General features: G+C 41.1%; 3 protein-coding genes across 3 annotated transcripts; 1 reads left to right on the top strand and 2 right to left on the bottom strand.

Annotated features, from left to right (window-relative positions):
• Positions 1-28,884: 28,884 nt before the first annotated feature.
• On the bottom strand, positions 28,885-38,875 carry NPTX2 (neuronal pentraxin 2). The gene is made up of 5 exons (XM_033074407.2): positions 38,306-38,875; positions 36,764-36,980; positions 33,437-33,681; positions 31,713-31,892; positions 28,885-30,537 (listed from the first exon to the last, which is right to left on the bottom strand). Exons 1-5 carry the CDS (start codon positions 38,756-38,758, stop codon positions 30,310-30,312), a joined length of 1,323 nt encoding a protein of 440 aa, XP_032930298.1. The 5' UTR covers positions 38,759-38,875; the 3' UTR covers positions 28,885-30,309.
• Positions 38,876-94,119: 55,244 nt separating this feature from the next.
• Positions 94,120-130,158, top strand: BAIAP2L1 (BAR/IMD domain containing adaptor protein 2 like 1). Its single transcript, XM_033073658.1, has 14 exons — positions 94,120-94,262; positions 102,057-102,132; positions 104,881-104,967; positions 120,044-120,105; positions 120,200-120,271; positions 120,618-120,755; positions 121,822-121,974; positions 122,399-122,566; positions 123,294-123,444; positions 124,552-124,759; positions 125,039-125,116; positions 125,451-125,616; positions 128,981-129,021; positions 129,564-130,158. The coding sequence occupies exons 1-14, from the start codon at positions 94,212-94,214 to the stop codon at positions 129,637-129,639; spliced, it is 1,527 nt and encodes a 508-aa protein (XP_032929549.1). The 5' UTR covers positions 94,120-94,211; the 3' UTR covers positions 129,640-130,158.
• A 1,122-nt stretch (positions 130,159-131,280) lies between these two features.
• BRI3 (brain protein I3) lies at positions 131,281-142,157 on the bottom strand. The gene is made up of 3 exons (XM_033074438.1): positions 141,905-142,157; positions 140,275-140,392; positions 131,281-131,669 (listed from the first exon to the last, which is right to left on the bottom strand). The coding sequence occupies exons 1-3, from the start codon at positions 142,071-142,073 to the stop codon at positions 131,537-131,539; spliced, it is 420 nt and encodes a 139-aa protein (XP_032930329.1). The 5' UTR covers positions 142,074-142,157; the 3' UTR covers positions 131,281-131,536.
• Between the last annotated feature and the right edge of the window lie 2,022 nt (positions 142,158-144,179).

Raw genomic sequence — 144,179 nt, 5'->3', positions numbered from 1 at the left:
ATTAGGTTATCCTGAGTTTAAATTAGAGGCACCAAAATTGAAGGCCACATCTACAGCTGTCAAAAATGAAAGCCAATATTTCCATGTTGATTTTCAGCAGCCATCAGCCTAGCCCTGCACAATTATTCCTGGCAGGGTCCTTATAAATACTGATTTTTAATTGAATAGACCTATAATTTGTCTTCCAATCTCATACTGAGAAATACCTACACCTTGGAATATTTTTTCTGTTCCTGCTTTTCCAAAATGGAGTTCTTAGAGTTATTATATCAAAAATATTTTTTATCACAGAGAAATCTGAAAGTGAAAGCTCCATTCATTTGTCAATGCAAAATAATAAAAATAAATCAAAGTTCAGCTATCACAGCAGCAATCGTTTCAAAAATGCCTCCTTTTAGCTTCAGGTGATATTCCTTCTTTATGCCAGATGGCACAGGAAAGTTGCCAATTAAATTATTGGCCTCCACGTTGCCTTTGCTAAAGTTTCTGTGACTATTGCCGAGCTCCTGAGCAGTTATGTTCCTCTTCCAACACAAGAGAAATCTGGTTATGCTTTGTACTGCATATAATTCAAAGTTTATTTCGCTTCATTCAGTAGATTACTTTTGGCAAAAAAAAAAACAACCTTAGAAAATGCCTTTTCAGGGAACACAATTTCTACAAACTCCTCCTCAGTTTTTCTGTTACAAGAGAGACATTAGTACTATGTCATATTTAACAAAGCATTTTGTAAGCATTCATTAATCATGCAGTGCCCCTGAGAGGCACATTATGTAATGTTTAATCTGCTCAGTTGAGCCTGTAAGTACAAGAAACCTCTCAAAATTTTATCAGCTTTACAATAAGAAGAGATGTATTTTGAGCACCATCCGTAAAAGCAACTGGTTGCTCTTTGTCCTCCAGGTCCCTCCACCAGCAGCAGATTTCCCCACTGTAACAGAGCTGTGCTCAGTCACTGAACTGATGCACTTTTTGCTTCCAAAAGCCACTGCAGAATTTTTAAATGCAACCTGTGGGTGCCCAGAGCTGATTTCCAAAGGCACTGACCCTTCCCAGCCACGTCTCTCCCAAGGTGAAGAGGAACCTGAGAGTGCAAAGATCCCAGCTCAGCCCCACATCCCCTTCCTGTTGAGGAACAAGAGCTCTGTGCAGAAAAAGGGCACAGCACAGGTGCCCACGAGTGGTCACCCATGGGCTGCCCCTTTCCCTGCTGCCAGTACACACATCCTGTAACCAAACCCCCCTAAACTGCAGCAAACCCCTTTTCCCCCTTATCAGCCTGACCCTGCACTATTAGTGCAAGCTTTGGAGAAAAACTCATCCTTGGAAAACATTAAATGGGAAAAGAAGGCAGCTCTAAGCCCTAGACACAGACTGCCTGTATCAAATAGGGTCCAAAAATAACGATATATTAATTAATATGCTGGTTTAAATAGTTTTTACTTAATATTCATATTTAGTGACTGAAACAGAAAGGCAGGGATACAGAATTCACCAAAAAAAAAAAAAAAAATCACAAGAAAGAACTCCTTTGCATCTTTTGTTTTATATCTTTCTTTTAAATACGCATTATGAGTAAACATTTTATAAAATTATATAAAAGCCTCCTCTTTCCTTTTCCTCCTTACTACCAGCAGAAAAATCCTACATTCACAACATTTTTGCTTTCATCACAATCAACAGATGCTTTGAAATCACCTTGACAGGGAAATATGAATTGTATTTGTGCAGGAACTTGAAGGAAGTCAGTCTCTGACAGCACCTCTGGAGATGAGTCACTTGTGCTGTCATGGCCACCTGCACCCCTCTCTAAAACACACAGAGCTGCTCTCAGTCTCCTTTACACGTGGCCCTTCTTTGCCCAAGATGAATGCAGGAAATATATAAACAAAGAGAGTTCACCTTGTAACTCACAGGCATAATGCAGCCCAACAATATTCAGATTTTCTAGCACATAGGCCAGCTCTAATCAAATTCATCAGCACATGCTAATGAATCAGGGTTCAACACTAAGACCACAATAAATCTAGTGAAACTGCATCCAACCAAGCTGGCATCCAGCTGGACTTTTCTGGCAAGAACGGGTTAAGCAGGGCTGTGCTCAGTGGTGCCCAGCAGCAGCCTCTGAGGAGGGAGCAGGGAGCAGTGGAGGGAGAGGAAGGTGAGTGAAGCACAGGATGGGCTGGGACTGGCTCAGCAGCCACAGCAATGGCTCTGCAGGGAATGGGGAAACTCCTTCTTGTGGACAATCAGAAAAACTGAAGGGCTCAGGGCTCCCTGCAGAGTCAGGCACAGCAGGGAAAATCCCTGGAACAGGACTGGGCTCCCCAGAGCAATGAGCACCTGGGAGCAGAGATACCCCAGGGGCTCAGAGAGAGGAGAGGAGGGAACTGCAGCAGGGCTGCAGTGGGGACAGGCTGGGAAGCACTAAGGGGAACCTACAGCCTTGTTCCTTCCCTTCTGCACACACTTAGCTAGTGGTTTTTACCAAAAAACAGTGGACACCCTGTCTGTAAAGTGCAGTTTCCTGACATATATGCACATGGCTCAGGATCAGGGGGTCCTTTCAGCTATTACATTTTTTCTGAAAATTGATAGAGATATACTGAGCTGCCTTTTGATACAAACATCAAACTTAAATCATTCCTGATTTAGAAGCGGACAACTGCCTTCATTCCATAGTACATACAGCTTTCTGGTAAAGAAATTGCCATCTCTAGGCTCTCTCCATTTTTTATATTTCCCCCAGATCTCCCACTTATCAATACTTCAGTTCCACTACACAAGAAATTTCTTTGCCACTCATGTTCTCTCTATGACCATGAATCCCTATGTAGTCTTTAAAACTTCCATTTTAACCAGTTCTCTATTTCAACATCTCTTGCTTTGTCGAGTACAAAGCTCTTTTAAACACACATTTTGTAGTTATGGACCTGCTTCCTGTATTGCTTTTATTATTATCTGGTACATTCAGGCAAAAGCTGGACAATAGAATTAAGCTATCAAGACAACAGAGCTGTGTATTTAAAGCCTGCTATCTGTCCTATCAGTCTTTAAAAAAAAAAATCAGCAGGTTCATACTCGTGAGCTAGTTATAAGGGTTTCTGCAGCTCTCCTTCTTGAAAGGATCTATTTAAATGTTGTATGACATCTATTTTCTCCCTGGGAATATCTTTGTAGTGTTTCATCTTTCTTTGCCATCAAAAAAAAAAGCTGGCTATGCTGCAAACCACTGGAGATTGCTTATTCTCAGGCTGCCTGGCAGCTGCTGGCTGGTTTCACGTTTTCTGACATCACTGAATCCTAGCACCCTCTTTTACCATTATTCAACAGAAAGTTCAGTGAAATAGCTTAGGTTTTGCTAAGTTTCTTGAATTCTTATTGTTCATTCATCACTACATGACACCAGGGAGCAGCTGGCAATTAGAAGAGCAGGAAATGAGGACACCTGAGCTTTAATCTCAGCCTGACACTGGCACTCAGCAGGGCACATTCTTTGGGGCTGGTCTGGGAAGGGTTTCTATAGTGCCAATGGGTTGTTTGGCAGGGGCTGTGCTTTAAAAAACTCACTGGAACAGTGGAAAAATATGAACCTGGGGTGTCCTCTTCTCAGAGCACATCATGTGAGGTCCTTGAGATCAGACATATCACAATGCTGACTCACAGTTATGCCACCTTTTCAGAGAAAAAAAGAAATACCATAGCCATTTATGCAAATATCTCTGTAAATTCTAGAGGCTGCGTGACTGCCATCTATGCCTTTAGCATAAAGAGCACTTGCCCACATTACAGTCAAGCTGCCTCCTTGTTTAAATAATTTATGGTAAGCCTGAAACACAAGACTTGGGGAACGGAGGTTGACCCCAGTTTAAAGTGAGATATGATTCTTTAATGCTGAATAGGGGAGAAGTGGAGAACTTATGACCAAATACAAAATACCAGCTCACAGGGGCCCAGCTCCAGACACCCAGCTCAGCATCAGCGAGCAGGTTCTGCACTCAGAACTGCAGGATTACACCTTAACAAGCAGCCTGCCCTTCTTCCCCCTGGCATTTTCCTGGGCTCCAACAGACACAGCTGTGGAGAAGAAGGCTCTGTCCCAGGGAAGCATCCCTGGAGCCACACAGGCTGCATGCTGCCCCACCCCATGCCAGGCTCTCCCCTGCTCCCAGCTCAGCCCATCCCTCCACTGCTGTGGGTCAGAAACGACACCCAGCCAAAGCCTCCCTGCCCTGCAGGACCAGCCCAGGGCTCCCACGCTGGGCCCCACTTCAGAGAGCTGTGTCAGAGATCCCCCACAGTGCCAGCAGCCATTCATTTCCACAATCACTGGTTTTTTCACTTGAGAAACACTTTTTCTTCAAAGCGCTATACAGCAAGATTTTCTAAATTGGAGCTCTGGGACTGGGAGAGCTCTTTGGTCATGGTAGCAGTGACAGAATACAAATGTGTCCGTTTCCCTGAGAGCAATTCGGGTACCAGCAAAGGAGAATGTCTGCTGGTGTGTCTGCTTATTTATTCCCCTTTCCCCCTCCTTTTCTCCTGTGCTGTTTGCACAACAGAACAGAGTGTTGTTGAACAGAATGATATTATACGATATAATGTGTTACAATAAGCAGCCTGCAAAGAAAAACATCCTTTAAGAGATCACTTCCAAATTGTATAAGATGTGGCAGTGGATGTGCAGAAGCAGATTAACCTCTGGGAGAGAAAAGCAACCCACTTCACTTATAAACTCAAATTACAAACATACCTTTCAGCATTTCATCTGGTGTTTGTATATACACACACAAAAGCCTCACAGTAAACTGGAACGCAAAACCTGTTATTAAATATACAAGCCCTCAGAAAATAATATTTCAGACCATGGAACAAAAAAAAAAAAAAATCAGCAACTAGAATGTGGAGAAACAAACCTAATTTCCTAAAGCCTGCCTCATTTCAGCCTTGCCCAAAAGCAGCAAGGACAGACTGAATTTCCTGCCCTGGGAACTGCTGAGCTCAGCAGGGCTCCCTGACTGGGGTGGTATCAGTCACAGGGAAAAGGATTTAAATGCCACAGTCAGGTAGGTCTCCAACAGCCAAGGGAAGATGTCCCATCACCAGCTGCCCCAATTAAAACAAGTTCACCAGAAGGGAGCAACCAGTTCCCAGTTGCACAAGCCATCAAAAAAGAAAGGGGTGAAATCCAGTGCAGCTGAACTTCAAATGCAGAGGAGACCCTGCAGAATTTGAGGGGACTTGGTGTTCATTCTCACCCTGAATTTCTCACCCCACCCCGAGGGAGTTTGCTCCCACATTATGAATTAGGGAAATGTCAAAACTCTCTGTGTGTGCTAAAGGCAACCAGGTTTCCAGATAATCAACTGAGCAGTGGCCTGGCACTCCTTGGAACTAATGCAGCTGAACAAGGGCTTTGTTGAAATGAGAAAGCCTAAAAGAGATTTGCTCAGATCAAGATTTAAGCTTTGTCGGACATGTTCACTGTGGCTCGGAGAGCTGCCCAGACAAATTGCAGCAGCAGGGAGTTCTGGTGATTAGAGAGGGAGGAGAGGGAAAAAACCAAAGAACAGGAAAACAAAATAATCCAGAATTGGAAAGCACCAGCCCCACGCTGATGGAGTACTCACACCCAGCTGCGTCACACAGCACAGGACACCTGTCCCCAGTTTGCCCAGCCAGACCCTCCAAGGGCCCCTTGTGCCAGGTCCTGGTGACAGAGCCACCAAGACACTGCCAAAGCAAAAGGGCATGGATGGGTTTCACCCACAAGCATCTCTGGTTGCAGGTCTCAGTTTCTACCAGCCAGAAAAGCAGCTCAGTGACCCAGCTTTGCAAGATTATCTACATTTCCAGGGCATATCTTCTGTCTCAGGCAAGGATGGGTTGCAGGACACAGCCTCCAGTTTGTCTTCACATCAAAAATAACACCACTGCCAATTTCCCAAAGGTAAAGTGAGCTCCAGAGCAAGAACACCTTTGAAAACAGGAGAACCTCACCATGACCCCATTACTCTGCCCAAGCAATTTTTAGGAAATTGCTTCCCTTTAGTGTACTCCCACCAGCACTCCATTTATAACTCTGATGGGTCTCTAGTGAGATCCACAGCCCAGCTCCTGCTGAAGGCATTGTAGAGGATGTAGCTTGGGTGTAACCCAGACTTCTCTATCCCAAGGTTCATTTCAGCTGCTTCCCCCTTCCTCCTGGCCTGAGCAGGCAACAGAAATTCCCAACAGGGCAGAGCATGGAGATGTGCAGCAGTCACTCCATCCACAGCTCAGCTGAGGCATCCCTTGCAGGGAAACAAGAGGAACAGGAGGGGATGCTTTGTTTGCCTCTGCAATATTCCATTCCTCATAGTGAGGAGCCGCTCTCCCATCCCCCCTCCAAGCCCCACACTTGGGATCCCAGTTGCTGCCTCATATTCTGAGGCATCCAGCCTGCCAGCCCAAAGGAGACCCCTCTAATTAGCCATGCTCCACATGGAGCACAGGGTCTCTCTAATGGCTTAAACCTCACGACACTACATTTTAATTATGACTGTGTTAGAACAGAATCAGTTGCCTAATCAAGCTTAAATTAAATGCATATTTAGCAATTTTCATGCTAGCATTCTCAGAAATATGATACTTGCATACTGAATCATTTATATTGTCTAGAATGCCCATATTTTTTAAGAAAAAAAACAACAAATCAACACTCCAGGAAGGTAGGTAAATAAATTAACCACTCTTTTCTGAATAGCCATGGTTCCCCACTGCCTTGGCTGCAATTCACTCAGAGTTCCTACAGTAAAATAAATGAAGAGCATTCCAACCCAAATTACTGCAAGTATTTCCAGTGTAAACATGAATGGAAGGATTCTTCCATTAACAACAGCCTACAGGTAAATATTTACTTTGTTTGCAAGGCTGGAGCTCCAGAGGGCAACTTGCTAGAGCAGCTGCAGTAGGTAGTCCAAAAATAGGTATTTTCCTATTAGTGTGTGAGTTTAATGCTTGTGAAAGCTGCTGCCTGAAATGGCAGAACGAGGATGGGAGCAGCCAGGTATTCTGCTCAGTGCTCCATAAGCTGCTTTCAAGGACATGCCCTCATCCGTGCCCCCATCCAGCAGAACAGCTAACCTGGAGCTGCACAGGAAGCTTGAACATAAATCCCACTGATTTCTTGTGAATTTTAGGAAGGATCATCTGACAGTTAATCAAATTGACCAGGAATTGTGGTTACATAGATACAGATCTGGTAAAATACCCAGGTGACTGAACAGGGCTAGAATTAAGCACGTGCTTCAGCCTGTGCATATAGATAAGGCTTTGCAAGGCTGAGTGTATCACATCTCTGTCCAAATCTCTGCTTGTCTTTGTTCCAGCTTACCTGTCTAATAAGCCAGGATGATAGCCCTTACTGGGCTGTTATGAAGCATGAATAATATTGTTTAATACTTCAGATCCCACAATAAAAAGTGATATGAGCACCAAATGTTGCTATATCAACATAGCATTATACCATAGGAATAAGTGTTATTAGAGTTATACACAGGAGCTTTAGTTTAATGCTGTGCAGTTTTCTACTGAGTCATTAATGATCAGCCATTACAGCAAAAATAAATTACTTTTCACAGCAGTTAAGTTTTTCATGGTGCAAGCAGTAGTCAAAATTTAACAGAAGTGACAGGTTGAATTCCCAGGGACACCTGAATTTTGTACATCAGCTGCTTTTGACAAACAGCAACACAGAAAAAAAGAAACCAATGCAGTAAAACTTTCACTGAAAACAGAATGATCTTATTTCTACTATCCATATTTCCTACTAAAATCATTAAGAATGAAGGGAGCAGAGAAATCTGTAACAGGATGTTGGCAAAAGCACAAGGGGATCTTTTTCCCAAGCTCTTAAATCTACATAGCCTTTCCTGAAGCTTAATAAGGTATGTTTTAATACTTAAAGTTGATGCCAATCAAATTCCATTGTGATCAAAGCCTGAGTGCAAAGCTATATTTTCCCCAACATACTGAATCATTAGTCAAAGTCCACTCCTGAAATTATTTTAACATTTTGAGGCGGTTTCAGATAAGAATGATTCAGATTTTAAAGATCTTCCCTTAAACAAAACCCACACATGTACATGACAGATGGTGTTAGACACATAGCATGTAACCTATAGTAATGTAGCTATATATATATCTCTTATCTGTGCATGATTTTAGAGATAAGAATAGTTTGCATCACTTATATGGTTAGTCACAAGTCTGGCAGGGGACCTGAAAGCTGCAGAAAACTTGGACAAAGAACTCTGGTGTCAGGAGATTCTCAGGCACCAGGGGTTTGTATCTGGTTTGCTCCCTTTCTATCCCCAGCTTTTGAAAGCCAGTTTTAACTAAGCCACGAGGACAACTCATAGTTATGATGCAGCTGATGGTGTCCAGACAAAATGGTGCAATCTGGTTTTTAGCAGAGAAGAGCTGGGAGAGTGGCCTGATCTGAGTGGTTCATTCAGATCATCCCAAAGCCTTAAATGTGCAACCTCCTGATCAATTTATCCTTAGACTTTCCTTGACAGACTCCAGGTTACAAACAGATTAAACCTACTAGTCAAGACTCCAGTCCAAAGCAAGACATGAGATGGAGCAAATGGGACATGAATGTGGTTAACAGAGCAAAGAATGCATGCAGTGAAAGCAGCTGAAATTATATTTTGGCCCATTGTCACACAAAAACCCAGAATATGCTAGTCCTGGGTAAGTGCTACACAAGGCACAAGAAGATTGGCTCCATTAGTCACAAACTAAGAGAGGCAGAAGATAATTTATTGAAAAGACACACTCACTATTTTAATGCACCTAATCTTCTGGATGGCTGGTAAACACGTAAAGGAAATTTGGAAGTTAATATTAAATAAGACTGCTTTTCCCAGAGTAAATAACAGATTAGTCCCTTAATGCATCAGAAAACCCATTCCAATTTTTTGCAGCTGTGTCCTTGGATATGGACAAACAAAACACACATTGGGACATATCTAACCTAGTGCACCTCTGCAGGCATCAGACACCAGGGTGACCCATAGTATTTGAGTGGGTGTCACCCAAATACAAACCCACCCATAAGCCTGATTCCAATCCATTTTTAAGGAACACAGGGGCTGAAGCAGATGTCAGGGACATTAGCATCAGGCTCAGTAACTGAGTCACCACATTTGACACAAGATCCACTTATAGCCCAGCTAAGATTAACTGGAACATGTGGTTACCTGTCAGATGGATTTTGCTACACAAATAACAATCACGCCTTCCAAACCAGAGCAGTGAGAAATGCCACCTCCATCTCCTCTGGATGTCAGGCAGCTGCAGCATTGGAGCTAGCATTAAAATCAGCATTACGTGAAAGCAAAGTTTAAAATGCTCTCCTCTACATGTTCTCTAATCAAAGGCTGTGCACAGCAGGGTTTGTGATGTATCTGCCCTTTGCCTGGCCAGAGGGGTTTGTCTTTGTGCTGGTACACTGTATTGCTATACACTGGAGGTGTTTCAAAGGCTTATCTTTATTATTAGTTAAAATTGGAGTTACTCCCCTAATCAGCATGTTTCCCTTTGCAAATATTTAGTGTGTTTTATTCTATTACTTAATTTCTTCTGGTTTTCTCTTTTTTGAACCTGAATTTCTTCATCTTATACAGATTGATTTAATAATTTCCCAAATCCTTGACAAGCACAGCTGCACCAGACAAAGCCAATGCAACAAAAGCCATTTGTGCATTGTCTTCAAGTGCATTCAGTGTGCATCCTTGCAGGTATAGAGCTATTCCTGGGAACACAGGGGAAGTAGCAGTGAGGCATTCTTGATGTGGTAAAAGCACTCCTAGCTACACATGGCCTTGAAATATAAAAACACTTAGAAGGAAAACAGTTAGATATAATGAAGCTTCAGGAGACTGAATTTAAATACGAAGAAAAAAAATCTGAATATCAGACTGAAATATCTAGTAGGAAGCAGGGTGAGTTCACTATCAAGACTTTCTTTAGCAAACCTGCTTGTGCATATGTGACACATATTATCAAGCAACCCCACTTAGAAATTGCTATGAATATTTACCAGTTTTTATCTGGACTAAAGGATCAGATTTTCTCCATACAACACAGACACACTCTTGGAATGCTGGAAAAGCAGAAAAGCTTCTAGAGGGGCTAAAACAAGGTTGGAAAGGATGTTGGTAAATAGATGGAGCTATTCTACAATCAGCTCAAGCTCTGCAGCTTGAGCTCCAGGGCAGTATTTTGGTGGACAGATCAGCTCTCAGTGGCCTGAGTCAGAGCTTTGCTCCACCCTGCATGTCCAAATATCAGCAAGATCCTCAGGAAAGGCTCTTCCACCTTTCCCTACACAAGGGTGCTCTTTCTGCATTTGCACCCAGAGCTGGGGAAGCTGCTGAAGCCCAGGCAGCCCAGCCTGGCAGAGGCTGATGCAAGTCCCTTGGCAGGAGCCCTAATCTCCTTACTGCTGAGGGGGTGGAGGGACTAAAGCACTGAAGCTTTTGAAATGTAATTAAAAATACGTTGTCTTCCAAATGACTTCATGATCTTGGAATGGTTCTGGGAGCATTTAACTAAAACTGGGCCCCACAAAAACAAGACCACAAACTACAAAAAAACTTGAAAAATATTAATGAGGTGCTGCCTAATTAAAGTCTGGATTAATTAGCAGACTGTTAGCTATTTGTTTGTAAATATAGGATGTTTTCTGTACTGAGTATGGTTCATGCAGTTACCACCAAGTTAATACCAAAATATTTAGCCAGGAGTTGAGTTTAACAGGCATATGTAGTTATACAAAAATCTCTTTTTAAATTTCCTTTAGGAAAAAAAAAAACTTTTTGGAAAGAGACTTCAGATAATAGCCAAATGCTGAAAAATCTGAAGACAGAAACTCTGTAAAATTACTATATATATGTATATATATATAATGTGCATATTTGCATTTTAAACCAATCTTGTGATTTCCTTAGAGGACCTAATGCTGATAACATGAAAATTTTATATAATCCAAAAGCATCCACCAATTTGGAATGGCTTTCTCAACACATTCTAAAGATGCTGCTGAAAGACATGTGCCAGGACCACAGATTGCTGGACACAGATTTTTTTTGTTGTGCATACGACCTCTCTGATGTAGCATTCTGCATTAGATATTAGCCTAGGGAGGATAGAAAGGGATTGTCATATGCTAGATCCTGCACTATGAAAGCAATTTCATAGCTCTCAGTAAATCTAATTATCTGACTGTGCTTCCCAAAGAGAACTCCAACTTTCACTGCATTAAAGGCAAAACTGCCACTATTGCAATCTATTTTTGAGCAGCCAGGCTGACACAGAGATCACTCCTGAATGCTGCCACTCTCATTGCTTTACTTCAGGCTGGTTTAATAGCACCAGAAAATGTTTTATTCCTATTCATAATAAAGCTTTGGAAGAACACACATTTCACTCGTGTTACTGGCCAAGTGACTGTGTTAAGGACCCAACTGGTAGAGCACAAATTAGAAAAAACTTTTGGAAACAAAAGGCTTGTGATAAACAACTTTGAGAGGTTTAAAATCCAGGAGAATGACTTCCATCAATACACCCTTAACTTGGGTTCTTTCATTGCTGAGACAATGGAAGGGCTGAATTTGACAGCAATGAAGCAACTTCCCAACACAAGAGGCAAAAGAGCAGCTGCAATTCTGTGTCTTGAGACTCCCTAAGCACAGAAATGCTCTCAGCACAGGGCAGGAGGAATAACCTTTAGGTGCTGCTGTGCCTCAGATGTCCCAGAGCTGTTACAACAGCCTCTCTGGGACTCTTTCCACAGGAAAAAGATCAACACTTCTTTTATTCTGATGGATTACATTGAAAGCTGGCAGGCTAAAAACTTACAGAATTTAGTCCAAACAGTTCTGTGCAGGGTGCAAAAATAGTAACTCCATGTTTGATTGCTTAATTGAACAAGTGAGCATGAGTGGACAGCTACACCTTACCCTGCAGACAAGTGTTGTATCCAACATCCCTTTCAGATTTTGAAATACGTACAAAACACTTGTAAACTGCTGCTAACATTGTCCCTGGTACAATTATAAAAGGCACATTCAGATAGTCATAACAACAGGGATTGATCACAAAGAACACTTTTTCCTCCTCACATGGTCCTGGAACAGCATTTAATTCCATCTCTAAGGCAGATGAACCTGAGCCCAGCACCCAGGGAATGAAGTTCAAAGATCTGCTCTACACAGCTCATCAACAGAATATGATCAGTCTGGGAGGATCATCCAGAGGGAATTCTAGGGTGTGTACCCCTGATTTGGTTCAACATGTGCAATTAAAACATGCCCTACAGTATCTCTAGACTTGCTGAAGTTACAGACAGTGTCACCATTCTGAGGGTCAGGTTTGGTGTTCCAAGGTACTAAGTGTGCACTGTGCTGGATCCCACCTCCCACACCCACCACAGGGATAAATCTAGAACTTTCTGCTTTCCACTGATCAGTTGTTTTTCACCTCAAGAAAGGTTCAAGCACAGCAATTGTTCATCTCAAAGTGCTCACAGACTGGTGCCTTTCTTTCCATTGCATTTAATGCTAAAAGCCTTGAATGTGTCAATACCCTACCAAATGTTCTGAACCATGCACTCTTTGCCTCAAACATTTGTCTTTTGCTCACTCAGGGGTTCTTTATCAGCACCAAATGAAGTCTTAAATTTGGAAAATGCTGCTCCTTTAGCCCAGGAGAGTTTCTCAAATTCTTGTTCTTCCCTTGGGAGATATTTCTTTCAAAAAAGCATCTTAGGCACAAACACATCATCAGCTGCAGCACATCTCCTAAGAAATTCCTGTACACCATCCACTGCCTTCCAGCCATTTCAACAAGCCCTTTTATTTGATTTTCAGAGAGAAGTTGTGACGTGAACTCACCAACATTATGCTCGAGGTAAAGGTAGCAAAGACCTAATCTGTATTTAACCTACTGAAAGCTGCACAGACACTTCCCAGTGCTGGTGGCAATGAGCCCCTTGTGTGTCTCATGAGAGCAGCTGAGGAAGAAAAACCTGACACAGAAAGGAACCAGTGCTCTCCTGTGACAGAGTTCATCTCTGAACCTAAAGCCTGACCATCAGCTAAAGGAGAGGTTTGTACCTCCAGGGTTACAGAGGGTGATAGAGGTTGTCCTGCAGCTGGAAAATTTTCCAGGAATGTTCAAGCATCTTTGAAGTAGAAAACATCTTCCCCACATTTTTCCTCCATTAGTCTTAAACCAAGAACAGCCAGAAATCCACGATGGCCTCTGATGGTGTAAGGCTGACAACCTCCTGTAACCTCAGCCTTACCCTAAAGTACTGCCCACCACTTCCCAAAATAGAGCCTGTGAGCAGATGTTTGGGAGGAAAGAAAGCAAACATCTGTCCTGTTAGAAATGTAAATCCTCCATAGCCACCCCCTGCCAGTCTGCAGCTTGGCACCAGCCCACCCCCAGCTCTGCAGCACGTGGGTGCACACAGAACAGCCCGAGCCCCGGCCACAGCCATCGGCTCCACTCTGGATTTTGGGCAGCTCAGAGCCCAGGGCACAGCCCAAGGGGTTGATGCTGGCTCCTGTATCATGGACCATAAGCAGAAGGTTAGCTGGGGGTGCCAGCTGTGTTCTACCAAAAGGGCATTTGCCAGGGAGGGGGGATGAACAGCTGGATCGTGCCATGCCACATGTGCTCGTGTGTGATGGGATTTGCTCAGCTGTTTGTGACATGCAATAAAACTGAACAAGTACAAGAAGTCACAGGAGAGCCAGAAGGAAAATCCTGGCTGTTCCTTTAATTGAAAGTGTGCTTGTTTGCTGTGTTCTCTGCTGGCAGCACGAGCATTTTAAATAAAACATGACCGGTAATTTATTTAGCAAGCAAGTCTTTGAAAAGTTCTTTTTGCACAGCTCTTACTAATTTATACCAGACAAGATTAACCCTCCTTTCCCTACACACATCAATATGCTTGAAGTGATGGGGAGCATGATCCACATTAAATATTTCTCTAAAGTATCACATTGGGACACATCCCTAGCTCTGTTCCACCACCTGACTGCCTCTAAGAGTTTCAGAAAAAATGAGATGGAGCCAAGGATTCTCCCTTTTGCTCCCAAGATTCAGTTTGAATCTTCTCCCAGTCAGTGCTCTTCCTTCAGGAATGTATATATATATATTATTCATTCTATATATTATGGTGCTGATCAAGTGACTGTAGAGCACAGACACAGCTGCAGCTCTTCAGCTGAAATTCCATAAAAGAGTCTGTGGTGTCCACAGGACAAATTCACACATTCACAAAGTCCATGCAGTCCTGGATAAGCCACCACAGGAAAGGCCAGGGCTGCTGTGGTTACCTGGAAACACTCCTGTGAAGTTCAGCCCCAGCTCTGTGTGTGGGTTTGCTCTGCACTGTGGTTTAAAGCAGATCCTGACTCTTGGTTTCAGTCTCTTCCCACACATGGGGAAGGGTGTGCATGTCTGTGTGCACACAAACACTTCATAGACACATTAAATCTGTTCATACAAGACAGACATACACAGTGTTTGCATGCACATTATTTTTCACAGGGAAAAAAATAATCATGAGGAATCAGAAAGTTTAAAAAAAAAATAAACCCATACATGTCCAAAGTCCATTTAAAGCAGACAGTTTGTCCTTCTTCAAAATGGCACCAACTTCTGAGATAACAGCCACAGTGGCCAGCAATTTCTTTGGCATTTACAGTCTGGCTAACTTTCTACTTTTATTTTCTACCTTTCCAATATTATTATCTAAGTACATGCAGCCTTTCCTCTGCTGAGGAGAAACATTCATATTTTTGAGATTTTATGATAATTTTATGCAACCAGAGGGTTAAGTCATTACAATTTAACCTTACTGAACCTAAAGAGATGCACAATTTATTGTGTAGCCTTGAGCTGTGCTATAACAGCAATAGTTTTTCATTTTAATCACAGCAGTTTTTTAACTATTTAGTAAAACTTCAGAAACTTCTTGGTAAATGTGACAAAAGTCTCCACCTTGGTCAGCTGAGGGATAAAGTGTCAAAGGGATGATAAAAGTACACGTGCCTGTAACATAAACCTGCACACGTGGACAAAATAGATGTATTTTTATATACTGTGTTTATATAGTTATTATAATTTTACTTATACAGTTATATAGTTTATATTGTTATTCAGCAGTAATAGTCATAAACTGTGTCTCACTTTTTTGCAGCATTTCTTTTCAGATCACATTCTGGCAATGTGTAAGAGCCGGCTATTTGGATTTGTGTTTGTCCTGGCATATTTCATACAAACCTTAGGAGCAGGTGTAAATAAACTGAAAATAGAAATTTATAAAACTATGAGCAATAGTGTGGTTGAAAGTCAGAACAGCACCACAAAGAGCTCTTCAAGATTTGGACTCACCTCCCACTCCTCTCAATGGTGCAGGTCATGTCAAGAAAAGAATCCTTCTAGATACTTAAAGTTTAGTTTAGAGTTCAAATTGGGGAGCCAACAGTAAAGGCTTGAACAAAAACAAATCCATTGAGCCCTAAGTCTTCTTGCAAGAAGACCATCTCTCATACAGTGATTCTTATTTTTCTGGGAAATGTCAATTTTTTAAAGTCAATTTCAAAGAAGTGTGATCTCACTGAAACTCCTTTTATCTTATAACCACTCCAAACTTCCCAAGCTTCACATTATGACCGCTGCATTTATTCTTAACCACGCTCTTTCTGATACTTGTCTTACAGGAACAGAGGCAGGGTGTGCACAGAACAGCACAGCTCATTGCTGCCACATTTCACTGTAAGGTATTTTACCTGCAGCACAATCAGGCCTGGGATGCTCAAGCAAACCACAAAATTCAGAAACACCAGCTGGCAAGGACAGCATGTGAATGCCTTAATAATAATTTAAACTCTGATAATGTTCAAGAGGAAATTAGTTATAAAAAAAACCAAAACAATTTAACAGCCCAAGACAGTACCAGCTTTCAGAACCATGCCAATGAAGATCTCAGACAAAACCTGATAAAACCAAGAGGCAATTTTAGGACCTAAACCCAGCAAAAGGACGCTGGGTTCTCACTGGGGGATGTCTGAGTTTCCCAGTGCCAGAGTGGGGAATGGCAGGGGATGCAGGCACAGCTCAGGGAGCTGTTTAGGAGCTCCCAGGTGCTGAACCACGGCAGCTCCTGGGAAATTCAGCTCTTGGCAAGCTCTGCCCATCCCCTTCCTGATGCTCTGTCCCTCTGCACACCCACAGCACAGCAAACACCTTGCCAACACTCCCAGTTCTCCCAGTCCAAGTCTGTGCTGCAGCCACAACATTTCCAAACAGGACCCTGAGCCACAGTGAAATAAATTTTCAGCCAGCTGCTCTTGAGTATTAGGGTGCCAACATGAAACATGATTTCTCCTAAAAAGTCTTTATTAGCAAACACAAGCATACTAAATATTTAAGGCCCAGCTCCATGACCTACTGCTTCATGTTCAGGGCCAGCAGAAAGCAGCACACTAATCTGCTGAATGTACAGCTGGGCTCAGTTTAAAGGATCACTGAGAAACCATCAGGATTCAGCAGTGCTGGGCACTGGTTATTCCATGGCACAGCAGGGCTCATGTTTAACAATAATGAAACAACAAGGAGGCCCATCTTTTCTGTGGCTCCAGTTTTACTGTCCTTAGTAACTACTAACAGGGAAATGGTTGTGGAGAAGAGGGCTCAGCTCCACTCAACAGATGTGCAAAGTCTGGTTTAGGAAAGACTAAATCTCATTGTACTGACCAGCCAGGTGCCTCTCCACTGAAGTCTGTATAGCTGTGTAGCATAAATCTAGAAGAGATCAGCAGCAAGGACCACATTTAGAAATTAAAATGGGAAGAGGAGGTAGAAAAACGTCATCTCTCTCTTCTGAAGAATGTTTGTAAAATCAGGTGGGTTTTACACTCTAAAACAAGTAGCTACCAACTCAAAATGTTATATTTAAAATGCAGTGTTATTTTAGACACATTTTGTTTGCGAATTTGGTGAGGATGGACTGAGAAGGGAGAAATTCCTGGATCTTTGCCTCCCCCAGACATTTCCCAGACATTTGAGTGCCCAAAATATACACTGCTTTCTGTTATTTGAATCCATGGCAGCAACAGTTCTTTCCCACAGTTACTGTGTTCACAGGCAGCAAAATCCCTTGGTTCCCTCCAGGCATCCAGCCCCCACCCTCATAGTGCTGGTACCCAAGAAATAAACCTACTTATTGTGCCCTATTGATTTTGCAGAGCTAGAACATCTTTGGGAAACAGAGTCTACAACTCGAATAAAAATGATCTGATTAACTCTGCAATTGTACTTATTGCTATTAGACCCCTTTTTTTCTTCCTAATGGGATTATTGATTTAGAGTTTAGAGCGACTTAAAGGTAACAACGAGACATGCTGTGCACAGAGATAAAGCAAAGAAAGAAATGCTCACTTTTAACAAGAAGGACAAGGTAATACTTTTCTGAGCATATCAATGGAGATAGAACAGCTTTAAAATAAGTGATTTGTGAGGTGTTTTCTTGCAAAGCCTAGGAATGCATGTATTCAATGGTGTTCCAAGGGACAGGGTAGCTCCCAGCTGGTGCAGCAGCACTTCCCTCCCTGAAGACGTTTCTGTCTTCCCCCCAGGATGGTAAATCCTGGCTTGTAGCAGCCCTGGAGAGAGCCTGGCAGCAGGAAGGATGCAAGAACTGCCTGTGGACCAAATGTGAGGATCTTAGATTGGACAGAAGAGCCCAGCTGATCTAGACCAGCACAGAGAACACAAGCCCATCACTTTCCATCTCCCATAAATGAGATTTTAGAAAATCCAAGACCTCACAAATAAAGGCAGGCAGAATAAAAACATGCCCAGGTTTAGCAGTCAACATTATTGACTCCTTCATTTTCATTTTTTAAATAATTGCACAAATAGCCATTAACAGAATTGCCTTTGGAGTGAGGGACAACAAGCAGGCACTACATACTCTGTAGCAGAAAAACACAAGTTTTTTCTCAGTGTAGAATTGTTACTCTATGTAGAATTTGCATTGCTTTGCAGAGCAAAAATTCAGACTGGTTCTTCCAGAAAAAAAATCTTTTCCTCTTGAGAAGGGAGATAACTGCTGTAGTTCATGGAGAAAGAAAAAACCAAAAGCAAACAAATGAAAAATAAAAACATAAAACCTCTTGCCTTGATAATTATGCATTTACCATAACAAAACACCAATCTCTAGTCCAGTTCTACTGATCAGGATATGCTGAAGTGTTTCCCTGAATTAGGATGGGGCCATTTACCAGAAATACAAAGCATTCTGCTTCAGCTACCATGAAAGACAAAGTTAACATGTACATCACGAAAGTTTAAAAAAATGGATAGAAAAGTTCAGAGGCACATTACAGAGGAGTTCAGTGCTGAAAGCTGAGCTTGCTGCAGAAGTCTCAGCAGAATGTTAATGCCAAGAATTACCTGTTTGTAGGGGAACAGTATACCCTGTATTGAACAGTTTGAGATCCAATCCCTAAATAAAATGGAGGTAAAAAAAAGGAAAGTAAAAGTGATCAGCTCTAGGGGGATTGCTGGAGGAAAGACTACACATAAACCAGATAGCTGTAGGCTACTGGGATTTCAAATTTAAGATATTTGTTGTACCACTTTTTTTTTTTTTTCAATTAAAAGTCCATATTAAAATAATTAAGAGTGGGGTAAGTGACAGATCTTCAAAAGTAGATGTCTCCAGGGGCACATTAGCAAACAACTGGGTGTTCCACATGGATTCACACCAGGCCTGGCATACTCACCACTCTCAATGTAGAAATAAATACATATTCTACTAGCAGAGAAATTACAGACTGTACAAAGGACAACACAGCAGTAAATTAGGATGGAAAGAGGCCAACAGAGGGGCCTGGATGGCTTAAAAGTTTGGGTTCTTTCCAACAAAGTGGGCTCCCATAGAGACAAGACACAAAGCTCTATGTCTAGGAACAAGAAGAATTCAGCATGAGAAACTGCATCCTAGAAAGCAGAGTGAATAAAGGATTTGGACAACAAAAAGATCCAGCAATTTGTTAGGCATTCCCAGTGGCAAAGCTGTCTAATATCATCCCTGAATATATGAATCCAAGAACAATGCCTGGGAGTGCAGATGATATTTGACTTCACTATAGGGGATTGGCAATAACCAATTCCTGCTTCAGACCCAATGCTGGGGAAAGAGTCGTGGTAGCAGAGAAAAAAAGGCACAAAAGTGTTCAGTGCAAGAAACACCCACAGTGTTCCTAGTCCTTTATGCCACAGGCAGAAGATGGCCACAGTTGGCTGGCCAGGAAGGAAGGACCAGCAAGCAAAACCTGACACAACCAAAATCAAATTAGCACAAAAAGACCAGTGGTCTGGGGGCACACTGCAATGGGAAATGTGGATTCAGCACCTGCTGACATCTTCAGACCATTTTTTAGGGAATCCATTTTACAGAGAAGATTGCAGGCCCAGTAGAAAAATAACTGAGACCTGGGAAGGCCTACAGAGCTTTTTACTTGGAAAATGTTTCCAGCCAAGATTTGCAATTTACCATTTTTTGGGGGTAACTGATATTATAAGGAAATAAAGAGTTCTCAAATTCCTGTCCTGCAATTTTCAAGAATATAAAGTGTGCAATAAGGAATTCCAAACTCTTTCCTCTGCCTACAATGGTTCAAATCCAGTCCACCTAACGTTAGGTACCTTCTGCATCTCCAAAGTCAACAACATAGTCAGAAATGCCAGTCCTAGGAGAAGAAAGCAGTTTCCAAATAGCCTCTCAAATCTTAGAGGTATCTTCTGCCCATCTGTCTTTTCCACCCCTTAAGGAGAGTTTCTACAACTCCCCATTACCATTTTAGGTCCCTAGGCAGAACTAGCTCTGTGCTAACCACCTGCAGGGGACTAGAAAGGTGCTTGGGCCAGGCTGCTGACCTCACCAAGATTTTTGTAGCTGCAACTTTCTTCAGAAGATTTCTTTTTTCCACTGAAGTCAAATATTTCCATTTCATTTTTAACCCTTGTGTAATGATGCCTTTTCCTCCACGATGCACCCCTCTGCATTATTAATTTCAACACATGATGGGGTCTGCTGTTAAAAATTCCATAATAAATATTATTGCCAAGTACTGATGAGCAGATGTTAAGCAGCATTTAAAGATTAGAGGACCAAGGTAGGTCAAGTTATTTTAGTTCTCTCTGGAATCTAGAAAGCTCTTTTAAGCTGATTTTATGATGAACCCGATTGCCTGCTTTCATTACTAGAAATTCACCGTATCTAATCCCCTTGTTTCATGTAGCAGAGCGTGCTGAGTGACACACGAGTGTTTCTCTTTGTCCAGCTTAATCAACCAGCTGCAGTTGCATTCAATCACCTTTCCTGGTGAATGAGCCTTCACTCACTACAGCTTCATCTAGAGAATAAATTGGTACCCACAAGGTGAGCAGGACTGCTGATGGTGGTGCTGCAGTGTTGATTCAGACCCACAATAATACTCTGTTTGCATCAGTGACCCAGAACACACATAAACAGTTTGTCTTAGTCCAAAAGTAACAGAAGATAATGCAAACTAATTCAGCTTGAAGCTGAATGGAGCAGTACATGACCTGAATGCCAGGTTTTTTGGTGGAGAATCTGATTAAAGGGAGTCAAGAATTCCCTGCAGCTGTATGAGCCTGTTTGTCCTGTCAGCAGCCAGAGGGAAGAGGGGACACCTGGACAAGGACACCTGGACAAGGACACCTGGACAAGGACACCTGTCCTAAAGGACACCTGGGCAAGGCAGCCAGCAGGTATGGAGGGTAGAGGATACCCAAAGCACACATCCCCCTGTTTGGAAGATAATTTACGTGACCTGCACCCAAAATCTCCATTTCAGGATGGATTTTACCCCCAGGTCTTGAGCATGCTCAAGGACTCTCCCTCTCTCCTTCCTGCTGCTGTAGTCTGTGCGCAGCTCCTCCCTAGTTTTAGTTCTTAGCACCTGCAGTGATTAAAGACTGTCATGACACAAGCAGCTTGAATAGGGAGGGCAGAATAAAGCAGTATCAGGTACCAGTGTTCTGATTTTCATACCAGTAGGAAGTATTGTGGTAACCAAGTCTGTCAGGGGACACAAAACCTTTGGATACACGAATCCAAAGGAGCTGTTAGACTAAGATTTGGAAACTTCATCCACTTGTTCTCAGTAGCAATTGACAGTCACAATGAAGTTTCCTTTTTCTCAGTAACTTTGTGTGTTTAGAGGAACACAGACATCAAACCCAAATTGTATGCATTTAAGCATGACTGCTGCAACAATTATGGCAGCAAAATATAGGCTAAACTAGAGCTTAATGGCTCTATTCAAGTACTTTTATCTCTTAAGGGACTGTTTCAGAAACACAGCTGAACTCAGACACAGGCTTTGATTTCCTTCCCCCACCCTTCCAATTCAGAAAATAATTTAAATTCTGCAAGTGCTAAATTGACCTTGCATTCTCCTCTGCTTGCTTGCTAACTGCTTTAACAAGTGGTGCTTCCAGCCCTTCACAGCACATCCAGAACACAAATGATGCAAATGTGAACTGATAGGATCAGAGAGCTTTACCCTACCATCAATTTCTATATAAATCCAGATGGAACATCAACAGGAATTCTGCAGACAGGAGAAGACCCAAAGCCAAGACCAAAGCAGCACTAATAAATCTTGATGTTGTCATGTTGTTCTGTTACACTCCCATCCTTTTTGAGGTCTAAAATATTACATCAATTCCCATCTGGGGCAAGGCCCAGAGTGTAATTTCATTCTCTTCTAATGCTGTTGACAAGGCTGTCAACAGGCAAGTCTTAGTCACTGAAACCAGCATAGTTTCAGTGAGGCAGCAGCATTCACAGCTTCAGAGATAAACTATATATTAGCAAACACAATATCCCTTAGAATAGCTCCTGATTGAATCAAGTAGCAGTTGTCACTTAAGCATTGATGATGCAACACAGGACAGTGAATTTCTCCAGGAAGCAAGCAAGGCACTCTAAAAATCTCCCATCAGTCTTGATTTTCTGCTCCAGATGGATTTTCAAAGTCCTATTTGGAATTCACTCTTGTTGTTATACAATATCCATGTACACTGTTCTTAGAGGTATACTTTGATTAAACAAAGATTTATAGGCTTTTGTTTTGATTTTGTATTTTTCAAAGCCAAAATGCATACAGAAAAGTTTTAATAAAGTCTGAAATACTGCTCAGAGGACACTCAAGTAACAGAGAGCTCATGGAACTGGATTTGTGCCACACACTGTTACAACAGCATTGCTAATCCAAGCAGATGCAGAGGTGTCAAAGGGATGCTGAGGAAGTGCCACAGCAATGTTTTAGGATGAAGTTGTCTCTGCCAGCTCTTCAAGACACACAATTTATAAACAATTGTCATCAACAGCCTTGTATGCTCAGCAGAAAGGAGAAGGCAGTGCTATGGAGCAGTTTCCTGGGAGTTCTTCCCACATTAACAAGTCCTCACTGGAAGGTAAAAAAACCCTGGGATGGAGCACATTGTACAGAGCACAGAGTGCAGTGAACAGAGACACTAAATCCAAAGCCCTCTAAAGCCAGTGGATGGTTCCCAGAGCTGTAATGGATTCCTGATCATCCCATCGTACAGTTCCCTGCCTTTCTGAGCTGTAACATTCATCCACTAAAAAGCAACTTTGAAGAATCATTTCTCAATATCACTGAAAAATAGAAAGAGCTGAGTCTTTATCAGTAGCATATCCCCAGAAGCACACAAGAACCAGCTGCAAGTCTGGCATGGGTTTCTACAGCAACACTCTCACCTTGGCATTTAATTCAGATTGCTCCAGAGCAGTCCTGTCTGCATCTGGAAAAATGAATGACTGTCCTTCCAGTAACAAAAAGCCTTTTGATACAGAAAAGGATGAGGATGAAAAAAAAAAAAAAAGAAATGTTTGAAGCCAGTTGGTGGAGTCCAGCCTCTCAAGACACAAACCTGACTTTTTGCCAAAGTCCAGGTGGAAGATGGTTCTTTCCATATCTACAGCAATCAGAACAAACATCATTTCCAACATGCACTGCTGAATTCAGACACAGCTTTCCCCTCACCTCATGTACTGCCATGGTCACAGTTTCCTTCCACTTCTCTCCTCAGACAGTTGATGCTGTTTCCACCCCCTCCCTGTCTTTCAAGTGCAAAGTCTGCTACCATGAGCAGGGAAGAATAACTGCACCAAGAGAGCTGCTGCTTCTTAGCTCAATGAAATCCACTGAAATTTGCACCCTTCAATGGACAAACAAGTATATGAATGACCAACCTCTGAATTAGAGCACTGAATGGAAAACCAGGACACAAGCCAAGAGATACTAGCAAGATTCTGCTATTACCTATGACAGTGAAAGTAAATTATTTTTATTTTCAGTCCCCACCCTCAGCTGCCAGAAACTTGCCCCAAGGGCTGGTGCAGGATGGGAGAGAATGAGGGAGACAATGCCTAACACAACACATCCACCAAAGATGTTGCCCAAGATTTACTCTGCAAATGCCAAGCAACACCCAGTTTCACAAATAAACATTCAAGGAACATAGCAAAGATAATGTTTCAATTAAAGCAGTAAATCCTCCACCCTCTGTTGTTTTCTGAAATGGCTTGGTATAAATTCTCATCTACAATTTTTTTTTGCCTTATCAAAAAAGAGACCTGCTCATTTGGCAGTAATATTTATTGTGCTAAGCAAATGCTAGCACATTTCCCCTTTTAACACATATAACCCATCTCTAAAAACTTGCCTTCTCACTGTGTCCTTAAAAGTACTGAGTGAAAATATAAAAAAAAAAAAAAAGGAAAAAAAGAAAATAAAAAGAAAAACAGACATAACAGACTCCAGTGATTCAGAGTAACCCGCTCCAGCTTGTGTTTTTAAAAATAGCTTTAAAGTCACACCAGATTTTTTTGTTTCATTTTTACCAGCATGTTCAGACTTGTCTCAGTTTCCTGTTCTTCTTCCATTCAAGTCTATGGAAATTTTGCCTTCAGCGTAATCAGAAAAAGAAAATCAGGCACATTCAGTTCTCATAAAGTAATCAGAAAGACACTAAAGGGCACAGCCTAGTGAGGGCACCACTACACATCCCAGAATCTTTTTTCAAACTGCCCGTGGTGAAGTACAGAACAGATGTCCTGAATTTCTGGGACCTAAACAACACCTCTTGCCAATGAACAGGAATGGAAGAGTAAAATCAGCCCCCAACAGGTGATGCTCCCAGCTGCTGTATCCTCATCCCTGAAGATGCCAGTCAGGGTCTCCAGGAGTGAGCAGCTGAGCCCAGAGCCCTGAGCCCCCAGAGGGCAGCCTGAGGTCCCAGAGCCACGTCCCAGCCCCTTCCCTCCCCAGGGCTGTCTGCAGCCATCCCCCCCTTGGGTCTGAGGAAGTCTGTGCTCCTCCCCAGGCTTTGAGCATCCTCCTGCACTTGTGCACACAGAGCCCTGCCAGCCTTCAGGCAGCTCCCTGGACTAAAGGGCTGGCTGCTGCTTTCAGCAGGAGCCACTGTCATTGCTTGGGCTCACATCAAGGCAATGTTTTTCTTATGTTTTTTCCAAATCTCAATTGTAGGGATAAAAGAAAGACATTATCCCCCAGTAGTGTGCTCAAACTGATGTGTCAGGTCCTAAATTGACAAGCAAGAGCTGCATTTTGTCCCAAACACTTTGTCTAAAGCTTCTCCAAGCTGACCTGTGCAGTCAGTGGTGCCTGAGTAACCATAGCAGCATATTTGAACAATGCCAAATACTTCAGAACAGAGCCTGGAGCTGCTGATGGACATGAGGAGGGAGCTGGATTTGCTCTTCCCCGAGACCAAACTGAGAGTGAGGATGGTGAGAGTGCTGGTACAGCCTCAGAATTAACATGGCAGCACAGTGAAAATGGGAGCCAAACCAGCTCTGGGAGCCTCCTGAACTCTCTGGATACCTGTGGCCACCACAGTGACCCGAGCAGCCAGTGCTGACCACTGACCACTCCCTTGCAAAGCCTTTTAGGTGCCAGGGTTCCACTTGACCAGAGCCCCCAAGAGGCCAGAAGTCCAAAGGACATACTGACAGCTGTTGGCCCATTACATGAAATTATCCTTGATGCAGAGAGGTATTTACCTACTGCAGTTATCCCTGGAGCTAGAAGTATCTGCAAGACCTTAGAAGCCTTGAAAAAGCTAATTAGTGCACTGCCATAAATAATTTGATCTCTTAGGAGGATATGTACTCTCTACACAGTAAGTAACAGCTTTCTTTAATGGGAAAAAAGGATGATTTGCCCATGTATATCTCTATTTTATTATAGGTGTTTATCAACTGTTTATAATTTACCATAAAGAAAGAAAGAAAAAAAAGAAACCCTAGCCTAAAACACAGCTCATTCCTGTGAGCTACACCATCCCTGAAAAGCAAATCTAGGTCTGTCCTGTTTTAACAGACACGAATATCTCCTGCAGGGAAATCTCACATAAATTAAAAGTCAGTGCAGATCCCTTCTCCCAGACCCTTTTTTCAGCTGCAGATGTAGAATAAAGCTGCACAGGACAATCTCTCCCAAGCTCTGCACTTGGGAGGAGGCAGCTGCCTCTCATGCCTGCTAAAATGAGAGGAAAACCAGTTGCTGCCTGATACAGGAAAAACAGCTATTCTGGAACCACAGCAGGACAGCACATCAGGTTTCCCACAGCAAATCAACAGCCCACACCAAGTAAAAAAAATTTAAAAAAATAAAAAAAAATAAACAAAAGGAAAGGTATAAATCCCCTGCTTAGCTAGTGCTGTTACCCAGAAGTTTTAACACCCTGTTTTTATAAATGAGGTTGCCCTTTACAGAGGTTTCCTTTCACCTGGTGAGGTCAGCAGAGCAATCTCCAGTAGGGGGAATAAACCTGGGTGATGAACTCTGTTACAGTAACATAAGAATTTAAAGTTGCTCATAAGCTGGTTTAAATGTTTTGAAAGACAAAATGTAAAAGAGCATCTAGTACCCCAAAACCCACCGAAATCCTCCTAAGAAATAGCCATTCTTACTTTTCTCAGTACTTATAAAGCACAACTGCTGCCAGGAACAGCTTGGTGACACGAAATCCAGGGCACAGAAGGGAAGCACAGCCAGTGCCACAGAGGCTCCAGCCAGCCCTGTGCAAGGCCAGCCCTGCCCTGGGAGCCAGGACAGGCTGAGGGCAGCGAGGGGACAGTGGGTACCACAGAGACTCAGCATCCTCCCCGTGGCAGGAGCTGAACTGCCTGGACACGTGCTGGCAGCCAGTGCAGGTGAAACACCAAAGCATCCCCAACAAACAAAACAATCTCTCTCGCTGGCACCAAGCCATCAGGGAGCTTCTGTATTTCAAGCTTTGCCAAAACATCAGCCCAGCCTCCTGTGGAGAAAGAATCGGCCCCTTGAACTCCTTGTGCAAATTTATACTTTTCTAAGTGCAGCCTTTTAGAAACAGCTATAGCCAGGGGGGCAATTAATTCAATTCCTTCCAGAAGAGTTTTAGCTCTGAAAAACTCATGTATTATTTAAGCATCACAGCAAACCATGAACATTATCAAGGTCTCTTTGTGAAAGGGAAAAAAAAAGATCCATAGACCTTTTGCTGAAAGAACTCTGGAAAAATCCCACATCAGCTTCAACCCCCACCCTGATTCCCTGGCTACCAAGAGAGACCTTTCATTTCTGGAGGAGTTTGGCAGTGCCTGACTCTCTCTATCAGCAGGGCCCTTGCTGTGTCTTGCCTCATATTTCTAAGAAGCATCAAGGGATCATCATCTGTGCCTCAGCCAGACCAGTGTCTCTTTTTAGGGTTTCTGCACTTCTAGAAGCATTCAGGATGATGCAATAAAAGAAGGCAGATCTTGCCTCCCAGCCTGGATAACTAAAATCTGCTGGATGAAGAATCTTTACACAGAGTCAGGTGCCATTAGCAAGGAAATAAATCTAACCTATAGTTACAGCAGCATACAGCAGCATGGTTTTAGAACAACCATTACCCTGATTGAGAAAGTGCCAGCTTTAAATACCTAATACAACACAGCAGCTTCACTACTGACCTGCTTTTCACCTTTGGGAAAGGCCTGAGGGAAATCAGGTTTCTGAAGTAAAACACAATCAGCTTCTCCCTGGCAGTCCCATGTATTCACTCACTGGAGAAATGTGTGTAAAAATGAGGGTAGAGCTTTGCTGTCCTCCCTGCATTTCTGAGACCTAAACCAGCAGTTCAGTGAGCAAGGGCAGCCCAGCCAAAAGCTGCCTGGATCCAGGAGTTGGTCTCCCACACACAGAGGATCCCAGAAGCAGGGGTGATCCTCTCCCCCTCACCTACAGAGAGGAAGCATGGAGCTGGAGCCTTCAAGCAAACTCAAAACACATGAGACTATATTTTCTAGTGACCAGGCATATAGGTAAACAATTAGAATTTGAAGAAATATAACTGGATTTAAATACACCAAATGCTCAGCTTGCTGTCAGCCAACAGCCAATGCACCAAGGATGTACAGAGAGGATGGTGCAATAGAGACTGCAGGGCACTCCCAGCCAAGCAGCCACCTGCAGACCTGGCCAGTTACACCTCCCAGATGTTGGCATCTCTGATATTGCTTTTAGGAGTCCCAGCTCTGCTGCTTTGACACAAAAACTCATTTCCTAGAAATCTGCACCACTGCACGTTCCAAGTGCTGTCACTCAGCTTTCCATAAGTTATTACTTCTGTGCATTCAGAGCAGTTTGGGAACTGAAGGGTGTGCTGTCAGTTCTATACTCCATAAACAATATAGATGCTGGAATGTGCTAATATTTACTCCTGTTTTGCCATCTGCTTATATATTCATATAAAACATGTGACTCCCAGGATGAAGAGCAGCAGAGTAACAACCATGGCTTTCCACTTCCAAGATAAAGGTCAAAAATCAACACATCTTTTCTTCTTAATGAAAAGGTACTATTGCACAAAAAAAATGTATCTGTACACATATGTGTTAAAAAAATAACAAATAAAAATTTCAATGGAATAGATACCACTTACCATTGGCTTTTACTTGAGTCAGTGTCTAAAAAACCCCAGCAGACCAGAACCTTCCTCCATCTGAGCTGTTTAATGAGTGAGAACCAAGTACAGCCCCCACCATTAACACCTCCCCATACAGGTGGGGTTTCTTACTCAGGTGCACATGGCTAAAGGCTGTCAGTGTGTTTAAACTCTGAATCAAGGTCACCATGGCCAACAGCTGTGTAAAGACCTCCCTCACTCAAGCATTGAGCCCCGAGCTGGTGTTTAAAGCAGCAGACCCCAGCACCCACACAGGCTCCAGGACATTGAAAAAGCAGCCAAGACAATTTCAGTGTTGCACCTTTTAAGAACAAAATTAAATCTGTGTAAGGACAGAGTTTAGCTCCTCCAGCCTCTTTTGAAAACAGCTGATAAATAAAGGTGGATTGACAGGAGGGCTCATGCCTCTTCTGGGCACCAGCCCATAAGAGATGAGAATTTTGAACTTTTTTCTCATCTCACATGAAATGAGTGTTGTGGTTTGTTTTTTGCTTAGGGCAGGGAAAGTATTATTGTAGGTTGGGGGTGCAGTGTGTGTGTGTATTTTAAAAGCCAATCACAATGAGAACACTTGAGCCATTTAGAGAATAAATTTAAGGCATTTAGGGAATAAAAAAAAAAAATTCTTACAAGACTATATTTCTACCAGTCTAGTGAGAGAGCAGGTGAACTCATAGAAGTTATGAAAGAGAATATTCAGTGTCTTGTGTGACTATAAAAGAATTAAGAGACTCATTTTACAGTGCATTTTAATTAAAAGTTCATTATAAGAATTTTCTTTTAATAACAGCATACTACATATTCATGGAAATATGTAACTTTACCCTACAAATGGGACTGTCACCATATTATTCTTACAATTCAAACATATGAAAAATAAAATATGATATTTAGCTTTATAAATTCCCCCACCCCCCCTTTAAATCCTTTTTCTTTTAAATAACAAAAGTATTAACTCTTTCCCAGTACAGTGCATTTGCTATCTGCGAGCCACAAACCAAGTAGTCACAGCAACGCCAAGGAAACAGCAACATTGTTTGCAAAATATTGAGAGAAAATGATAAAAAAATACAGTAGTCAGCCCAGTGCTCACAGAAGAGACAGTCAACAAGAATTGAAAAAGCAGCACATTTTTATATTACATAGACCATTATAATAACATATAAACCAGTGCAGAAGACTTTTATGCTGGAAAAATAGATAGCAATTCTCAGCAAGCAGAAACTGAACTTTGGCACTTGCTCATAAAAAGGCCTTTCAAAGCAAAACAAAATGGAAATTCACTTAATCACAGCTTGTATATTAAAAAAAAAATAAAGACATTGACTGAAGCAAGAGAAACAATAGAGAAAAGTGTACAAGCCAGGTCACTAGGAATTCAGTACATTCAGCCTACAGAAAATACAAGTACAATCTTTCAGCCACCCACCTATGCTGGGATCCTGGCTAGCAAAGGACAGGCTTTGGGACAAAACCTCACCTGAAGCACCTCTGCTTCAATGGAGCTGTGCTGATTAAACAGCCCTTTCTTCAAATTGAACTGTACAGTGTTCAAAATGAACAGTACAATGTGTCTCCAATACATCACCTCTATCATAAAATAAGGATTTCTAATCTGCAAATTAAAAAGCAAAAGCCTTGCACTCAGACAGTGGCTGCTCTGCTCTACCCACAGTTGCACCATAACCACTGCAGTGTAAGGATTAAGTGTTTGTTTGTTTTTAAAGGGCTAAAAAAGAATGGCTTCATTTCGAGGGGGAGACAATAGACTGGAAGGAAGGGCTCACATTTAGTGTTAATCCTGGTGCTGGCAGCACTGCACACCATCAGGAACACGACAGTGAAGTGTGCATGCTGCTCTCTCCCCTGCAGAAGAACTGATGGTCTAAGCCCAACCAAAAGGCTTCTGCAGGCCAAAGCACATTTTTGGATCAGGCCATAAGAAAGCAAGGGCTGCTCTAGCCAAGAAGTGCTCCTTTCATAGCCAGGCTCAATGCCCCAAACTAGCAGCTATCTTTGCACTGAGGCAGTTTACTCAATTTTTTTTTTATTTCTTTCAAGGAGTTAAGACTGGGGAAGGGCAAGGAGAAAAATAAGTGCTTTAGATTGCACAGAAGATTGTCCTAAAGGGGGCACTTGGATGGGAAGTGATCACAGCTACAAGTCAAGCAGACGCTCCTCACATGTCTCCACAGGCCATTTCGTAGCACCTCCAAACACGTCCACGTTGTTGTCGACCCAGGGGATGATGTTGCCAGGCATGTTAATAGAGCAGTTGGCAATATTCATGATGTCTTCAGCTTTTAAAACCCTGTCCCATATATTGAACTGGCTCATCTCCCCAACAAAGGCTTGAGTTGCATCAAATCTTCCTCCAACTGTGTCCTTTAGGCACATGAGAGTTAGGATTAGATGAGAAGGTTATTTTGGTGTTTTCTTCAAACTTGAAGTCCCTCCCCACTCAGCCCCACTGCTAGAGAGAGGTGCAGAGCTTGGTCACAGAGGTGAGTTTCTAGAAGGGCTACATTGAACAAGGCATTCAACAAGCTCCAACCTGAATTGTGTCAAAACAACTGAGGGCAATCAGTGGTGACTGCAAAACATCACAAAACTGCACATAACCAACCCTGCCCTCGAGCAGCAGAGCAGGAAGGCAGCTTTAAACTTTGAGGCCAATTTAAGAGCCACCATGCAAGCTTAGCACAGGACAACTCCAGCAGGAGCTGCACACAAGTGTAAGGTTACCCTGAAAGCTTTACAGCTATAGATTAAGCCATAACTGCAGCCCTTGCCCAGCTGCCTGCAGGGGCTGAGAGATGTGATCTTTGGATCTAAATACCCAGGCTTTGTCTGGTTGTAACAACTGAGTGATTCAAAGTGCCACTGCACAAGCCTGGAGTGTTTGCTTGCTCCACTCACTACCCAAGGACAGAAATCACTCATTGTGGTGATCACACTGACATGGAACTCACAGCACAGGACAGAAGCCAGCACAGTGCAGGCAGAGATAAGGAAACTGCCAGACACTCACTTGTGAGCTGGAACATCTGCTCTGCAGAGTGAATTAAGATACTGAACTTGCCATTCTGTCATTTATGTCATGGATAAGTATCTACTAAAATCAATATCAAGACAAAACTAATTTTTCATTGCTCCAACTGTGAATCTGGGAATCCTGAACAAAGACTATTTCCTGCTACTTGTTACAGTATTTTCTTTACTTAGTAAATGTGTAAGACAGGTAGAGAAATAATGTGAAGCCAGGAGCCACAAAATTCATTACTTATGAGATGTTAATTAGAAAGGCAAGCTCCAAAATCCTCTGGGTGTTTTCAGTATTCTAAAAGGACTTATTCTTAACCCCTACATGAATATTCTGAATATTTAATAAGTGAAACAAATATACCAATGTGTGATTTCATTAAGTATTTGTTGCCTTGTTTCAGTCTGACACTGTATTCAACAGGACCAAGTGTTTAACAGAGAAATTCTCACAATTCTTGTTTGTTTGGGGAGTTTTGATTTTGTTTAAACCCTGGAATACCCTGTCATTCACTCACCTGTTCCTGACCCAGGATCAAGACACCTCCAGGTTTAATTGGATGCCAAGGAGCAAGATTCTCCCCTGTGCCAAGCTTCTCTCCATCCTGAAAAGCTTCCCACATTCCATCTCTGGTTGTCCATGTTATGCAGATATGATGCCATTTTCCATCACTGATGAAGAGAGGGAGCTGAGCAACCTACAAAAAACAGAATAATGCATGTGGCAACCCAAATCTAGCAGCTCAAGCCCAATACATGAAGAGGAACAGTATTTATTCTGTCCTCAAAAGCAAACACTATAGATGCAAGAGTTAGTCCACATCCTACTTTGTATGATAACACAAAAACCATAAAATGATTTAGGTTGGAACATCCCTCCAAGATCACCAAGTGCAATCATCAATCCAGCACTGCCAATGCCACATCTACACCTCTTATAAACACCTGCAGGGATCTCCACCTCTGCCCTGTGCAGCCTGTTCCAGTGCTTTGCAACCCTCTCAGTGAAGAAATTTCTCCTCTTATCCAATTCAAACTTCCCCTGGCACAACTTGTGGCCATTTCCTCTTTTTCTGTTGTCTGTTGCTTGGGAGAAGAGACCAACCCCCATCCTGCACATTAACCTGTGGCATTTGCTGTTTAAATCTCAGTGCTTAGTGAGATTCCATCCAGTACTCATGTTAAGCTCCTCTTAAAATCTGGAGTATGCCAGCACCATTTGCAGTAATAACTTTGACAAATGGATGTGTCTGCTACCAGAACTTGTAGGAACTGGTCCCTAGACCTCACAATAATGAGGAATTATGCTCCTTTAGGAGTTTGATCTGAAAACCTTCTGAGGTCAACATCAAGACACAAGTGCAGTGGGCTGTGGAGAAGCTGTGATGTGGAAGAAATAAAAGCCTCACAGAATACTGACATTAAAGACATAATATTGAAGAGAAAAAAGTTATTGCTAAAGATAAGCAGAGTCAAGTCTGCTTCTCTTCCACAAACCATTAAAAATAATTGGTTATTGATCTGGGAGGATGATAGGACTGCTAGAAGTTCATAATCAGCCACCACCTGAGTTGCGTAGCAAACACCTGATCCCTCAGAGAGCAGTGAGTTACCAGGAAACCTAACTGAAGGTGGGGAGAAAGGAAGCCTTTAAATATTCATTTAATGACAAGTTTCAATGTTTTCTTCAAGCTTGTCAGAAACCATCAATGGTATGAAGCAGTGCTATCTAAAGTCTGAAAAATTGTATTTAAACTGATGCTCAGCCACTAAGCATAAAACCAAACCATTATGTGGAGAGCCTTTTGTTCTCTGTCTTCTGCAAAATTGATTTAACATTTGTAACTTCTACAATTAGAAAGATATAAAATTAGAAAACAACAGAAATGCTGCAACTGGCTTAGATCTCACACATCTTGCAATAGTGTGGCTTCAAATTTTGCTTGTGCTTCATAAAACAAAAAAAAAACAACCAAGAAGCCAAGACCTGCTTGTAACTTCAGACAACACAAGTGTGTGCACATCTAATGTCAAGCTGCTTGGTCTCAACACGCAAACATCTGGACAATTCAACTCCTGTTTTAAGTGCTTTTATGAATTTGCAATCAGCAAGTGGACAGCAAGCAGACAGCACCACCTCAAAGGCTTCTCTCAGAGGGAAGGAAGGAGTCAGTGCAAAGGTACCAAGGGGTCAAGGCTTTGTTCTGGTTATGATGACAATGGAGAGCTTGTCAAGTCTCACCTTATCATTAATCAGCAGTTCAATTGGATTATTCCCCCATTCTATGAGGACAATTTCATTGGCTTGCCCAGGAACAGCATATGAGAACGGAGTGCCAATTCCAGGAGAAGCACTTGACCTCAGCCACAAGCACACAGTGAAAGCATAGAGCTCTGGCAGAGTCTTCTTGATCTTCCCATACAGGTAGTTTGTGCGGAGAGGAAGGGAGACTTTGAACTCATCAGGTGACTTAAATGCACTGTTACCTAGAATCATGGAGCAAAAAAATAAAACCCTTAACACTGAGCAAAACAATGCATTGGTAACTCAGGCTAAGACAATTGATACTGATAGCCTTTGCCTTTAATCACTTTAAACAGGTACAGAAAAAAGTATATTGAAGTAGTATTTACTGAATGTTGATTTTGCTGCACATAAAAATGCAAATAGATTTTATCCACATTGTGATAATTATTTAGTTTATTTCTGCTCATTTAGACCAAAAGAATAGATGGTAGACAATCTGCTTCATTGCCTAGTCCATGGCTGGAGGCCTCCCTATGTCAAACAATTCAAACTGGTTTACTGTCAGTAAAATGGATTCTCTTCTATGCTCTTTATTAAAGCATCACAGTGCTTCACAACCAAGAAGCAACTTGCATTTTGAGCAGCAAATTTAAAATAAGACTACACTGACATAGTCCAGAAAGCAGGTGTACTCAGTAGAACTGATTGCTGTCCCATCAACTGAACGGGACAAGATGTGAAGAGTTCAAAGTGATCTGAATTAAAAATGCAAAATCAAGCCATGACCTATGGGAAAATTAGACACTAGATTTAATATAAAAGTGGAAATTATTATTTAGTTTTTTCTAAAAAAGTGATAAAAAACAGTGATGTTCTGAGACATGCTTACAAAATTGAGAACCCTTAAAACCAAAACATTCTGAAGTTGCAATACTCTGTATCATATACTTGATGTAGATGTTCATAAGCAATTTTCAGGAAGTATTAAGAAATAAATCCCACATTGTGCCACAAATTAAACCCACAGTTCTGCAGCAATGTCATCCTCAACTTTTTAGCAGCCTGTTCTTCTGAGTCTCACTCATTTCCTTAGCTCACATTCCTGAAACAAATTCAATCCCCTTGCCAGCTTCACACTCCAGCCCAAATGAAAAGCTGTTGTCACAAAAGGTTGCCACAATTCTCATATGTATTTTTTAAACCACTGGCATTCTCTCAGCTCCCCTTCTCAGAAGCAACTGAAGTGTTTCAGCTGCATTTTTCACAGACGAGGGGGTGGGAGAAGAAAAAGCTTCTCTTTTGCTTGAATCTGCCTTGAGGAACCTTAGAGACCTGAAATGTTCTAAATGGTAAGCAAATAAAAAACACCAGGATCTTAAGGTTAATATTGAACAACCTCCATTAGGGTGCTACAACCAAATCTCACACAGAAAAAAACAAAACATACCCCATTAAAAGAGCAATTATTTTTGGGCTAGATGGACAAGAAATGTTGTTATTCCCTTTCAGAGGCAGAAAGTAGGTTTAGATGTAGTAAATGATCTGTTTGTAGCTCCAGCAAAGCTAGGAAACACACTGAAGTCCAGGCACTACTATTTGCAGGATTATGCCTCCTACTTTTTCTACCTCACCATCTTCTGTCAATGGAGACAACCAGTGAAGGAATTAACAGAAAACTTTGCACAATAGGTGTACAAGTCTTAAACTCTTCTGCCCCATTGGTAACTAAAACAGCTGTCACAACTACACATAAAATCCAAGGCTTACAGTGTCACCTCAAAGGTTTTTTTCCCCTCTATTTAGTATCAGGACAATGAGGAGCTGATGACTCTCTAGTTAGATATAGTGAAAAAATGCTAAACAATACTCCATTTTAAATAAAAGCACAACAGAAATACTATCTTCAAATGAGGCCATATCAAATATTGTCTGCACTTAAAACACACCAAAAAAAGTTCTTTCATCATTATTACCCTCACTTTGATTTGACAGAGGAAGCAGAATAGCTAAGCTGTACAGTAATAGAGAGCAAATTACACAAGTAAAAGAAAGGCTGTATCTTGGTTCCTGTCCCAAATTCTTCACTTCCCTGGAGACTTAAGACAGCCCTCACTCCCCACACAGAAAATAAAGGTGGGAACAAGTTATTTTTAGCCCAACTGAATTACACATTCTTGTTCTCCCACCACTCTCTCTTTCTGATATGAGTCACATTTTTCAGAGACAAGGACTATCTATACTTGACTCATAAGACATTAACAGACCACTAATCCTCCAAAACTTTAGTTGCAGGTTAGGCTTTATCTTGGCTCTCCAGAAATACTAAAGGACAGAGCCAGTAGAAAATTATCTTCTTTCTCTTTTCCCCTCCTTCACCCTTTTCAGAGGAAAGAATAAATACAGTATTATACACATGGGTCCATTATGCTGCATTTCTAAATTAATGAGATATGCATTTTTGTACCATTTGGAAGGCATGTGCATTAAACTGCTTTTAAGCAGAGTTATTCACCTTGGAAAATCATTTAAGGATTGGGCAGTGATATTTACTGCAACTCCAGCCCTATACAGTCCACTCTGTACATGTGTACATCAATACAGAAAGAGTTGTGTGCTTTAGGTCACTTCCACAGACATCTGTAATTCAAATAAACAGATTCTACTCAGGCAGAGAGAGCTCAGTAATAATTAAGCCAACAATCAGAATGAATGACTAGGATTACGAGAGTGTCCCCCAGTGGACCATGTGTAATCTACTATAAATTCTGAAGGCTGTAAGCTTAGAATAGAGCATAATTCAAGTATCTGCAGTTACCCAAAGTCATAACCAGTAAAAAAAGAAAGGTCACCATCAATACTTCCAAAGCAGCAGGAAACAAAGCCACTATAAAATACCATTCATTACATCAAAGGTAGTTTGTGCTAATTAAATTTAGCCCATATGACTCTCAGTCCAAATAAAGGCAGCTCTACTCAGATGTATGCTTGACATTATGTATCTATTTACACCCATGCCATACTTATTCCTATCTCCACTTGCCTCCTTATAGATCTTTCATCCCACAAACACTAAGAGTTTCATCCTAGCCACCCACACATGCCAAATTAAGAGACAGGAAGCCAAAGCCAAGCAACTGCCTGTCAAGCAAGAAGCCTGAGATAAAAGAAAAAGGAGAATCCAAGTATTTGCACTGTCACCTACTATTTAGTCCAGTACCTTAATGTCTTTCCCTCAAGGCCCACATTTAGTCTACTGCTCTGGAAGGAAGGAGTAAACAAAGTTAATCAGGATGGGGAAGCCTTTATATTCTGAGCAATTACCTTTCTCTAATTCAGACACTCTTTCTAGCAATGCATTCAAGGCTGTCTCTGTCTTCTGCCGGTGGGCTGAGGTCTCGTTGTGGAGCAGAGATTTCTCATCCTCCAGCTCGGCCACTTTGCTCAGGAGCTGGCGCTCCAGGTCCCCGAGGCGCCGCTGCAGCATCTCCCGCAGGTCACCGGGCAGGGCTGCATAGGACACGTTGGCTCGCAGCTGGTGCTTCAGGGCAAAGCAGAAGGGGAAAAACATTGTCATTCCCGAAGCAGGAACTGTGAAATGCAGATAGGCTCCCGGTTCAAAGGAGGAAAGTAAGATCATGGAGCTCTGCAGCAAGTACAGAAGAGGTACTGCTTTTTAGCATTTGTCATGCTGGGCGCTTTTATCAGCACCGTATCTAAACAGGTCCTGAAACAAAAGGGCGCTTTTGTTAGAGGCTTTCAGCACTTTATATGAAGGAGTTTTCATACATTTAAGCTCAATAAAAGGGAGCAGGTCCAATGTGCTTCTATTAGCATGCATACATGTGGCACATTGCTCAATTTTTGCTTTACTTACTGTTAGTGACATGGCAGTGTAAGTAAACAGAAAAAACAGAAAAACTATCACTTCATTTTAGAGTAAAAATTAAGCTACTTTGAAAGCAGACTCACCAAAGTAAGATGCTCTTTAGATCAATCTAAGTATTAACCAGTGACAGCATTCTTATTCAAACTGAATAAAGAGGCACCTCACACTCTCAAATAACACTGGTATCTTTAAAGATACTAAAAAACCCAACATTTCCACGTACCACGTTATTCTAGTGGAGTTTCTCTTCTACAACACTAAAAAGAATGCTTCAGAAAGACAGCAGTAGTAATAAAAGGATGTAATACCAACAGCTCATTCAAAAGTGCACTTGCAAAGCAGCACTCAGAGCGAAGTTAGACACCATCCTCACATCAGCACTGAGTGCAGGATAGCAGGAGCACACGTGAGGCTTTCAGGGTGTGAAAAGCTGAACAAATCCTGTGAGAATCCTCTCTAAAAAGCATGAGTGCATGAGCAGCACTCAAACCATGGGCACTGTCCAAAAGCTCATGGAAATTACTTATCGGTGGGCTTGAACCAAATCCCCTTTCTGTTCCGAGGCACACAGAATTGGGTTTTTTCATTCTGTGTCAGCCCTGAGTACATCATCTTATGTACACCATCTGCCCAGCACAATCTCCTCATTACCACTGGTCTGCTCAGCACCATATGCCGAGGTCTTACTGCCCAAGACGTCAGCTTTGTACCTCAAACCACATGAAGTCACATCCCAGAAAGAGAGATTTACGCATTATTAATACAGAAACTAAGCTGGTGACAAGCAGGGAAACCATAATCTCCCCCCATGCACTGGGCGAACACATTCAAGAGCAGCCCCTTAGGGTTTTTAGCACTAAAGAGAGGAGATAAACAACCAAGAGAGCAGGACACGCCAAACCGAGCCGGGCCAGCTCGGATCCATCTCCGCAGGGTTCAGGGCACCCCCCGTGCCCGGGCTCCGCTGCCAGCCCTACCTCCAGGCTCTCCAGCCGGTCCTTCAGGGTCTGCATGGTGCGGCTCAGCTGGTCGATGACCTGCGCCGGGTCCCGCGGCAGGTCGCCCATCGTGTCCTTGCCCTTGCCCACCTCGTTCTTCCACGCCCCCGCGGCGGACTTGCCGTCGGCGCCCTCGCAGCGGCTGAGCTTCCCGGTGAGCTCCCGGATGGCGTCCCGCTGGCTCCCGATGGTCTCCTTCTGCTGCAGGACGGTCTCCCGCAGCTGCAGCACCGTGGCTTTGAGCTCCTCCTCGGGGGGCAGCCCGCCGCCCTGCATGGGCACGGGGGGCAGCGGGCAGCCCGAGCCTGCCGCGTCCAGCGGCAGCGAGGTGCAAACGAAGCGGCTGCCCGGAGGGCTCTCCTGCTCCCCGGCCGGCGACCCCCGCCCGCCCGCAGCTACGGCGAGCAGGAGCCCGGCGGCCAGGAGCAGCATCCCTGCTGGCGAGCGGCGCGCCCGCTCGGCGGGGCGGCCGGGGCCGAGCCGCGGTGCCAGGAGCGGGTCCCGCCGCCCTGTCCCGTCCGTCCCGTCCCGTTCCCCTCACGCCGCTCCCACGCCCGCCGCCCGCCGTGGATTTTATAGGGTGCGACGGGCCAGGAGGCGGGGCCAGGCTCGCGCCGTGTATGCTGATTGGCTGCGGGCTGTGCTGACGTCAGGCGGGCGGGCGCGGGGCCGGGCGGGCGCGGGGTCGGGAGCGCTCCGGGACCGGGTCCGGCATCAGCGTCAGCAGCGGCACGGCGGGGCCGCCCCCTCTCCCCGAGCCCAGCCCGACCCCCTGTGTGCTGCTGACACCCCTTGTCCCTTGTCCTCGCTCCGCGGTGAAGAGCCCGCTCCATCCACCTCGATGGTCTCAGCCGAGCCCGCCCCGGCCGGTCCGTGTGTTTCTGCTGCGGAGCGGGTCAGAGCTGGACCCCGCATCTCGAGGTGATGCAAGCAGCGGGGCGAAGCGATTATCCCTCCTCCTGGACTCGCTGTCTGCACTGCTGCTAGCGCAGCCTGGGATCCGGCCGGCCTGGAGCAACTCTTTGAGCTACCAGATAATGTCAGAAAAACGGGAACGGTTCAAGCTATGCATAATATTTACATTTATTATAGAGGGGAAAGAGACAGGGACGTCTTACTCATTAGAGTACCATAATTCTATTGTTGGACCATAAGACCATTGTGGTTTCAGCTATATTGTTTGTGGCATCCAATGTTTTTAAAGCTGATCCTCTTATTTACTTGAGTTACTATAAATTTATAATCCATTAAGGCTTTTATATTTTCCAAGTTACATACAAACAGTGAACTGTTCTTACAAACTTCTTGTAGATAGGCAATAAACACTCTTACCTCCACTGGCAAAATTGAGAAACAATTTCCTTTTGCATCAGCAGAGGCTGCTCTTAGGACTCCCAAATCGTTGAGTAGAACTTCCGATTTTTAAAAGTTTATATATGGAAAGACATTTTATCATAGGGTGAGTAGTTCCTACTATGAAATATATTATGTATTATATTTATTAATTATAATTTATCCATTATAATAATGATAAATATAATAATGATGAATAAAAATAATAAAGAATATGTAATAAAAAATAATTTTAGCTTTTTTTTTCACTCAGCATGAGAATTGCTTTGTTATGTAATGAATTAACAAGTTTCCAGTAGTTGTACAACAGGGACAGTTAAATCTGATGGTTTCATGGAGTCCAGTTTATTTGTTCAAGTCTTCTAGCAATGTCCTGTTTAAAGTCACAGGAGTCAGAGGCAGCTGCAGCCACTGCTCAGGCAGATGAGTGAGATGCAGCTCCTATTGCTTATTCAAGGGGAGAGAACACCGGGGGCAGGCAGAGTTCAAAGTGCAACCAGAAGCTCCGATTTCTGTCTGAACTCCCTTTGTCTGGAAACCAGATCTCAGGAGGCTGTGCTGCTTCCTGGATGAATGAAAACATACCCACCCAAGTGCAGAGGCTCTGACTAACGCCTGGTTAGACATTTAACTCCCATCAAAATCCACAGCATACTGTGTCTTCATCACCTGGCTAATTAAAATTGTGGATGCTGCAGTGAGGAGGACCATGCAAGCACACCAGGAACACCTCACCTGCCAACATGGGGTCTTTCCAGTCCACATAAGTCAAAGAAAGATTAAAGCTTATACAGAATAATGTACAATAATTATTGCTCTACATGTAAGATTAATCAGTCCCACCTGTATTGCATTGCAGCTCATTTCTCCCAAACTTCATGTGAAGTGGTATGAAAAAAGTAATAAAATAATTGTAAAATGTTGGATTTAGCCTGTAGAAAAACAGTAGTCAATTGCTTTTATACAGCTTGATTCTAGCCTTTATAGTATGAGTTATAATGGCATCCTGTGCAAATAACCTCACTTATTCAAACTCCTGATCTTGATTTTAAAGCCCACTTTACTATTTAAAACCCAGACAGGTTTTGACTGAATGCATGACAGTGATAAAGGCATTGCGTCCTTTTAAATTCAAGCAATGTATAGTTTGAAGGCTTTGCTTAATTATAGATAGATTTTTGTCATGATCTCTTATTCAGACGAGCTGAGGAGTAACACAAGCAGCAGCAAGCAATAAACATCTGACTTTCAGAGTTCTGTAAGGTATATGATGGTAAATTGCTCATGACAACAAAAGTATTGTCCTTTATTACTCTACTGTTTCTTCTTGACAGGGGAGGTCAGTAAAACAGGAAAGAATCCCAACAAAGACACTCAGAAATGTCAGTTACCACACAATGGGGTATAAATGTGGAGGACACAAGGAAAGACAGGTATGATCCGTTGTGCTTCTTAATATCCTTAGTATTTTGCTAAGGTCCTTCACTGCTTTCAGAATAAAAAGGAGGTGATTGCCCTGCTCTGCTCTGTGCTTCTGTGACCTCACCTCAAGTCCTGTTGGCATTTTTGGGCACCACAATATTAAAACCTCTAATGAACTAATAAAGTGTCCAGAGAAAGCCATGAGGATGGGGAAGGGTCTGCTGGGGAGGCCACATGAGGAGCAGCTGAGGACACTCGGTCTGTCCAGCCTGGAGGAGACTTGGAGACCTCAGTGAGGTTTTCAACAGCCTCCACAGGGGCAGAGGAGGGGCAGCTCCAATCTCTGCTCCCTGTGATCAGGGACAGGACCCAAGGGAATGGCTGGAGCTGTATCAGGGGAAGGTTAGGCTGGATATTAGGAAAGAAAAATTCACCCAGAGGGTGTTTGGCACTGGAACAGGCTCCCCTGGGCAATGGTCACAGCACAGCCTGACAGAGCCCAAGAAGTGTTTGGACAACACTCTCAGGCACAAGGTGGGATTGTAGGGGATTGTAAGGGATGTCCTGCAGGGCCAGGATTTCCATCATCCCTGTGGGTCCTCTCCAACTCAGGATATTCTATGATTCTGTGATTCTATGAACCCAAACAACATGAATTACCTCACTTTACCCTACTTACAGATTCTAAGACCTAAATTTAACACATGTAATAATTTATTGAAACACTTCTTGTGTCTGTAGGCAGTGTTTTTTCATATTGAAGGCCATATAAATCTTCATTTTGAGATACTGGCATGCAGCAGTACATTATCATAAATAATAAATCATTAAAATTCTGAGAAAGTCTATAATTTTTAGATCAATACATCACATGCATCAGCTAAAACATCAACTAGCTGAATACTTGATCACTCAAGATATTTTAAAAAGGGTGTATTTTTTTCCTTATGACCAAGAGGATCAGTTCATAGGCACCATGGTGATATTTCACTGTAGGATAAAAGCTGATTGGGTTAGAGGGGGGAGCACAGAAAGCCTTACAGTTAACTCACAGTTGCATTTGAGAGAGTTTTGAAACTTCTGGCTCTATGGCTGTCAGGCAGCCTAGTGTGTCAGCAGCCCACAGAATGGATTTTTAATTTTTAATTTAACTTTGACAGTTTCTATTGCCTTCAAAAGAGCTTTATTCTCTTTGGAAGCAGCACTTGCATGCTAGCTGCTCTCTGTCTTTGAAGCCTAACTGGAGTGTCTAACACCAGCACTTCAATATCTGTATAAAGTGCATTGGGATTCTCAATAATACAAAGGGTTTGTGTTTAGGATGAAGGTCTGGAATTCAGGGGATCTGACATAGCTCTTTGTTAACACACATCTGTCTGGCCACTCTCACTAACACAATTTTGCAAAAATTTCAAAATAAATTAGGAGACTGTGCCTCATTTTTAAGGTGTAGCTAAAGCACAAAAAAGGCAGAGTACAAATGACTTTAGATGAAGATTGGCTTCTTATTTTTTTGATACTTCAGGTTTGTTCCACTCATTATTATCCAGATATTCAGTGAAATATTGGCCTAAAATATCTGAAAGGCCTGCCTTAAGCTAAACCTACAGATACAGGTTTAGGTCCTTTTTATAGGTGACTTAGAAATCCAGGTCTTACTGTAAGGGAGTTAAGCATTTAACTGGCTAAAGAAATTTTCAAGAGTGCCAGCTGTCCAACTTTGTCACTAAGACAAAGGGATATTTGAAAAAAAAAGTCTAATTTCTCTACATCTCCTTAGCATTTCTCAAATTATAAACTCACACCAGGCAAAATTTATCTATTCCTGTATGTCTGTGCATCACAATGAGACTTATTATTTGTATCAGAGCAGTGTTTAAATCAGCTAGGTAATATTAATTTATTTATTCCATATTTTATTCTAAGAAAATGCTACTTGGGTTGCTATTTAAATCTTCCAGAAGGTGAAAAAATAAATATTACATTTGTGTAATTCCTTAAGTATGTTTCACTCTCAAAATATATCAATCCACTTCTTCCATCACAAGTTTAGCTATTTACTCTATTACCTATAGTATTACCTATAGTACTATTCACCAGCAATGAAGCCTGAAATTATGCAATTTTTTCAGTATTTTCTTAATATGCTTGCTGAAACAATCAGATATGATCTGACTTTGCATTTATTCTTTAATATCTGCTTCTGACTGCATAAAAGTCCCCTGGTTACTGATTAGAGAGGTGCCACAAAACTGAACTCCAAAATTTTTAAGCATCTTCCAAGAAATTTGGTACCTGGCAAATGTTACTACCAGGAAATTTAGGAGGAAGAGAGGCAATTAACCAGTTACATTAAAAGATATGAAACTCTGCAGAAGCTAAAAGTCACAACATCCAGGAATATTGCAGCATGAGGATTTTTTTCAACATATTTTAAGAGTTCTTTATATTCCCATTTTATAAAGTTTTTATGGATAAAATAGAATATTAGAAGAAACCAGCTGTTAAGAGACATTCTCCCTTTTTCTTTCCATATCCTAGGCTGGTCTATGAAAATCATAAATGAAAAATGTATTTTTTTTTAAGCCAATGGGATTTTTTCCATTGATCTGAATAAATTCAAGATTTCTCTAGATCATTTAAATGATACATCAGTCTTCTGAGAACCATTAATTTGGATGATCTTCCTCCTAGCAGAAGGACAAAAAAAACTCACAGTAGAAACTAACTTTGTCAGAGAGATTCACTGCAGGAACTTTGAAAGCACATCAGCTACTTAAAAGAGATCTTCCTGCCTCCAGCATTCCCATGTGCTGCTGGTGGCTACAGGACAGCAACAGCAGAGTTTTGGGAATGCACACAAGCTGCCTGTCACCCTGACACTGCTCCCCAACCAGCAAGACAGCGGGGCAGCCACTGCAGGAGCCCTTCCCCTCCCACACTCTACAGACATTTAGCCCAAAATGTCAGGCTCAGAAATACATCTGAGAGTGAAATAGGTTAGTTATATGGAGAACAAACCCTGAGAGCTTCACCTTTATTATTTGACTGTTATTAATGCACATGTCCCTGAAATAATGTAAATGTTATCCATTTCCAAGAGCAAGACAAACCACAGAATCTGGCTAGAGATTAAGTCTGCATACATACAAAATATATTGCAATGTATCAAATGCTTTTATATGTTACAATCTGGTTCTTTTCAAAATTCTAAGTCCACTTAGATCTGGTGTTTTTTAAGAGTAAGATGTCACTGTGAAAAGACCTCATATCACACTTCTTTCTACAGCACATGAGAGGCATTTCCTCTCTGCAGACTCCATTAGCACCACTTCCCACATGGACTATTGCTCTCAGAGCAGGAGCTGAAACTATTAAACTCCATTGCAGGTGGCACAGGAGCAGGAGAAAGTGCCTCCTGTTACACCTCCAAATACTGCAGTGTGGATAATTACTACAGTCCATGCTTTGGGGGGTTTCTAGAGGCAATAAGATTATGGCAGTCTCTTCAAATCTTTCCAGTTCTGCAAAGTTTCAAGTCCAGTAGCAGGTGAATAGTTTCCCTGTGGCTGGCTGGGAAATTGTGCCTTGACCAATCACTGTCACTGTGGTATTAGAAATGTCTTTTTTCTTTCCATGACACAGTTACATAAACCAAAAATATATGTTTGTATCAGTCATTCACATCTCTACACGTGTGTGCAAGATGCTCACACACACTCACAGACATGTTACATTAACAATTTTTAATACAGAAATACACCCTTGGATTTAGAGCTAGAATCCATAGAATAGAATGTAATGTACCCACCTTGTGACAAAGGAAGAGAGAAAAAAAATCCATGAGAGATCAGAAATCCAGGACAAAAGGCAGAACATCTTTCTGTGCCTTTCCATTACAGAACATTACTATAGAAGCAGCCCAGCCTTTCATGTGGGTGAGTTCGTTTCTCAGTTCTGTAGGAACAGAGTGATAACCTTGAGTTCTCCCACCAGGGATTTCCCTTCTCTGCTCACTATTTTTGTATCTCGCTCTGTGAGTGACAATTAGAAATGCTATTATGTCATGACCCATACGACATGTGAAATGCCAAAGCACCAGGTGTTCTGAGAGGATGTTAAGTCACCTCAATAGGTTTCATTTCAAGTTCTAATGAGTGTGACAAAGTAATGATACATGGAGAGGATCCATGGAGTTCTGGTAGGCCAAGGGGAAAAAAAAGTCATTGTCTGTGGAGATAGTTTTTGCAAGAAACTAGAATGTGCACAGATGGAAGAGGACTGACACAGGAAGATTAAAAAATAAAGAGTTATATAACTTTAGCTAAGGATGCTGCACCATGCTTCAGACTAAACACCTGGGGTCTGATTTGATAGTGAATCTGGAAATTAGTTTATTATTTATACCAGCACTGAGATTGTGAAGTATTTGGGCTTCAAGAGCAGCTCCACTATTGACCCATGCAGATCATTTCATCCCCTGGCTCAGGTAAGGTTATTTGCACTAAGAGGTACTTGAGTAAGAGAAGAGTTAACCAGCCAAAAAAATTTTAGATTTTTATTATCAACAATTCATTTACCTGTCACTGGACTAACTCTATTTGGCAAGACTGCAATCATATTTTAAATGAGGTAGATCTTAATAATTCTATTAGATTTTAATGCTCATAACAGATTTACCTTACCCCTTCTGCCACTTGCCCAGTTCCATTTTGGTTTAATCTGTTATCTTTTCATCACTTAAGATGACAAGACCTTTAAGGAAGTGATTGGCCATTTTCTATATGCTTTACAGTACTCAGCAACTCCCCACTGATATTAAATATAGATACTGAGTATTGTAATTATGTTATTCCCATCTATATTTCTATTATCTAATATCTAAACTCACTGGTAATTTTACATTTAATTGGTTTTCCTCAGTACCTTTTACACAGCATGCCATCATGAAATGATGTCACAAATGACATTTCTTTCTTTGCAGACCAGTGGATATTCATTATAAAACATACACTGAAATAGTAATAATGCAGTATTAAAATTTTCAGTCCTTTGCATTTAAGTGCTTAGCAACATTTCAGGTATCATTAACTGAATGGCATTAAATTAATTCATTTGTGAAACAGATCCCACTTCAATGTTTTCATTTTCTAAGGCATGTCAAAATTTTGCAGTTGCAAATTACATAGATTTAATTTTCAAATAAAATGGAAAATATTTTGCCTATGAAACCTTAATCTCCAGCCTGTGAAAAATGCTGTGGACTATGAAAGAGCAAGTTCTACATCCTTGCTGTGCCTTAGCCAGTCTGAACAAAGGTCTAATGAGTCTCTGAACAGTGTGAAAAAAATCACTGGCTGACTAGTCGACTGTAGGGCAGGAAAAAATCCTATTTGTCTAGGTTTGATTGAAACTTGAGTTAACTGTCAGTGCCCACACAAACTGGAAAAATAGGATTAAAGGCCAAAGAGATATTAACAGTGGAAATGTTGCACATCTGCTTTGACAGATGATTTTTGCACTTCAGAGGTTTAACTAAAGATAATTTTTGCAGCAGTTTTCATGGAGCTAAAGCCCTTCTAAATGAAATTATTAAAAAACAACTGAGGATTAGAGAAGTTGAAGCTCTCATAAAACTATTCAAAATGTTAGTGGTAACGATAAGCAAAGAACGTAGAGCACTTACATTTCAAAATAATTGGATGTCTGTACATCAAAATCCAATCAGGTTGTCCAGTGCTAAGGGCCTTAGTAAGCTATTTTTTCCTAACTCTGAAAATTATTAATCATACACCAAAATAATTATTTGTGATTATGGGAATAAAATAATATTTCATAGACTGTGAAAATTGTAAGGATAAAAGTGAGAGAATCACCTTAGCTTGTAACATGACTTCACCCAGATACCCTCAAAAAATTATGACTCAAAGGCATTCAGCACACAGGAGCTGATGTACAGTTCTGTTTTAGTCTGGACCAATGGCAAAAAATTCAATTCAGAGCCATTGAGCCACCACAGCCAAATCAGCCAAGGAATTTCTTTTCCCTTGTTTGATCTGATAACAGGCTTAGTGTCAGAGCTGCTCAAGGAAATGCTACAAATCCAAAAGTGTAAGTTGAAATCCTGATGCTGGGTATTGTGCCAAAGCCCAGGCTCAGTCAGAGCTTTGGTAAAAGAGTAGGTGGCTGTTCGAGCTGGGAAGTCAAAGGCACCAGGCACAGGAGCGTGCCACGAGTTACAGGTGGGCCTGGCTGGATCTCCATCACCGTGCTGTGGAGAGATGAGTAAGATTCTGAAAACCAGAAGGTTTTGCAATCTCATCCTCGATGTATGAATAAATGAAAAACATTGTTTTTCCTGCAAAATATTATTTACTAATTTGCATCCATGTTTAATTTTTAGTGTTGTTGCGTCATGCTTACACAAAACACTGTATATGAATGAAAGCCCCTCAAGAGAATAGTCTAAAAATAAAGGGAAAAGTAAAAGGAATCTTTTTAAAACCTTGTCTGACTCAGTAGCCATTGTGCAAGCCCCACCCAGAATTGTGCTTTATAAAGCACTGCTTTGGGCTCAGTCACCAGAGCTGTTCTCCAGGTACAGTCAATGCAACAGTGATGAAACCAATTGCTGGGAAAACTAAAGATCTTCTCATGATTAAAAAATTAATTATTGTTTGAAGTTGTAATATTTCTTTTAAGTTCAAGTGTGGAATTAGTTATCAGTAACTGATTTTTTCTTTTTTCCTGGGAGAGATTTGATACAAGCTCTTAATGCCTGGGATCTATAAAGATACAGTAAAACCAAATGAGAACAAGTGCAAGCACTGCTGTGGAGAAGGCACCGTGCTCATGTGAATGAGGTTCATTACAAATCAGATTTACTCCACAGTTTCCCTCCAGTTTCAGTAAAGGTAAAATTGCATAAAAATACCATTGCTGACTGCAGCTCTGGGACTCTTCAATAAAAGGATTGATCCTTGTAGTAAGTGGAACTTGGATACAAAAGGATTGCTGAGCAGCAATCAGAGGGCTCCAGATTATGACAAGTAGATTATCCCAGTAAGAACCACTTAAAAAGCAACCACCATCAAGACCTTTTATCTACTGCATTGCTTTTTGTGGTTTAAAAGGTTGGGCAGATTTTATAAGATACTTAGCAACATAGAGGAAACATTAGAGATCAAAATTCAGTGTGTACACTCTCACATCAACACTGCTCTCCTGAGTCATAGTTGTCATTATTGCAGATATTTATTTTAAATTTGTTCCAAAATCATGGATAGGGACAAATAGGATACTTAAGTCCAGAGGAACAGTGTAAAAATGGGAGGTGTATTTATCTGTGAACTCTACTCATTGAAAGCCAGTGAACACTCAGGTGAGCCCTGGGTTAGCATGCCATAAATCACCATCTGCAGGACAGAGCTGCCTCCTAAGGCCAGTCAGCAATCCTTGTGCCCAAACTAAAATCATGGCTTATGTCTCTTGGTGGGAGTTCATAACATGGTTTATTTACCTACTGCTATTCATTCAGAAGCACTCCAGTCTTCTAAAAATAACTCAGTATATTACATACATTTCTCAGCAGATGTTTAATGAGCCTAAACACACATCCTAAGAAAAGCAGGGCAGCTCCAAGCTCAGCTGGGCTAGAAAAAAAGGTCCCTGGTTTATCTGAAGCTAGCCTGGAGTATCTGAAAGCTTTTGTTAAGAGAAGTTGAAAAATGTAAGCACTACTTAAAAATCACACATGAGAAATTATTTTGGAATACTCCACTTTGCAGAATACAAGCTGATGTTTCCAAGGTGCATCACTGAGCTGTCAGAACGTTCCACATACACTGCAGAGCAGCCCCTAATTAATCCACTGGGTGCCATTAATCCAGCTGCTGAGGGGGGTGTTCCTGGCATCACAAACAGCTCCTTGCATCTGAGCACAGTGATGTGGGGCTGTGAGATACCCAGTACCATTTTAACAGGGTATGTTGGCATTTGAAGGCCATTATAAAGCATATTAAGGGGACATATATTTGCATATGAGCTTTCTGGAGAATAATTCTCCATGTTCAGCTGATATTCCTTTATAATTCCATTATTTTTTAACTTCTCTACACACAAGTCTTATCTGGAATTCATGCTCTACATGTGATTTCTGTCTCCCTGACCATTCACTGGTGTCATGCAGTATCAATCATCTGTCAATTCTCCTCATTTGTAGGTCATTTTTACAATTTCCCCCCATGTTTTTAGCATTGCAAGTTTGACACATCTAACTTAATTCTTCAAATATATGTTTCCTTTTTCTTGCTGATGGGACAAAATTTATAATACCAAATCTTCCATGTGGATGCTGTATCTTATGAAGACTATTGCTGTGCTAATAATGGTTATGCCATGATTTTTTTGGTGGACATTCCCACTTATAAATGTGCAGGATATTTATGGAAAGCAAATGCATGAGGCACCAACATGGCTAAAGTATGTTCAATTCAACATTTAAATTCACTTCTACTCAAAGTCAATTTAGCTGCACATGGTATTTCTTAAACAGTTAGATTTCTTTATAGTGAAGTCACTACATTTAATTGTTCAAATCACCTAAATTTTTTAATTACTTTCCTTATTTAAGGTATATTTCAATAATGCAACCTGTCCTAGTAGGTCCCTGGTTAAAATTGTATCAATATGACCTCTGGGTGCTATGCCTGAACAAGCTGCAAGCACATCAAGGCATTACTTTCTGTGGCTTTTGTAATATATTATGCACATAGATGAAAGTGGCAAAGTTTTTAGCCTCATCAATGAAGCCTCAAGGGGGCAGTTACGGTATAACTACATGGTCTCAACCAGACAAAATTCTTTGGGCTAAAAGATTAAAAAGTCCACAATTTATTCCCAGCATTATTTCTCTATTGCTGCAGGGTTTGAGCTGATCCTAGAGATCATTTTCTGAAGAAGTAAAGGGCCACAAATAAGATTTATTAAGGAGTCCATTTTGAATGTAAAATTGCATTTTGCCAATTTCAATTAAAACTACTCCCTAAAGAAATCCAGCTAAGAAGGCACATTCTCAACATCAGATACTTGCTGCTGTCAAAAATCAGATTTGCAAGTGAAGAAATTTAAATTTTTGAAAAAAGAAGGAATGTATGCCATTGATGGTGGACCAGATCCTTTTATCACCTACACCAGGGTGAGAAATGCTCCTTTGTCACCAGCTTCATATCAGTTCTGAAACAGCTCAAAGTGAAACTAAGAATAACACACAAAATTCCATTACAAAAATATATCTGTCTTTGCCTAAAACTCAGGGTTTTTTTGGTTGAATTTAACTGCACATAGTATCTCTTGACATAAGAAAGCATTTGGAATTGCTGCTTTGAACTTCAGTAAACACAGCTCCACTGACTTTTTCATCAATCAGTTCACTCACTTTGCTCTCTAAAATGAATGGGTGGTTTTATTTGGGTTGGTCTGGTCTGCAGAGCTAAGCAATCAGTTTCTCATACCCCTGTGAATAAAATTGAAGTTCCCTTTTGTCAAGAAGGTGATTAGGGCTTTGAGCATAGAGATAAGCTTATTACAGCAGGAATCTGTTCCCAGTAATGGCTGCACAGTCTGCACTTACAACACTTGATAGGTGTTCATCTGATCTGCTGCCAGCTACTGGAGCCAAACACAGAGCAGACATTTTCTTATTATTTAAAACCTTAAGTACACATTAGCAATCTAATTACTATCTACTCAGTGGCACTGGGACAGACTATTAGTCTATGCAAAAGCTGCCTGTATGGAAGAAAATCTAGCAGCTTTCTTTCAAAAGTATTTAATGAAATTAAATTGTTCAATTGGCAAACATGGCTGACCTCCAAGGGTCAGGAGGATCCTGGCTCTGCCTCTGGCTCTGTCCTACATCAATAATCTGTGCTTCCACCTCTATCCCAGCTCCTTGGAGGGCTCCTCAGTAGTTATCCTTCAGCAAACTTACTTTGATAGCTTTCAAACCTATCAAATACATATTTAATAAAAGTATTTTTCAGAATATCTGAGTGGAGATGGACAAAAGAAAATGTGTATGAAAACTCTCCCTGATGGCTCCTTTCTGTCACAGCCTGAAGAACACATACAATTAAAATTCCACATGGAGCTTCAGAGAGGTAATGACTGAGACTCATCAGACTGTATTTGAAAGCACCCAGAGGGTGAAGCAAATCCAAAGAGGAAAAGTACAAAAAAAAATTTGGGAATGAACATAAAATAGTCAATTAACATCACATTTTGAATGGTCAAATGGTAGGAATTCAGAAAGCCAGCAAGTAACAGATGCCTGAAGAAGTTGTCATAATGTAGAGAGTTACTGCCCTGGAGGAGAACTGGGAGGTGACTCAACTGCACTTCTTTACTACTTGTTTTTCCTTCCCTCACTGCAGGAAATATGATAAAAACTATGACATCCAAATCAATGACAAAAAAGAGAATACCCATATAGCAGCAGCATTAAAAAAGTGTGTTGTACAGAGGAGCACATTCCCTAATCCACAGCAATTTTCTCAGTTTGGGCTGTGCAGGATAGCCCCCTACACACCCTGTACAGTCACTGTATGACTAAACAATTTCTGCCTTAACATTCTCATTTTCCAGCTAAATTCCCACAACTAGAAACATTCACTTGTATATTGTACTGACATAAATCAAGATTTCCATCTCTTACTTTCCAGTTCCAAATATGCCTCTGAGATCCTAGTAGCATTTAAAAGCTGGTTTTTCCACTGTACACATATTAGCATATTATGAAAGAAATAATTAGCATATCAAATGCTAGAGATCAATTAGCTGCCAAAGCACCAGTCTAGACACAAGCGCCTGACACTTGTAATGAAATCAAAGCCGAGCTGGCCAAATGCTGCTGCTCCCTCAGCAGGGCTCCTCAGAGCAGCAGCAGCCAGTGTTCATTCATTACCCTCTGCACCAAGAGTGCAGAAGCTGGTTATCATCTGCTCCCATTTACTGCAGATGTTGAGCCAAGCCCTCAATGAGCTCACAGATTTGTTTCTTGTCTCTGTCTATTGACTGTGAGGTTTTATTCCACAATCACCACTGGGTTTCAGTAATTCCTGCACTTACTCTAGAGGTCTCTTCAGACCCAGCTCAGGAGCTGCCTGCTCTTCAGCCTTCCCCATGCTGGAAAACAGAAATCTGCTGTGAAGAGCCAGGACACACAACAGAATTCAGCTCCAAAAGTTCTGCTGTGTCAAGACTCTTTGAGGTTTTGAAGGATTCTGAAGAGGATGATGAAACAGGGCCAGAACACTGCATTGCACAAAGTAGAGATCAAATGCATTTGCCCTCAAAAGGAGCATAAGAAATTGTGAGCTTCAATGCCGTGGCAAGCTGAGAATGAACAGCCTGAGGCAATACATGTCCAGAGAGCAGCAAATACAGCAAAACAGCAGCTAAGTACCTCATTCTGCAGTCTAAGTATGACCAATTCCTCAGGAGATTTTCCTATACCTAAAAAAGAGAGAGGAAATGTCTTTTAAAGGAAATGTGATCAAATCTCTGCTCTAAATTCACTGTACAGTTCCATATCAAATGCCTTCTGACAGCTAAGATTCTCTGTTCATCATTGAAGCTTTGCCTTCTTTGAAAAACTTCTTGCACTTTTGCCCTAATCACACTTCCCATGATACAGAGCTCAAATACTCATTTACTTCCATGGGATAATAATCTTTAATACACCATTATCAAATTTCTATCTGCAGATACTATTTAATGCAGGGTCATATTATATGATCATACATTCAGGAAAGGAAGGCAACTGACTGGAATTTCATCCATGTTAAAGCAGAGACAATTCAGGAAAGAAATTGTAGACAGTTGTTTAGCAATAGATTTATTCACATTAAAAAAAGGAAAACCATGCAATAGCTAAAGACTGGTATGGCTTGGTTTCTTTCTGACTGCCACAAAATATTCTCCAACACAGCACATTTCTCTTTTCACTTTGTCTAAAGAATAAACACCACTTCAGCAGAGAAACCTATCACTGGTTCTATATGTTTTCCTTTGAACCCTATCTCAACAGGATCCTGACAGACAATAAAACCTATTTTCTAGTCCTCAACTGGAAGTTACTTCTGAAAAGAGGAATCATATAAATTGACTACTTTGGGAAAATAATTCTGTTTTCCCAGGATTATTTCCCCTTTATTAAAATGTGCAGTGCCCCCAGCTTTATTTTGCTACACTGCAGACCCACCATGCCATGTATCTGAATGCCCTGTAAGCTCAGTGTTAACAGTAGTTATTTCTGCTGTTGACCAACTCTCAGATCTACACAAAGCAAACACAAGACAGCAGCTGCCAAGAAAATCCAAGGTTAATTCAATCTTGGCTGCTAAGGTTTCACTTGGTGTTTTTTTCTGATTACCTTCTCCACTGTTAGAAAAGCCAGTGTCTGTCCCCTGAGAGATCACTGGGACCTTATGTTCATAAAAGGAATTATGAAGGATAGCTAATTTATACCTTTGTCTTGTGCCTAACATACACTTACATGAATCTTAGACATTCAGGAAGCCAAACTGGAGAGGGCAAAGGACTCCTGAAGGAATCTATGTCAGTGCCTTCGGTTTTATGGTTAGAAACAGGGAACAGGGCAGAGGGAAATGACACAATTTGATTTCACTTACTACGATAATTTGTGTGGATTTAATGTGATAATTATAATTCAGGTAAGATAAATTCAAAAACATTATCCTAGTAAGGAAACACATAAATATATTCATAGTTCAGACATTTTAAACAAAATCATGTATTACTTGTCAAGAACTGAGAAACTCCTAAACATCTGCACTGAGCTTGTTCAAAATACTACAAATTGCTGTCTTCCCTGAATATTAATTTCATTTGTTTGTGTTTAATTTGCAGCATATGATGTTTTATGCTAGCAATTACACAAAATCAACACTTACAAGCACAGATAAAGGCCTTCACAGAGCCTAGCAGAGAGCATAGTACTGTGAGACAATGTAATCCATTTAAAAGCAAAAGAAAAAATACTGGCATCATTTCAGAAACGTAAAGCACTCAGTACAGCTGGAAGAAGCATTTATTATTTATACTCTGGAGGCTTTTCATTCACATTTACCAACATGTTTACCATGTGGAATGAAGATAAATTAGCAAGGCAACAGCCAAAGACAATTTTTTTCCCCAATAAATTTCAAATCCAGCAACATTCAGGTGAACCATTCACATCCTCCCTCCCAAGTGACTGGCAGAGATGTGAGGGGCTTAGTAAGATATGCTTGGATCAAAGTGGTAGATGCTATGTCACATATAGTTTCTGGATTTGGATACATATCTGAGTTAATGCTAGAAATACATTTAAGCTTTCCAAGGCAGGTTGGTGTCATGAATAATGTATTGCATCCTACAACAGAGAACCCACCATAGAGGCTTTTATAGCTATCCATTTGACTGCTGGTCCAACATACAGAGCATGAATTTTTCACACAAAAACCTGTCTGGGGTGTTTGGGCTGTGGGTACATGACAAGTGACTGTTCAGGGCATCATCCTAAGCCAACAGTATAAAAAGTTAACAAACTTGCATGCAACCACACAGTCATTTTCAAATCTGCCTGCATAATTTGTGCTATGTTATGCTTTTATCAGTCACAGCAGTAAAATACCTGCACTGCAATTATGGAAGGACTCAGATGCACAGGAAAATACATTTCCAGTCACTGTTGAGAACCATTCCCCTCTGCCAGTGGAGAAAGCTGCTGATAGCTCTTGTCATCTCAACTAGCCAGCCTTCACTTATTTCACACTGTGAAAAATGCAAATTGCCCTGTGACCCTTAAGACAGCAGTGCAATACCCACACTTCTATAAAAGATAATTACACTATTTGGAGCAATTTCTGTATATATATCAGTATATTCACAGTTGCCTCCCAACCAGTGTTGAGCTTCTGTTTCTCAGGCACTGCACTTTTGCCCTTAAAGCTCCCTGATTGCTGAGAGCTTCTCCTCTGTGCATGGCTCCAATTTCCTCACTTTGAGCACACCTAAAATCTGGATTGCAGAGGGGTTTATTCTCAGGGTACGTTCAAGACATCCTGCAGCCAGAGTAGCACAGAGTTGCTAAGGGCTTTTTTTCAAGATGGGGGTGCTTATGTTGATGTGTGCATTTGAATAACAGTCTGGAGATCAGAAAACGCTTCCCAGTAGTGGAAGACCCAGATTCTATTTCCTCATTATCCTGAAAGGTTGCAAACCTCATCTCCCACCATGCCAGGGAAGCCACCAGCCTGTGCCTGGCTGGAGGGCAAGCAGCTGCCTCCTCTCCTGTACAGCAGCTGCCCTGCAGCACAGAAGGGACAGGGGATTCACAGATAAAAGGGGAAAACAAACATAACACTATTACTCACACAAATTATGAAATAAAAATCTAAAACTATTTTACCATTGGCTATTTATCATGCACAAACTATCTGCCAGTTGGTATCAGCTGAAGGGAAAAAGCAACTATTTCACAGCTAATAGCATTGCCAGAGCCAAAACTTGGTCCCAGATTCAACTAATACTATGGGATCAAATTCCTGTCAATAGAATCTTAGGGTGTTGAAGTTTCTGATTTGACAGCCATCTGTCTCCACAAAACCAAACTACATACACAAAACATGCTGAGTGGGTATGAGACAGTATCTGTTTACTGATTACTATTGAATAAATTTTAAAAGGAGTAATTGCACTGTCATTTTCTAGCTTTGATGTACTTCAGAAAAAAACTTCAGCCTTCAGGCAGGGGAAAAAAAGAACACTTAATAAGGTATGGTTTCCCTGAATCTGATAAACACAATCCCAAAGCTTCTCTTTAAAAAGTCAGAGCCTGTACTTTACAGGTAACTGTGCTTTTGGAAAAATACCAAATTATACTTAGCTGGAAAGCAAATCTACACTGGGCATCTGGGACTAACCTAGGAAAAAGAAAGGGAAAAAAAAAAGCAAAGATGCATTAAAAAGAGAGAACGCTTCATGTCTGGCTTAATTTGTGCTCAGAAATAATTACCCCCTTTTACCCCTCCATCACACAAACAGCGGATGAAAAATTCTGCCTCCAAATATAGTATATTTATATACTATATATACTGTATAATGTGGTCTCAGAAGTGATTTGTAGCTCTCATTGGCCCAGGACATACAGGTTTGCTCTGCAGGAAGCAGAGCTGGAGAAGAAGTGTAACTGGGGGACACAAGCTGGCAGCCCCAGACTGCTGTGGCAGAGCAAAGCTGTGTGTGCCAGCTCCCAGTACAGCTGGGCCAGGGCTGCCTGGAAGGTACCTGGGGCACCTGTTCCTGTCCCTGAACATGGACTGCCTTCCTCACACCCTGTCTGTGGATGTACAACCACAAATGTCACTGAAATTCACTGAACTGCGTTCCCTGGTCTCTAGCCCAGGGGTATGAGGACAAAAATGTTCTAAATAGCCTGGAGTATGAGAGAAAGGTGTAAGGTGTGTGTTCACATCAGGTGATGTGAGAGTTGTGACAGATCCTGAATGATTAATGCACATTAATGTACAGGAGTCCTGAGGGGAGGGACGGAGACAGGGTCTGCTTGGCTGATGGAGGCTGATGGGATTCAACTTTGAACCTGGGGAATAAATTATGAGCCAGAGTTTTTTTAAAATATAATCAATGGAGGGAAGCACCCACATTAGAAGACTATAGACAAGTTAAAGTAATGCCTAAAACTGGAAATAACTGCATAAAAACAGGACAAAAAGCCAGAGCACTGGTTTCTGTAAATAATGTTCAAAATGAGATTGGAGCTTAACAAAGCTGAAACAGTAAACAACAAATAAGAATCAATTTAAACTCCCCTATCTGATTTAAGTAATACTACTGCAAGTCCTTTATTCTTCATTATGCAAACTTCTTTCTATTCATCTGACAAATCTGATTAAATGTTTGTAAGCACTCCCCAAGCTGAAATTGAGGTCATTCACAAGATTATTTTCTACTATTCAAATGACTATTGCATTAAAATAATTCAAAGCAATGTAGCATGGCTATGAACAAGGATATGCATTCACTAATGTTAAATCAAAATATTAATAATAGATGCTGATCATAGGTTTTCAATAATCCAATTTTATATCTTTGCAAAAAACACCAGGTTTCCAAAATTGCTATGATACAAAACCAAAAGCTGTCCCTATGAAGAGGAAGATCTCTTCAATATTAGGCGTGGAGCAGAGCTGTGAAAAGTATTTCTAAAACCTGCAACCCCTCTATGGTACTTCTGACACTACAGCAAGTTACAACAAATCTTTTTGGCAGGAGACAAAAGGTTCAGGACTGGAATTGCTGCAGGATTATGGGCTGACACTGAAATTTAAAGCTTCCTTGTGTGCTCTCTCGGGAGTGAGGAGCAGAGGTCACAGCTCAGCCCTGAGGGTCCCACTGCTCTGCCATGACATCATATGCCAAGCTCTTGGATCTGTGGAGAATATCTCTCACAGTGAAGGAAAGGAGTTGATTTTCCTGCTCAAGGATTTTTTACTCATCTGTAGAAAATAAGAGGTGTCTGACATGTGTCAGGAGGTCTGTGCCTCTGTTTCAGCTTCAACCACTGCTGACAATCCAGAAGTGTTTAATGCCGGGTTTCTTCCCCTTCTTCTCCCCATTTTTTTTTTCATTGCTAATGAAAAAGCACCCTGACTGTTAAACTCATGGCAACACAAACCTCCAACATGAGTATTAAAAATCTGTAAATCTACTAATATCCAAATCTATTCCCAAGGGAAAGCAGCAGCTCTGAGACCCCAATTGAATGGATGTGCTTTGCTGCATGTCAGGTTGTTATGCCACAAGGTTGTTATGGCACCTCCAAGGGAGCAACAAGTTCTGAGTCCTAAAGCAAACCTCCACCAATAATCCTTTCTGAGTCAAACTTTCTGATGTCAAACCTAATTCAATTTTCTTTACTCCTGCAGAATGCCAACAGGAGACAGACAGCATCTTAGACAGGTCTCAAGATACCGTTTTTTCATGTTTATTCAATTTCAGAAAATTATATACTTCTCCTAAAACAAATTGTTCTGTCAATATTTCAAGAGTAAATAGTGTGAGTCATACTGCTCTGAGTCATCCACCTGGATATTGATTTCAGGGAAAATCATACAATATCTGATTAAAGATTATTAATTACTCTTGGAGGATTAATTCTTTTTTATAGTACTCAACAGCTTTTGAGAGAACATAAGTCTTGTCAGATCAAATACTCCCACTAACAGAGTGGCAGAAATTGTTAACAACATATTTCTGAGCATGTTTTAAGCTTTGAACTCGATACTACACAAGTTGCTGATTCTAAGAGACAGGAATACCCAGAAGCTACAGGGCGACATCAAACTGGAAAATACTTCCTTGATAGTACACTTCTTAGTAAGTCATTATCAATTACTTGGGGTGAAATGCTACCTAGAGACTGATTCTCAGCCCATGACATGATGTATTCTTTTAACACAAATACACAATTAAAGCTGATAATGTTTCCAAAAGGATAAGAACGGATGCATGGAATGGAAAAGAGTGAACAATAACTATAAAGTTTGCTTGGTAAACTGAACTCACAGGGTTCTTCTAAACAGCCAAATACAAGGTGTGTGATGTCAAAATTAAACACTGTAATCTCTGACTAAGGGACCTAAAGAATTGTCCACAGTAACTATTTCAATATGAGCTATCAATTCACAAATTGAACCAATAACTGAAATTTATTATCTGTGGTTTGCAGAGAAGTATATTAGATGGTCATTATTCTTAATGTTACTGCTTGTAAAATCTATAAGTAACAAGTATTGCAGAAATCATTTGTGTTGAGCTTCCCCCATGTAATCTTATAATAAATTACATCAATCATAATGCTGCTGGCTGCCTATATTGACAGATCTGTAAATTGGAGTTCGTTCTTTGATGTTTCTGCAACTCTAACTTTGATACCTGAAGCATATCAGGAAAAAAAAGTCTATATTAGACAACTATGGACTTGTCAAATTTCTCACACTTGATTTAAAACAAAGCCTCAATGGGTTTGATCAATTATGTTCTATTCTGATCCTGGACACAATTACTAACAATATCACTAGCATTTATATAAATAAACTTTCACCACGTCCCAAGCAAAATTAAAAACCTGCAATAATTGAAACTTAGAGAAGCCAATCCAATGTCAGCTTGCTGCACTTTATTTTATGGCTTCCCAGAGCTCATACATCACTTCTTTGTAAACACTCAGCTGGCCTTGATGCAGTGCAGCTTCTCACAGTAGAAAAACAAAAGCATTTTTAATTATCACAATGAGAGGCATAAGTAAGGAAAAACAATGCTATTCATTAAACCTTTCCTAATTGATTTTTTACACAGTCTTTTTTAACCCAGTAAAGCGCAACCTAGAAGTAAAACTATTATTATTATTCCATTTTAAGTTTACCAAAGAAAAAAAATGCTGCAGAATTTGTATCAAATTAAAGAAAGTGTGTACAGCTATTTTCTGGCACATTTATGGCATAAATAGAGAGAAACATGGATTAAAAGACCACGCTCTGTAATTTGCAATCTTAAAACAGAGATGGATTGAAGAATTAGGGGGAAAAAAAAGCACTTTCAAACCTTGAATACTGTTGTTTGGAAGCATCTTTGTGGTAATGTTTCTTATTATGGCAGATATTTGGAACAAAATGAGTCTGTTCTTTTTCCTGGAAGCAGGATACAATGTGCAGTAAAAATGTTTAAAAAGCAGATCAGAGTACTCTCAGTTTCCATTTTAGGAAAAAGATAAAGTAATTTGTTCGCCTCTGATGGCATCTCCACTTTTTCTAATTCTATTAACTGAGCTCTGCCAGAAATTATATACTCATAAACTCACTTAGGAGGTGCAAACATTTGTCTTAGCAATAATTCAGCAAACACAGCACACCAGGTATCTTCAAGGCCTTTCTTTTCCCTGTAACTGGATTATAATGGCTAATTTTGTTAAGAACTGATTCCTAACACAGTGGCATTATCACTGTCATATGACAAAGATGGCACAGGCAGAGTGAAGGGAGAGGACACACAGTGAGGCTCAGTGCACTCTGCAGAGCTTGGAAACATGAAAAATAATTGAGTAATTCTTTCTTGGACAGACCAAAATGTGTTTCCCAACTGCTGGAATCACTGAGGTTTTGCAGCATGTTTCACACACCCACCTCTGCTGAAGGATATTTAAGAAGCACTTCTCTAATAAGTTCTAAAAATAAATAGCATGAAGTCTGAGTTCACAGCAAAGGATTTTAAGGAAAGGGTAGTACAGTACACATCACATGGTATCAACAAGAAATGTTTTAATTCCTTTGAATTCCAGAGAACACTGAAGCATTTCTTTCATTTGAGTAGTTTAAGTGAACATATAAAAGGCACATAAAAAGCATATAGGGGGTATCTTCAAATGGTTTCCTGACAAAGGAAATTATCTTCAACTCAAAATAAAGCCTAAATTCTAGATCAGGTTTAATTATAGATTGAACATGAAAGTTTAGCCTCACAGAGAAACCACTTACAATCTCACAAAAAAAAAAAAAAAAAAAAGAATGGATCCAATCCAATTGCTAAGCATGACAACAAAATCAGACAGTAAGCAATCCAAAGTTTCAAAAGACAAAATGTTCACAGGAACCATTTGTCTGAGGAAGTCTCATGCAATGAGAAGCAATGTTCTGAAGCTGATAAATAAGAACAGGATGAGGTTTTACTGGAACAAGTATACTGAACATGAACTCCTAGCAGCAAAATTAGGGAACAGCATCCTATAACACACATTTCTGCGAAATCACCTGGGATCTCAAGCAGCTTTGCACAGTGACCCTTATGTTCACTGGGTAAACTAAAACACAGAAAATGAGGTGAAATGCCAAAGCACTCAGGATGACCAGGACTAGGAGGCAAGCCCTTAATTCCACTGCCTTCCAACAATTCTTACAAAGCAGAAACAAAGGGCTCCAAGAGGCTTCTGGTGTTCAGCCTCTCTGGACAGAGTTCTCTAACACAGTAACTTCTATTTTTAGAAGTATGAACATCTGATAATACTAAGCATCTCACAAAATTATTGTATTTTATTACATGCTGATAACCAGTGTTAACACTGATACAAAAAAAAGCTATTTCCTCCTTATATATTACTTTTTCTTCTTGTATTTCCCCTTCTTCATTATCACAAGGTACCATATTGCAAAAAAGGATCAATTCCTAAACTAAAAACACTATCATAAAATATTCCCAATAAAAAGCCCTGGCAACTGAATAAAAAGTGAGTTTGAAAAGTCTAACTAAAATTATTAAGAAGCAATTTTATTCCTAAAAACAATGACCCTAAGATTTTTATTTTTTAACCCAAAATCCTGTAAATATGTTATGGCCAGTTGATTATTTGATAATGAAACTGTAACCTGTGAAAATACTAATCTCATTACCTAAAAAAAGGGGGAAGAGGGAGAAGAAGAAAAAACTGTGTGGCATTAATCTTATGCAGAGATTCTAAATTATACATTTTATTATCCTACAGAGATTTATACTCCCATTATCTCTTACACCCACATAAGACAAAGCAAGTGTAAATCTGTCTTTCTCCGTGCAGGGAATTTCTTAATGCTGTATTAAAGAGATCATTATTCTACCCCCACATCTCATAGCATTGCTTTTTTAACAATCAGAAGTACTCTGAGATAATAAGAAGACAGATGTTTTGACTAAGAGCAACTATGAATGTGTGCTGAAATAAAAATTAAAACCCCATATGAATAAATATTGAAATGTACATTAATCCTTATTCTAAGGGGGATCTGCCACCACCAAGGAAGATTCTTGGCCAGGATTGTCTCTAAATATTTGCAGCAGCCAAAGGAATCACATTTCTGTACAACTTTCATGGGTTAATTTAGACAAATTGCAAAGCACCCAATTCTTTCTTCTGTTAATTGTAGATAGGGTAGAGCTATCCCAACTGTGCCAATTCACACTCATGTAAACAACAGAAGTACAGGCTGAGTGCATCTAAATTGAGACACAGTTTTTAACAATACAAATGGTATGAGAAAAAAAAATTTGCAAATATGTCAAATTTGTATTTGATATCTTTTCCTATATCATCCCCCAATAAGACAGACATCATCCATTCAGCTGTGCTGGGATTCTGACTGAAAAGCTACCTGCCAGGCCTTTGCTCATGGTAACTATTGCCCAAACTCTTAACAAATTTCAGCTGTTATGAATTTCCCTGGAGAGTAAGGTGGTGTCTGGGTTAGATACAGTCAAGAATTTGAGTCATTATAAACTAAACTCATGCTGTGACTTGGAGTTCTAACAGGTAAACCAGTTTAACCATTGAAAAATACTGTGAAGAGCTCCTTAAAATTCTTAATTGGTATTTATAGAGCCATATAATCACAGGATGGTTTGGGTAGAAGAAGCATTAGAGATCATGCAGTTCCAAGTCCCCCCTGCCATGAGCAGGGACCTTCCACTCAAAGGACACTGTTTGCTGTGTAACACCTCTAAAATTTGCAAATTCACAGTAACTGAGATGTATTTCATGGAGCTGGTCTGTCACGTAGCTCCACTTGCCATTTTGTAAATGCTTGCTGGGTTTGGTAGGAACTGATATTGCCATGCAAGACAGCAGAGTTTAATGAGTTGCAAACTTGCTTACCTGAAGCAGCAGGAACACACCCTCGAGAATACTCTCATCCTGGTGCTTGGGAAGGTTTGCATACAAAACTCCTCAAATGGAAACATAAAAGTGGCTCCTCGAGCAAAAATTGTAACTCAGACTGAGTTTTCATTGAAGCTGAGATGCACCTGCACAGCTGGGAGAAGAGGGGACACAGTCCTTCCTCTACCCACTGTCCCACAGCCATCTCAGAGCTGGTGCAGTGAAGGGCAGCTTTAGGGCTGCTCTACATTATGCCAACCTTTCTTCCAGCTTACAATCACCTGTGCCCAAGGAAAATCCAACCAGCTGCTGCTCAGTAACTCTCCAAGCAAGCAATCCCTTGCTCTGGTTCTGTCTCCCCAGGACATTCTTCCTCAGGAAATCCCAAACCACCTGGCTAGCCCAGCTTCCAACTTGCTTTGATCCAGCAAAGTGGCTCAAAGCAGTAAGAGAGCAAAAACTACAGAAATGCCCCTCGGTATTTTGCATGTATTGAAGCAGATACTGATCCCAGTCTGCTTAATGTAAATTCAGAAGAGCTTTGCTGAAGACAGGGATGCAGGTTAGGGAACTTGATTTTACTTCTCTGCATGATATTAAGCACAGCTGTTTTTTAAGTAAACAAAGAAAATACCACCACTGTGCAAAAAAACTTCATCTCCTATAAAATCAGCGTCGCTCTTCTGAAGTCAACTGAGTTATAAAAATTTACATCAGCTGCAGATTTCCTCCCGTATGTGATGAAGAGTGTTCTGTTTCCTCCCTTGGGTCCCAGCTCAGGCTCTGTATGAATACAAACAGAGTTTTTTCCCTAAATGAGTACCAACACATTTTCTCCTGAGTCACATATCCTTAGCTGCTACACATTGCACATTGCCAAGATGACTAAAACACCTTCAAAAAGTATTTAAATGTTTTCTTCAATAAAAAACATCAGTGACATTGTTTTCTTATACAGATAGAAAACTTGCCCCATTTCATTGCCGTTTGTTGCACCAGAATGCTAAAAATGAAATTTGCTGTAGAGAACAGGTCTCAGGGTAATATACAGCACTGAATAAAATGGAAAGGAAACTTCAAGGCAGAGCAACCAGCAGCTCTGAAAAGGCCACACAAAATGATGTTGTATGACAGGTTAAGCCAGGAATTACAAGGAACAGAATACCAACAAAATTATGAAAAAAAATTACAAGTCTATACACATGTAACTTGGAATCAAAATTATTCTTACAGCAATATTATGTTTTTTAATTTATATGCAAATCCCTGGATTTCAGAAATAAAAACAGGGTAAGATGCCCTCAACTAAGCAGGACCCACTACATCAGAGCCCTGGCACTGAAAATCTGTTTTTCAAAGACTGCAAAGGTCACATCTGAATGTCAGTAAAAACAATGTTATTATGTTTTCATAGAAAAATGTAGCATAAGTATTTTTAAAGTGTATGTGATACTTAATTTGCCATTTTCAGGGAAGAGTATACATTTTAACAAGTCCGAAGTCCAGATACTCTGTGTATATTATTGCATTGTCTCATTAAAAAAAAAAAAAAAAAAAATTAGAAAACCACCAAAAAGAAACTCCTAAGCAGACAAAGGCACTTATTCAATTTCAGATAATGCTCACATAGTCTGTCTTGAAAAGAGTTATTGACTTCTAAAGTCAAGCATGCACAAGTTAGAAAGCATCAGAATTAGATCTGTTTGTGTTTATTCAATTTAGCAAATCCTTGTGTATATACTGGAACCCTGGGCTCTTACCTTGTCTGCCACATGATCTCTAATTTTAGTGCACAAGTCATTCCTCATGTTAGGTTTGCTGCAGTTATAGGAAGGGTATCCTTTTAATACAGAAAAATGTTTTATTCTTAAAGGCTTATTTCTGTTGCACAGAAGCCAGTACCAAAATGTCAGTCAGATCCTGTGGGATGATGATTAGTCATATTAAATCCTGCTTGAAATTCTACAGATCTTTGTGGCTTACTAATACTGCTTACAACAGCAGAGGGGTTGGTGCAGAGGGACAAGCTTCCCCACTCCTAGGAAAGCCATCTCAAGCCCACTGATGTGTGGGACTGCTCAGGTCTCACAGTGACACACCCACAGAGCCTCAGCAGACAGAAACCAGCTCAAATAAAAGAGAAAACAGCTCCACCAGATAGGTGAAAGCCTTTTGTCTAAGGATTTTCAGCTATAAATTCAGGCTTTGTTAATGTCAGAGTAAGAGCAGGTGGTCATGAGGAGACAGACCTGGTGAGGCCAAGATTTGTGTGATGGCACTTCTAGGAACTGGCCAAAGGGTAGGATTCACAGAAACAAAGTGAACAGTTTCATGTACCATCAAGAAATAAAAGAAAAAGAATTCCCTTTTCCCTTTTTTTTTCTTCCTTTTTTAATAACTTGTATCTGAATAATACTTAATGTAAAGCTAACACCATTCCTCTAATGTTGCATTTGATGCAATTTCTATAAAAAAGAAATCTGTTTCCTATAAACAGATTATGAGATATATTGCAGCAGGAGGATCTCTCTCTTTAAAAACAGAACATTAGGAATTATGTAGAAAATTGGGGTAAACCGCCTTCATTTTTGTACACAAAAATACAGAATAACTCAATTTCAGAAGAAGAAACATTGGAATTATATTGGCATCAACAATTATTAAACTTTTTAAAAAAATAGGTTTCTGGTTACCAGTATAATGCTGCTAGAAGCAAACAATAAAAGTAGAAATTCCTAGCAGAGGTTTCTCAGAATACTCACCCCATTCTACTTGGAAGCTGTAGTGGAGATGTTTGTTTTCTTGGGAAACAGGAACCATTGGAAGCAAAGGAGGCAGTAGAGCACTTGAACAGAGAACTGGCCCAGACCTCTGACTTGATTGGTTTCCCCTCCAGCAGCTTGCTTTCCAGAAGACCTTGGGAAAATTTTTCTTTTCTATCTGTTTCAATCTTCTCACCTGCAGACAGGTGCAATAACCCCCTATACAACCTTTTCAAAACCCACAGATAGAAAGCATTGTAAGAATTATCCTTTCCCACCACTAAACATTCCCAATGCAATGGAGTCTGCAAGATCTAAGCAATCTTTTCATGTACTTAATTCCCATTTAAGTTTCTTAATGCATTCCTGGGCTATAATCATGTGCAGTTTTGAAAGATATATGACCACAATTCACATTGCTTTAATGATTAAGGAACACTGATATGGTTCTGTGAAACCACATGCAGCATAACTCAGCCTCCCCTGGTATTCCTGGTCCCTACATTGGATTGCAAAGCAAGCAATAAAACCCCATAAACAGCTGAACAGAATGGCAGTTATCAAATAAAACAGCTACACTAATATTTAGATTCTATACCATAACAGCATCTTATTTTACCTCATCCACCATGCAATGAGCAAAATTACATCATTTTAACTAGCAAGCAATACATTCTGCTGAAATTACCAGAAATTACCAGAATACACCCATAGATTTGAAAGTCTACATTAAAATGGCAAATCGCAGGAAGAAAACAAACAAACAAACAAACAAACAACAAAAAACAAACAAAAAAGTGCAGAACATAATTTTCAAATGTGGATGTTTAAATAGAATAAACAAATACTGGAGATTGAGAGCATAGTAGTGCCAAGTTTTACTGCAGTAAATACTGCAGGCAAATTCAGAAGGGAATGGCTGCTAAGAAGTGGCTGTAGAAGCAGTTCTGCTCTTACCTGTGTAACCTGTGGCCAGGAAACCCAGCTGGGATCCTCTTGAATTGTTCATGCTAAGGGAGCTGAGCATGTGGGGGCCATCCAATGTAATATCCACTGCCAGTTCCACAGGGTTTCTGATGATAAAAACCTAATTTTGTTCATGTATGCATAAATATTTTAGTTTTGTTTGAAAACTAAGTCCACAATATCATTCAAAAGGCATCTTAATATTAATTCTTAATATTGGCATCTCTTCCCTCCTTTAATTATTATGAAAACAGAATGGATGCAGGAAGTAATATGCTCTAAAATACCCAAGATCGTAAAATAATTCTGCCAAATATCTTACACTGCCCTGAAAACAAACTGAAATAAGAAACATATACCCCCAAAAAACCCCCACACATGAATAGGATATAAAAATTAGTTTTGATCTGCTCAAGTTTTTTAAGCATTAGGCTATTGCAACAAAATCTTTCATGCAGTTATACGTCTGCTGAGATGGATAAAAACGGAAAATAAAAATATTATCCCTTTTATCAGCACAGGTAGGTAAATACATTCCAATCCTTAATGATTTGGCAGCTATTACAAAGTCATTATCAACTTGTGAGATTAGGAGATCGAACAAAAAAGCAGATTACTGCTCAACACTCAATTTTCAGTGCTTTGTTTCAAGACATGTGATGGCATTTTCTGTTTTAAAACCAGAACTGTACTCTCATTACTCCTGAAGTAAATGAGACCTTAGCAATAAAGTCATTCTGAAGACCTGGGGAATCTTGAGTTTGCTTTGAGCCACTGCAGGTGCTTCATTTGTTCTACATATATCCAGACCTACACAGTCTGGATCATCATTTCAGTTGCATGATTATAAATTTAAATCCTGCAGTCTCTTCATGACAAGGCAGACACAGAAAACTTCACACTTACTTCAATTGCTTAACACCCAAGAAATCAGGTTAGCAATTCAGAACCAAAAAGAACACTAGTTTTTGTAGGAGTAGGGAGGAGATAAGGTCAGAAACATTCTGGATTTGGAAGAGATTATGGGATCATTTGCTTAGGTGAACTGACATATTAAGCATCTTATATCAGACTATTTATGCTGTGCTCTTTTTTGGTTCAGAATCCAAATACAGATGCTGCTTTCAATTTGTAAATTCTAGGCAGAAAGCTGCAGACTGTTTTTGACACAGAACCATCACACTGGAGCTCTCTAACCTGTATTTCTTAATTTTCTGTTCCCAGCATGAAGCCCATTTGCCCCCCAAAATTTTGCATTAAATGAATTTGGACTGGAAGCCAAAGTCATGAGAGCTGATGGCAGTTAAGTCATCTTTTTGCACTTGTTAAAAATAGGGTTGAAGGATGCCTGTTCTCACAACTATCAGTTGTCATCTTCACATAACAATTTTCACAATGTGAAGGTGCTCACAGAATCAGGCAATACTTCATTTTTGATAAGTACAGAATCAAGAGACACCTTGATTTCTTCTTTGAAAGAAGGAAAAATCTAAAAAGCACTAAAAAGCAGTTTTATTCCCTTTTAAAAGTGCTTTCAAATAGAGTGTTAACAGCTGATTTATTTTATTCCTCCTACATTCGTCTGTTTGTCTTCATCATTTCACTCTGAGGAAAAGCTGTTCCACTGTTTTAACTTGTGGGCTGTTGTTTTTTTTTCAGACTGACTGGCATTGTCACATCCAGTTCCTCTGTAAATCACCCCATAAGGCTCTGCACCTTTCCTGAGTTTTGCTTCTCCTACTGTTATCTGTAAAGTCTGCACCAGAACAGTGATTCCACTCATTTCAGCTGCTGTGCCATATGTCAGTGATAGGGTTCCAAAACGCTTTTTGAGCTTTGCATTTTAGATAAATACTCTCACACATGTTTATTCACAGCAGCAGCAGCTTCAAGAATCCGTGTTGTGTTGGGCACCTGGAAGGATCCAGCCTCAGACAGAAGTGCCAGTGACACACAAGCATTTCCTACTTACTTGATGTGGAATTTGCTGTCATTCCTACCACCCATCAGCAGGTGAGATCAGCAGTTTTAAAACATCCATTTCCAAATGCCCTCTCACCTTCTGCTGTATGGGATTGCCTCCATGAGGGAGCATTTTTGGCCTTCCACTAGGCAAAAAAAAAATAAAACTCCAAAGCAGAATTCAGGAGAGCCTTTTTGCCTGGAAATGGAAGCAATTAAGTTGGATGGTGAAGCAGCCATTCAGTTATGAGAATATCTTCTCAGTGAAACACTAAAAACAAGTCAAAGAAAAAAAGTCTGATTTTTGTAGGTTTTACAAGTACAGTGGCATGGCTGTGAAGATGACCATACTCAACATGCAGCTTTTATGGTGTTATTTCATTTGATTCAGGTCTGCTTTTCAAATCAGACAATGTTGTCTACAAGGCCTTTTATCCAAATATGTCAATAGCTTTACCACCTCTAAGCCTGAAAAAAGCCATTTTCTAATTGGGGTGGAAGACAGTGTCAAGAATTAATAGTTTGGATTTACTTTCTTGCTGTAACAGAAAAACCAGGCTATATTCCAGTTGCATGACTCCTCTTTGCCTTTGTTTTCAGACTGTGAAAAACAAGACATTTCTGCACTTACTGCATGGTACTGTACTGTAAAGCTTTATTAATTCGGGCCTTGTTTTCTCATTCCTTATAGCATCATTTCTACCACTAGTTCCATTAATTCTAGTAAAAATTCTCAGGAGGATATCTATTGCTCTTTCAGCAGGAAGGAGAAAACTTTTCATGAAGAAACAACTCCCCTTTCCCACCTGCCTTCTATGCCTTTTTTTAATTAAAAGTACCTTAGCTCCTTGAGAGCAACAGAAATAAAAGTACGTACTTTCACTGTAAGTTGTATTTTTTTATCTGCCCTTCTTAAAGAGAAAAAGAGCCACCTTACAAATAAACTAGCTGGAGCCCTGGCAGCAGAAACAGGAATTTTCCATTTTGCACTGTACTTACAAACATATACAAGTTCCCTTGCTTTTTGCTTAGCCTGAGGCTTCCAGTATGTAGAAACCTGCTGTCTAAAATGAAACTTATACATTTAATAAGAATTCAAGGCTGTCTGAAGAGAATAGGCTCTTTTATTAACTACATAAGTCTGAAACTCAGTTAGACACTGTTCAGAGTTCTGTAAATATAAGTCTATATTTCACCATGGACATGTTCAGTGACTTAAAAGCAATATAAACAAAGTAATTCCTAAAGGAGTATGGCATCCTTTTATTAGTGCAGTCATATCCATCCCAGTTACTGGCTACTTTACTTTACTGTACTTTATTTCTTACAGTGTTCTAGGAGAGGTTTTTGTGTTGGGTTTTTGATTTTTACAAGGAAAAAACTTGCAAATAATAAGGAGCATGTGAATAGCAAAGATATTGTCCAAGTTTTTATACAATATAAAAAATTCAGTAACTGTATGAACAATGTTGGTACAACAGAGAGTTTTGGTTAGGAACACAGCTACATTTCTGTGTTACCTAAAAAATCAAACTAAAAAAGACTGCAAAGGAAAGAAATCCCTTTCCTGCCTACACAGTAGGTTATAAAGTCTCCAAAGCAGGATATCATGCACATGCCATATCTTGTATAGCAGCCCTAGCTTAATTTAAAAAAAACCAAAAACTTCTTAAGCCTAATGTTTCAGACAACTGTTGCCATTTGCAAATACTTTTTGGGTGCAAAGGTTGAACTATTCTTATCTCTAAAAACCAAGGTTTTCCTAAGAAACTCAGAAAAACACGCATTTTTTTCTAGATGCTGAACTGACAGTATTTCCCTCCAGAAAAGCTCTGAATCTGTCTGAATGTAAAAAAGCAAAAAAGCAATTCCTTGACCCACAGCCAGACTGTGAGTGTGGAGGACCAACATGGAAGCAGCACATTGCAAAGATGAAGGTGCAGCCACTGGGGCCAGCTCTGTACCAGGCTCTGGTCCCTGTGCAGCCTCCCTGGGGCTGGTTCCTCCCTGCACAGCCAGAACAGCACTCAGGGCAGGGCTGTGGCCATCAGGACTGACATTGCTTTAATTTACAGAGCTAGGGCTAAATGCTAGAGCTGGCAAGGAGAGGAACTGAACTGGTTTGAACAGCCCCAAAATTATTTCCATAGAGTCTAAAGGCAAAAAGGAGCCAACATGAGCTCTGTGCAGCAAACAGAAAGGGCATAAAGAGGGAGCACACAAGATGGAAAGCATTTATGGCCATGAGATCCACAACGTTGAAGGACAAGGAGTAAACACTACAAGAACAGACATTTCCTACTGAATATGTGCAAGTAACTGCAAAGCCCAGACTGCCCTAAAGAGTGATATCAAAGGATTCAATTAAAGATAGAAAGGATTTATTGCTTCCAGAGTTTTACAACAGAGCTATCGAAGACAAAGTGTAAGGACTGAAATTGTAAAACATTTTAATGCTTCTGAAAACAGATAGCGAGGAAACGGGTTTGTTCCCCAGATAGTATTAAAGCATGTAACACTGAGCAGGCTAAATTAATCCTCTGAGCTGCAAAGCAAGTTGGGCTTGGAGTATTTGGGAGTGAATGACAGATTTAGCTGTACTGGTGAAACAAAGTACAAAAGCAAAGGATTTCATCAAAATTATGTGAAAAGGCAACCAATGTCATTTAAGATGACATCAAACCCTTGCTTTTTAAAACTGTTCTAAATTTTTTTAAATCTCCAGAGACAACCAAAAATAGAGACTGAAATTACTCACTATAAGGCTGTGGAACCATAACCAGAATTAACTGCAGTGACTAAGCATACTTCTCTTGCCAGTAATGAAAAAAAAAAAAAAAGAGACATTCTTTATCCATGATAATTTGACAGTACTTGTTATTATTAACACAGAAATAAAGTGATCAATGCTCTCTCTCTAAAATACAGAACTTTTGATATTAACAGGTGACAAGGTGAGCAGTCTTACTGGAGCTCAATTATAAACCAATTCTGAAAGGAAATATTTCACACTGAATAAGAACTACAAGGACAACACAAAGACTGCTGCAAAGTTACAGAGAGCACAAGTTCTCTTCAAGACTTCTACACAGTGGGCAGGGATTGACAAAACAATGGAGAAAGTGTCAGCAAAAATTCAACATGCAGTCAGCTCTGCTACAGATTAGTAGAGAATTCAGAAAATACTTATGGTCAAATCTGCAATTATTTAGTAATAAGTGGTTTTACTGCAGATTGCAGCCACAATGAGCAGTTTTCATCAGAATTTTCAATATTCAAACACTCAGGTCTCTGTCTTGCACGTGATATCCTGCTCTCACCATCTGCTTCAGAGCTCCTTGTGCTTTCAGGAAAACAGCAGAATTAAACAAGGCTGAAAAATGCTTATTTTCATCAGATTTCCCAGTCTAGGTTTCAGTTTAGGGCTGTTATTTTTAAGCATTCGGAGATATTAATTCAGCCATCATTTCATTATGGAAAGTGAAAAATGATGCTCACAGGATTACCATTTACTTGTACAGATACACCCTGCTCATGGAATTTGACACTTTGGATCTTGCACATCTTTATGGAAATAACCTCCCAAGCTTAGTTAGATCCAATACAACTCAAAAACTTGGTCTTCAGCAGAACTTTAAAAACACAAGAACCTTCTTCTCTTGGAGAAAAAAAAAAAAAAAACACAAAAAACCCCTCTTACATTACTATCTAAACCTTTAGTTCCAAATCTACAAGCCAGATACCAGAGCCACCCACTGTGAATGGGATTTGTGTGCTTTCACCAAGCCACTGGAACCTGGCACAACCTCATGAACTTGGAACACTTTATAGAACCACTATAATCAATGATCAAGAATCAAGAAGTGCAAAAGAGCCCATACCATCTTAAAATATCTATGCCTTTATTACACTTTTTATTTACTTATATAATCAAAGTAGTGTTTTTCAAATATTCCAATATAATATCAAGCAATTTTCTTAAGGACTGATTTAGAACTGCACCCACTGAAGTGATTTATACTTTAATTCCCATGCACTTATCTAAATTGAATTTAATCTGACATCTTATTACCAAGTTCTATTACATTCTCCTAGAGCTCTTAGTAGTCTTTTCTAAATTTGCCTAATTTATATAAAATTATAGTATTACCAAGTATTGACACCCTGCTTTTCACCATTGCTCTAGGCAGATAATATAAAAATATATCAATCAGTGTACAAAGCCTCAAATAACCCCAGTATTTGATCTCCTTCCAGTCCTTCCCAGTCACAGGATTTGTTCTTTAAGTTCCCTACTAATTCATGAACAAGCATGACTGCCCAGACTTTCCCCTTCCCTTAGCTGCTCCAACTTTCCTTAACAACTCTGAATGAGTTACTAATCCTTTCAATGCCATCTCCCAAGTCCTGCTGGTTTCCTTCCAGCAAAAATTAGAAAAAATAGTTACATACTTCCAAAAATGTTGGACTTTGATAATCCTGGTGGGCCCCTTCCAGCTCAGGATATTCTATGATTGTATGAAATATAATTTCATAATAAACACATTTCTGACCACAAGAACTACTACTTGAAGAACCTCAAAGTTGAGGCCCTGGAAAGCTTTAAGATCAGGATTCTAGACAGGAGAACCTACACTACAGCTAAATTTACTCACTGTAGAATTATTTTTGTATTACAATACATTCCTGAGTAACTGAAATGCAACTGCCACTTTCTAATACCATCAAAATAATTGTTATATCTGAACTTACACCATTCAAAGACTAGGGTTCCTCAAAGCCAGTGGCAGCTGTGGCACTTGGCACATTAAGAGATGACTGGTAAATAAAGGCTGAAATTGCACTTATTTGCCTCCTCTTCTCTCTTGAAAATACTCAAGATCAGTGGTAACACCGGGTAAAGAAGACAGCTGTCTGTGGAGAAACATTCCCCTTGGAGATCTTAAAAGTTCATATTAAAGAAAATAAAAATGAACATTATTTGAATATAAATTGAAAAATATATTTCAGTTAAGTTAATCAGACTTAAATCTCCATGGGAAGATTGCAAGACTGTTCTCAATTTAAACACTTCCCAACAATTTACAGCTTCATTTTGCCAACTTTTCCCCAAACCACACTCCCCTGAATTTACACGACCTAGAATGCTATTCAGCAACAGCTGAACAAAGCCTGTGAAGAAGAGGTTTAATATGCTGATGAGAAATAGTGCAGGAAAAAGCAGCAGCAGCTCCTGAAAAAAGTCTTTTTTATTTAGATGAAAGATACCTTAGCAATGCATCTCTACTTTCTACACTTTAGATCAACACTGGCAGATCAATTTTCTTCTTACATTTGCACATCTATGACCAGAAATGTTAATTAGCTTTTGGATTCTCTGGCCCCTCATTAGCATCAAAGTGAGAAAAATATCAGGGAGGGGGATAGGCAGAATGATGCAAAAGCTACTTGAAAGATGAACCAAACTCCACAGTTTCTTGTACTTGGTGCAGGACTGCTAAATTGAGATGGGCATTAAAACTGCCATAACACAGATCCTCCTCTAAAACCTCTGTTACATGGTGACCAGGTAAAGTGGAAGTGTGAATCAACAATAGCAGGATTTACTCTATTTTTCATTTTGCAGTCTGATCCAAAGCATAAAAATGTGAGATGTTGGAGTGAGTGCCCAGGCATTGATGGCAATGGATGGGTGAGCTCCCAGCAAACAATACACAGAGCCACCATACACTGAATTTTCTTACCAGGACCCAAAGGAAAGTTGATTCCAAAGGATGAGATTTGCACTTAGATACAGTTTCAGTTCCTGGAATTAGCCAACACTCCTGGTGCTGAATGAATGCAGAGAATGAAGTGGCACCATCCTAACTCACACACCCCACTCTGCTGGAATGATTCTTCCTCCTCTTCGTGTGCCTCTCCTCCACCGTCAGTGCTCAATTTCCAGTACAATACACAGACAATTATATAACAGCTCTATCAAGGGAAAAGGATAGAGCAGGCACCACAAAGATGGATGAATATTAGGATCTAGCCCTTGAAGTGGATTTTGTGTTCAGAGGTCCTGATTTTAATACAACCAGAACACACAAACACACATTTATATGGTTTGCAAAAAAAAAAGGTGAATTTCAGCTGTATTTTCACTACGAATTTGCTGGGCTAAAATGCTTGTTTCCATGGTGAAGCAAGACAAAAAGGCAAAAATTTAGAAAAAAATTTAAGAAAAAAAATCTAAGACTGGTAGTTCTATTACAGGGCAAACCAAACTTCATCTAAAGAAAACACTTGTTGTAAATAAAATAAAATATTGCAAAATATTGCAGATTTTTCTTTTAAACAACATAAACACACACTTTGTTTCACTATAAGTGAAATCTAAGCAACTTTAGGACTAAAATTTTTTTTTTTCCCCAAAAATTAAACAATCTTTCATGTTCAATGTGAATGGATTGGGCTTTGTAACGCACAAAGCAAAAACAAAAAAAAAAGGCAATCAGAAAAAGAATGAACTGTTCTAGCTCTCAGCAGCTTACACTCAGTTGGAAGCTATTTGATGGCTTTTTGAGCAGGATACTGGGAACTTCACATGCATCCACTCGTTGCTGAGTGCTCCATGGAGCTACTCTGGAATTGCATTTTCACACCAGCTCTTTCAGTCAAAGGCTGAACTCCATCCCTAGCTATATTTGGTTTATTTGGTTATTATTCTCCCTTTCTTTGTAATACTTGCCCATAGGATGAACTACCTTGCCATCCCCATGAGCAACTTCTCTTACAAGTCAGTCAACAGATTAAAGTTTCTGTCTCATTTTAAAAACTCTGTGATAGCAAAGTATTTACAGTAATGTCACGATTATAAGCTGCACCATTTTGACTAAAATTTTGGTCCGAACCCGAAGTGCGGCTTATAATCAGGTGTGGCTTATATATGGACAAAGAAGGAAAAGTTGCTGTTTTAGTTTGGAGGACAGGTGTCTGCTGAGAAAGGCAGAAGCCTCTCTTTGAAATGGAGAATGTAAACCCCCTCCCTCCAAATTATTATAATTAACTCCTCTTACCCTTTTGCTTCACACACATCTCCTCCCTGTGGAGACTGAGAAACATCACCCCAGCAGGGCAGGGGAAGCATGAAATCACTCCCACATCTCTCTTCTCTTTCTTTCACAGGACCTACAAGACACTGTGAAGCTTGAAAATGAATGTCAACCACACAAAAATCCCTGGCTTAAAATTTTGCAGGTATTTAAATTTTGCAGTATTAAAATTTTGCAGGGAGTATTATCTGATGAAGGTTGGCAATAGAGGAGAGGACCAAACTGGAGCCAGGTACCATCAGAATCTTCCTGGTGGCTAAAAGTTTTGGCCCTGCCTGTCATTTCAGGTGCTATTTCCCTTTCTCCTTGCTTTATGCTGTCCATCAGCATTGTCTGACAGCATGATGTGGTTCATTAAAAAAGGGAGGGATCAGGTGCAACATGAATTTTCCAAAAGATCTTCCAAACGACCGTGTGTAGAGGCACAGAACAGCTTTCTGAAACAGAGTTAATAATTCCAATGGTTAATAATGCTCCACTCACAGCTGATGCTGTTCCCAGCACCCATAGCCAAGCTGTGCAGATCCCACTTGTTTGCAGGCAGGTTGGGAAGGAGAGAGAAGTGATTCTGAATAATATTTCATGTGACATTTGCCTTTTAAGTATATTATGGCATTGTTTTAAAACACTTCATGATTTCTAAGCAATCCTGCCAGAGATTGCATGTATGAAAATGTGCTTATTTGTTTCTATAGGTTGACTTTGCACATGTGATCTCCTCAGCTTTTCAGAGTACTTTTTTTGAGCATTGGGACACACCACAGACTTCCCCAAATTAATTGTGCAAAGTGCACAATGTTTGAAAACCAGTCCCTAAATAGATACTCGGTATTGAGCAAGAAAGGTAAGCGATTGGGAAAGTACATGAGTTGCTATTTACAGCAGCTGGATTTCAAAAAGTTTTAGCAAGTTACAAGCCCTCTTGAAAACAAGCAGGAAATATTCCACAATATTCCTTCAATTCAATTGTCATTATTAAGTTGGGGTTTTTTAATGACATGGCTTTTAGCAGCTCAGACCACCTGAAGTGGATCTCCTGCTCACTACCCTGGCCAGCAGGGCTGCAGAAACATGGCATGAAGGATGATCAGGGCTCAGGGAGCTTCAGGGATGTGCTTCAAAGGGCTTTTTTGTTACTCTGCTCATCATCTTCAGAGCTCTGGGCACTGTGTCAGGCTCTCAGCAAGTGTGGAATAGTGGGAAAAAAAAAAAAAACAAGGACAAGGAAGAGGGAAGATTGTGTCTGTAATTGCTCACCTGTAATTACCTGCCATTGTGCATTCTGTTCCTGCTTCTCAGTAGCATAGAACCAGGAGAGTATTTAATTGCAACGTGGCTCTGTCCATGGCATTATCTGCAAGCAGAGCAGATCAGCTCAGCCTTGTGGGGCTGAGGGAGAGATGAACTGCTCTGATGGAGATCAGGAGGGGCAGCAGGGCACAGCTGCTGGATCAAGAGGCAGAGTACAGATCACAGGGCACCAGTCTGGGATTAAACAAGTGCTGTTCTCTCTTTTTTCCACTGATCACTCGGTGGTGGCAGAGTCCCACATCCCAGCTAGCATCCCAACATGTTCTGCACTGTGAGGCTGATTTTCCAAAGCATCCACAGCTGGCTGGGGGGACAGGGAGCTGCAGCAACCTGGTTTTGGGATTGGATTTCCTGGCTGTGCCTCGCTATCCTGTCCTGTGCATGGACATTGCACAGTGGCACTGCAATTCAGTCCTGGGGTTGCACAATGGCAGCAGCTGCGTGGAGAGGAGAGGAACAGAGCTGTGCTCTTGGGAGTTGTGTGAGGAGGAGTGAGGCTGAAGAATGCACTGAAGTCAAGTCATGACTTGCAGCAAAAGAGGCTCTGTAGCAGTGAGATGTACCTGGCCACAACTCTGTGGATGCACATGATGGGGGATGATGTGAATTTGAGCTGCTCAAATTCAGAAGCGGAAGGACAATTATCCAGACTTAACCTGCAGCGTGACCTGAGCACAGGGAGAGGTGCTGAAGCTGTCCCCTCCTCAGTCCCTGCTCCTGTCCCCTGGCTGGAGCCCAGCTCAGGCCCATTCCCAGGTGCAGGCTGCCCCTGGCAAAGGCTGTGGGTGAGTGCAGTGTGAGCCTGCAGATCTGGCTCTGTGCTGTGGGCACTCACCTGGGTACCAAGGAATTTCAGAGCTCTCTGGCAGTACTTTTGTGCCACAAAGTGAGGAGTGAGGTTTCAAACCAATGCTCTCTGCTCTCAGCTGTCCTCTTCCCTGCAGGAAAAGGAGTTTTTATACAGCCTGGCTGGATCTGTGCTCACGAGCTGATCTGACCAGTGAGGAGGATAAAATCAACACTCTTTGGTGTGTTAGCCAGAACATCCAAGTCACCACACAGTTCTGCAGCCACCTCATCTCCTGCTCCCACTCCCACAGCCTCTGTGCTGGTGCCCTGAAACACTGCCACCAGCATTAGACATAACAGCAGGCTTAATGAGAGCCTGGCAGCCTGCCAGCATCCAAGAGGCAGAGCTGAGCTGGCTGCACTGCTTTCAAAGGGGTATTAAAAACCCAAAAACAATACACTGGGAAATAGCAGGGCAAGCTTTGTCGCCCTGATGCTGCTGTGGGTCAAGCACCTGTTTTGCCTCAGGTTCATCCCCTGGGAAGAAGATTTGAGCAGGGGCTCTGTGGTCCCTGACCCCACTCCCAGGATGCTCCCAGGGGTGCACAGTGTGGTGTTGAGTCACATCTCCACCCTGCCCTGCTGGAGAGGGAGATGGAAAAGTGGGATTCCCCCCCCACCATCCCTGCAGGCTGGGGTGGAGCTCAGGAATTTATTCCCTTCTGTGACAGAATGAGATGACACAATGCATTTCCATGGTTATCACAGCAGCACATCAAGGCTCCTGGGGCAATGGATTGCCAGACAGCCTGGGGGTTTCAGTGATTTCTTTTTTTTAAGTGATGCTGTTTTAACTCAGAGAGTGTGAGCCTCTCAATGAATCATATCCCAGTCAATTAGAAGTTTTCTGTCAGTCGTGACTTCTTGGATATTACTCCCAGCGGCGTAAATGCCATGCTTGGAGGGAGAAACCCTCACTTGTGTACATGAGGAGAGGCCCCTCACCAGACGCCTCTGAACCTCCTCAGGACCCCTCAGGGCCCCCCAAAATCCTTCTGAACCCCCTCAGGACCCCCCCGACCCCCTCAGGACCCTCTGAACCCCCTCGGGACCCCCCAGAACCTTTAGCAATCTCGGTCGTGCATGTGAAGAGACATCAAACAGGAATACAATTTCGGATTGGAAGAAACAATTTAGCAGATAAATAAACAAAAAATGCAGCACTACCAACGGCAAGTACCCCAGAAATCGGAGAAGGCGGGACTCAGGGACATCCCCCTTGTCCCTCCCAAAAAGAGATTGAAGGAAAAAAAAAAAAAAGATAGGACGTATATTAGAAGAAGGTAAGTAGAAATTACCAGATGAGAGGGAATTAATATCTAAGGATTATACCAGAAAAATTATAGAGACTACATTTGCAAACACATTGGGGATCACAGGCTCTGGCAGAACAATTTCTGAAACTCTTCGGGTGTAAGGGGATTTATGAATTAGCTAAACAGGAAGTGCAGGGGTGCCTGATATGCTAAAAGGTTCACAAAGCCAGGACACGACATGTAATTTGGGGTAGTTGCCCTATAGCCTATCGTCTATTTGAAAGAATCCAAGTGGATTTCACTGAGTTACCAAAGGTTGGAAGGTATAAATTCTTGCTGGTACTAGTAGACAAACTAACTTATTGGGTAGAAGCTTACCCAAGCTCGAGGGCTACAGCCCAGACAGTATCTAAATTCCTTCTGGAGGAAATCATCCCCCAGTATGGTATAATCAACTATATAGACTCAGACCAAGGAACACATTTTACCTCAAAGGTTATTAAACAACTGGCTGAAGCCCTAGGAATTCGGTGGGAATATCATACACCATGGCATCCCCAGAGTTCTGGACAAGTTGAGAAAATGAACCAGACCTTAAAAGCTCAACTATGAAAAGTAAAGACAATTTATTTAATTTGGCTTGATTTGGTTATTATCTACAACAGCTAATGAATGAGAAGTAAAAACTAGATTTTTCTTTTTTAGGTTTTTTTTTGTGTGTGTGTGTGTGTGTGTGTTAGCCTATATAGTTGAGAGAGAGTTTATTGGAGGATGATAGAGGATATTATATTATAATATCCTTCTAGTACACTTTATTATTTTATATAATCAGGTATATGCCGAAAGTAATGCATTTTAATTGTATATATACATTTAGTTTTAGTTCCAGTAAAGTATAGATGGTGACAGTGCTCTTTAATAAATAGTGGTATTTATATTTTGTTTTAATTCAGTATTTTATTTTTGGTGGTATATAGTGTGTTGTTTTATTTTTTGGTGTTATTGACTATGTGCAATTTTGGGTTTGAGTGAAGGTCACTTTATGGATGGCTTTGTATTTGAGGTAGGATGAATTGAAGTAGGTTTTTAAAATAGACTTTTGATATGTATGATGGGGATTTTGGGTAGGACTGGCTCTGCTGGTGGAGTTTTGGCTGTGAATTTATTAGACGGCTTTTGTTAGATGCAGTTTTTAATATTTGAAAGGTTTTTTTTTTAATGTAGTGTTTTTAAGATGGTTTTCCATAATATAATGTATAGTTTTGTTTTGTTTATACATGGTGTATGATAAGGTCTTAGTTTTGGTATTTGATAAGGTTACGATGGTGTTATGGGCTGGAGCATAAGGCGGAGGATGGGTTTTTAATTATTTTGTGACAGCTTTTATTATTGTGAGTATGTAGCGGTTGTTTTGGTGGGTTTGAGGTCATGTCATAGCTAATTTATTAGGCTTTTTAAAATAATATAATTGGAACATTGTATATGGGCTGTTATTGTATGTTTATGTTGGTTTACTATTATATCATAGGGGTTTTATTTATTTGGTTTGTTTGATTGTAATACATGTTTTATAGTTATGGATAATTTGGGAGATACTCTTTATGGTTAAATTTATCTTTGGATTTTGGGTTTATTTATCAGTGGTATTTTTGTTTTGATGGTTTAAGGCATAACGAGTTCATTGAGTTAGGAGTAATTTTAGTTTTGTGTTGTTAAATTTGGTTTATTTGTGCTATTTTAATTTTTGTAGTTTGATTGATTGATTGATTGATTGGCTGTTTTGGTGTCTTTTATTAGTTTTATTTTAGGAAACATGGATACTTACAGGGTGGATTTTTAAAGTAGGGTTTTGGTTTGGTTTTTGGTCTTGTTTTTTTTTTCCGTGGTAGTGGTTTTTTTTCTTTTCTAGTACTTTAGATTCTTTTAATGATGTTAATTATTTCATTTATTATATGAGGGGCATGTGATTTATGATTTTTTCCATGGGGGACATGTGATATTTCACTTATTACATAGCGGGGGGCATGTTTTATATCACCTATTATATATAAGGTGAGCCATATATCACTTTTTATATTTATTCTGTCCATGTGTGTCTGTTTCTGAGTGTCTGAGTGTGCATGAGTGTGTCTGAGCGTTTCTGAGTGTGCATGTGTCCGGCTGTGTCTGTGTGTGTCGAGGTGTTTCCGAGTGTATGTGAGAACACAGCTGCAGAACACAGCACTGCCAGCATAGTACATTGATTTTTACCATAATGGGAAATACACGTTTGTGTCTGGGCTGTGAAGAGGTTCCTATGTTACCTGAATAATTGCTTTTATAACAAACCTTGAACAGAAGCTCCTGCTCAGATTCCACAGACTTATTTCTGCTTCGCCACCACCACTTTTCAGCGGCCGCAGGGGCTTCGCCGCCGCTGCTTCAATGCCGCTGCCGGGCGGGCTCTGCTCGGGGCTGTTGCGGGCTCGCACTTTTCGTTCCCTCCGCGCCCGGGCCAGGGCCGCCCGGGTTCTCGTTTCCCCCTCGCCCGGGCCAGGGCTGGCACCGCCCGGCATCTTGTTCCGCCCGGGCCCGGGCCGGCGCTGGCTCCCTCCCTCCCCTCTTGGCTCCTGCTGGCTGTGGCCACCCGCTCCCGGCCCCCCCTCACGACTCGGCGCTCCCGCGGCACCGTCCCCCCATTGCGGCTCGCACTTCCGGTTTGGCAAATTTCGCAACTTTGTCCATTAGATAAGGCGCACCGGACTATAAGGCGCACTTCCGGTTTCGGGGAAAAAATTTAGTCAAAAGGGTGCGCCTTATAGTCGTGAAATTACTGTATTATACTTTTGAAATCAAGGGGTTTTCAGGCAAAAATATAGGAATTAGGAATAACAGTTCTTTTCTAGGGAAATTAAAATACAAATACACTACTACAAAGAAACAAACTGCAAACCCTGACACAGAGTACAACCTGACACCCGTCAGGCAGGGTGTTGGCAGCTGTCCCATTAAATGGTGGCTGCATCCTCCTGCAGTGACAGATGTGGCTCAGTTGGAGCAGTGCTCCTGTACAAGGTGCAGTTTCCATCCGGAGCTCCAGTGGTGATGTGGAGAAATCCCGTTTTCCTCTGGAGTCCAGTGGAGAAAGGGGCTCCCTTAGTGTCCCAAAACCTCTGTTTTTATCTCGGAAGAAATGTTGGGCTCTTCCCCCTGGCTGGAGCAACTCCCAATGGGATGCAGTAATTTTATCAGTCCCACAGTGGGACTCAATGGCCATTAGCAGAAAATGACTCTCTGGAGGAAGGATGGGTTGTGAAAAGATAAAGAACAATGCCTTGCCTGGTTTCAATGGATGGCCCATTAGCAGAATTTCTGCCGTTGAGATAAGGATCACTGCCCCCACCCTCAACAGATGGTGATAGAACAGATACCTTTTATCACACTCTGGATTGTAACATGCGGCTTATAATCAGGTGTGGCTTATGTATGGACAAAGAATGAAAAGTTGCTGGCACCCAGAAGTGCGGCTTATACTCAGTGCGGCTTATAATTGTGAAATTACTGCAAAGAAACGACACAATTGCTCTGACCTCTGTTGATTACTTTTAATTTATATACAGGTCAGTCCTTTTTCACCTTCTGGTCTTGTTGAAGAATATAACAACAAAGCAACCTTGAGGAAATGGGAATCAACTGGTAATTAATATTCCATTTAACGGGGATGAAAGCTGTGGCACTCTAAGAGGGTACTGCATTTATTACATTAAGCTATATATAACTGCATCAAATGGAATATTTAAGCATTTTAACTTGAGCATTTTATGCGTTAGTAATTCACTTAATTATTTCCTCCAGAGAATGAGTGGTATAATATCATGCTGATGCATGGGGAGTTATTTGAATAATTCTTGAGGCATCAGGATAGGATCAGATACCCCAGAGCCTCACTTAAATCAATAAAAGCAGGAGGAAGTAGTGGGAAGAATGCTGCTTCTGGCTTATTTCACTGCTCTGTCTGTACAGCAGCTACACCAATCATGCTGAAGACCTCGCTGCCTTAACTTAATGAAAATGTAACTCATACTTTCACACTTTCATAAAAGTAAAAAGCTACCTATATTACATTCTCATTTAAAATGTCTCTGCTAGACCTCTTGCTTCATGAAAATCATGTTCTAATGAATTTGAGCTGTTTAGGTCACATTATATTTCTACACGGTCATGGCAGCCTTAGAAAACAGGTGAGAATGAATCAGTAGAAAGACTGAGAGTCCATAAACAAGAAACTTCACTAACAATTCCCTGCAGATAAATAAATGAATGTGTCACTATTCTCCAACACATAACCTCACTAACTCAACTAAACCAGCCTCTGTCTAAAATATTTTCTGCACTGTAGCCTATTTTATAGCTCTGAATTTGATATGGGAAATACTACATCAATAATCAATGACTGCCAAGAGAAACTGAGATGGGAAAGTCATAAAATGAGCAAGAAAAGCAAGGAGAAAAGGAACATTATGTTAGAGATCTGAAAATGGGAAACAAGACTTCCGTTACTTTGTGTGTATGTGCTTTGCTTTGTACAGCATTTTCTTTTTATTGCATTGGCTATTATTACTCATAGGTGGTGCAGGAAAAATTGAGAATCAAAGAAATAGAATAAGAGACTGACACAAAATTGGCGATGAAAGAGGTCTGAATTTGATTTGTAGCTGATTCCAGCTGTAGATGCTGCTACAGGTGGGTGGCAGCCAGGGAGTTCCATCTTCAGGTCTCAAACTCCACCACAGCTGTGGTGAAACCCAGATCACACTGAGTCAGAGCAGCACAGAACATCAAACAGAATTCAAGCTGCAGCACTGCCCTAATTCATATGCTGCTATCCATTTTCTTGGTGGACTGTTGACAGCTGAGACTAACTCAGAAGCAAAAATAAAGTTTCAACTCGTGTTTTGCTCAGAAATTTCAACTCATTTGGCACCGGAGAAAAGCTGAAATTGAGCTGCTGTGGTGGTTGTCTGTTACCAAGGGATTCCTCCTGTGTAAGTGGGATTCCTACCTGGCCATTCTCTGCCTCTTCAACTGCTTTGTGCTGCTGAAAAAGTGATGTGACTTCGACCCATAGTGTCTAGAAACTAAGAAAATACAAGACACTTTTACATTAACCCATTAATATTACCCTAACAGCACAAACTGTCAGCTGCACTTAGCAAGATGAATATTTCTGAATATTTTGGAAAAAGCATCCAGCTGCTAGCTGGTGAATCACCACAACAAAATGCTCATTCCTCCAAAGAGTTATCCATCAATGTAAGTAATGCATGGGTTTCAATTCCCAGTTAACACAGCCCACTTGACTTGGTCACTTTGATGTCATTCCTGACTTGCTGCTACATAATTGCCATAGTTCTCTTGAAGTCATGGAAAATTCCCAACAATAAAAGAAAATCAAAAGAAATTTACTGCTTTTCTGCCCTCCCCCCCTCCTGCAGTTATTGCAGTAACTGATTTAATTTTTGCTACTCATGAAGGTGTTCAAGATCTCCTTGTCCATTTGCTACAACTCTGCCTATCTTTCACCTTTCCATTTCTCATGAGTCCAGATTTTGGTCCTTGATTGTCAAGGATGCTTTTACTTTTTTTATAGGCATCATTCCACTATGAATACAGAGTTACTCATAACAGACCCAAGATTTCAGCCTTCCCCTCAGCAGTGCTGGTAATGCTGTTATTGTGATACTGTCACAATTCTTATCTCACCTGTATAATTTGCAAATCCTTTTTTGCTTGAAGTGCCACTCATGGGTATAAACAGACCTAAACTGTTTACACTGCCCACAGCTCTCACAGACTGCTCAAAAACCACAGGCTTACATTTCAAAAATTTGGGGAAAAGGTTACAGACATGCTTCCTTTACATTTCTCCCATTGTGCTGAAGTATTGTTTGTATTGATATTTTCATCAGTAGTATTAATTCTTCACACCATGTCAGCCCTTAGTAATTTCCAGAAAAATCAGCGTAACAGGGTGATACTTAAAGTGTTCTTTGAAGAGTTAGCCATGGAATTAAGAATTAAAATGCACTAGAAGGACAGGACTTCTTAAAGAAAGACCTATCCCCAGCTACTCACAGTGGGATTTTGAAGGATTCAGAAATTGTAGGAGAGAGATGAACCATCTGTTCTGTCAGCTGGGGGAGGAAGGGGACTTAGGATACTGATCTAGAATAAACTCACAGTACAATATTACATCTTTTCTGGATATTCCAAAAAAGGAGTCAATCATGATTGTCTTTCTTTAATTCATTACTATGTATGGTAATACCTCTAGTAAAACCTTGTATCTTGGTCTCTAAATACTAGATACAGAACATCCCAAAGCAGAACCAGTTAATTCTAATGACTTTTCACATTTAAAAATATAAAACCAGTGTCACATCCCTGATCTTCTGAAAATTACAGAGCTAAGCTGACATCTGAATTTTGCAGCTTAGATCCTCTTCTCTATTGTAAAGAAGGGAAAAAAGATGTACAACAAGCTCCCAGTATTTTACGGGTCAAAGAAGGAAGCATTAGCAAATTGTTTCACAAATCCTATCAGTATAAGAGTTTTCTGAGTAAATATTTTCTCTCTTAAAAGTTCACATTACTTGAAGCTTTACAAAAAATCAAGAGCATAAAAAAAAAAAAAGCTGGACTTTTCTAAATTAAATCAAATTCTAGTTCAACCAAAATTTTGCCCCAAAATTTAAGACAAATACATTATTCTCATGGTCAAAAGAAATTCTACTACATCTCTTTTCTCTTAGTTTGGAGCAACAGTAACATACTGGCTTTCTATATAAAGAAGAGCTTCAAAATTTAATGCATTTAGAACACACTTAGAAATCCTGAAATTAATTAAATTCTTCTAATTCAGTGAATTCTAGGGTGGACCAGCAGTAATATGCATCATAGAAGCAACTTATCTCCTGTACGCAGAAACTGGATTCTCTGGTTCCGGAACAGTTAATTTCAAAATATCCCCAGGAAAAGCTGAAACTATAGCACTTATGTGAAAAGGACAAAAGAAACACCAAAATGCTTTTTCCTCTGAATCCAGACAACTGAGCAGCTGCAATGTCTGTATTGAATCACAACCCAAGCAATTCTTACCTAGTAAATTATCTGTAACTAATAATTCACTGTCTCAGTAATGTAGAAGGATTATGCCCTGGAACCCTATGGAAAGTCAGTGCCTACAACATTGTTATCAGAAGTCAAGTGCCTTCTCACATGTCAGGTGAGGATGACAAATAAGCTCCTTAGGTCACTCCTGGATCCCAGTGCTCTCCACCACCTTCATCACCAGCCACTTCACCATGCAGGATCCCCTTTGCTGCCACCTTACCTTTCAATAGAAAGTGGAGCTGTGCCCCCAGAAAAGTTCACTGCAAGGACCCACCTCAAAGGCCAGACGTGTCCATCCCCCTGAGCCCAGCAGCACCCCTGGAACCCTGCCGAGCCCCCCACCCTCTGCTCCCCCCTCCTGCCACCCCTGGAACCCTGCCGAGCCCCCCACCCTCTGCTGCCCCCTCCTGCCACCCCTGTAACCCTGCCAAGCCCCCCACCCTCTGCTGCCCCCTCCTGCCACCCCTGTAACCCTGCCAAGCCCCCCACCCTCTGCTGCCCCCTCCTGCCACCCCTGTAACCCTGCCGAGCCCCCCACCCTCTGCTCCCCGCTCCTGCCACCCCTGGAACCCTGCCGAGCCCCCCACCCTCTGCTCCCCGCTCCTGCCACCCCTGGAACCCTGCCGAGCCCCCCACCCTCTGCTCCTCGCTCCTGCCACCCCTGTAACCCTGCCGAGCCCCCCACCCTCTGCTCCTCGCTCCTGCCACCCCTGTAACCCTGCCGAGCCCCCCACCCTCTGCTCCTCGCTCCTGCCACCCCTGTAACCCTGCCGAGCCCCCCACCCTCTGCTCCCCCCTCCTGCCCAGCCCGAGGGCACACCCCGACCTGCTCCCACCCCATGCTAACGCTACAGGCAGGCTACAGCACAGCCCTCCGCTTAGTTCGGGCACTTGGAACCGAAAAACACGAAATAAAGCAATGGTTAAGGTTTACAGCCCCACGGGTGGTGCCCAGTTGTGACCCAAACCAAGGACTGGCCATGTGGATGCAGCCAGAAAGTCCGAGAGCAAAGCCGCCCAGAACCGGGGGATTTGAGCCATCCCACACCTCTCTGCCCTGAAGCTAGGGACACTCCTTGTGATACAGCCCCTATATTTGATTTTCAAATGAGAAAGCAGAGCAGAAATGAGGAATGGCAAGCCAAACTTTCAGGAAATCCATAGGAACTGAACTGACTACAACGAAGCCAGTTAATCAGGAGCTGGGAACCACTCGTAATCACTCTAATTTCCCTAAGCATGCTATTTTCCATATCTCAATGGGACTGGAAGTGAGGTATTTTGACCCTAGAGCTATCACCTTCCAGACAACCCGTGATTAATCAATCATCATTTTCATCCAAACCTCCCAGACTGCCTTTTACCAATCTAATCTAATCATCATCTTCCCATCTTTGCAGAGCAGCCACAGGCTCCAAGAACCTCCTTCCTCAGGCGTGTTTGCAAGCCAGGGGCGGGACCCCCGTGGGGACAGTGACTGCCAGCAGACACCTCAGAACACAGCAGCAGCTGCTCAGGCAGGATTATAAATACCCACCACAGCTCCCAAGACCTGTGCTGCTCAGCATCAGCCAGCAGTACCCCTGCAATTCTGGAAAGCACTGCCAGTATTGTCACTGGCCAGTGGGTGTCTGGAAACAGGGAGTGGGCAGGCACAGCAGTGCTCGATTCCTGGAACAGCAACTGAACATAAGAGGAGAAGGCAGGCTCATAACACGTCCATACAAAGAAACTTCACTATGGCTCAAGCCAAGAATATCCATGGATGTGTTTGGAATCATGTTTTTATTACCAACAAATAGAAATGGATTGCTTTTTTAGTATCAGTATCACTTCTAAAAAATGTTCACAATTAAATGGCAATACAGGAAGAAGGTAATTGCATTTTCTTAACAGCTTATTATAAATGCAATCCATCCTGAACATCTTTCTAGTAATTCTCCATGACAGTAAGGCTGCACAAAAGAGAGGGGTTAATGAGCTACAAGTTTCTTTGCAATGTACAAATGCAGTTCTAGGAGTTTTGCCAATTTTAAGTACAATCCAATTACCAGTATTATGAACTTTGTTTTTCTTTTCCTTCCTGTGAAGAGCTAAGAACAGTACCAAAATTCTCTGAAAATCCTCACAGCAGTGCTACTTTACACCTGTGCACATTTTCCTCCCAGCCCAGCAATAGTATCACAATTGAGGTCTTTATGTTCCACCCCATAACAAACACTGACAATTCCTACTCTGGTTCTAACACAGAATCTCTTGACATTACTAAGAGCAGCAATGAGCAGATCTCTGTTTAGCTGCACAACTCTACACTCAGCCCTAGGGAAAACCAGTTTATCCATTTGGGACAGTGCACACCTGTTGTTAGTTAATCCCCAGCTGGCAAATTACAAAAGGCAGAATAACAAATACGTAGGTATTTTAAATTATGTGTTTTCAGCATGACTCACCTCATAAACCCCTGGAACCTAAATGGATTAGAAGTTTATAACAGGAGTTTCACCAGGATGTTGGCTTACTGCTAGGGCTGGCTTCCAAAATAAAGTCACAGATCCCAAGGCATATTTAGATTTCAATAACATGAACATACTAACTGCACTTACGCTCTTGAGAAAAAATTCCAAGGCTGTGTCTGAGCAGTAAAAAGGCTGTTTCATTCGTTTACCACTAATATCTATCTTGTTTCATTATAAAGCACTTGAAGAAAGTCTTATGCATACAGATAATGTGTATTTCTTTCTCTCCATCGTGCAGATTTCTTTCCCTCCATCGTGCAGAGCTCGCTTGCCATCTAGTGGGCACAGCACGCGAATTACAGCACAGCTACTCGCGGCAAGAAATGAGCAGTCACCAAATGTGTGGGCATAACAGCTTTGAATTAAATATTTCAACTAGCGGCAGAAAATTATCAGCATAGCTAGCAGGACTGCCTATTAGATTCCCTTGGATGCTACATTTTTTCCAAGTCCTAGGTAACCTCATTAAAGAAACCTTTAAAAAAAAAACACTTTCTTCCATACCATACATTCTTTTTAGTCTCAAAAAATAAACCACAGTGATGAAATCAAATTATAGTTCTTCTTATAATAGTGCCAAGATAATTTGCAACACGAGACTATTGAGACACAAAACACAGGCATCCAAAGTCTTCATCTTCAAGACAAAAACATCATCTCATTTTTAGTCTGGAGAAAGAAGAGTTAATAAAAAGAATTTTACACTTCCTTGATTCAACCCCCCAAAGTAAAGTCAATTAATTACATGTTTAAATTAAGCATTTGATTGTCTTCCTTGACCAGAGAGCTCAGTATCTTATTGACCTGTGAGTCTGAGTTACAGCTCATTTGCTTTGAAACCAGCCCAGGACAATGAAGAGTACAGAACAAAATGATTTTGTGCTTGCTTGCACCAATTTAAAAATGGAGTAAATCTTTTAAATTATACAGAGCTGAATCAGAATGAAAGGATCAGTAACCTTTCAAAGGTTTATATAATTCTTTCAAACTACACTTTGTGTAAGTTTTAGTGTACTTTTGTATTGTCAGTTCTAAGGAGATTAAAATACTTCAAAAATTCCTTATAATAGTCAACAGAGGGCAAAAAAATAGATATCAATAAGAGAGCTTGTAGAGTATCTCTAATTTCCTGTTCAGAAAATGGTATTCTGAGTCTGTAGTTTGAAATCATCAAATAACATGCTGTGTACATTTTTTTCCTTAATCAAGTTAAACATCTGCTAATGACCATGGGGAATGAAATAGGCCACAGCTGGCTAGATCATGCACATGTGATTACTGCTTAGCCACAATTTATGTAATTAGTTACAGTTGTACTAAGCTACTTAAAACACACGTTAAAGATCTAATGATGAGCTGATATTAATGGATCTTTACAGCATGCTTAAATCCTTCCCAAAGAATGTTTGAATATGTCTCTGACACGCAAACAGGACACATGAAGAAAATGAATGTACATCAAAATATTACTGCTTTTAAAGAAACACATGTATTTACTCCAGGGAATATTTCTCAATATGTATGTTTTCAAAATATGTATCAACCCACAAGATGGATCACCCTTGTCTCATCAAATCTCAGTAATATAGTGCTGGCAACACATGGGGAAATTTTTATTGTGGCTCTTCATGTTCTAAAGGTTAAACCCTACAAGGGAGAACTGGCCTTCTGGAGGGAATAAATATAAGCACTTATTTTGAGTGAGTCCCTCGACAGCAGTTTTGCTAAATCTATGTAATTCTGCCTTTGGCCAACATGGAATGAGCTGCTGGATTGGGGCCCAGAGAGGCACTTCCCAGCAATACCTGCAGAAAGCCAGCCAGGCTCAGGTGCTGGCAGCCTCAGCCCCAGGCCAACCCATGCCTGGCTGCTCCTGTTCAGCTCCTGACTGCCAGGGGCAGAGCACCTTAACTACTGCAAGGGTGAGACCAGGACACACTGAAATCCAAGCCATCATTTATAAACAGCCACTATCAAGGGGAACTGTTGGAATTATGCACAACTACAATCCCTCAAACATTTCAGTTTAACATCAGGGAAGTGTAAAGTGAGGCAGAATGGCAGGTGATGAGGAAGGAGTTCTGTTTTCTCAGTAAGCAAGATTGCAGTCAGAGCTCTCCTTACAAGCCAGAGATGCCTGTTGAGCACAGGCTGCTCAGGAAGGGTGACACAGGGGATAGACCAGCACAAAATGTTAAACACTGTCTCCTATAACATTGTGGGGGATTTTCTTTAGGTGTCAAGTTACAGGCTCTTTCAAATAAAACTTTCATGTCTGTTCCTCAACTTCTCCTTCAAAATTCAACTGAATGAAGCCCTGAGCAAGCTAATGCTGAATTTAGCCCTACTCTGATGGAGGCTGGGTCAGCTAAGCTACTAACCTGGCACGTTCCCTGAACTATTCTTGAGGTGCAGTTATTGCTTGAGACAAAGTACACAGAACAGATGTAATCACACTACAGGATGGGTTCACCACCAAAGAAAGAATATTTCCTTCTTCATCTCTTCCAGCCAACAAATCCATATCTCTTAAAAGTAAGCATCAAAAAAAGTTAATCAGATTAATTTTCATTCCAACCAGTTCAGAGAGCAGATATGATTGATGATCAGAACTAGACTCCTGCTCTGAACTCCTCTCCAGAGCAAAGTTAGCAAGTGTTCTTCAGAATCCCTAAGAAACAATACCAAATTCATAACCTGAGAACTCAAACTTCAGTGTAATTGAGGAATATGATAGGCCAGAAATGTCTACACAAAACAGTACATCTCACAATAGTATGTTTATTACAAATGCCTGCAGGAGTACGTAGGCAATGGAGCATGAAGAGGTATTCATTAAGTTTCAGCTCAGTAAGCCATTAAACACTCTGTCTTGATCACACCAAACACTTTGGTGTGTTACTAGAGGACCACTGCATGCATGTTTAAATGTAAGAGCATCCTTAAGCAACTTGCAAAAATGAAGCCTCATTCAACCATTCCAAATTCCTGCTGTTTGCACACATCAGGATTGACTCCACCTAAGTCAGTAATGTAACACTAATCTTTACACAATGTAAGATAAAAATCCCCTATTAAGAGAACAAAGCCTTTGCATTTGTATTACAAGCTCAAGCAGAATTTTTTTCCTAGTGAATTTGAAAATTTATGATTTATAGCAAAGACCTGAATACTCAAAGGACTGGATTTGGCTGTAAAGTTTCAAGTTTTGCAGTCACAGAGTAAAGTTAAATATCTGAACTCTTAAAGTTATTTTTATTTTAATCAGGAGGTAGATTAAATAATAGATATAATCATTACCCCAAATTAAGGATTCTGCCCTGCAAGCTTCATTTCCCATTTAGGTTTTCCTTAAAGACTGTTTTTTCTAAGTTTCTTTTTCTTTGCTCCATTGCTTTACAATTGGTATAATACCATATTATTTCCATCTTTGTTTTCCTTTTTTTTCAAATAACCAAGAGTACTAAAAGCACAAAAAAGATTACCTAAAAACTCAAAAATAACATTTGCACAGAAAGACTACAGAAACAAATACCAAAGGTCACACCAAAGACCAAAGGTCATACACAGAAGTAGCAAATTCAGTGGAACTTTAAAATATTTAAATATCTGCTTACAAGATAAAAAGAAAGACCTTTACAAATGCATATTTTGAAACGCTGAGCATTCAAAAAACGTGTTAAGTGCTGTCACAACTCAAATACTTCTGCCTACATAAATTACCCATATTGTTTCTGTCTGTATGCATACTCCATTTACAGTCACATTGTAATTTAGTAAGACTGAACTTAGCAAGCCAACTGGAAACAAACACCCTGAATCCTGGGAGAGATCCCAGAGCTCCACAGCATTCAGAGGAAAGAGAAATGCTGTGCCCCTAACAGGAATAAAACACACCCTGCTATACACTGCACCCCCAGCTCCTTTAGTAGGACTCGGGGAAGGAAAAGTCCTTTCCTGCATCTTCTCAAATTTGAACACCACTCTACTAGGGAATAACATCTTTTTGAGACACTGGCATACGGTAACACAAAAATTGGTAGCACCCTGTCTGTTTTCAGAGTTGTAACAAACTCTGCAGACAAAAGACTTGGGAAAAACCAGTGTGGCTTGTGCCCTTGCCATGCTCAGGCAAGCAGCCACATCACATTTGACAGGACTGTTTGTACAAGCAAACGCTGCTTACAGGGAACATCAGTCGTAGACTTGGGCCCAAAACAATCCATTATGGCCATAGGATAAGAAATTAAACTGAAAAGCAATTAACACCATACATACCAGAAGTCTGTAAAGACCTCACCTGGGTGTATGAAGTCTCCTAAAACCCCTTTTCTGCCCCACATTTTAGCTGCAATCAAGATAACACCTTAAGTGCCCTCTATTTCCCCAAATGGTAAATTGTAATTGTAATTCTAAAGGCACCTCCATGTGCTCAAAAACATTTTTGCAGCTCTCAAAACGCCGCAACAACTTCCTCCCTCACCAGAGTCCAATATGTAGGATTCTGATCCAAGTCCAGTTTTTTATTGCTGCAATAAAATGATGGAAACAGAAAGAATGACAGAGACCGAGAGGAAAGGCAACGTGTGGGGAAGGCGATTACACCTCACACACTCGATACCCAGCACCATAACCTACTTTTAAATACTCACAGTTATGAAATTCCCACAAAGCCCTTCAAGATAGTGCCACTATTACTTTATCATAAAGATATTCCAACTGGCATACTCTAATCTCACAATCTCTGGGCAATTTATGGTCCACAAAAATTTACAGCCTTCCTCACCACCCCATTCCGTGAAGCACTTGTAAGGCAGTTCACAGCGGGAAGATGACTGGGCTCAGTGTTTTATTGGGTGTGTATTTAAAACAAATAGAAAACTCCAGCGTGTAGCAGGAAGCTCGGGCAGCGCACCAGGATTGGGGAGGAAAACATTTGTGTCCATTCCTGCGGGGTCTCAGGAATGGGGGTCTCGCCTCCTCTGCTGAGGAAGGAGGCAGAGAAACCACACTACCATCGCTAATTTATTCTAATTAATTCCTACAGAACCCTCACTTAATTGCTGGGAGGAAAAGTTTACCTCGACTCCGCGGGGCACTTCCAGCAGAGCCGCCCCCTCACAGCGCTCCCACACGGGCCGGGCTGGGCTTCGGCAGCGGGGCGGGGGCGAGCGAAGCGGGCGGGGGATGAGGGTGGGGAATGGACGATGAGGAGGGAGGTGGCGGCTCAGGTAGGGGCGGTGCGAGGGCTCCTCCCGGCCGAGCGGAGCGGAGCGGAGCGCTGGGCCCGGCCTGGCCCGGCCCTCCCCGCCCGCCGAGCCAGTCCTGCCGCGTCGGGAGCGGCGCGCAGGGCCCGCCCCGCCCGGCTGGTTCCGCAAGTTTTTGACAGATCGAGCACGGGAGCCGAGGCTGCCGCGGCGCTGCGCTGGGCTGGGGCCGCGGCGCTGGGCAGGAGCGAGCTCTCCCCGGCGGCACCATGTCCCGGGACCCCGAGGAGGTGAACCGGCTGACGGAGAACACGTACAAAGTGAGTGCGGAGCGGGGAGGGGCTGCCCGCGGCCACCTTTGCCCCGCCACCCGCGGCTCCTCACGCGGAAACGCAGCAAACTTTTATCTTTTTTTCCTCTTTACTTTTTTTTTAATCTTTACCTTTTTCTTCCCTATACCTTTTTCTTCTTTTCTTTCGTTTTTTTTTTTTCCTTTTCTCTCTCCTTTTCCCGCTCCCCGTTTCGCTCCCCGGCCGGATCCCGTCCGGCCGCTCCCCCTGCCCGCGGCCGGGACAAGGCGGCTTCCAGACCGGTTCCTGCCCTCCAGCGGGCTCGCTCCGACAGCCAGCCCTCATTCCCTCGGTCTGTTTTGGCGATAAGGTGGTGTGGAGATCCTGCTGGTTGTGGTCCTCTGCTTGAACCGTTTCTTCGTACGGGCCACAGCCTAAAAATGGCTTAACGCTGAATTAAGTTGCTTGCCAGCGTCCCGAGCTGATAATCAGATTTATGATGGTGCACCCGAGCGCTGCCTCAAAGTACCGACTGCTGTGGGTGGTTCAGTTCATGTTGGGAGGCTTTTAAACTTTCCAAAATGCGTCCTTACTTGCAGAATTAAAAATATTTTGTTTATGGGCACCAGATACTTGCTCTGAACTCTTTCTCCCTATAAACATATTCCTTCCAAAACACAGCAATTCTAATTGGGAAAGATTCCCTTGAGAATCATACTTTTGGTTGGGTAATGAAGTAACCCATAGTTGTATCTGTAATCCTCATTCTGTACAGTGTGTTGTACCAGAGAAAGCACTCAAATTTGCATGATTGAATGCATTTGCAAATTTAACTTACAGCTGCACTGCACTTGCTGCTTTGAGCCCTAAGGAAAGCTTTCTGATGCACTGTTCCATTTCACTATTTACTAAATTTTTCTGGTTTATTATCAAATGTTTTCACATTTCTGAAGATGTTGTCATCAGCATTTAAAGGTTCCCAAAAACATTTGCTAGGAGTAGATTTTTCTGTTACTTTTGTCGTTCTTCGACACACATCTAAGCCAACTTTACCCCTCCCTTTAAGTAATCCAGTTATATTGGGGTCATGTTATATTTGCTGTTTACTTTCTATGGACTTGGTTATCAAATTAATGCAAAACTATTGAAAAAAAAGAGATTATCTGGCTATAACTTTTGTCCTCTAGAACCAGAGCAGATAAACAGTCTGGTGCTTTTTGGTATCAGTTATTTGTGGCAAGGCCATAAGCAAACATAAATTCCCCTCTCAGAAAAGCACCCTGTAAATACAGGCTCTCAGAGGAGAAACCTGGGAAGTTGACTGTTCAGGGCTGTGCCAACAAAGGAGTGCTCTACTCTGTCTATTGACTTCCAGAATGCAGTCAAAACAGTTTTACAGAGGAGAGGGGAGAAGATCTCCTGTGTGTTTTAATGGATATAATTTAAAATAGGCTTTAAAGGAATGAGAGACCTCTAAATAGCAAAACCTTCCCTGTTACTCAGTACTTATTTCCTGGGAAAGTTGAAGTTTTAGTTTTGTTTTCTCAACTGATTCAAAGGGATCTTTAAGATTGAAAAAACCAGGAAAACCACAAAGGAATACAAAGTTAATGTTGACAGTGTGATGAAATGTCTCCTCGGTAGGTATTTTGAGAGGTCTGGCATGTTGCATCACATAGCTCGTACTCACAGGCCTGGAAACCCTCCTGCCCTGCCCTCATTAAAAATTGAAACTTTATCCAGATAAGGTATAAAGGCTTCTTCAGATAGAAAATGGATTCGGGGTCCACTTTAAAGCAGTTATTTCTATATCAAAGCTGAAATCTTGAAAACAGTTGGTTACCCTTTAGGGGCAGAGAGCAGGAGCCTGTGTATTCAGCACTGGCTGGGACTGTAATCACAGCTCCCCCATCTAAAACAAATGAACACCTCTTTGTGCTCCAGCCTGTGTGGAGAGTGCTCTCCTTTGTTCAGCAGTGCTCATGGCACTTCTGCTCTTGCCTGAGCCATCCTAGCAGTGCACTGCCCCAAACACTGGGCTGGGATGGGTAAAATCCAGAGCAGAGCTTCTGCTTCTCCCATGTAAGAAGAAAGGCTTGGTCTGGGGAAAAGCCAGTTCGGTGCAGTGATGGCATCTGTGCTGCAGGACCAAATACAGGCTTAAGACTTCTCAGAAAAAATCAAATTTTGTGTGACCTGGAAAAATAATAGAAAATTAAATTGACTAGCTTGCTAGCCTGCTATTTTCAGGGGGGTAGGGGAGTGTTTTGTGGTGGTTTTTTTTTTTCTTTCTGACAGTGCTAATCCATTGGATTTATTAAATACATGATAACCTGTGTTATACAAAGCTTCAAAATATATTTACAGAAGTCATCAGGTGGCTGAGCAATGCCGTTTTATTTTTATCTTGTTCTTCCTTTCTTCTGGCAACAACACCAGAAAGTGAATACCTCAATGTTTTTCAGCTAACCTGACTGAATAAACAGCGTAATTCACAAATATGTGTGCATGCACAGAAAGCAGGGCTGACATTTACCCTTTATGTAAGACCTGAAGAATCACTTTAATGCATGATAGGAATGGCACGTGCACAATGGAGCCCAAGGGTGTGGGAGCCTATGACTAAAGAGGGCCACAGCCTCCCTGTGCCAAGGAACTGCTGAGAGGTTCCCTGGTATGACACTGCCCTGCCCTGCCAGCTCCTGTGGGGACGTGGGGGGACGCTGTGGCACCCCCTGACGCACAGATGGTCACCCCAGAGAAGTGTTTGTGTGTTGTTGTGTCCCTGTAGCCTGTTCAGGTTTTCTGGTGTAAGTGGGGGAAGCTGCTTGGCACCCGGCTGTGATGCACAGAGTGCAGGGGAAAGGGGACAGGACAGGGAAGTGCTGAGGTACAGAGCTGACCTTCTGCCTGGATGGGCCAAGGGCTGGGCAGCCAGCTCACAGTGCTGCTGTGGGATGTTTCCAGAGCTATTGATAAGGGCATGGCTGGTGTTGCTCATCTTGGATTTAAAAGATATATCCCTCTCTGTATTCAAGTGAATCTTACCCAGAAATTTTGATTATCGACCAAAGCACAATTTTAAAAACCCCAAAACACCTCAGCCCAGAAAAAAGCCTTTGTTCTCCCCAGAGGCATTGAGAATTATTTTGGTAGGCTATTGTTGTATCACAGAAATATATCTGATAAATTCAGTTTAAAGTCCTAAATTCCATGTTTCTGTATTTTAAAAAGACTCACAACTATATTAAACTACTGGACTTATGTATCTAACTTCAAATTCACCTATGGTCCCAGCACAAGCTGCAGTCAGGCTGTTGCTTTGCATCCCTGCATTACAAATCTAACTTGGGGGAAGAGGAGCCTTTGGGAGTTTGTAAAAAAGCCAGTTTTTCCTCAGTACAAATTATCTCTTCTGCCCCTATTTAGAGTTATACCTACTTGAGGTCTATCCTTGGGCATGTGTCCATAACCTGAAAAGGTTTGTATTTGAAACACACTGATGGATGATGTATTAATGTTTCTCTTAAACAAGAAATGTTCCATCAAGACGACTAATAATTAGTCATAAGAATGAGTCTTTTTGAATAAACACTGGCATCTTGATTTAGTATTTTCTATTCTGTTAAACTTGTTTTAAAATAATGTTAAGCTAACACACAAATGAGATATCTTAACATGGGATGTGCTGAGGGCTCAGCTGTGCCCTTCTGAAAACTGTATTATGGATTTCAGGAGCTAAAGGAGGAGATGAAGTGCACTAATATACAAAATGCTTCAAGTACAGCAGAGCACAGTATTATTTCCTTTTAAATCTTCTCAAGGGGGGATCTCAGACAAGTGTGGCAACACTAGACTTCTTAAAAGATGTGCTCATTTTCAAATTGAGAAATAACAATTTAAACTAAACCACTAGTAGCTATACAGAGCTTAGCTATGAATAGCTATAGTAATGGTAATAGGAGTGATGATAGACATCAAGATCTACTTTTCTCTGGTAGTTTTCTAATTTCAGAATTCCACCCCAATACTTTGTTATCCACTCTGAGTGCCTGCAGGATGTAAATGTGAAACTGCAGGGAGTCTATGCATTGTTTAGTTGTGTTCATACCTGCTGAGCTATTGTTCAGTGAGGTGTGTCTTTAAGTAAAAAGCAAAGCTGAGCATTTACAGGAAGGCACTTTTACAATGGCTGTCATTTGTTTTGAAGATTAGTGTTGTTTATATGACTATCAGGAACTGGGGAAGGTATAATAACCACACACAGCAAGTGGAAATTCAGGGCTTCTTCCTCTTCAGCCAGCTCCATGCTGCCAGGCTGGATAACTCACACTGGCTTCATGTGGTGGAAGGAACACAGCAACTCTTATAACAGATTCTGTGAGGATTTAATGACTCAAACGACCAGAATAGGTTTCTCTTATGCTTTTTTCCCTTGGAAGGTCACTTCTGCCAGCTCTAAATATCTCTGCATAAAAGATGTTTCCAGTTGCCTGTTTTGAAAATGTTTCCCTTTATTTCCATTCATCCTAAATAATAGAAAGCTGTAGGATGTGATCATGTGCCTCCTCTTCTCGTTAATTATTCTGCTCATGAGAGGTAGTGTGTCACTAGAATATAGGACACACGATTGACAATTAGGAGGCCCTGTTTGTGTGCCTCACTGTACAGGCAAATGATGTGTTGTTGATGATTATTTGGATTAAGACAAAGGTTTTATTTTCATGTCCTTGTACACCAAGGCAGATTAAAATACTGTTTTCTTCTGAGACTTTTGACAATTTTAAATTAATTGTTTTCCTAATCATAATTTTTTTTGTTCCTCTGTCCTCCTTTTTGAGAAGTTTTGAGATCTGACTTTAATTTGAAATTTTGCACTGGTCAGTCTCGCTCATTTTTGTGACCTTTTCTTTGGACTAGAAGTAAGAGAAGCTATAAAACTGTAAGGCAGGGTAAGAAAAAGTACCTGTACAAATTGATTTGAGTTGCTCTTGTCTCCTCTAACTTCAGAAGATGAATAAAATACTACAATAATTTTAATTTATCTGAAATGTCTTGGTAATGTCAAATCTATAGCTCATTCTGAAGAGGGAGTTGCCTGTGACAGTTTCCCTTTTTGATAAAGTGCTCTAGATACTTCTCCTGGATTTCAAAGACAGCCAATGGTTACTTGTGATTAACTGTATAGAAAGACCACTAGAAGCACAGCCAGGTTTTTTGTTTGCTTTGAGAATCTAGTTCTCAGCAGCAAGAAAAAACATCACATATTATGCTTTTTTTCTAATGTATGAAAGAGAAATAATCTGAGAATTATTTCATCAGGTCATCTTGGAGACGCGGCGAGGGGGTCAGGGGGAGTTAAGTTTTTCTATTGAACAGAAAGCCTTGATGAGGTGAGCCTTGCCCAGTGCTGTGAGCATCAGCTGATGGCCATAAACCAACCTGAGAAACCAAGCAGATTCCAAGGGGGAATTTCCAGTGCAGGGTTTTTTTCCTTTTTTCAGGCATCACGTCCAGGGCTGGTTCTGCTAACAATCAACCTCTGTGGCTGTGCAAAGCCTGAAACACTTCCAGAGCCTGCCTGGGCTGATGGAGGAAAGATCCATTAGTTGTGCTCCTTCCAGCTCCTTCTTCACCTTTCCCAGGGGTTTTATGTGTCCCTTGAGCAGATGTGATGTCCTGGAGCTCTTCCTCTGGTTCCCTGTGTTCCACTGGACCTGCTGTGTCTCCAGAGTGGGGTCTGTGTCTGCTGCACACAAATACCTGCTCTGGATCAAGAGACCTAGTGAAAAACAAGAGCTGGGGGGGGTGGCTTCAGAGAGGGGAGCTGTTAAGGGTATTGTTCACTTCTTCCTGAATGGAAACAACTGACACAGGTGCAATCACTGCTTTGAAATCTGAATTAGAAGATGTCAGGAAAACTGGAATCTTTACCCCTGAATGCTTAAAAGAGTCATTGCAAAAATCAGACTTCAAGGCCAATAATTATCATGTTATTCTTAGAATTTTGGGGTAGGTGGCAATAAGGGGTTTTACTCTGTAATTTTTTGTTGTGAGGAACAGGATTAGCATAAGCAGAATCTTTCAAGATTATTTTCAGTATAGAGTGGCAATTCAAGGTGACATGGGGATTCTTACTTGCCATGGACACACACCATCATGGTACTTTTTTTTTTTTTTTTTTAATACAGGACTCTTTATCCTGAAACAATCCCCTAATTCATCTTTTTTTTTTCCCTTGTGATTCACTGACTCCGCGTAAGTCAACAGACATCGTCTTTAGTACATTGCTGGGAAGAAATAGCAAAAAGTTGGAATAGGAAGAAACAACTTGTTCCTTGGAACAAGTGTCTCACAGTCAGAGTGCCTTAGCAAGGAGGAGAGAGCAGCCACAGCAGCAAATTCAAGAGCTGGGGCAGGAGGAGGGATGTTCCCAGACACCAGAGCCTGAATATCCATCGTGTTAAGTTGTTAGAATAGCCCTTGGCATTGTTGGCTCAACCTGAAACACACTTTCCCAAATGATTTCTGGATGTGGTTTGTGAGTTAACACAAATCAAGGGCCTGGGGACAATAGCTGGTTTGTTTGCAGTGATTGCATTTGGGTGGGTGAGAGTTTAATGGGACAGACCAGAAAACAATCCCAGTTGCATTTAATTTGTACACAAAGGCAGTGAGGCCAGGTATTGTGGCTGCTTTTGAGGTAATTTATGCTATACTAATATTGGAATCTAATAGTTTTATATATTTTTTAAATATCTATATTTTTACTTGATAGGACAAAGTATTATTGGAGTTAATTCTTCACTTTTTTTGTTCAGCAGATTCAGGTATAGTGCTGTCTTTGAAAAATAATAAAATTCTGTCTACATGGCCTTGCCTGAAAATCAGACAAATGTGACAGTGTTGCTGTTCTTTTTGGGTCCACCTGTGTACTAAACATAAATATTTTCATTCTGTTGGTAGTACAACAGACAAAATCTTGATAGTATTTCACTTGTCTTGAGTCTTGTATTTCTTGTAAACAGAAAGCATCTGTTTTGAATTGCTTGAACTTGACAGTTCTGTGTGAACAGCAGTGAGTGGTGTCATAAAAGTATTGCCATAAAAACAGTAAGAGTAACTGTGAATGTAACTGAATGGTGTCCACAGGTATCTCATGATCTTTTCATGACAATATAATTTCACAGAGTAATGTGGTAGCCATAGTTTTGTAAGGAAGATTCTGGGGAAAGGAGGTCTAGAATCTGCAGGTTGTAGAATTTGCTAGCAATGGATTTCACTTTCTGGTTGTTTCAGCCAATAAATTTATTTAACAACAAAAGCAGCCACAGTGAATTTTTTCCCCCCTTTTATTTAAATAAGGTCATAATTTTCATCTTCTTTCTGAAAAAAGCATGGCTTTGCATAAATTTCAAACAAACAAAATATGCAGCAAAAAAACCCAAAAGAGATAGTTCATTTCCCTAAATGTGTCTGTAACACAGAAACCACAAAGAATATGAACCAGAGATTTGGTGAACATCACTTACCATAAAAGATGGTCTTGCACAAACTTTGATCACACACTTGAAATCCTATTGTATTATAAACAGCCTTTTCCTTTCTAACCCCTGTTGCAATAACTTTTTCTTCCATTTATTAATTTTAAATGCTTAGTTTCTTCTCCTTTCCATCCTTTGTTTTCCGTTGTCTCTCAAATCCTCCAATTTTCATCCATCCATGGATTTCTCAGTTGTAAACAAGGCCTGAGTGACACTGAGATTAATACACCCAGTGTGGAATTGCCTAGGTTATAAAACAAATTTTCTTTTCTTTCACTAGAATGTTATGGAACAGTTCAATCCCGGACTGAGGAATTTAATAAATCTGGGGAAGAACTATGAAAGAGCTGTTAATGGTAAGTTTTCCAGATGCTATTTAGAAAGAGTGTTTAATTTTCATTTAAATATACATATTGAATATAAGGGTTGTATAATATAAGGGTTGTATATATAGGCTTAATGCCCTAGCTGGACTTTGGATGTGTTTAATTAAGAGGGGAAAAAACCCCAACTAACAAGCAGAGATATACAAATATATCTACCTTCTCTCCAATCTTTTGGGTTTTTCCACTGTCCTGAAGATGTTGCATCACAAACACTTAGGCACAGAGCTCCTGCAAAATAAACTGAAAGTGGGTGTAAGTAACCCACATTGGAATAATAAGTGAAAAAAACCAAAGTTATGTAAATTAGGTGTTACTTTTTTTTTCTCTCTGAAAATACCTTCCAGAGATATTTCACATTCTTAGATCTGTTCCTGCTCACCTACACACTTCACTACTTAAGTACAGAACAATATGAATTAGTTCCAGTTGCAGGAGTGGATTGATTTTTGTTGTTGTTGTCCCTGCTGATCCTGGCAGTATCTTTTTCATTGAGTCAGAATCAGAATGAATTTGAATCTAAGGACCAGTCTCTCAAACATTTTAGAATGTAATTGCCTGTTTCCATTATTGACTTCACAGAAACAATCTAAGTAGGGCTTTCCAGGACTGGGCTCCAGACTCCCAGGGCTGCACTGTGGGACCTGTCAGAGCCTGCTCCATTTTCCCATGCAGACCTGTCAAACTGCTTGATACCATATTAAAGCCATGTAAAATCTCTCTAATTTTGCCTCACTCAAGCCTGTGGCACATCTTTCCCCTGCTGTAATGCAGTCCTCTGAGAAATGGGATCCTGCAGAAGTAGTGCATAGCTAAACAGGCATTGAAATCTCTCTTCATGCAAATTTTAGACCTGGCTTGAGCAAAAGATAAAACCAAAGCCTGCTGGAGATGAAAATAGGGAAATGTTGACTTATTTGATAGATTAACATGTGGTTACCTAGTACCTGACCTTAGGAATTACAGGTGGTACCAGAAGGAATAACAAGAGTTTTGATATTCATTTGAAATACTTCTGTACTGGTTTCTGAGGATTCTGCTTTTCACACACTTTGCTGTTGATATCTTACATTTTGGCTTCTGTTACATTTGTCTTTAAGTATAGCAGATAAGGTATATCTAGCATGAATTCTTAATTTCAAATGAATATTTACAGTGTTGAAACAACTGTTGCAAAGTCGTCTTTGGACTCTCATAAATTGGTAATCTTTGCACCATCAGTTCTAAGTGGTGTAAACAGGGCTGTAACAAGTAGTAAATACTCTGTTGCTAATCAAACACTTTGCAGCTTTCTAAAAGAGTTGGAGTGTGCTGACAAAGAACATAAAACTCACAAGAACTCCAGATATGTTTATAATGTATTTTTCTACACTTTGAGGACACAAGGTCAAAAAACCTCCCTTTCTGCAGAAATAATTTATATGCTGTAGTACTGGTGAAGGGACTATACAAGCAGAGTTCTTGATTTAGCTTGGTTAGCACAGGGAAAATCACACATTTCCTTCCTTTTTTAGTGCTTGTATTAGGAGAAGAGAGTGACTTGGGGCTGTCTTGAGAAAACACAGATAGGAAGAGTTGGACTGACATCAAATCCTCTTGCACAGGTGGCACTCTGCTCCATCAGTAGCTCCAGTATTATTCTGCTCAGAAAGTTATAAGTACAGAGCACCTATGAGACAGAGTTTAGACAAAAATCACCCTTTCTAATGCAACAGAGCCTCAAAGAGAATCTTCGTTTGATTTGGAAAAAATTCAGGCTTCTCAGTGAATATACTGTTGTGCAACAAAAGATGTCATCTTACTAGTAAAAACTATAAAATACAGACCTGTAATTGGCAATTGTATTCCTCTCAGAACAAAAAAATATTCTAAAGTCAACAGTGAGGCTCTGCTTGACTTTCACTTTAGGTCAAGAAAGTGCTACTACAAAAAAATATGACAAATGGCTTCAATAAGTTATTTTTCACATTAAAGCTAGCCAGTTTGTCCTTGTTATTTATTTTCTGTGGTGTGCAGATCAGTTCTAGACACTGAAGATGCAAGGCAGCCACTGTAGATCTGTTCTCTGTGTGAGATGTTTCTCCCACTGGGCTCCCTGCAGCTCCAATCCCGACATTTCTGTGTTCATTCCAGTGAAACTGGCTTTGCTGTTTAAATCGGCCCCAACCAGGAAATGATTAACTGGCAATAACTGAAACTTTGTGCTATATATTGAGAGCTTATTGGTTCCTGTAAGAGCCAGCTTTAGAGGGAAAGGATGATTTGTTTTTGAGGGCTCCCTGGGACAGCAGCAGGTCTGTGGTGTCGTGGCCAGTTGCCATTTCCCAGGTCCCTGGTTTGGCTGTCACCAAAGAGACCTCAGCACTTTTAATAAGTTTGGGATTGCAGTTTGAGTTTTTTCTCTACCAAGGGACTTTGCTATGTCCTGACCAATGGCATAAGCCTTCCCACTAAATGCTGATTGCCTCTGGGTATGCACAGGAGCTGGAGCTAAATAACAGGCTGAAACTTCACTAATATATTCTGGAGCTGTGTCTTTGTTTCCTGGTTTCACAGATCAGCAGAGAGCACAGGGACTTTTGTAACTTTTTCTGACAGAAGGATTTCCTTGTTGCCATATACCCTTCTCTTGCTCTGGATGACTTCATAGGATCATACATTAATAAAAATTGAAGATATTTAGATTTTTTTAACTGTTGTCTTTTTTTCACTCACCCCCAGTTATGGTAGTGGCTGGAAGAGCATATTATGATAGCCTTGCAAAGATTGGGGACATATCAGCAGATTCTCCAGTTTCTAAAGAATTAGGTAAGTGAAAACTCATTTTTTAAATTCCTCCAAGGTATAAACTTTATTTTTGCTTTCCTGCTGGCAGTTCGCAGAACAAACATGAAGTAGATAAGGATCAGTAAAAGTATGTTCTACTCTTATATAACACGAATAGAAGGGATTAGATGCCTTAAGGCATATTATTTCTCAAGTCACTTATAATGTTTTGACAAACTTACCATTTTTTTCCCCTCCTTTTGTGAATGTATATCTTCCTATGCAATCAAAAGCATGTATTTTTGAGCTCATATAATTCTAAAGTAAGTATGAAAAAACATGTATCTTGATTTTTAATGCAGAGGTGAAGGTTGAAATACTTTTAAGCAGAATATTGGTATGAGGAGTCCTCATGTATAACAGCAGCTCTAAACTAAAACAATTTTCTGGTTGAGTGTCATTGTGAAGGGTTCAGTTTTACTTCACTACTTTTGATCAAGTGTATCACTAAAAGTTCTCAGGTGCATTTATATTTATTTTCTACTTGAGCTTTTGAAAGAGAAGCTGGAGACTCAAAGACAGATTAATTTTACATTAATATAAATCCACTTGAAGTTCTGTACTCTCCTGAAAATAATTTCTGAATATTTGAAAGATCAGCAGCAGCACTTGACCTTGACCACTTCTGTAGGCTGAGCAGCGTAATTGCAACACTGGGTAAAGGAGTACAAAGTATTTGTAATATTTCTGACAAAAGATTCTCATGTCACTGCAAAGCCAAGAACTGGGGCCTGTACTGCAAAGGGGAAACATTTGCTTCATGCCTTCATTTGCTTTTTGACAAAAATAACTTGGGGAGGTGTCTTGCCTCTGAACTTTTGATTTTGGGCAATGTAGGACCCTTCCAGTAACTTGCATCTCCTGCTGTAACTCACACCTGTTCATTCAGCTGATTGCAATGGGTGGCTTTAACAATTTTCTTTCATAGCTCTGGAGAAGAATTCAGGGGACAGACTCCTCTTGAAAGGTGGCCACTGGTTTTTGTGGGGCTGCCTGCATTTTTATGGTTTGTTCTAAAAGCACTCGTGGGTGAGTGCTGAGGTCGGTGCCGGGGCTGGGAGTGGTGGAACAGCAAACAGGGCAGAGCAAACAGTCCCAACCAGCAGCTCCTCTGTTTGCTTTGCAGGCTGTTTACAGAGAGCAGAGCTGCTGCTGTCAAACTACAGAACAGTTAAAAGAAATGGCTGTGCAGAGTCTTATGAAATAGCAGAAAATGCACAGTTTTTGCAATCAAGCAGCTGGTCAGATGCATGGAAGCAACTTATTTATGACTTGTCACTGTGGGACATTGCTTATTTGGAAATACTCTTTTTATTGGGTAATCTGCTGACTTCTGAAAATAGCTGGTTTTCCCTATTATTTGGGACAATACAGATTTGTGATTGAAAACATATTTTTGTTTAACTATGAATTCCATCCTGCAATTACAAATCTTTTTCAAGATATGCCATATTGAGAAAACACGACCTTCTTCCCTGCTTTCTGTTCACCTTCTGCTTTAACTGTTACTGCAGAAAAACCCATTCTTCTTAAGGCAAACAGTAAGCCTGGATTTCTTCCAACACAGTCTCTGATGGAATACTTAATTTAGAGATAAGGAAAGTCAATGAATGCTGGAAAAGGCAGGATAATGTGGCTAGGAGTCTGTGACAGATCATTTGCATTTTCACGAAAACGTCTTACAAGTTCTGAAGCTGAGCTACAGTATTAGACTATTTGCCAAAGAAATATGATACACCCAGGTGTCTCCAAAAGTATCTTCTTGAAAAGAGAAGTATTTACTGTACACTTTAGTGTTTTAATAACACTGCAGTGCATGCTGAGCAGAATGGGGTACATAAGGACAGACCAAACTTTGGACCCTTTAATTCCAGGGGAGCTGCTGCAGCCCCCTGTGCAAATCTCATCCATGAGTTCCTTTAGATTTGCCAGAAAGACAAGTGGTTGACCACTAGCAGCTCTGTCATGCATAATACTTCTGTTATCTCTGCCAGCTTAGAGGTGGTTTCACAGTTCAAACCCAAACCTGCTGGGTGACCTGGAGTGTATTCACTGCCAATGTGATGTAAAGATTGGGATCAAACCCACAGGCAGCCCCTCCTTCTCACAAGGAAACAGAACGTGGGCTCCTGAGATGAGACAGTAAAATGGACACCAGCCCCACAGCAGGGTAGAAACAGAAATTGAATGAAAATAAAGGTGATTTTTTTGAAGTAGAGGGTAGAAAGCAGAGAAGCTGGAGAAGTCATGGGGAAAAAATCAAGTAAAAATGCCAGAAATCCTTTCTTCAGTTCAGTGAGACTGGAGCAGAAGAGGGAAATGAGAATGAAAAGGAAATCTGGATATTCCAGCTGATTCAGAGCTTTTGTACTAAGTCTCTCTAGCTTTCAAGTCTGGTTGAAGCTCTCTGAATTATTTTAATACAGAATAATTTAAGCAAATTGAGGAAGTAGAAGAATGTACTGCAGTCATAACACAATCTTTATGAATAAGGGATGAGTTGATTGAGTCAACATTCTTTCTAATTTTGTATTTCCCTAAATTTCTGAGCTTGTAGATCCTTAGACTTGGCTATGAGCATTTAAAGAACAGAATCTGAATTTATCTGCTTCAAGCTATTCTGCAGCATGGAATTTGCATGCTTTTTTTCCTAGGCAACTTTTGGAAATCCCTCTAGGAAGAAAAGATAGAAAACAAGAAACTGCATGTTTTAGAATGTTAAGATTTCATGCTATTCAAATTTCTGCATATCACACCAGCACAAAATGCTGTGTTTTCAATAATGCAGTAAAACCAATTTCACACAGACATTTCACTATGGTGTTAAAATAGTAACTTTCATGTGTTGCTAATTGTTTTTGTCTTGCCCAAAACACAAAGGCTTGTGAGGCTTTGTCATGTCGATTTTTAGTGCTTATAACTTCAATAAAATCTCCTCTAGTAACACAGGCTGTCTCTGTAGGCTTCACCTGCACAAGGAATTGGGAAGTTATTTCCTGCTTGCCTATGGAATTCTGCTTCTCACATCTTCTCCAGCACCTGCTAGTCATTGTAGCTTCATCTCATTTTATATTGTGGGTGTAAAGTCCCACTTTGTTGTGTAGCAACAGTATCTACAGCAGTCACCCACAATTACATTATGGGTCTGTACCCAGAGCTTGTTGCTCAAGAACTAAGGAGTGTAAACTATTAATTGCTTGTCCAAATAGAAGAAGAAAGAAAAAATATTACATTGCATGTTTTTGATCAATGGAACTAAGAAGATCAGTATGTTAATAGGATAATCAGAGGAGACAAAGGTCTCTTCCCTAATCTAACCAAGACTGATAATTTATTTAAAGATTACTCTGGTTCACAGGTTTGTTTTTATAGTTGTATTGTTTTAAAACTTAAATGGAAACAGGTATGCAAGAGCTTATGCTCATCTACAGTCTAAAATGTAAGAATTTGGGTTCCTTTCAGAAGAATTTTTTTTGTTAAAAACTACTAAAAATAATCTAGAGGAACAAGTGTTAAGTAAAAGATTGCTCTTTGTTGTGGCAGTCACTAGATAGAGAGGAGGGGAGAAAACCCCTAAACTTCTCCTGGTGCACAGAGGAAGTGGAATTCTTTCCTCACCTGGAAATTCTTTCCTGACAGAGGGTGAGCCCTGAACTTGGTGTTCCTCTCGCACAAAAGAACAGACTGTTCTTCAGGTTAAAAGACAAGATTTGAACACATTCCCAAAACACTTTCACCTGTCAAGTGATGTAATTTTAATGCTCTCCAGAACTTTGTCATGTTTTGTCAAACACAAAACTTTGTGGTATAGTAATACCACTTGATTTTACATAGTAATAGAGTGAGTGCAGGAATTCTGTGACATGAATAATGGGGCAGGGGCTCTCTATATTCACGTTTCTGGTTTTTTGAGAGCCTTTATACCTCCAGCTATTGAGGTAACAGCATATTAGTTTGAGAGTCAAGGCTGATAAACCTTCAGTCAGAATAAACTAGTGGTTGTTGGTGAATAGACCTGCCATTTATCCAAAATGTGGCATTTCTTATGACTATCAAGTTTGTGAGTTGCACTTCTTGAGTAACATCTAGCAATTTCACAAAAATCCTTTAGTAACTGTTTTCTACCTTTAAGTAGAGCAAACTAACAATTAACCATTTGATAATCATGTACATTTAATACTAATAGAATCAGTAGTGTGAGGTTCAATCTGTACAGAGTTGTGATTTTTTGGGTTTTTTTTGTTTTGGTTTTTTTTTAATGATAATAATTTTATTTCAGCTTTGCAACTAAGAGAAACCCTATGGGCTTTTCTCTCTCCTTATTATTTTCAGAAATGAGAGAATTTCTGTGTCAGAAATTGTGAGCTTTAAATGGTCCACTCATACAGGAAAAATTTTGGAAAATTTTAATTTTGTTAAAACAGACATATCTACATGCTGAAAAATTTCTGATCAGACCATAAAGCAGTACTTGCTATTTAAAATATTATCTTGCAAGTATTATTCAAAAGTGCCTATTTGCCTCCTGTTTAAAAAGCAAAATTGCCACTTGAATGGGTATTTTTCAGAGCTGTAGCTCTCTGTTGTTAATTCTGGGATACAGCACTTGTATCACTCTCACTAGTGAGAAAACCAAGCAGAAAAAGAGAAGATTCCATGGTTTAGGGTGAATGTAGCTAGCTCTACCTCCATTAAAATAAAAAGGGGAGGGAGAAGAGTGGTTGGCTTACTTTAACACATATAAATTGACCCTGTCAACTGGAATCCAGTTTCAATTAGAAAGGTGACACCGTGCACTGTTCCCTTCTCCGTGCTCTGTTCCCTTCATGCTCTGTTCCCTTCTCCGTGCTCTATTCCCTTCTCTGTGCCCTGTTCCCTTCTCTCTGCTCTGTTCCCTTCTCTCTGCTCTGTTCCCTTCTCTCTGCTCTGTTCCCTTCTCTGTGCTCTGTTCCCTTCTCTGTGCTCTGTTCTCTCCTCTCTGCTCTGTTCCCTTCTCCGTGCCCTGTTCCCTTCTCCATGCCCTGTTCCCTTCTCCGTGCCCTGTTCCCTTCTCTGTGCTCTGTTCCCTTCTCTGTGCTCTGTTCCCTTCTCTGTGCTCTGTTCTCTCCTCTCTGCTCTGTTCCCTTCTCCAGCTCATTTCAGCTGAGGAGCAGAGATCTGACATCCTGCCCACCCCAATGCATCCCTGCCATCCCTAGGGAATCAACACCTTTGGAATAGATTGTGTTGGATAGAAAGGAAAGTGAAGGTGCCAGCAGCTGCAGAACCTTTAGCACCTCATCTGGTGGAAACTTCTGGGAAACCAGCTTAGAGGCTGCAGTTTAAGTAGTTAGAATCAGGCCAGCTTTTCCTATGGAGCATTAATAAAAGAGTCTTCTGCTATATTTATAATGGAATTTCATTTGAAGAAGCCACTCCATTCCTGTGCTATAAAAGGAAACTACACAGAGCTGTCTGGAAAGGAAAATACAAAGTATTTGTGGCGTTTTGCAGGAATAAGGTTTTGTATCTTCCAGTTATACACTAACACTCTGGGCTTGTACTATGTAGACCTCCAGTCTGCTAAAAGAAAGGGGGAAGGAGATGAGCCAGCCTTGGGTGTAATTTCTGTAATATTTCCCTGATAGACTATAAACCAGAAATTATACTTTCAAGAAGCACATTGAACAAGAGGTGGGTTTGTTATTGAACATAAAGAATGTGTCTAGAAACGGATACTGCAGTTTGTTCTTACTGAACTGCCCAAAAAAAGTCTGTTCTGTATACAATTATATCATTGTAAATTTTGTTATGAAGACCTCCAGATAACTTACAAATGTTCAGGTTGTAGAAATGGCTGATGGGAGGAAGCAGCATATGAAAATGCACAAGGCTTTTGGTAATGATTGCAGTAGCAGCAGAGAAAAGAAAGAAGACAGATATTCATAGGATTTCAGTGACATTTTTCCAGATGTTTTTTCATGTTAAGTTAGATAATAGGTTACATTTTTCAATCAATTTTAATATTTTATTCCCACCTGCCCCTGTCTTATTGCACCATATAAACTGAAGCTGATTCTCCTGTTTTAGTCAGTGATAAGATGAGGTAACACTGCTGCAGAGTGTAGCCCTGATCTGCTCAGGGTGGTTGTGTGGTGCAGCTGGTGGTGATGGCACCAGCACAGGTGTCTGGGCACCTGCAGCTGTAGGAGCACCTGCCCCGACTCTGGGCTTCAGCACAGAAACCCCTAATGATCCTCCTGAGCACACACCCTCCAGGGGAAAATACATATTCTAAACACCTGCAATGAGTGAGACTTCATATCTTTGTGCTGTGCCTCAGAGGCCTGAGAAAACAGTGAGGGACTCCTTAAAGAATTTCTCACTGTACCGGAACACAGAAATTTCACATGAGCCTCACACGCATCTTTCATCTTGCAGTGGGAGCCTGGGAAGGATTTCCTGGGCCTCACCTGTGTGTCCATGCAATATTTCCTAGGTTGTGGCCAGGTCTGGCTTGGCAAGAGTGATTCCTGTCTCTCTGTGTGCACACAGGTGTGTGCTCCCCCAGCCCTGAGCGCCCCAAACACGGCACCGTCAGCAGCGCTCGCTCAGGGCAGGAGGTTGTTCTCTCGCACATCTCCAAGCTAAGGATGCTGAGCAATCACAGCCTTTCCTCACCACCAGCCCCAGGTGAAATAAGCCTGAGATTCTGTGTCAAGAAAGTGTATTTCTTGTGCTCTTAGTAAGAGAAAAAATGGAAAGTAAATGACAACTTTGTGAGGAAAATAGCATCGTATTTGTAACTAGCTTGTAAACCCTTTAGTGAAAGTCTAACTATATTTAGTCTGTACAATCAGCTCTTCCTGCTGAATTATTTCTCAACAGAAAAAATAACCCAGTATCCATTGTAGATGCCACATGTAGTCTCATGGGGCAGGGCAGGGAACCAAAACCAATTGTCTTGGACTTCTGAGAAAGAGAATTTTATCAAAACTTTTGACTCAATTTAGGTGTGGGCTTTTCTGGTGTGGGGCTTTTTGGGCACTGCTAAGACTGTGAAAGTCAGTGGCAGTTCCAAAATGCTGAAAGCTGTAGTGATTCCTTGTGGTTTATTGCATTTCATGTAACATTTATAATGACGACTTAAATATTTACCCTCTCTGGTACTGGAAACCCATAAAAACTTCACTTTTTGCTAGCTAGCATGATTTGTTTGTTCCATTCCTGCTGTAAAACAGAGATTAGCTCTCTTGTGTGATCTTCCTTAACTAATCTGCCTCAAACCAGCAGGATTTCATCCAGGCAAGTTCAGGCTTGTGGCTGTATTGTAACTTATTTTCTTTTCACCTGACCTGTGTGAAGATTACGAGTCACTGCACACCACTGCAGCTCAGGTATGAAAAGCTGTGGTATAGAGGGCTTCCAAGGCCCTATGAAAGATGAGTCTCTGACATATAAACCTTAATATATTGTGGGTTTATATGTTTGGGTAAAAAAAAAATAACAAAAATGCCTGCAGCAGAGTTCATATATATATTAGTAATGGAGTAACAGGTGGAAAAACAAGTTTGTAATTTTTTATGCCTTATTTACATGGCATATGCTTTTCCTTTCCTTTTTTTAAACATTAAAGTTTAGTTTCTGTGCTTACCAATCATCTGAGACAAGCTGAATATTTCATGTTGATTAACATCTGTTCAATGATATGTTTTAAAAAATCCTAATCTCTGAATTTTTTTTGCCTAAGAGATCAAAACATGTTATGAGAAATGGGAGAACTAGACTGAACTTTGCTGAATCTGCAATAAAGTCACATTCCTCTTTAGAATACAATGTGAGCCAATGTTTTTGTTCCATTTAAAACAGGAAAATAGGAGCATCACCCCAAGAACAAACTCAGTCTGGAAATCTTGTTAATCTCATAAGTATTCACTCTTGTCTAGCCTTATGTGGGAATAAGCAATCAATTAGCAGTTCATTACCAGCTTTATAGTGTGGTATGAATTGTGTAGAATTTCTGAAATCACCAGTGTCCAGCTGACAGAATTTGGCATTAATTTTAGTTTTAGTAAAGTATATTTAAAAAGCAAGTTCATCCTTGGGTTTAACTGAATATGGCTTATAGACAGGCATAGACTTTCTAAGGCATAAAGGGCTGAGCAGTATTCTGTCCCTTTTAATATTTAAATATCCCAAAGTTTTAAAGAAAAATAATAATTCAAGTAATTAAAATTCTGTCTTCTGTACTGGGAAAGTCCATTGTTATGTGGTCCTAAACTATTTCACATGATCATCAGTGAAGTTTCAGGACAAGAAAAGGGTGGCTATATATAGTTTTGATCCTGGGCTACAAAAGGAAATGATATCATAAGAGGTACTATACTACTAGAATAGAAGTGAACTGTGCTCTATCCCTTCATTGTTTGCCTAATTAAGAAATGGGAAAAGGATCTTTGAATAAGAGGATTCTTTGATTCTATTTCCCATGCTGAGAGCAATGTGTAACCTAATGACAGGGAAGTGTTCAAGAGAGTATTGCCAAGTATGTGTCAGTGAGAGACAGACAGGCACTTGTATGGGTGGGTTATATATGTACAGGCAAATGTGTACATTGCAAAATGAAGCTAATATTTGGGAAGGACAGAACTTAGTGTACAGCATTCACTGTAAAAGTAAAATGCTAAAAGTCCCCTTTGGTCCAACAGATGCATCTTGTGCCTAAAAAGTTCTCTATGCTGGGTAAAGCAGCTGTGGATTCCTGGCCAAGTGTGTTGGCTGTGATATAGCTGGAAAGAGTTAATTTGACTGGATAAAAACAAAGAACAAAGTTTTAGGCTTTTTTGAGTTGAGTTGTTTGGGTTATTTTCACCTGAATCAGATGAAAATTTGATTTTGGTCAAAAACCCTTAAAAAGTCAGCATGGGCTGGAATCCATCTTTCCCTCTGGAGCCATCTGAGGAGCACAGCAGTGAAGTCCTAAGGGAAGCAGCAAGTGGAGCCCTGGGAGTTCATCAGTTCAAACATCACCAGTGCCCAGTTCACAAAATTAGCAACAGTGTCCTGCACAATCCTATTTATTGCTTACTGCTTTTGTCTGGATGTGGAGGCAATATACTTAGACTACTTAGACTTAGTCATCTTGCAGGACTGTTTATCTCTTCTGTATCAATGAGACTGTAAAGTAATTATTCATTTCCCTTAACCCTTAATTTGTTTTAAATTAACTAACTTGTTTGCTTGTTCTATTACAGAAAGATTTGTTGTTCACAGCCTTAATGAGAACCCTGAATATTTTAAAATTCATCTCAGAATACCATTTAGAATGTGATGTTCTCCTTGCTTCAATTTTAATTTTATTTACAGATTTTATTTATATATGGTTCTAGGTGCCTCAGGGTACTATTTCTAGCATGTAGAGTGGACTTAAAATACTTTACTATACTTTAAAAACTCCTCCCCTTTTCTTGACTGTAGGCTTTAGTCTTGTTTTTTTCCTCCCCTTCACCTTCTGCAGTCACCTTCACAAAATACCACTGAGTGGTCATGTGTCAATGCCATTTTGTAAAATGAATTATAGGGAGATTTAGTCCTGAATTCCTATTCCATGTTCGCTCATGCAGTAAGGAAAGGCAGACTTGACCTAGTCCTATTGATTTATGTCCATATTAAAATTAATTCTACAGATGGGGGGAGTGTGTTAAAGCATTCTGGACAAATTGTCTCAGAAGAAAAGTGCAGTTAGAGCTGGGCAAGTTTTATATTATTTTATCCTTCTTTATTATTTTCTTCCTTCATATATTACATTCAATTAAAGCTTTTTGGTTTCATTAAAGCATCTGTTGCATAGTTAAATCCTTCCTATCACAGAATGATAAATTTAAGACCTTTGAATCTTAGCAGATGTTTCACTCAATTATATTTATTTGTTGCACTGTATTCCTTTGAAACTTCCTGTTTTACTACCTCCTGGGGGCTACTGTTTTCAAAGGACTTTGTTTCTAACTTTCCCATGTCATAAATGCCTTTTTTCTGGGCTGAGGGTGACCTGGAGAAAAGAGCATCTTGCCAGCAATAACATCTAATAACACACTGGGACTGTGCTGTCTCCATGTGCAGCTTTGACTCAGCCTTTCATTCTCTTGCTTAATAGAAATAATGATGTGGCTTCATCTCTAAGACACAAAGCTCATCAACCTGTCCTGAATATAAAACAGGACAACAGGAGGTAAATGAGTGATATAATTAAGCATTTTGCCTGTTCTCAGACATCTAAAAAAGTCTCACTATTAAGAGACCTGAAATTTTTCAAGAGCAACCTCCTCTAAATAAAACAAAATTGAAGTATATTTCAAGTAAGCTGATGTAATTAATACTTCTATTGATTCTAATGTAGCTATTTGGTATTTTAAAAGTTTAAGTGATTTTGTAGGTAGCTGTTGATACTTGTTTCTATGACAGAACTCTATTGATTGAGTTACATATTTGTTTCTAACTTGAACAAATTCTTTTAGACTTCACAAGAACAGTCAACACAAGGTGAAAAGGCAAATAACCTGAACAATCAGCCAGTGCAAACAGTGAGGTTGAAGTGTAACTTCTGCAGAAGTTCTGGCCTTACAGTGATTATTTCTGAGAGAAACAGCTTTCCTTGGTTTTCATCTCCTGGGCAAGCCAGCCTTTCAGAGATGTTTTCTTGCTCAGGGGATGTTGTAAATGAAGAAATGACTGTTGCATCCTTTGGGCTCATGATTTATCTTTTTTTTTGTAAGAAACCAAACATCATTAATGGAATTCTAGTCTGTATTACTTTCTCAATAGAAAATATAGATACAATCAATAGCCTTGTTTAAGCCTAAAAATATTTCACGAGTTCCTGAAGTTTCAGCTTAAAAGATCTTTCTATGGGTGCACTGAATCTAATTGAAACTGAAATAAATTTACCTTGGAACCATTACTTTTCATGGTCTTATATCAGATTATAGCTGTATTATGACACATGGTTTCAAGAAATGTATATGAGGAATGTTTGTTTAATTTTTAAGTAATTTAAGATATTTGAGATGTTCCCTCAAAATCCTTATCTGAGAGAGATGTTTCCCTTCCCTACAGTGCACCTCTAGGGTAATAGCAAAATATCAAAGTATCTGCGAACATTTGCAACTACTTTTTTGTTTTCTAAAACAAAGTGGGAATATTTAATGTACACCTACTTTATTCAATCACAAAGATTCCAGGTTCAGGGTGTGGGGAGATGGAAAGCAAAGAAAAAGTACTGTTGAAAGACAAGTGTTTTAATAGTTATGTTTATCATCAATACCAGTGTTTTGGGTTTCTTAATTAATTGCATAATATGATGCCTAAAAGTGTTTCAGGTTTACAGGATGGCTGCCAAAATTTGACTTTAGTGGCCTGGTATCATGTTCTCTGGTCATGTTGTTGTGTTTGATAGGTTTGGGGTTTGCCAATAAATGATGTCAATGTTAATATTTGATTATCAGGTATTATGAGCTAAAAACTAAACATGAGCAGCTTTAATATAGAGCAGAATATTTTAATTGATGTGAGAAATACATGTTTGTCTTCACCTTAAGTAGTTTCCTGTACCTTTTTGAGTCTGGCCTTAGGTTATGCTGCCATTAATCCAGAGTAATCCACTGTCTTTCTTAGGGCTATTATATAATTCACCATGGTGATTAAAATTCAAATATCATATTGAAGTTGTTCCATTTCCATTCTACTTGGACACTGTTCTGTGTAGGCTAGGGGTTGTTTTATCTTTCCTGAATTAGTCTTTTACAAAATCTTGTCTCCTTGTATAAATTAATTTGGGAGAACACAATCTAAATGTGTGACTAACCCATTATCTTAAGCTATAAAGAAGTTTCAATAAAGAAACATTATACATGTTCACTGCAAAAATGCTCTCTATTTATTCAAAGTGCAAAATCTGATCTATAATTTAAATCTTAATTGATCAGAGTGTGGTTATTATGGATGAGTTCTTTTCATGTTTTGAATCAACGTTTTGAAAGGGGAAATGAAGTGGGTGAGCCAGTACATGCAGTGCTTGTGCATTCCTGGTAGCAGGGAGGAGATCCCAGAATAAAGTATATAAATATATATGCATTAAGTATAAATATGACTTTTGCCTGATGCACAGTGCAGGAAGTCTCTCTGGTTGAGAGCAAAAGAAAATGCAATTAGGGACAGAGCCACTGACAACTAAACACGCTGTTTAAAATAAACCCACCAACTAACCCAGCACAAACCATTTAGAAGGAAGTGTAGCTTTCAGAGTTCTCTTCAGGACATGTTTTGGCAGTATTTTTTTGTGGCAGAGATGAAAAAACCCGTTTCCAAGCGAGCGCTGCAAGCCTGGGAGGCTGCAGGGACAGAAATAAGCGCGTGTGCGCGTCAGCTTTTCCACGCACACCGCCCCAGGTGAATGGGAGTTTTATGGAGCAGGCAGGGCTGGGGCAAGGCAGGGTGTGAGCCCCGGCAGCTGAGTCAATGCCCTGCCTTGTTGGATGTCCCTCCGTGCTCGGAACGCTGGCGTTGCCAAGGATTAGCTCAGTGCTCTGCCTTGGCAGCCGCTGCTCAGAGCAGGGATTTTACACAGAGGGAGAATAAGTTTGTTTTAAAAGCACAGAAATCTGTAAGGGTAATTATTTTGAGGGCCATTCCGGTCCTCACCCTGAATTTCTGTGATTTCCCAAATAGCTTTCTGGTCTGTGTATGTAAAACTATACAAACTTTGTAATTATATTTGTATTTCTTGTTAATTTTTCCTGCTTTCTTTCATCAACATTTTCCTTTTTAAGTTGTAGATAAGTATTTATAAAATTCGTCTAACCTTAAAAGCCCATTACAATCTAAAATGTATCTTTTGAGTTGAGCTGGTGAAACAAACAGTAGGAACTAAAGTGCATTCACTTCTGGATCTTAAAATAACACTGCTCACCTCCGTTACTTCAAGTGTTTGTGTAAGGAATTGTATTTACTTTTCTATTGCAGGTGAGCAACTAATTACTATAGCACCTCTCACTTCTCATAGTATTTATATTGCTGTAGTCACCAGCAACTTTAAATATAAACACAAAAAACCCACAGCACTCTGTGGGATGTACATACTCAGAAAAACTATATATATTTATTAAAAAAAAGCACTCCTCTCTGTGACTGTGAATTCCTTTTCTTGCTAGTCAAGGGGCTGTTTGTTCTCACTGTATTCTGATTCTTTCCTCTAAGTGTCCTGCAATCTGTTGTGCAAAGAGAGGGGTGGGCACTGGAGCAGGAAGAGGGATTCCTGAAAAACCAGGAGATACACGTGTGTTTCTTCCTGCACCACCTGATGTTTCCCCACAAACAACAATGCAGACCCACATTTTATAAGATTTAGTTGAAAATCTGCTGCCATACTGCTTCACTAGAGATGCAGCTCTCATTTCAAAGAAGCTCAGATTTTGAGATGATGTAACTGGAGAATGAAAATTCAGAAGGGCGAAAGGTGCTAACAAATCCAGGGATATGGGGACGCTTCTGCCTGATGTGAGAGGGTTACCAAGTCACCAAGCTGCACAATGGGGAGACAGGCTTGGATGTCTGTGCAGATGAGAAAGAAGATGAGAAGGTTCTCATGAAGAGTTCTGTAATTTGTTTATTGAGCCAATTTTTTAATTATTGGCATCTTTTGGGGGCTTTTCTGAACAGCTGAATGATCTGAAGCATTATGGGATGATAAGTTTTTGCTCAGAGGTTCTCAAAGAATATGGATGGTAGAAAACAAAATTCATACAGCGGCATTTTGAGCACTTAATGCATCCTTTCTATTTTAACTCCAAAATGGGAAACTAGAATTGCATAAGGTGGCAAATAGGAGGGACACGAAGTCCCATGCAGTGGCTGCCACTGATGTGCAGGAATTACAGAGCTGTGGTCACTCTGCAGCCCTGCCTGTGCACCAGAACAGCACAACTGCAGGTACCTGTGGTAAATCCAGGTGGGACAAGGGTGATTGAGGCATACGAGGATCACTGGAGGTGTGCCAGGGACCCAGCTGTGAAACTGAACCTGCCAGTCCTGCCAGGAAAACACATCTCTACTCAAGGCATCCACAAACAACCCAGTTTGTGGATCTGAGGGTCCTGGCACTTCCAGTCTGGGTAGCAGTGGGCTGGTCTGGTTTGGGTGCAGTCACACTGAGCCCTGCCAGCAGTGTTGCAATCTCCCAGACAGGGCTGGCACTCTCGGTGTGCCTGTGCCAGGGCACGGAAGGGAGTGGGGCTGATGTGGCCATGAGCAGCAGGCAGGGTGATGTGGCTGGCTGCAGGCAGGGCAGCACCAGCCCACAGCTTACACTGCTTTGCACATCCAGCCACACCCAAAAGATTGAGGGATGTTTCCTCTATATCCTCCTGGAGCAAAGTGGAACAGTTCAGCTTTCAACTGCTCATGGTCCTGACTGGGCTAAGTTTGTGTTGGAAGACAGCAGAGCAGAATGGGATATTCAGGGTCTGTTGTGAGGATGTTGAGGAGTCTGCCTTGCCTTGGCTGTTGGTTAATGCTGCACAGGTGGGAATTCCTGTGTGGCCCAGGACTGTTTTAGCAGGTGTGCAGCAGGGCAACTGAAAGGTTGCTTTGTTGACTCTGAAGGTGCATTAACTTAATAAACACTGAAGTTTAGTTTTCAGATTAAGAAATGGATAGCAACTATTTGGGTAGTAACAACTTGTGTGCTATTCTCTGACTTGGCACAAAAAGAGGCTGTTACTAAACCAACAGGAGCTATTCTGCAGAGAAGGAAGTATTTATTTTGTCTGGCACTCTGTGTCCCTTTTGCATAACAATGCATGATTAGTTATTATTCTATCACTTATGAACTGCTTGGTTTATCTGTGGCCAGAGTAAATTATTCATTATTCATTGCTGTGATGAGCAATAGCAAAAAATTCCCTATCCCTCTAAAATATATCAATTAATGAGTATATTAGTTAAATGTACTTTATCACTCCTCTTTGTTAACTTAAACTTCAGAAGTCTAAAAAAGAAACCAATATAGTTGTATGTTTATCAACAGGCCAAGTTCTGGTAGAAATCTCAAGAACACACAAGAAACTTAATGACAGTCTAGAGGAGAGTGTAAGTTCAATATTTCTTCTAATTAATTTTGCTTGTGAAAATATAAATTACTTTTGCCAATTTTTAATAACCCTTAATTCATTTGTTTTTAAAGTTTAAAAAGTTTCATAAAGAAATTATAGCTGAACTGGAGAAGAAAACAGACCAGGATGTAAAATATATGACTGTAAGTACATTGAATTCTAAAACTCCTATTTTTTTTGTCTATTGCTAGGCAAAGAATTTTTTTAGATGTTGTTTCCCAAAATTTAATTAATTGATATGAACTTAAATAGAAATGCACTTTAGATCTATAAAGATGGCCAAAATTTTCATTTAATTTAAGTTAAAAAGGGAATCCCTGTATGACTTCATAGCCCCTTAAAACTTCAGCAGTTGCTGCACTAATTTGGGGGGTGTGAGCAATATCTCAGAGATCCCAGTAATGCTCTTTAGTCCCTTACCCAGATACATGGCTGGATATATATGGATATATGGTGCATTATGAGATGATGTAAATGCTTTGATTGCAGGCAACTTTAAAAAGGTACCAAACTGAACACAGAAGCAAACTGGATTCTTTAGAGAAGTCTCAGGCTGAGCTGAAAAAAATCAGAAGGAAAAGCCAAGGAGCACGAAATGTAACCAAATATGAGCATAAAGAAATGGAGGTCAGTGCATTGTCTCTTATTTGTTTCTTTCTCTGAATGAGAACTGGTCATCAGAAAAAGTTCATGGTTCCTCAGTTAGTGTGTATTAAAGCCACTCCTAGAGTCTGTACTGCAGCTGCAATTGAGCTCTCACTGCTCCAGTGTACATTCAGAGATTCTGGTTCCTAGATTTCATCCCTTGACCAATAATTGATCTGTAACTACACCTTTATGCAGAGTTATACACAGGGAGCCAGCTAAACCATGCAAATTCAGTGGTAATTTGCTATAGAGTAATTTCCCTGGGCAGGCAGTGCCTGCTTGTGTTACTGCCTTTCCTACTGCCCTTAATCCAACATTGCCATCTTGAGGTGAAATCTGAAATGGCAAGACACGGAAGAGAAACTTCTACAATTAGTAAATCATTAGATTCTCATTGGCATGTGTTTCTCTGAAAATACTTGCCATTGCTATTTTTATTTCCACTACACTTGTACTTCATGCTAGTTTGGTTTTTCCTCCATATCAATTGTAATTTTCAAATAAATCTTTGTGTATAACAGTACAGTAAGTGTAGGTAACAGTAGCCCTATTTCTTACTGCCTGTCTTTTAAGCTGCATTCATAAGAATTGAGGGGTTTTTTAAGGTTCTGGGTCTGAGCTCAAGGATTAGCATTTAATGAATCCTCATAATCTCAGATAAATATAGTTTAGTCTTTTTAGTAACTCATTTCCCCCCCCACTAAACGAAGCAGACATTCATCACAGCTTTGTGTGAACAAATGCAGCTGCAGTGGTGCAGACAAAGGTCATTAGTCTAATTTGAACACACACCACACACAGCCCCCTCACAACCCCTGAAAAGGCTGTTAATTGCCTGTAGGGACAATACACATTCACCTGATGAGATCAGGGAAGTCAGATCTCTGCAGGAAAAGAGAGGGATTTAGAAGCAGAGCCACCCTATCCCACCCTGCCTGTCCAAAAGCTTTTTCTAAAGCTTTCAGAGTTTACTTAACTAATTGGATATAGCACCAAATAAAACTCAGAGGCTCTATGTGATTCTTTTTTCCTCTTTTTCCTTCAGTATTTGGAAACTGTGAGCTCTCGACAAAGTGATATTCAGAGATTTATTGCAGAAGGCTGCAGAGAAGCTCTCCTTGAAGAGAAAAGAAGGTTCTGTTTTCTGGTTGACAAGCACTGCAGCTTTACCCAGCACATGCACTTCTACCATGCTCAGGTCAGTGCTGGGAGTGTAAACAGAAATTAAAATTGAGTGTTTCCTGCAGCATGTAAAACAGACTGCCAGAAATAGAAGAACTGAAGTGCCTGACAAGTGTTGTGCCCAGTTAATAGAAAATGTTTACAATACACTATTCTATGAAATGTACTGTAGCAAAAATCAAGGGTTATTGGGAATTTTTTTAAATCATGTATTAAGAAAAAAATACATGGACTGATCAGGTACTTCCAATATCTGACCCTGCAGAAGAGTTGTTTTCACAATATGTTATTTCTTTCAAAGAGGTATTCCTTAGAAGAATCTTAGAAAATACTCTATTTTGCTGGTGTAAACATCTTGATATAATGAAAGTTAACCAGTAGGTTTGTGCAATTTTATGAAAAAGCCCGTCTTTGACAAGTGTCTTTTAATTTGGATGCAGTGTGCAGACTTCCTAAAATCCAAGCTGCCTGGCTGGGAAGAAATCTGTAGTGATGCCACCAAAGTGCCTGAAAAAGTCAGAATGATGATAGATGAAATCAGGACCCCTGGTTCCACCCCAGTTTCGGGAACGCCGCAGCCTTCGCCGATGGTGAAGAGAAACACCCTGGTAAGTTCCTCATGGCTGGGGGTCTCTTTAGTGGGTGTGGAGAGGCTTCAAGAGGCTCTGTTGAACCTCAGCATTTGGGATATCCATAGTGCATCTCAGCTGGAATACACTAGGCTTGGGTATGGAACCAAAGTCATGGGGCTGAAGCTGTGCTATGGGGAAAATGCGCAGCAGAGAAGGGAGAGCACAGGTCCAAACAGGGCTCAGCTCTCAGTTGGGTGCCCATGGCTTCTCCTGCAGAGCTCAGCCTCAGGGCTACTTTGGTTCCAGCCATTCCATTTCCACATTCTTGTCTGTAAGTGATAGCAATTACATACTCAGTAGTTCAATATGAACTTAAGAAAAATGTTATTTTCTATTTTCTTTCCTTCTTCCCTTCATAATTATTAGCTTATTAGAGTACAAGTGAAATTCTCATTTCTGCTGGTTATGTCATCATTAGTTGTTGAATTTCTCAATGATTATAGTAAACATCTAAACAAGAAAAATCTGGAGATCAACATGCTATTTGCAGAAAAAAGGCTACTGTAGCCTTCCCACTAGCAAGAGTTTATCAAGCCTCTTACAAACCTTCCATCAGCAATTCCATAGGAACATGTGGGCTTTATGTCATGTTTAAATGTGTATCCTTTAGGAATACTTAAGCATTGCTCTCTAGAATTTAATCTTGAAAAAAAGTTATTGCTGTTCCCTCAGCATTGTGACACTGTTGTTTTTGTGGCTCCAGATTGGAAATGATTTTTATCCTCACCAAGAAAACGCATCCAAAGTGCCCCCAGCTCCCACAGGCAGGGCGTACACGAGCCCACTCGTGGACATGTTCAACAATCCTGCAGCAGCTCCCAAAGCACCTCATGAGAACCTGAATCACTCAGCAGGTGAGTGTCCCTTCCCTGCAAAGTGGGGAAGTGTGAATGACATCCTGCAGTGCTCAAAATCACCTCAGGGCTTCTCTGCTACCACAGTGATGTGAATGCCAGGATGTATAGGGGAGTAGGAAATGGTCTTTATAAAGGATTTATATAAGTTACCTAACAAGAGAGAGATCTGTTATAAGCTAAATGTTTGCACTAAAATGCAGTTAGGATAGGTACTTTCCATTTTAATCACTTTCTGTTTGTCACTGATTAACCCAACTTAACTATTCTCATGGCTTGCAATGTTATCAGCAGAAGGCACTCCATGATTTTGAGCAGGATACATCTGAGTGTTCAGTGCACACAACAAACACTGACAGTCTCACTCTGGTTTACTTTAAGGGCATGTAGCAGTAAGGGAGAAATGCACATGGGAGAAAATGCACACAGTCTTGTAGTTCTTTTCCTGAAACTGAAAGTGCTAATAAGATTTGCTTCTCAAGTGTCTAATATTTTATATTAGATTTTTATACTTTCTGTGATATAGGAAAGAACTAGGCCTAGACCACAGCATAAGAAATGCAGAACTCTTCAATGTATAATAGAAATTCCAGCATTTTTTCCTTAAAAATGCATTTACAATATAATGTACTAGTCAAATAACATACAGTTTTAAGCCCTCCTTTATTTTTTTCTGATAAACAGCTCATGTCCAGAAAGTGCCAAGTGCATGCAAGTCTCCCCAGTGCTGAAGCTGTGTTGAGGCACATTTGAAAATGAAAGTTGGATTTTATACACAGTTCCTTTTTTCAGAAGGGAAAATTTTCAAAGACCTTTTACAGCTGTGATTGTTTAGTACTTTTCATGGCAAAAGAGGAAAGAAGTAGCCAGTTAAAACTTACAGAACCTTTTTTGCCTGTTGGTTGCACTTTATTATGTTGGGTGTGTGCTTCTAAAGGCACATGCAGTTAAGAACTTCATGGTGATAAGAAACACTGGCAGTGAGAGGTGTCTAAGTACAAAGTCTCAGAACTCTATTTGCACTTTATTTTTTTCCTCTCAGATTACTAATTGCATTTATTTCTGTGTATCTAATTTTTGGGGTTTTTTTTTCCTTTTTTTGGACAGAGAATTCAGATTATGCCAATTTATCACGTTCAACTTCTGTTGCCACGGGATTAAATACAATGAAAAGGCAGAAAGTGAAGACAATCTTCCCACATACTGCTGGAAACAACAAGACATTGCTCAGCTTTGCCCAGGGGGATATCATCACCCTGCTGGTGGCTGAGGAAAAGGATGGCTGGCTTTATGGGGAGCATGACACAACCAGACTGTAAGATAATCAATATATTACCCACCTTGAACATGAAGTAAAAGCATTTCTCACCACAATATGTTAGCAGACATTAGTAAATTGTTTTCCACCTTTCTTACTGGCTGTCACTGACTAGGGATTTGGGGTCTCCCTCTGAGGAAAATCTCTGCACATATTTAGTTCTAGCATCATCAGAATTTGGTATCTTCAAAAGTAAAATCTGTATGCTGAGTCTACTGTTGTATTTTGAAAGATCTTTCCAATTTTATATAATATAAAAAACCTTTCCCTTTACAGAAAAGGATGGTTTCCATCATCATACACCAGACCACTGGATGAATCAGCAGAAGAAAAATCCTTTGCCCCAGTGCCAAGGTAACATTTTGGGTGGCATTTGCACAACTGCACAGATCTTCACTAACACTTATTTAAAATGTTATTTTTGTGCTCATGTTCTTTGAGGTTCAGCAGCATGTACAGTAAATACTCTCCAACACTTTGTAGTACAGTGCCTTAATAATGTTAATAAAGTGTTTTAATGGTTACACACAGACCCAAGGAGTAGCTTTAGAGCAGCCTTAATTCAGAGTCCCTCTGGCTCCAGGACATTGCACCCCATTATTCACTCCCGTGCTTTCCTGGTGCTCAGGAGAAGCGAGAGATGGATTCTGGCACCTGAGAATGGCGTTTGTTGGGTTCTGTCTTGCAGCCCTGCACCAATCCGAAGTGTTAGTTCTGTGAACCTTGTGGAGAAAGGAGAAGTTGTCCTCCCACCACCAGACTACCTGGGGGCTGCACAGCCAGACAGACGGATGGAGCCTGCCAAAGGAGCTGCTGGGAAACCTCCGAGCGACAGAGCGGAGCAGGCAGGCCCGGTGAGTGCCTGGGGCAGGGAATCCACACACCCCACCCTGCTTGGATGGGCTCTTTGTGAGCCCCTGGCATCTCCCACCTCACCTACCTGTGCTGCACTTCAGCCCTCGGGCCCTGCTGGCACCAGGAGTATCAGGGGCTTTGCCATTTCAGTCCGTCCATCCTCACAGGAAGGGAGAATTGCTCAGGGACAGAACTGCCAGTAGCAGGAGATTTACCCTGCACAGAACTTCTCAGCAATGGAATCTGTCAAACATGGAAAGAAGTTCTCACAGAAAGCAGTACAAATCCATCACCTGCAGTGATGTCAGAGCTGCGGGGCACAGGGGACTTAGAGCAGCATAAACTCTGTTAAAGAACCCCATGGGTGCGCAGCTATTGCTGAGGGAGAGCTGTACTAACCCCTGGCTGTAATTCAGCAAAGCTACAGCTAAGTGAAAATACATTTTTATGAACAGATAATGTATTACAATGCCATTATTCCTGCTATTTAGGCAGCATTCAAAATGATTCAAAATGAAAACTAATCAAATTAGGCAATTACTAGCTTTTTTCTTGCTGCTTATTTTAAGTATTTTGCTGATGTGTATGCAAGGGTGATGTTTTTGAGACTGTCTCCAAAAAGCCTCTTAAAGCAGAGATCACATTTTGACAGCAAAAGACCTAATTAAATAAAATAAGGTTAGCATTGCTAAAATATAAGACCCTGTACCAAAGTGAGATGCAAAGTTCCATTAGTCAGTGCCATAGGAAACCTCAGGAATCAAAGAATAACACAATTGCCTGCCAGTAGCTAAAAAGTTGTATTTGCTATAGGTATGACTAAAATATTAATATATCTCTCAATGTAGGATCTAAAATTATGGGTTGACCTGCTGACAGATGTTTCTGCTTTCTAAGTGAAATCTGGTGAATCCTACAGTAGAAATTGGAGTGGCCTTTGTAAATTTGTGCTTTGTGGAAGTAAAACTAAGAAATTTAAAAAGCAGAAACTGAAAGCTTGTTACACCACATCTTGATTAGTGGTGAAAGAGTCCAGAGGATGACAACTTATACAAGTATTCTGTGAAATAGAAAGGCATCAGGAAACAATGGCTGTCTTTAATGAAACCTCCTCTCCTAGTCCTTTAAAGTCTACTCTTAGGATGTTGGGTACATGAACAGCGTTTCTTACCTAGAGCTGTTGGGCATTATCAGGGCTTTTTGTTATACTGGCTAGCAAAGAAAATGAACTGTATTTAAAATAAGTAAGAAGAGAAGTATTCACTTAATAATCACTAATAATCACTTCAAATGCATCACTCTAGAACTCCAGAAAAAAATACAAAACATGGGAAAGACAAGTATGGCATAAATTACATAAACTGACTGTAACATATGCATTTTAGGCTATTATCTGCATTTCAGAAATATGGAGAAATACATGATTTTAACAAATGGGAGGAAAGGAATTATATTAATTTTGTTTCTTGTGAATAGAGTGTTTTCAAAGCAATCACTTCTGTAATCAAATCACAGACTTGTGTCTAGTTCTTAAAATAATAGGTTACCTCACTGTACAAACATAAAAAGTGTGAAAGAAAGTGTGAAAGTTGTTGCTGGAGATTTGTGAAGCTACTCTCAGTTAGAGATCTTACTCCATTTCATTATGAGTCATGTTTTGGGATGCCCTTTTTTTTTTATCTAAATATTCCTACACAAAAGATTTGCACTTTTTGGGGGAGCCAGAACAGTTTCATATTAGCATATATATTTGAATTCACATTCAAGTAAGTGGGTTTATTTCTCAGCAATGACCCTTGTGGTGTAGGAAGTGTGCAGGTTGTGCAGTGATGTTTCTGGGAGTGTTTTCTGTGAGGAATGAAGCTTTTCTGCTGCATGAAATGACTATCAGGAAACATGACCTAAATCTCAGTGTTCAGTTACTTTCAAAACAAATATCTAGGAACTTCTAAAATTATTCTGAAGACCAGCATCTGTATTTTGGCATATTTGTGGTTTTCATTTTTGAATGAAGGAGCCATGAGCCTCAGTAATGGTGTAATGTCAGAACTGATCCATGGCTCCCTCAGCCTGTTCCTTGCTGTTCAGGCCTGCAGCATCAGCTTGGCTTTCAGGTGTGATTATGTCCAAAGCCCTTGGGAGGTGCCAGTGCAGCAGGGAGAGCTCCATGCCCTGGGACCAGGTGACTGACTAAAGAGCTTAAAAGAATTACAGAATGTGTGAAATGCTCTCAGGATCCCTGCACTGTTCTGCTGTGGTCACTCCATTCTCAGAAACAGGCATCTTAAGGCTTGTTTTGGTTTGTGGCATTGGGTCAGGGGGTCTAGGAATAAATTTAAGGCTTGTGGACTAACATTCCTGTTGAACCAGAAACTCAAGAGGAATGGCAGATCAGTTAGTTGGCAGAGCTCTAATTAAAGCAATACAATCTCTTTGGAGGCCAGAATGGAAACTGATAGCTCCTAGGAGTGGAAAACAAATACATCTTTTTTGATAATCTAAATTTCCACAGCAAAAGCAAGGCTAAAATAAATTAGAAGCTCTGGAGTACAGAACAATGACCACTTTTGTTGAGGCACCTCCTAACTCACAGCAACTGCTTGACCCCATCTTAGGACAACTTTTGAGGAGAGCTGCTGCACTTGCAATCATGTGTTTTGTTCCAAAATCACTATTTATTTTCCTTCTTGCAGAACTTCCTTGTCTTTCCTGCTTCCCTGCAAGTCCCCAACCCCCACACCTCCATAGGCTTTGGAAATAAGCCCAACATTCTACTGGGCTGGCTTGTACACTCATACAGGATTACAGACGTGTAAAACAGTCTGTTCACTGGGCCTCCTATGCAGAAGCAGGAAATGATTCAAGGCATCTTATTTTTGTTTCAGAATACACAGAAAAAATAGCTCAGGATTTCAAGGAAAGATGAGGAATGGTTCTGGCCAGTTAAACTGTTCATGCTGTGCTACACAAGACAGTAATACGCACAACAGTATCAACTATAAAAAAGATTTAATAGTTGACATAGCTTTGAGGAGGCTTGGTTTTCAGTAAGGTCTATTCATTTTTCTTAATTTTAAGGGCTAATTAGGCCTAATTCTAAGGTCTAAGTCTATTTACAACTGATGTACTTGAGCAATTTCATTGAAATCACAAGGCAAGCATGAGTTAAGAACCTGCTGAATGAAACACAGCGTGCCTGGAATGGAAAGCCTGACAGGCTTTGGTTCAGCACTGAAATTTGAAGTAATAAAAGCAAACTGGCCATACAGATTAATTACAGGCTCTCTTTCCCTTAGCAGGCAGCAAGATCACCTGTAGCACATTTCTACAAATTCATGTAAATACCTTTTTTTTCTTCCACAGAAACCTGACATGAATGGCATTATAAAACCACCTTTTCTAAGGTAAAATACTTTTTTACACTGATTGTGTTGTGTTTTTATATTGGCTTATTTAATTTTATTGATTATAAGGGGAAATAAGGATGTTTATCATTAATTTCTCTGTGACCTTTCCCAGGCACTGCTAGAACAATATGGCTAAAATTAGTTGCACTTGCCTCAAGAGTGGCATCAAGTGCAGTACAGTACACAGGCCCTTCTCAGAAAAACATGTTTCTCCAGTAGCTTGACAGGGAGCAGGACTTAAAGAAAGGTTTTAACTGACTTTGTGGGTTAAAAGTAAAAATCTTTGAAGATTGGGAGCTATTTTAAAAAGTCCAGATGTAACTGGGCATTAACTTCCCAAATTTTTGGCTCACAGAAAAGTGATTCTTCATGTGTAACCTCATTTTAAAAATTCAAGTTAAACTAAGAGTTGCACTGAATCCCTGAGTCTCAGAACCATAACTTAGTGTTTGACAATAGCTTGGATGGAGGACCTGAATGAATTAATTTGGGGTTGGATTGCAGAAAGCCTTCAAGTAACTTCATGCATTTCTTTTCAGTGGAGAAAACCCCTTTGCAACGGTGAAACTCAGACCCACAGTAACAAATGACAGATCAGCACCGATTATCCGATGAATACACGGCTCAGACACGTGTGCTTCCTCCTTATCAACACCCAGTTCCAGCAATGACAATTACTTTCTCAATTTGTCCTAAAAATTTATTTAAATGTAATTACTGTACAATAGACACATGCAGGAATGGAGCTCTGATGTTTTTTAAACCTATAGTTTCTAATGAGGTAATTGCTTTGGGCTAGTGTTTGAGCACCTGGGCTTGACTTTACAGTATGCCTTTTTTTTGTAGTAGGAATTGTGAAAATACTAGAGATAGTTTGGATACTCTAGTGAATCAGAGTAAGCAATAGCTCACAGAATCTTTGGCATTCATTACCTGGAAGCTGCAATGATAAGTTCTAGAATATAAGCCTGCATATGCCACCTACTAAAGATAACAGTGATTTTTTTTTTAAACAGAACAATGTAACAACTGCCTTATTCCAGAATAGAGAATTGCCTGTATAAATGATTATATGTTATTTTGTGTAAGAAAGATACCTTAGGTTATAAATAAATATTTATCCCCTTAAGAATAGACAACTTGTAATGCCTTGCTTAATGTTCACACACAAATTCCAGGTATCAACAGAAATTAATTTTTAGTCTGTGCTATACTGTCAACACATTCTTCAGTGATTTGTCTTTAAAAACTATTGTCAAACTTTAGTCTGATAAAAGGTCCTAATAAAGCAGTGCCATGATTTTTTCTCAAATGCCAATATAAAAAGCAGCCTTTGAAGTTCCTCCATTACTGCAGTGTACCCAAAAGGAAAACATCCTAAAGTTGAAAATTTTTGGTTAAGGAGCTGAACAAAGGCCTGAGTGCTAGCACAATGCAGTAGCTAAGTGAAACTGAGCTTTTAACTTCAGCCACAGCAGAGCTGGGCTGTGATTAATCCTTACTCTAAATCATTCTATTTTACACATGCACATTTCCTGCAGAATCCCCTGGCTCATTCCTTTAGTGGTGCCTACTTCTACTACTATAAACAGTGAATTCAAGTCATGTGAAATGCCTTTCAGTTACTTAGTATCAAAAAATAGTATATGAGCATGTGCTGGCTCCTCTCACCCTGCCTTTCAAGTTCAAGGCTGAGGACAGTCTGCCAGAGAGCCCTGCACAAACATCCCCACCTGAAACACCAGCTTTTCAGAGGGGTAACTTACACCTCAGCCCATCTTCTAAAGCACAGTGGAGGCAACTCAACCTAGCCTGTCTGAGCTGTCAATAATTCAGTATCAGAATTAAACAATCGAAACAATCTAAGATGCAAAAGCCCTTTACTCAGGGCAGCTCGTGGTTGGCAGTGCCCCAACATCTTCCTGCTGCAGGCAGAAGGTTCTGCTGCCTGTGAACCAACACCAGCCCCTGCATGATACAAAACCCTCACTAATTAAAACAGGGCTCTGACTGTGTGTTATTACTTGTGTCTGCAGTGAGGGAGAGGAGCTGTTGCCAGAAGTAGCACACACAGCACTTACAACACTTCCCTCAAATACCTGATGCCCTAAACATGTGGAGTCTTAAACATCATTTATCATCATCATAAGGATTCTGGGACATACTTACCCCTTGTTGTAGCTAGGATTACTACTCTGCTTTCAGACTACACAGGATCATACATGTCAGTAACATACTTAATAATCCAGCCACAAGTTGAGGATTGCAAAAGGAAAAGCAGTTTTATTTAGTTTTCAACAGGTGCCACTAAACATGGAAAACAAGTCAGGTTTTCATGTTTTGCAATGCACATGCTCATAGAAGATTAAGTTTAAATTACATGCAAGAGACTAAATTCCTTCACACTTTACAAAACAGGTCTGAAGCAAATAAAATGATTGTACATGACATTTACATTAGAAAGAGTATGCTAACAGTTGTAGCTTCTGTAAGCACGTCCACGTTCAGCCCCTCAGCCAAAAGCTGCCCCACAGTTAGGGCATCTTCTCTGCCTCAGTGCAAGGCAGAACAGAATCCCAATTGGAAAGAACACAATGGCACACAAAACACCAAGACAAGTGAAGGTGTCCTCCAACACGCCAACCCTGCAAAAAGGGAAAACAGACTCAGTCAAGGACACTCGCCAAGTTTGCCACCAAGTCATCACTCTGCTTTGGCAGTCACGAGAAACCACATCATTTTATAGAGCAAGATAAAGTACAAGGTTTGGGCTTTGTTCCTGGTTTCTACTTCTCATAACTGATTTCCCTTTACAACTGTAGAGGAACTAATTATTGATGTCACATGGCTCCAGCTGACTCCCAACTCCATGACCACCTGGAAATTTTCTTTCAGCACAATCCTATGACAGCAGAAATTTGCCTCCATTTCAGTCCCTGACTCCTTTCTGAAGTGTTGCATCTGAGCATCCCCCAAAATAAAGACAGACAGTAAACCAGAGAACTCAGACTTTAGAAATTTGTGCAGTTACATTAAATAGTCAAGATTTGGAGTTCAGCAGAACACTCAAACAAAATGTATCCTCCTGGTACAGTGAAAGTCCACACAAACAGAGCTGAGTGACCCTGAGGTGCAGGCTGTGAGCAGGGCCAAGGAGCTGCAGTTTCCCTGTCTGCAGTCAGGGACAAGCTCCTGAACATGTAAATAAAGCCAAGAGACCATTTCTTACAGCAATTCCCTGAAACACTGCAACTTGATCAAACTTGGGAACCATTCCCCTTCCCCTCAGCCTTCATCAGAAGCCAAAGGCTTTTCCAAGTTCTTGAAATTCTGCTGCTTATGCAAGTTTGTGCTCCCCTTAAGCTTTCCCTCACTTTAATGAACTTTATTTCTGCTTGCAGAGCTAGAAGTTAACTCTGCATCTGGTACAAAATAAAGGAACTGTCAGGTTACCACTGATCCCAGCAGTAGCTTTTATCATTTCATGTCCTCAGATAACACTCTTCTAAGGCAACTAAAAAATGTAGACAAAGGTCATATCACCACATAGACTGGAGTCACAGCACACAAGTGTCCCACAGCTCAGACTTGTGCAGTCTGTGCTGGACATTGTGGCTACTCCCACAAACTCAGCAGAACATGAGCTGTGAGGGAAGAACAGGAGGCTCTCCTGAAGTGCTCTGGAGCCATGGGGAGAGAACAGCAGTATCTGCACTCTGAAACTTTCTCTACAAAACAACTACTACTCTGCTGGGAAAAGGGTTGGATCTGAAATCCTGAGAAGTGTGTCTTGAAGCAGAACACTTCTGCAGAGCTCATCTCTGGGCACACAGATATGCAAGAGTAATCTTGCATTGTTGTGGCAAAAAAAAAGTGCCTGCCCTGAGAGCTGGAGCTCAGGGAAGTGCCATCTCCTGGGAACACTCTGCTACTAGAGTAGGAATGCAAAGAAATTCAGGGACCAGACCAGTTACAGATACAGGAATAAAAAGGACAGTGCAGTGTTCAGCCAGAACCCTCAGGTCTGGATGAAGCAGCTGAATTTGGCAATTTGCACTTGGGAAATGCACGAAATGCTGACCACCCTCAGACCAAACAGAAACCAGCAGCACAAGCTCAGGAGGTGAGGCCTCTCCTTTTCCCCTGTCCACAGGTTAACCCAGTAACACACTGGATATACTGAGGCTCAGGCACATTCTCGAGGTTTCTGAGTAATTCAAGATGCAGTTTTCACACTGCAGATCCACCCAAATTAGGCAAAGCCCCTTTTCCAGGCATTTCAATGACATCACAAATGACACTGTTTGGAAAATGCACACCAAGTACAGTACACAGCACATTACAGCTGTTGCATTTCCTGCCCTGCTGGCACACTAATGCCTTCTTTTCCTTTCACACACACTGAGCAGTTGCTCCTTTAGGAATCCAACTCCTGCTTCTTTACTGTTTTGAAATCTTCTCCTTGTCTCTTAATAATTCCATATTCAATTCCTACCCTGAAACCTGCATTTGTGACAAGTAAGCCAGTGTGCTTTGTTAAGAGTATAAGCAGCCTATTGATGTGGCCTTAAAGAATAAAGACATTAATCAAACAGAGGGATCAATGAGGGGACTGCTGGTGAGCCCCATCAGTGATGAGCACAGCCCAACCATTCCAATCAACCCTCTTGATCACCTTGCAGGGCCCAAGTCCATTGGTAAGCACATGTCCTTGACACTTTAAAAATAATTTCTTTTAAACTCCCTTCCCCCTAAAGAGAGTTACTCAGAAGTGTTTTGTGGTAGTGCAAAATGCCAAGTTAAACTAAAACTAAACATTAAAAAATTGCCATCCATATTCAACACCAGAATAAGGGAAAAGGCCCAGAGAGGGACAAAGCAAGGCACAGGGAGCACTGCTGGGTTAGCACTGGAGAAGAACAGGGACAGCCCAGGCCAGCAGCAGATCAAGGCAGCTCCAGGGGACACTCACCTGAGCTGTGCCTGCATGACCTCCACACCATACCTGTTGTTTCAGAGCTCCAATCACGTCTAACAGTGTGATTACAGCATTAGCCACACAAACACTTCTTGGCTTCTGCTGATTTATGTCAGCACCTAATTTTAGAGGAACACTTACCCAACCACTGCTTAGCTAGTTACTAAATTTAAAAAGAAAAAAAAAAAACTTTTTATAAGGGAGAGTATGAATATTTTCTGCTTGTATATCTTACTTGAGATGTGGAGTAATTAGAGACTCCATATTCAAACTGTGGATTCACTAACATAACCGAACATAAATTTTCTTCTACAGCATAAACCACATAAAAGCTGATTATAACTGCACCACTCCCACTCTAAAAATAAAGTGGAAAGGTTTATTTATACTGCAAGCAGCATCTTGCATTTAAGCTATAACTGCAGCTGCCAATTCCATACAGTAAGGTCAATTATGCCCACTGACAGGTACTTGAAACCAAACTGTTTTTCAGATACCCCCCTTTCTCAAAGTAACTCTTAAAACATTAAGATCTTAAGTCAGATGCTCAGGATGAGAGGGTTGATAATGAGATCTGTGAGCACAGCACTGGGCCGATTTAACACGTGCAGTTCTAGACTTATCACTACATCACAGTATTTAAATGTGGGCTTATCAGCATTTTTAGACCTTACAAATACATTCAAAGGGTCACCCCAGGTAATCAGAGACAGGCTGACTGTACCACAAGCCCTGCAAGACATGAAAAGAAACTGCACTTGAGAAAACTGCTATCCACACAGATAACTGACCAACCACCTGGAACTTTCCAACCATATCCCATTTTCTGCCACAGAGGTTGGTTGAGTTTCAAAATTTGAATGGAAACATCAGACCAGGGACAAGCATGGACTATGGCAGCTACACACAAAATCTAATTCTGAACACAGAAACAAAACCAGCCAGAGATTCTTTATCATCTCCTGGCTAATGCAACAGCTATGGTCAGAATGTTCAAATCCCACCTGCAGATGCAAAAGAAAAAGAATTGGCAATTACATATGGAACTACTGAGTAAGCACTAGTAAGTAAACTGCAGTTTTGATTTCTATGAAGAGGGGTATCAGCTCCTCCAGTCCCAGCTTGATGGTCTCTTGAATGGTTGTTGATCCATATGCACAAGAAGCAGCTCAAATCTCCATGCAGCCACTGGCTTGCCCTCCTCAGCAGAAGATGTAAATATATGTAAATGCAAGTATCCTTAAAAATCACTTCCAAGTAAGAGGTACAACAGAATTTACAGATTTATCTGAATTTCTTTATGCTTTAGGCCTCATTTCTTATACAGAGGCCTGCTGCAGAAGCAGAGGAATCCTGGCAATGGGAGCAGCCTTTATCTAGCTGTTTGTCTTTCTTGAAATGCCTCCAAAGCACTAGCCTTCCCTGCTGCAGGAGCACCACTGCTGTAATTCCAGTTCTAATCAGGAGATGAGCCTCAAGGCTTCACACCAGCAGCCCAGCCTGGCAAACAAGGCAGAGCACACAGGTCAGAGCTCCCTGAGGGGTGCACATGCAGCAGGGTGAACCACACTGAGCCCTGCTGGGGTTTGTCCTCGTCTGCACACACAGCCCAATCAGCACCACTGTGGTGGCCAACAAACAAGGGCAGCTCCCTCCTCTCTCCCAGAACAACTCACTGCTACAATGAAATCCTTCAAATGGAGACTCAAAGAAAAAAAATTTATGTAATTTGGGGCCAGTGACAGACTAGGCATTAGAGACCAGATTATCATTTTTATACAGTCCCATTAGGGAATACATTCCTGCTGTGCCTCATTTTTCTAAGAAATGAGACTTTATGAGATTAATGTGTTTTGATTATTGTCTGCAAATTAGGTCAGACCAATGAACAAAACCCCTCAGAAGCAGCCAGAGTTGTGCTGTTCCCATTTGGGACCCTGCTACAGGCTTACCCCTCCTCTCTGCAGGGCTCAGCGAGCAGCTTCCTGCTCAGCAGCTGCTGTTGAGCCAGGAAAAGTCCCAGCTCTCCCAGTCAAGAATTCCAAAGGGCACTCGTGGCATCTGCCCAAAGTCTGCTGGATCAAGGCTTTCTTCTTCCCTGTCCTCTTCACAGCACTCTCAAAAAGGTACTGCAAAGTTTGATTCCCTCACAAGGTTCAAAAGAATCTCCAGCTTGCTGCTGGAAACCAAAAATCCTCAGGTTTGCTCACACTAGCAGACCTGCTCTCTAAACAGGTGTTTTGCTGTTGCCTTTCTTCAAATTCCTTGCATATTTAACCAGTGAATATAATTAAATTATATTAAGAATATTTACATGAAGTTTAAATATAGTTGTGAATAACTACAGAAAGCATGTATCCTGAGCAGCCTTTTATCAAAGCCCACACAGCATTTGGGACTGAAATAATAGAAGACTGAAACTTGGAAGGACTTGATCAGCTAAGTGCAATTTTTCTAGTCTACTCCCTCAGGAGACATGTGTGTAATTGACAAAAACAAAATTTCAACCAAAACCTGAGAAGTTACAACTCTCTCAAGTCAAACAAAGCCCCAGTAATTAAAAAAACCCAGCACAACAACAAACCAAAACTATACCTGTGGCAGGGAGAATGCTATAAGACATCTCAGAATAAATACTATTTTAAACTTGTCTCATCTTCCAGTTCAGGAAGAAGCCTCAGTGTTGGCATAATGTGAGACCCACTACAATTCTGGTCCATCAGATGCACTGTAGCTGTCAGAAGTGAAAGCTGCAGCAGTGTCAGGTCCTGTCCCTTGCTCTTTCTCCCAATCAACTGAACATGGTTGAACAGGAAAATAAAACCCCAACAGGGGCCATCACAGGCTCTCTCCTAGATTTTGAAGGAACTGGCTTTTGCAATCATCAGATCAAGAGAAGGTTTTTACAGTTTTTACAAAGACCTTTCTTCTGTTAAATAACAGCAAAGCAAACATTCCTGAGCAGTTAGTTATCGCCAACAACAAAAGACAGAGAAAAAGAAAATGAAAGTGACCACAAGTAAATCAGCCAGGCTGCATACTCCAAGCTAAAAAGAATTCCACAGCAGGATATCTAAAGTCAGTGCCTGTAATGACTCAATATATACTCGGGAACATAAAATAGATTAAAAGCAGGACTTGGCCAAACCTTAAATGTCAAATAGAAACCATAAAGCTGACAAGACTGTGTAACTCAGTTTAATTCTCTGTACATCAGGGCTGAGAGAATAACACACACCAAGACAACAGGATTACAGCCACCAAGGACATTCTGAGAGTGCAAGGAAGGATGGGACACACATTAATACTCAAGTCTGTAACTAGTAAGCAACACTGCCCAGTGATAAATGAGATCAATGTAAGGAATAGCTCTGAGCAAGGGGCACAGCTTGTGAGACAGGACACTCATCCCTCAGATGGCAGCAGTGCTTCAGAGGGAGAGGGCAGGAATGCAATTACCAGCCACCACAGCCATATTACCAACTTCAGAGAGGCTACTTCTGGAGATACTTTGTACTTCTTATGACTAAATACCATTAAAAAAAGCCTGAAGATCAACTGTACTCGAGCCAGCTTATTAACCCCAAGATCACTCATGACTGCAGTAAAATAGACACCAATTCAAGTAACAGACCAATACTGTGTATTTCTCCTCAACATCATCTATTTTAAGTTGGAAATGGTTTTGGTTTCAATCAGGAACACAAATAATGCAACAGACTGCTTTGTATTTCTGATGGCAGGAATCCTCTTGATGGCCTTTAGGTTACTCCATCATTTACATCATTCCACAGCCACACACAAGGCTGCTCCTGGTGATCTGAAGCAGATGAGAAGAGAAGCAACAATCCCTAACGATCATGCACCATCAAATCAGGAAACTAACAGGACAACTGAACTGGTAGTTTAATAACAAAGTTTTTTATATACCATCAATAGCTTTTAATATTTTTCAATGCCCTTTCAACTTTTCAGGGCAGTATTCAGAGTGTAGCTGCACACTGTACTCATGATAAAATAGGTTTCCAGGGCATGGAAGTAAACTAGAACTGTATTTAAGGTCCTGAGAAGTCTAAGAGGATTGAGTTTTTTCTCTAACATAGCAGCCAGTGTAACCTTCCAGAATATGAGCCCTGGCCCTTCAGGCACCCATGAATATTTCTAATATTATGCTTTTCACCCATCCTTCCTGTCCTTTCCCCTGAAATAATACACTATCAATTCCATGACTACTCAAAAAAACCAGCAATCTGAGCTTTTTCTCTCCTACCTTGACACTTGACTCCTGTTCTAAGCACAATTAGGAAAAAACATGGTAATATGGTAAAAGAGACTGACACACTATTACTAGATACAGTTACTCATTCCGGGGATTCTCTGACCCAGAGTATTTCACAGTTTTCACAATTTATTTTTTTCAAAGCCTAACACAGAAACTGAGGATCCAAGAGTAAACTAGGGATTTTGTAGAGAGTATTTTGCTGTAGGAAAGAGTCCACAATGGGTACTTCCAGCTGGGCATACCTGATGACTTAAGAGAGCTATTCAAGTGAGATCACTTAAAAACAACTAACAACAGAATGCAAAAAAAACTGGCTAAAGTTATATAAAGTTGTATGTGCAAATGATTGTTTCAAAAGTCTTTCCTAGACCATCCCAGAAGCCTCAAGCCTGTCTGAGTTCAAGGAGTGTTTGGACAATGATTTCAGACATATGGTGGGATTCCTGGAGTGTCCTGTATACAGGGCCAGAAGTTGGACTAAATTATGTTGATGATTTCCTTCCAACTCAGCATATTCTATGAACTTCCAGAAAAAGAAAAATTAGCAGCAACAAGAGCCTAGCCATTTTAAGTTGTTTCCAAGAGCACTTCCCCAGCAAAATGCTTTGAGCTGTCCTGGGGTCAGGCCAGAAGGCCTGTCTGCATAAGCACACTGCCTGCCTCTCTCCAAGCCATGCACAACACCTGCCCTGTCTTCTGGCTGAGCTAGAGCATCAGCATGTTGATATAATCACTCAGGTGGCAGGATCTACCACATCCTCTGAACAGTTCAGCACTTGCTTTCCCCCACTGTTTAAAACACACCTTCTAGATCAATAGCTCTAACTGGTACAGGTTTTTCAGCCTTAACTAGTGGCACTTCAACAGGCACCTGTTTTTACATAACACCACAGGATACTTCTTATTTGAATCCACCTTTGAAGGCAGGTATTGACTCTCAGACAAACACCAATTCCAACACTTGGGCTACAGCCTCTGCCACATGACATCCTCTGTCACATTCATCACACACCCAACTGGTATCACTTCAGCTACTTGGGCAGGTCTGTTTTCCTACAGGTTCTGAAAGGGAAGGAAGGGCTCAGACCTGCAGAATATCAAGTGCCTCCTTGCAAGATACCCCAAGGGTAACTCCTGTACACTTTAACAGAGGGGAATGAGCCTGCATTTGAGTCACAGCTGGCCAGGCAGGGCAGTGCCTGAACTGCACCAGCAGCTATCCCTCAGCCCAGTATCCTGGGAAGAGAAGAACTGAGAAGTGAAAGGAACTTCAGCTGACTTACAGCACCAGTGAGGAAACAGCGTCTCCTTCCTTTTTTATGGCTGTGATCTCCAAGGGGGAAGTTGTTCTCTTGCTGCAACTCCATGTAACAGCTGACCACTTTTTCTGGTTTTCACCACTGCAGCAGACTGACATTTTTGGTCTGGTCTATCAATTTCTCTGTTCTTCTGCAGTTAAAGGACTTTTAGAGATCTTTTAAAGTTTTAAGCCACCAATGTTTTCAGCCAATACAGACAATCACCCTGCCTGGTTTTGCACAGTTTGTACTGGGAATGGGAACACACACCACAACAGCAGGACTGTCAGAAAACCAGAAGCAACTATGGTCACAGAGTTTCACAACAAAATCATGCTACTCACCATCACCAGACATGAAAAAGGACTTCCTGTCATGCTTTTCCCCAAGAACTGACCAGATAAATTTGCTGCTGAAGTGCAATTTCATTAAAAGTATAATTTACAGATCTTCCTCCATCTTAAAGAACAGATGCATGTTTGAAGTGTCTTGCATTATTTATAGCAGGTGTGTCGAGCCCACCAGGACAAGTCTGCACTACACAAACCACATTCCACTCCCAGATCTTAGTGCCTTTTCAGTTAATTGTAATACACACACACAAAAGCTATTGAAAACCAAGGAACTGTATGGATACCTCTGTATTGAATAACAAAACCCAAGACAGTTTAATTCCTCAAGAGGCATTTTACCTGCAGGCAGGACAGCCACCAACTACTACCACAGAAGTGGTGGTGGCAGGCTGTTGGATGATGGTGTACGTGCTCGAATAGTTCGGCTGTGATGTCGGTGGTGGAGGAACAGCATACCCTAAAACAAGAAAATAAACCCTCAATCACCACACACAAGGCACAAAGAACAAGGATAATTAACAAGTATGACATCAAACATGGAAAACAATAAACGGGAACGCAGTCTTGATTAAGCACTTTAAGCTCTATCAAAACCAGAACTGGAACACCGGGCACATCTAATGGCAAAGCCACTTCATAAACCCAAGAATCAATTTAACCATCCCAAAAGGACACAGAGCTAATAATTAACTTCGAGATTTTGTTTCAATGTTGTTGAGCACCAGGGAAAAACTGTTTAAACAATGACCATGGCTTTCACCATAGCTTTCACTTCTGGATGTTATGTACCAAGAATGTCCCACTCCAGCAGACAAACGATTTGAAGCAGAATAAATCTTCCTCTAGTTTCATGCTTAAATTCTATATACTAAGTTTCTAACTGGAGAGCAAGGTAGGAGTGATAGGATGCAAGTAGAAAGATAGCACAGGAAAAACCCCAACTTTCAGATAGTTCATGTTTTTAGCAAAAGAATGAGTAATTTTAACGGCTGCAGAGAGAAGACAGAAGCATTTAACTGCTTTATCAACATTAAAACCTTTAAACTATAAAAAAAGCCTTTGAAAGGGACAGTTAAATGTACACAGTGTAATAAAGACACAGTTTGCCCAGTTATAATCCATTTTGAGCTTATTTCCCAAGTTCTCAGACTTTCCTCAATCAAGTTATCCATCTGTGAAGCCTGGTAACCTCACTATTCAAACTGAAAATAGCCACTAATACCTGTATTGCAGAAAAACGAGCTTCAAGTTATCAACAGGAAAATCAATGCATAGCCTCAAGGTTCAACTCAGAGGCAGGGGTCTGTGTCTGCTGTGCAACTTTTATAACTTTTGAAGCATTCCTCTTCCCTGACAGGCTACTTCTTTCTTCGGCAGATGTTAGTATTAACTCAGTTAACGAAAATATTACATCTGCTTACCTGCCTAAGTCTGTCCCAGACTACTGGAGTGTATCAGAAAAAACAAACATTAACCAGAGCACAGCGAAGCGCAGGCAAAGAACAAGTTTGGGGTCTGCTTTAGTGCCAGGCACAGCCGTAGCTCCGCCGTTGTTCGGAGGCAGAAACCCCGCACGGGTGAGGAATGCCCTCAATCCCAGCCGGGATTCTGGGGAGAGCACAAAGCGAACACCTCAGGGGCCCCGAGGGAAGGAGCAGAAAGGGAGATGGCGCTTTGGGATCCCGGCGCCGCCGCCTCCCTGCGCTGCCTCCGAGCGGGGGAGCCGCGACACCCCCAGGGCCTCGCCGTGCCGGGGGAGCCGCAGGCGGGAGCGGCCCGGGAGCTCCCAGCCCCAGCCCCAGCCCCAGCCCCTGCCCGGCTCCCGAGCCCGCGGCCCCGGGGGCGCCCCGCCCAGCCCCGGAGCACTGGGGCTCTCCACAGCCGCCCCCTCCCCAGCGAAGGACAGCGAGGCTCTCCACACACCGGGACCCCCCACCCACACCCCCGGGTCGGCGCAGCCCGGACCCACCTGGGGCGGCCGCGGCGCCCGGGTAGGAGTACGGCGGGGGCGGCTGGAAGCCGGGCTGCGGGGTGGGGATGGCGCCGTAGTTGCCGTGGCCGTAGTCGTAGCCCGGCGCGCCCGGCGCGGCGGGGCTGTAAGCGGGGGGCCGCTCCTGCAGCAGCGGTTTGCTGTCCATGCTGGGCCGGCGCTGCCTCGTCCCGCGGGGCCGACCAGGAAGCGGCGCCCGGCCCGGCGCGCGCCGCCCGCCCCGCCCCGCCCGGGGGCGCCGGAGCTCGGGGGCGGCGGCGGCGCGAGGGGCCCGCGGCGGGGGCAGGGACGGGGCAGCGGCGGCGCCGGTGCTGCGCTCGCGCCCGGTCACGAGGCCGCCGCGCCCCACGTGACGCCGCTCCCGGAGCGGCGCGCGGCAACTCCGCTGGGCGGCGCAGGAGCCCCCGGCCTTAAAGGGGCCGCGCCCCGCCGGGGCCGGCACCCACACGGACAGCACAGCCCCGCACCGGCACCGACACCGACAGCCCCGCACCGGCACCCACACGGACAGCACAGCCCCGCAGCGGCACCGACAGCCCCGGCCCCGCACCGACTGCCCTGCACCGACACCCACACGGACACCGACAGCCCCACAGCCCTGTGCCCCGGTCAGCGGGGCCGTGAAGGCGCTGCCCTGCCGGGGGTGCCGGGTTCCCCCCCTGGAACACCGGGAGCGGCCGCTGCTGTCACTAAGCTGGGGAGGGATTTTAAGGCGCTCGTTCCTGCCCGTGTTCCTCCCCACACTGCGAGGCTGAGCCCCGGGCTCTGCCCTGACCCTGCCTGCGCACGGAGCTCGGACCCGACGGGCCCCTGGGGTCCCTTCCAACCTGAGCTGCTCCGTGCAATGCAATCCCTGCCAATGCAATCCCTGCTGCGGGGATGAGGGTGAGGTTGGTTTCTCGCAGTAACTTCTGCAAACTCCTACATCCCCACTGCCAAGAGCCGCACTTGATGTTAAGGGGAAAAGAACTCTGGGATGGTGGCGCAGGGTAAGAATGTTGTAAAGAGAAGGAACGTTTTTGAAAAGAAATTGAGAAAAAAGCAGGAGAAAACTCTCATAGTTCAAAGAAACAATAAAGTTAAGAAACAAACACGACAGGAAGGAAGAGGAAAGCAAAGGTGATGCTGTGGCTTCCTGCGCAGCAAACGACAGGAACGAGTTCAACAACACTCCCACCAGATTCAGCTGCTGCTGAAACCCATGTTCTTGATGACTGCCCAGGCCAGATGCTGTGAAGATCTTAAATGTCTTTTACTCAAGCTAGAACTCTTGCCTCTTGCCTCCGCACCTTTATCCCTTGAGCTGTCTGACTCACCAAATCTGGTTTGGAAATCCCTGGTTTGTCCTTCACTACAGGTCCCAGCACAGCCTTATCACCATGGCAAACACTGTGATTCCATCCCATGACAGGTCCTGTGCAGCAGGGAAGGGTTAACCCTATTTCATAGGAAGGGAGGAAAAAACATTAAAAAAAAGAGAAGTCATTAAGCAATTTGCTTCAAAAGGGAACAAATTCTTGAAACAGATGGGAACACAGATCACGCCACCCCAAATCCAAGCCAGTGCCAGCATCACACGATGGTGAGGGGGTCCCTGCCCTCCTGCCTTCTGCCTCTTTCCTCTGGTTTGCAGGTGACCCATCTGGAAAGGGATCTCCTCTGAGGGCTCTCTTGCTTACTTTAACTGTAGCAGTACAAATATTGCATGAGGTTTTTGAATGAAAAATCTTAAGACACAAATGCAATGCAGCACTTCCTCATTAGGGGAAAGATACTCCCTTAAAATGAATGTTAAGTAACAAGGAAAAATCCTTCTTTTAAAGACAGGAGGTTTTGGGAAGAGCCAACAGTAGGAAACCTCTCTGTACAAAACCCCTCTGACTGCATTAGGACAAAGGCTGCAGTGAAATAGGATTGAAGGTATCTTGACAAGGCTTTGGTCCACTAGAGAAAACTTTTTTCCTGACTCATGCAGTAAGGAAAGAATTGAAGGACAGAAATGAAGAAGGATATCTGCATGTTTTGTTTCTCTTTTGCAAGGCTTCAGCCATTTAGAGAAGACCCAGGATGCACCTTTCACAGGCCACACACTGGGAGGGAGCTTCCCATTAACCCTGTGCAAATCCATTTATATTCATCTGTCTTTGCAAAAGCTTCCTTGTTAGCTCCTTACAGAATGGGAGCTCTATTGCAACACCAGCAATTGAACAAAGCAGGGCTCAGCATTGGACACCCAGAGCAAAGAGACTTCTTG

This window comes from Catharus ustulatus, chromosome 16 (genome assembly GCF_009819885.2).
Source record: "Catharus ustulatus isolate bCatUst1 chromosome 16, bCatUst1.pri.v2, whole genome shotgun sequence".
Classification (NCBI taxonomy): domain Eukaryota; kingdom Metazoa; phylum Chordata; class Aves; order Passeriformes; family Turdidae; genus Catharus; species Catharus ustulatus.
This window is presented reverse-complemented; position numbering and strand designations above follow the sequence as displayed.

Excerpts from the sequence above, each read along its gene's own strand:
- NPTX2 (XM_033074407.2), bottom strand. The coding sequence starts at position 38,758 with ATGCTGCTCCTGGCCGCCGGGCTCCTGCTCGCCGTAGCTGCGGGCGGG. Across the intron at positions 36,981-38,305 it reads ACCGGCTGGAGAGCCTGGAG|CACCAGCTGCGAGCCAACGT; the intron begins GTAGGGCTGGCA and ends TTTGCCCTGAAG. Across the intron at positions 31,893-33,436 it reads AACTGCTGATTAATGATAAG|GTTGCTCAGCTCCCTCTCTT; the intron begins GTGAGACTTGAC and ends TGTTTTTTGTAG.
- BAIAP2L1 (XM_033073658.1), top strand. The coding sequence starts at position 94,212 with ATGTCCCGGGACCCCGAGGAGGTGAACCGGCTGACGGAGAACACGTAC. Across the intron at positions 102,133-104,880 it reads CTATGAAAGAGCTGTTAATG|TTATGGTAGTGGCTGGAAGA; the intron begins GTAAGTTTTCCA and ends ACTCACCCCCAG. Across the intron at positions 125,117-125,450 it reads TCCTTTGCCCCAGTGCCAAG|CCCTGCACCAATCCGAAGTG; the intron begins GTAACATTTTGG and ends TCTGTCTTGCAG.
- BRI3 (XM_033074438.1), bottom strand. The coding sequence starts at position 142,073 with ATGGACAGCAAACCGCTGCTGCAGGAGCGGCCCCCCGCTTACAGCCCC. Across the intron at positions 140,393-141,904 it reads GGGCGCCGCGGCCGCCCCAG|GGTATGCTGTTCCTCCACCA; the intron begins GTGGGTCCGGGC and ends TTCTTGTTTTAG. Across the intron at positions 131,670-140,274 it reads GGTGGCTGTCCTGCCTGCAG|GGTTGGCGTGTTGGAGGACA; the intron begins GTAAAATGCCTC and ends CCCTTTTTGCAG.